General features: G+C 32.9%; 3 protein-coding genes, 1 long non-coding RNA gene, 1 other non-coding gene and 2 pseudogenes across 6 annotated transcripts; 4 read left to right on the top strand and 3 right to left on the bottom strand.

Annotated features, from left to right (window-relative positions):
- Nucleotides 1-16,841: 16,841 nt before the first annotated feature.
- Nucleotides 16,842-20,702, top strand: LOC127902561 (uncharacterized). 2 transcript variants are annotated; one of them, XR_008054954.1, is made up of 4 exons: nucleotides 16,842-17,361; nucleotides 18,387-18,487; nucleotides 20,060-20,118; nucleotides 20,601-20,702. It is a non-coding gene; the product is annotated as an uncharacterized LOC127902561 (long non-coding RNA). The 2 variants fall into 2 exon arrangements; XR_008054953.1 differs by lacking the exons at nucleotides 20,060-20,118; nucleotides 20,601-20,702 and adding an exon at nucleotides 19,685-20,021 and having other exon boundaries at nucleotides 16,846-17,361.
- A 4,425-nt stretch (nucleotides 20,703-25,127) lies between these two features.
- On the bottom strand, nucleotides 25,128-26,791 carry LOC102615677 (BAHD acyltransferase BIA1-like). The gene is made up of 2 exons (XM_006470968.3): nucleotides 26,723-26,791; nucleotides 25,128-26,592 (listed from the first exon to the last, which is right to left on the bottom strand). The coding sequence occupies exon 2, from the start codon at nucleotides 26,540-26,542 to the stop codon at nucleotides 25,205-25,207; it is 1,338 nt and encodes a 445-aa protein (XP_006471031.2). The 5' UTR covers nucleotides 26,543-26,592; nucleotides 26,723-26,791; the 3' UTR covers nucleotides 25,128-25,204.
- A 38,438-nt stretch (nucleotides 26,792-65,229) lies between these two features.
- On the top strand, nucleotides 65,230-68,191 carry LOC102618884 (coumarin 8-geranyltransferase 1b, chloroplastic-like). The gene is made up of 12 exons (XM_025095771.2): nucleotides 65,230-65,395; nucleotides 65,473-65,813; nucleotides 65,925-66,008; nucleotides 66,115-66,189; nucleotides 66,438-66,521; nucleotides 66,625-66,714; nucleotides 66,932-67,033; nucleotides 67,118-67,213; nucleotides 67,321-67,392; nucleotides 67,506-67,601; nucleotides 67,702-67,806; nucleotides 67,931-68,191. The coding sequence occupies exons 1-12, from the start codon at nucleotides 65,338-65,340 to the stop codon at nucleotides 67,970-67,972; spliced, it is 1,245 nt and encodes a 414-aa protein (XP_024951539.2). The 5' UTR covers nucleotides 65,230-65,337; the 3' UTR covers nucleotides 67,973-68,191.
- A 9,088-nt stretch (nucleotides 68,192-77,279) lies between these two features.
- Nucleotides 77,280-105,161, top strand: LOC127902225 (receptor-like protein 3; annotated as a pseudogene).
- On the bottom strand, nucleotides 92,238-92,341 carry LOC127902860 (small nucleolar RNA R71). Its single transcript, XR_008055496.1, has one exon. It is a non-coding gene; the product is annotated as a small nucleolar RNA R71 (small nucleolar RNA).
- A 5,964-nt stretch (nucleotides 105,162-111,125) lies between the features above and the next one.
- Nucleotides 111,126-113,791, top strand: LOC127898677 (coumarin 8-geranyltransferase 1b, chloroplastic-like; annotated as a pseudogene).
- Nucleotides 113,792-115,328: 1,537 nt separating this feature from the next.
- LOC127902224 (uncharacterized) lies at nucleotides 115,329-115,745 on the bottom strand. The gene is made up of 2 exons (XM_052441054.1): nucleotides 115,550-115,745; nucleotides 115,329-115,486 (listed from the first exon to the last, which is right to left on the bottom strand). The coding sequence occupies exons 1-2, from the start codon at nucleotides 115,743-115,745 to the stop codon at nucleotides 115,329-115,331; spliced, it is 354 nt and encodes a 117-aa protein (XP_052297014.1).
- Nucleotides 115,746-144,179: the final 28,434 nt, after the last annotated feature.

Raw genomic sequence — 144,179 nt, 5'->3', positions numbered from 1 at the left:
AGCTTTAAACTTGTTTTGTGTTATTCATTCACGCATTGAGCTTTCATTTGTAATTAAACACATTGTGTGAGAGAAATTTATTTGTAATCCTTTTTGCAAAATCAAGTTGAGAGATTGTAAGTGTTAGGATACACTTGAGTTAAGAGATTGGGGACAATATCTTGTTGTAAAAGTCTATTAACACGTTGAAAGTCAATTGTAAGTGTTGTTGAAACCTTGGAGGCTTTCTTAGTGAAATCCCCAAGTTTGGTAAGGTTGGAGGCATGAACGTAGGCACGATTAGCCGAACTGCGTAAAACTCGCATGTTTGCTCTCTCTTACCTTATCTCTTTATTTTTTATTACACGTTAATTTTTATTTCGAATTTGGTTGCTTAGTTTAAATTGCATTAAGTTTTAGTTAAATTTTTAGAATCTCAATTCACCGCCCTCTTGGGTTGCCTAATTAGTATTTCACAATTTTCGTCAAGCTATGCAATGTTCTAACTCTAAAAAATGAATTAATGCAATAAATAAGGATATAAAGTCTATTAAGGACAATGACATATGGGATCATGTCTCATCGCCAGAGCATGTGGAACTTATTGGTTGCAAATGGATATTCAAGACCAAGAGGGATTTGAAAGGTAATGTGGAGAGGTACAAAGCACATCTTGTCGCAATAGGCTTGACGTTGAAAAAATACATCAACTATAAAGAGATTTTAATCTTGAGTTACATCAAATGAATGTGAAGACAATGTTTCTCAATAGTAACATTAATGAGACAATTTATATTGCAGTAAAAAAAATATTTGTCAAAAGACCCAAAGAATAGAGTTTGTAAACTTAATAAATTCATTTATAGGCTTAAGCAAATGTCTCGACAATGGTATTTCAAGTTTTGTCAATTGATCATCTCATTCAGTTTTGACATAAATTTGATCGATGATTGTATATGCCATGAGTTTTGTGGAAGCAAGTATACTTTTTTAGTTTTATATATTGATGATATTTTGCTTGCCTACAACAATATAGGTTTATTGTATAAAGCCAAAAGATTTTTAGCTAAGAATTTTGATATAAAAAATATTGGTGACGCCTCTTTCGTATTAGGCATATAGATACAGTGGGATCCTTCTTGGGATTTTCTTAGATTATCATAGAAGAGCTATATCGAAACGGTTCTAAAAAATATGGCATGTAAGATTTTAAAATAGATGATACCCCTATGGCTCAGGGAGACAAATTTAATATCAATCAATGCCCTAAGAATGATTTAAAGGGAAAAAAAAAAAGCAAAAGATTCCATATACGTCAACAGTATGAAGTCTGATGTATGCTTAAGTTTATATGGGACTGGATATTGCATACATTACTAGAATGTTGTGCAAATATTTAAGAAACCCAGGAGTAAGCTATTGGAAAACAACCAAATTAGTTAGTGGAGTTTACAGATAACAAAAGACTGCATTTAAGTATCTGAGGTCAGGTCAACTTGAGATCATTAGGTATACTGACTCCGATTTCGTTGGATGCTAAGACAACTGAATTCCATGTTGGGTTACATCTATCTCTAGCTAGTTGTGTTATATCTTGGAAGAGTGCTAAACAATCTCTTGTAGCCTCTTTATATGCCAACAGAGTTCATAGTATGTTATGAGGCATCTATTTATGAAATATGGTTACGAAATTTTGTCACAAGGCTACGCATAGTACAATAGCCTTTTTGTAATCCTTCAACACTCTAATAAGCTTTTCTTCCTCTAAAGTACTAAGCTTTGAAGAGATGATCACCGGAAGTGTCTCACCATCTCCTAAAAACATGTATTTTAGATGACTCGGCAACAGTTTAAGCTCTATTTTCGGTGCATACAAAATAGATAGAAGAAGTTTTGCATGAGATGAAGGTAATTCAATATAAGACATATGATGAGTTAAAGTTCTCAAAGAATTTAATTCATAAATTGTCTCTTGAAATACAAAATTTAAAACAAACTCATTTTCATCCTTTTGTAATCCTTTGAGGCACAAACTGTTATTTAAAGCAGCTACCAATGAATCTTCAATATCCAAATAAAAAACTTCATGCACTATATGGTTAATAACATCCACAGAAAATACCCAATGTTCCTCACTAGGATATTTCATGGTATCATTCATATTGAATTCTATAACCTCTTCATCAAACTTCATAGTGAGAGTCCCTTTATGTACATCCATTTTAGTCCTAGCAGTCTTAAGAAAAGGTCTTCCTAGCAAAATTGGGATAGACTTAGAGGAGTTATCCTCTTCCATATCAAGTATATAAAAATCAGCAGGAAAAACCAACTCATTAACTTGTACTAAGACGCCTTCTAATACCCCATCAGGATATGCATTAGACCTATCAGCTAGTTGAATTATCACGCCAGTTTCTTTTAATGGACCAACATTCAAAGATGAATAAATGGAACGAGGCATAACATTAATAGAAGCTCCTAGATCTAACATAGCCTTCTCAACTCTAACACTACCAATTTTGCAAGGGATAGTAAACATACCTGGATCTTTGCACTTAGGAAGTAGTTTCTTTTGGAGAACTGCTGAAACATTCTCCCACATGTGAACTCTTTCATCTCCTCTTAATTTTCTCTTGGAGGTACACAGTTCCTTAAGGAATTTAGCATATCGAGGTATTTGTTTTATAGCATCTAATAAGGGAATATTTACCTCAACCTTGCGAAATGTCTTAAAGATGTCTTCTTTTTGTTCCTGCTTCTCGGATTTTGCAAACCCCCTTGGAAAAGGAGGAGGTATCACCGCAGGTAGGGGTTTCACTCTGGTAGGTTGTGCATCTTAAGATTTAGGCATCAATTCATTCTTCTCAAGCTCATCTTCTTCATGTTTTATTACTTTCTTACTAGGCTCTTGCAACTCCTTCCCACTTCTAAGGATGACAGCACTAGCGTTTTGCTTTAGATTCACCTCATATTGTGAAGGCAATCTCTCTAATACTTGAGACTCCAGACGGCTCACTGTAGTCGCCAATTGACTCATTTGGTTCTCCAAATTCTGAATGCTTGTTATAGTTGCCTGCTAAAATTGTTAAGTGTTAGTCGCAAGTGATTTAACAATTTCTTCAAGAGATATACCTGACTTAGAGTTTGACTGTGGATGGGCTGGTTGTCTTGGTGGGTATTGTTGTGGGAATCCTGACGGCCTAACTCCATAGCTGAAGTTGGGATGATCATTCCATCCCGGATTGTATGTTTGTGCATAAGAGTCATACCTCCTCTGAGGTATGCCTGGAAATCCTCCAACTGCATTGGCTTGTTCAACGGGTTCTTCTTGAAGTGTAGGACACATATCAGTTGAATGACCTATATTGGAACAAATGCCACAAGTCTTCACCTGTTGCACACTACCTACAACAAACTTTTCCACAAGAGAAGTAAGTTTATCTAAACGTTGTTCAATAGAAGAAATATTTACCTCATTCACCTTCCTTGAAGTGGGATCTTGCCTACTGCCAAATTATTGTGCATTGGCAGCCATATTTGAGATCAACTTCCTTGCTTGAGTAGGGGTCTTGTTCACTAACACACCTCCACGAGCAACATCTATCATACTCCTATCCATCAATGACAGTCCTTCGTAAAAATATTGAATAAGAAGTTGGTCAGAAATCTGAGGTTGAGGACAGCTGGCACACAATTGTTTGAATCGCTCTCAATAATCATACAAAGTTTCCCAAGGAAGTTGTCTGATCCCACAAATGTCTTTTCTGATGTTGGCAACTCTTGAAGCAAGAAAATACTTCTTGAGGAACTGCTTCTTCAAACCATTCCATGTTGTAATCGATCCAGAAGGCAAGTAGTACAACCAGTCTTTAGCTAGCCCATCTAAAGAGAAAGGAAAAGCACGCACCTTAATCTGCTCTCTTCAATCACGCCTTGTGGTCTCATACTTAAACATACAACATGACACTCCTTGAGATGTTTATGAGGATCTTCACCTGCAAAACCATGAAACTTGGGTAATAAATGCATAACACCAGATTTAAATTCAAAATTTACCTCCAAGTCTACATATTGAATACAGAGTGGTTGCTGATTCAAGTCTGGTTCATCTAACTCTCTAAGAGTTCTTTCTACAGGTGCAGCTCTATCCATCACTTGTTCTTCTGAATCGCTAGATGATTCAATCAAATCAGGCACCGTATTTGTTTCAGAAAGCAAAGGCGACGAGGATCGTTGCTTAGCTCACTTCTTCTGCTGTATCAGCTGGCGAGCTGTCTTCTCAATTTTAGGATCAAACGAAAGTGTACCTGTATGAGAAGAACGAACCATACACCCAGTAAAACGTAAAAATGATTAAATAAACGACACCAATCCCCGGCAACGGCGCCAAAATTTGATGGTTGTCGAAGCTAGCAAAAATAAATCTAAATAAATTATAAATAGTGATTGAGCAGGGTCGTGTCCACAGAGATCGGTAATTATTTAAATCCTTTTAAAATGTAAAATGCAAAATAGGGGGATTTTTGACAATAATAAAAATCAAATTAAAATAACAAGAATGCAAATTCAAAATTGTAATTCAAATTGGGGAAAGCTCTGGTTGAAGGAATTAACTCAGCTTAATTCGACTACTGATTATTGATTCAAATATAAATTATTACTACTTATGAATAGATTGGTTATAGCTACTGAGACTCTCTAATAACCAATCTCTCCTTAACTAGTCGATAACTAAGGTACGACCGTTGGTTATTTCCCTAATCAATAGACAACCCTAGATATGATCATAGGATTTAATCAATTGACAGCCTGAAAAATCAAAGAGACCCAAATCATAATCAACAAACGCATTCGATGGTTCATTTAAATTAGATTGTTTATTCTCATAACACAACGCACTACTATGCTATTTGTCACAAACATTAAAATTTTCATATGATAAATCTTTTAATTGACAATAGATTAAGTTGATAATTAAATAGTGGTCAATTATCTAATTAACAAACATAATATGACAATAATTCAGAGAATAAACAAATACTCAAAAAGTAATAAAACAATTAAAGTATAAGAAAGATCTCACAGTAATGATGAATCAAAGCTTTATTAACCTTCAACCAGAATAATAGGTTTAGTTCTTCATAGAGAGAAGAGAAAATTTTGGATCTAGGGTTTTTTTTTTTTTTTGACAATAGATTCCTCTCTTAAATTCTCTTCCCTCTCTTCTCCTCTAGAGTTCTTTTTAAAATAAAATACTAATATCTAAAATATTATCTAAATATTAAATTCGTAATTACAAAAATAACCAAAAAGACAAAGCACGTTAAACTAAAAACTGCAGGTCCGTAGTTGACAGCACGTGCCCACGCCTTATCAACAAAGGTCTTCTGAAGCTCATAACTTCTCCAGGAGAACAATCATCCTCAAACATAATCTTGTAGCTCAATTTTAGTACCAATCAATAGAATTGCACCTACAAAAATAAAACACAAGTAAATCACTATTATTAAGTGCAAAACATCGATATTAAAGGAAGTAAACAATGCAAAACTGGTGCATAAATTGTACTCTAACAATTGATGGATTGGATAATTAATCGTCATCAGCAAGCTGGCTACTAGGTAAAGGTTTACGGATTCATTTTTCGATGACTTTGAAATCACTAAGTATATAACAGGAGGATAGACTGCTTCAACTCTTTTTAATCTGTTGATTTGTTTTGTTTCAAAAATCAACTCCAAGAAATTACTTAAACAAGAAGAAACGGCTCATTATCTTGACGCAGTACTTCTGTAAAGTGTATTTAATTAATTTTCAACCTGTAGCTACATATCAAAGCTAGAGTTTATATCCCAAAATCAGATAGCCAAAAACAACAAGAAATAACTTCATACTCTGACTTGACCAAGTACATACTTCTACCACGTCTTCAATTTCAATCTTTTTTTTCCGTCGCCATATCAAATTAAAAGCAGCTTAGATCTTTGTTAACACACGCTTTACAAAGCCAAAAAAGCCAACAATTAAATAATCTCATTATTCTGATTCTGATCCTACAATTTGCTATTAACAACTTTTTTTTTAATCAAACTATATGTTGAATGTATTTAGTATTATGAACAATTTAATTGAAAAATCTAGCACACTGCTTCAATATCATATTGCATCTTAGTCTAGAAATTTTCGTCCTCAACATCATATCTGATGCATTATTTTTATTAAAAAAATGAAAAAAAAAACCCATTCAAGTTTTAATAAAAATAAGAAAATTATCTGGGAACAAGTAAAATGTAGAAAGTACATGTAACCACCAATGATTTTTTACCGTAGCTCTCAGCAACCTTTAGTTTGCAACTTGTATAAGCCAACCACTGTTCTGAGAATTCGGTTAACATCTGTTAATAATTTTTTGTTAAAAGACCAATTTGCCTTTGATATTGTTTAAATATGTTGAAAAACTGTTTTATTTATCCATTGAAGCAAGCTTCCAAATTCGAAAATTGAAAACTGTAGATGTTTTTGAAGGCGAGAAAGAAAAGGAAACTAGTTACCTTGGACAAAAAGAAATAGAAAAAGCTCGCGCTCCGTTAGCTAGAGAATCTGTCAAGACGATAATTCTATATTAAATGAGTAAAACAAACTTATTGGCTATTATAACTAAACCAAACTATTCTACTAGTTTCAGAATATATGTGACAGCATCAGTTCTTATTGTTCCCTGTCAATGAATACTTGGTGCGTCAGCTTAATGATTTCGGTTAACTTTAACAATTCCAAAGATAAAATCTAAATAAACTAATAGCTGTATAAAGATTCAAATTTCCACGACCTTAAAATTTTCAGGCATTGAAACCACAATGAAGATTCCAGACCTGGTTGCAAATTGCTGCCTTCAATGCAAAGATTCGGTTGGAGGTCAAGTATGTTTAGTCTATCGTATTAATTTTAATAGTTTGATGCATGAAATCATGGAGGCGTTTGTTTACCTCTAACCTTAATTTTGATGCTCGGAGGAAACTACTTTGGAAGCCTTATACAAATTGTTAGCGTCTAAGCATGATCTCAAATTTATTTGGAGTTCGGCGGCTTCTATCCAACTAAAGAAGTTAAAATTTCTTCCCCAAATCTTCTGTCGCATAACTTTTATGGACCAAAAAAATCAAATTAAAAATTCGATCACATTCCCCACCTTGTTGATGCACATCAATTTGGAATTATAAGTGTTCCCTAATAATTGATGGGTTAATTAATTGAATTAATTGGTGAATTAATTCTATTTATATTGGACTATTTCAACTCTCAATCTATTATTCAATTGTTGTTTCAAATGTCAACTCCATGAAAACAAGAAGAAGCTCTTCAGCTGCTTCATTATCTTGACCAAGTTAGGATGAATAGTCTGCTGCAGACAATTAATTCAATGGAATTGGCCATCAAACTACTCTGCTGCCCTTGACAAATAGTGGACTTGGTCAAAGTTTTTGACTTTTGGTATGATGTTCATAACTCGTAGAGCAGAAGTTCGCTTCTAAGAAAATGTTGAAAAAAGAAATGCTTCTTTCATGCCTATCTTCATTACCCTAATTCAAACTCTATAAAATTAATTTAAATCTTGCTCACTCTCTACTTCTTATAAAAATAAAATATAAAAACTACAAAAATTAATTGCAAGTGAAAATGAAGAACAAACGGTTCACTATTCTATTATTGCGCGATAACTGCGAGCCATTATTATGATATCGGCGAGCCGTTAGCATCCAGAATGCATGCCAAAAATGTCTTTAAAAATCGTGAGCTGTTATTATGATATCAGGGAACCATTAGTTTCCAGAATGTTTTCCTTGGTTTTGTCCAAAAATGGTTAATCGTTTATTAGGTAAACGGCAATTCGTTTTCTTCAACTTATGATTTCGCACATCTATTTTAGTTTTTGGCCAGCAATTAATCTATTCCAAGATCATTTCATTGATCTAAAATATCTTAAAGGCCGATTTAATGCATGATTCATTAATTTACATAATTCAAACAACCAATTCAAATAAGTAATCACATTATTGAAAACAAAATAGACTTGATATCATATAAAGCTATGCTATTGTGCAATATTCATCATTCCAATCTCATGCCTAATTTTAGTAAATTGTTCTTCATTAAGGGGTTTTGTGAAAATATCTACAAGCTGATTATCAGTGGAAATGAACTCTAATGCAATGTCTCCTTTTTTAACATGATCCCTTAAGAAATAATGTCTAATCTCTATATGCTTAGTTCTTGAGTGTTGGATAGGATTTTTTCAAAGATTTATGGTACTAGTATTATCACACATGATAGGTATTTTATCAAGGTAAATGCCATAGTTTCTAAGAGTTTGTTTCATCCATAAGGCTTTAGCACAACAACTTCCGACTGTAATATACTCAGTCTTGGTAGTTGATAGTGCAACCGAATTTTGCTTCTTACTAAACCAAGAAACTAGAAAGTGGCCTAGAAAATTACATGTTCCAATAGTACTTTTCCTACCAACCTTATATCCGATGAAGTCGACATCTGAAGAACATGTTTAGTCTATATGTGTTCCTCTAGGATACTAAAGGCCAAGATCTATGGTTCCACACAAGTAACGAAAAATTCTTTTCACCGCAAGCAAATGAGATTCATTAGGACATGATTGAAATCTTGCCCACAAGCATACGCTAAACATAATATCGCGTCTATTAGTAGTCAAGTAAAGAAAGGATGCAATCATACCTCGATATGTTTTAACATCAACTTCTTTACCTTTTTCATCCTTGTCAAGCTTGATTATTGAGCTCATTGGGATGCTTTTAATCTTTCCATCTTCAAGCCCGAATCTCTTGAGTAAATCTCTTAAATATTTGGCTTGATTGATGAAGATTCCTTCTTCAGTTTGTTTTATTTGCAGTCTAATGAAGTAGTTTAATTCTCCCATCATGCTCATCTTAAATTCTTTGCTCACACAAAATGAAAATTCCTTACACAAAACTCGTTAGTAGACCAAAAAGAAATATCATCAACATAAATTTAGACAATGAGAATATCTTGATTATTATGCTTAATAAAGAGAGTTGTATCAGCTTTAGCCATTGAAAAACCATTATCCAACAAGAAATTTTTAAGCCTATCATACCATACTCTAGATGTTTGTTTTAAACCATACAATGTTTTTACTAATTTATAAACGTGATCTGGAAATTTCTCATTTTCAAAAGCAGGAGGTTGTTTCACATAAACTTCCTCCATAATGTAACAATTTAAAAATGCACTCTTGGCATCCATTTGATATAAAATAAAATCTTTATGACATACAAATGCTAATAGCATCCTAATAGATTCCAATCTAGCTACTAGTGCAAAAGTTTAATCAAAATCAATTCCTTCTTATTGATTGTAATCTTAAGCCACTAATATGGCTTAATTCCTTACAACCATACCGGATTCATCCATACTCAGTTAGTGCCAATGACGGATTGATATTTGGGTTTAGGAGCTAATTCTCACATATTGTTTCTCTCAAATTAGTTTAACTCCTCTTACATTGCCATAATCCTAGATTCATCATTTTCCATATCTGAAAAGGATTTTGGTTCAATTTGAGATATGAATGCAGTATAATGACATGTATTTTTAAACGATGACCTAGTGGTTACACTTCTTAAAGGATCACTAGGTCATCATTTGAAAGATTAATGTATACAAGAGGGTTTGAAAGATTAATGTATACAAGAGGGTTTCAGAGGTGAAAAGACCAAATTTGAGAGAAATGTTGTATGTAAGTGTTGTATAGATAAATGCCCCTTCAAAGTATATGCAACACTTAAGAGATTTGGAACAATACTTTCATATTAGGACCTTGTACAACGTAAACACATGTGAAGATCTTTTGAATAATTCAGAGTTATTGTTGGTTGGATTGCAAAGAAGTATAAAAATAAAGTGATGGGTAAGGATTGATATGGACATTCTTGTTAATGATCTTATGATAAGATATGGAGTTACTTCAAAAAGTATGCAGAGCAAAGAGATATTAGAGTTAGCTGCTAATGGAGATCATGTTAAAAGCTTAAAATTATACTAGCATCATCAAACAAAAAATGTTAGGGGCTTTAGCATTGCTTAAATTAACAAAAGAAGACACACCTATGTATAATTGTGGATTCTAGAGGTTAATGGTGAGTTTTCCAAGTCTCAATGTTGACTTCAAAGATGGGTGTAGGCCATTTATTACGCTGGATAGTTTTCTTTTGAAAGGTCTCTTTGAATGTAATTATTTTCAGTAGTCATACTTAATACAAATCATAGTATTTTTCTAATTGTAATATGTATTTATGAGTCATACTTAATACAAATCAGACCTAGTTTTTAGGGTATTTACAAGAGTATTTAGCTGACACAGTACAACTTATATTCACGACTAGTAGGCATAAAGGTATTCTTGAATCATTGAACCTAGAATTTGGTGGATTACAGAACATATTTTTTGCAAGGATGTCTTTGAGACTTTAAGACAAGGTTCCCTCAAGTTAAGTTGAGAAATAAGTATGGAGGGCTGCTAGAGCATCAAATAAGGATGCATTCACTACATTAATGAAAGACACACAAAATATTGATAATAATGCATTTGAGTGGCTAAAGATACTAAATTCAAAGTACTGGTTAGTCCATGCTTTTAATAAGTTTGTCAAATATGATAACACAATAAATAATATAATTGAGAATTATAATGCATAAATTAGTGAATTGAGAAAGGCATCTACAATCAATTTGGCAGAGCACATTAGAAAAAGGATAATGAGAACAACAAATGATAAAATAATTAGCTATTCAAAATAGAGAATTGATGTTGCTACCTTCATTAACTATAATATAAACCAAACACTGAAGAAGGGTAGGAAGAGTTGAATTACATCTACAAGTGAGGTGTTTTCTGAAATTGAAACTATTACAAAGTTATGGATTATCAATTTTCAAGAGCATATATGTGACTATAGGCTGTGGCAAATTAATGGCTTACATTCTTGCAATGTTTGGTTATTACTCAAAGAAGGCATATTTTAAGTATTATTCAAGTATGATTCATCCTTTACCTGACAATTCTAAATGGCCACATATAGAAGTAAAGGAAATCTTGATCCCAAATGTTTAATTATTATTATTATTATTATTATTATTAGCCCATTAAGTCATTTCAATTCTTTAATCTTTAAATCTTATAAATAACTTATTTTTAATATTTTTTTCTTAGCATTTTGTTGTGTTCTTTGGAATATAATTTGCAGATATTTCAAATCAACAGTTGTTTTGAACAACACACTAGAATTAATAACATATTTCTTTACAAGTTAGGATATTTTTGTACTTTAACAAGTTAAAGGCAATCCATTATTAAAAATAACAGTAGTTAGGGGTAAATTGAAATTTACTATATTTATATTTGAGTGGTGCCATTAGCACCTCTCTGTAACTCTTTTAAAAACTCTTGCTAATTTTTATTCTTTTTTTTAACAAATGATACTGAATTTTATTAAGGAGGAAAAAGGAGAAGAAAGAATACAGAGCACTCATTTGAAATGATACTTGGGGAGACCTCAAGCATCCTCATGCAAACTTTGACGAACAGAAATAGGAGGATCATCCCATCAATCATAAATATTAAGAATTGACCCCAAATTAACAAGACTATTAGCCATTGAATTCTCCTCTTTACAGATGTGTGAACTAGAAAAGTGTATTCTACTAATAAATCTCAAACAATCCAACCATCTGATACGCAAATGCCGTAGCTGCTTGAATCTGGTACTTGTAGGACAAGCTAAAGTCGAAACCAAGTCACTCTCTAACTAAATAAAATTCCAATCTTTTGAAGCTGCCAGCTCAATAGCCTTTAAAATAGCATATATGTCAGCATAGAAAGACGTTTGATGGGCAAGGGACTGTGCAAAACAAGATTGGAAAGCACCATTGAAACCACGAAACACGGCACCACAAGCTGCAAGAGCCGGGTTTCCCTTCGCCAAATCGTCAGTGTCGATTTTGGCGAATGCCAGATGATGATAGATGAAGATGGACGGCTGGCGTAAGATAAATGCAAGGCCGAATATATAGGCTGAGATTTTTTACCAGTCTGGTGGACTAGCCACACCAAAAAGGCTAAGGTAGCTAGAAATTAGATTTTTTGCATGTATAAAAGGAGAAATTCTAAAATATATTTAAGGTACTATATATATCAGTCATACAATAAATAAATAATACCATGATATGTCTGTATTTATTTTGAAAAACTATCATGCAAGTGGTGATTGTATTAAATTCAATTACACATGCCATGCATGCATCAATTGGTTGTAATACATCTGAGGTATTTTAGAATTTATCGTATAAAAGACAAAGGATGATTATGAAGTCGAAGACAATTTCGTGCTTTCCAAATATAGTAAAGGGCAACAAGGCGACGATACAAATTCCAAGAAGGAAGCCACTGAAACAATAGTAGAAGAAGCCAATATGAAGTCAACAATTGCCCTTAGTAAATAAAAATTTTACATATTTCTTAAAAAAAAAAAAAAAGCTCTCTTTCATCGCTTTTAATTTACTGCTCTTTGCTTTACTATGAACCGATTCATGATCCATGCTAAAAGACCAAAGCAAAAGGACAAAAATAAAAGAAAAGAATTTACTCATATTCAACATATATAATTTTTTTCCTTATATCCTTTACTTGCCGAGCTGACCCCCTTATATCGGAGCACGTACCTGCCTGTCTACTATTAGAAAGGAGTTCACTTCAACGAAGACTCTTTTCAAAAGAATCGCCCTTCGCCGGTCTTGCTTTGAAGAGAACACCTACTGTTCGTTAACAGTTCATAGATTCCAAAACTCAACAAAGCAAATTTAGGCTCCAAAATTGCAAGTTAAAGAATTAATACGGACAAAAATATTAATAAAATTTAAAATTTCACACTATGGAGATAACTCCTCCAAATTTTATTTCAATCAATGGCTAAAGAGTAGAAGTGAGGTTTAAAAATATTAATAAAATTTAAAATTTCACACTTTGGAGAAAACTCTTCCAAATTTTATTTCAATCAATCGCTAATGAGTAGAAGTGAGGTTTAAAAAAAAATACCATGGAGATGAATTGTCAAGTTAAGATTTAGAATTACATGGGATACAAAGAGATTTAATTTTAGATCTGTTGGGTGCGCTGTGAATACAAACACCAGCGACTAAACAGCAGCATTTCAGTGCTATTGATTGTGTTAATGTAGTCACGTGTGAGAAGCATGACTACTTAAATCAAAGAGGGTGTCCTTATGCTGCGTTTTGATCATAACCGAATTAAACGAACTCACGTGTCAGTTAGGAATGGCAAAACCCAGGCCGGGTCCGGGTATTGCAATGTCCGGACCCTGCCCGGATGCAACCGGTCCCGGTCCGAGTTCGGGCCAGATTTTAATTCGGGTACCCGAATTTTATATTTTTTAATATTATATGTATATATTTTTTATTTTTTGATAATTTTATAAGTTTTAAATTTATTTTAATAAAATTTGACACGAAAATATAAGTGTTTAAAACTTTATATATGTATAATAAATGAGTCGAATAAATATAAATATTCAAAATAATAAATATTTTATAATATTTTTTTAATAAAATCCGGGTTCCGGGTTTATTAAGTGATGTCCAAGACCGACTCGGCTTCATATTACCCGGCCCACAACGCCCGAGTACGGTCCGGGTCCGGACCGGGCGGGTATTTTTGCCACCTCTAGTTTCAGTTCATTATAATAGTCAGGGGACACATGGCTGTCATCTGTACATTCTGGATTATTGAGGGTTCGCTTGGAGGATGCCATGTATGAATAATATTTTATATTTCATTGGGGATCTTGGTCCTTTTATTTATAGTTCTTCCATTAATCAGCCTGAAATTCGTCGTTAAGCCGTTTCTTTTGCAAGACCTACAACCACAGCTGAATCCAACAATAACAGCTTTATTGATGATCCAAGGATTGAGTTTAAATTTTTGTTTCAAATTTGAAAAATACGCTAAGATACTAATGTCATTAGTTATATTAAAGTTAAAGATAACATTTTTTTTTATTTTGACAATAATATATACTCTTAAAATTTTGATAGACTGATAGCACTCCCAAAACTCGAGATTTTGTTTTAAAAAAAAAATTAAATTTGGAAGTTTGAATGATGAAAAGTTCAGCCTTATGTTTAGCTATTTGTGCTGGATTTTTTTTTTAAAAAGCTATCAAAAATGGTAGATGTTTGACCTTCCAAAAAATTGAAGTTTAAATAAATCTAGCTAACACTCCACTTGTGAAAAAGAAAAATATATCTATATTTCACATGTGGAGTGTTACTAGATTTATTTGAATTTTCTCCGAAAAATAAAATTTATACATAACTATATTTTTAACTTTTTTTTTAGTAATACATACGCCTCCTTATTTTCATTTTACACTTTGGGAAAAAAGATAAAGATGAAGATTCTTCTCTTTTACTCAATTATTAAGAAGGGAAAAAAAAAGACAATGTCTGAAAAATAAAGGGTTATCAAGGTGGCATTTGTTTTTTTAATCCAAAATCTAAATAGATTTAAATTAATCTGAAATCTAAATAGACTTAAATATTTGAATCTAAATAATATGTTTATTTTTTATCTGAATCTCTAAAAATAAGTATTAATTTTTTTCAACTTTAAAAACAAAAAACATGTACTTTTACATTTATATCCTTATTAAATTTGAATGTCTAAAAAATAATATATTCTCAAAGAACATAAGTACCATAATATTTTACTATATATAAGCAAAATTATGTTCAAGTGAACACATATGATTTTAGAATTATAATATATAAAGTTTTTTAGTCAAATAGATTATGTAATTACATAAAAAAGATTAAGAATAACATCTTTAATTACTGATAATGAGAGATTCAAAAACTTGATTAGAGAACCAAAATGAGAAGGGATTCCATGACGGCTGATTAAAAAAAAGAAGATAAAGATGAGATTATTATTGAGTAAACGTGTATGTAGGAGCTTTGAGATAGCATGAAAAATAAACAATAAAGTATGGATATTTTTTAAATTAGAAATTAGTTGACTGATTTATATTTCTATATTTAGTAAAAAAACTAAAAAATCATAATTTATTTTATTAAGTCAAAATTATCTGAAAAATCTTATTAAGTTATAAAAACAAACACCTCTAATTAACTTAATTAATTAAGTTAAGTCACTTTAAATATTTAAGTTAAAAAACAAATAGCCTCTAAATCTTAGGTATTAAAAGGGGATTTACCCCCATGATTCCTTAAATATGAAAGCTCTAAAAATATGTTTGGCACTATACTAGAAAATTCCTTTCAAAAAGCATGATACAGATGATTCCCCAACAAGTAGTTGAGTGAAATACTAGGACATTTTGTTTTTGTTCACTATTTTTCGAAATCGAATTCTTGCAATTGAAAGAGACATTTACATATTGTTATAAGGGAAAATTGGAAACACATCTAATAGGTGTGCTTTGGATAGTTTTTAAAAACCACTACTACAAAAATGTTAAACAATGACGCATATGTTATGAGTTACAAAAATGTTGAAAGAAACATTAAATATTTTTAATGACAGTTATTATGTGAACAGTCATAATATGTAGCACTTTTAATGATGGTTATGTAATAAAACCGTAATTAAATGTCAAGCAAAATCTACACATAATTTTAATGACGGTTCGTTTATAAAAACCGTCATTGAAAATGACCATTTTTAATGACGACGGTTATTATATGTGTAGTTAAAAATAATCTTATTTTTAATGACGGTTTTTATATACAACAGTCATTATATGTGTAGTTAAAATGTCTTGATTTTTAATGACTGTTTTTACATAAAACAGTCATTGTATGCATAATAAAAAGTATTTTTAATTTTAAAGTTACAATTTTTAATCATGGTTACTCAAAACCCGTCATTAAAAATGATATCTTTTAATGACTGTTGTTATATATAACCGTCATTATATATGTAATTAAAATAATTTTAATTTTTAATGATGGTTGTGCAAATCAACAGTCATTATACCCAAATTAATGACGGTTATTATAGAACCGTCATTGATATATATATCCCAAATTTACCGGCCCTATACTAAACACCAAATCCCTAAAATTACAGATAATTTCTAAACTCTAAAGGCACGGACGCACGCACGCAACCCTTCTCTCTCAGCAGCACACACGCCGTCGACACACTTCGCCCGTGCAGTAGTAGCCGAGCATGGCAGCACCAGGCCACCAGCAGCCACCCTCTCTTTCACCATGCTCTCATGCACACACAGCAGCAGGCCAGCACCAGCAGCCCCTCTCTCTCATGCTTGCTCTCTACTATGCCGGAGTCAACATTGTACCCCTCTTACCCAAGAAAACTCTAACCCATATCCAAACCCTTGCCGTCGAAGACAACCCAATCATTAACTACTTGAAATTAAGGCCTTCACTGTCAATCACCATCGAACCAGATAAACCCTAGCCTCGCCATCACTCACCGTTTCACTCGCGGAAGAAAGCACTCTACCATATAAGTCTCTGTTGTTCGATAACATATGTGCATCGCCTGAGATTTTGATTTACTTACTTAAATTAACCAATTTTGAATGTTAATCTTCTTTGTTGTCCGAAGCTGTAACATGACCACCTTGATTCACCGCTTCGATTGGTTTGGTTCTCTGTGATTAAGTAATTAATTTCTTACTTTTAATTTCATATTTTCATATCTAACTGTGATTTTGTGAGTTGGTTTCTTGGTTGAATTTGTAATTTTTGATGCAGATCAAAAACATCTTGAAGGTGTTTGTTTCTTTGTCGTAATCCTTAATCCTTTTGTGCAATAATTTCTTCAATGGATTTGATTACTTGATTTGTTTACTCTGCTTAATTTTTTTCCTTATATTGTTGTCTGTTGATTAACGGAATCTTTTGTGTTGTGGTAATGGAAAATGATTCTATTCTCTCTTGCCATGGTTTTTGTTTTGCAATTTTCCAACTTCTCCCACTTTACAAGTTTGTTATCCACCTCAGGTTTTTTTACATTATTTTTAGTTCGAATTAGATCACATAGTTTTGGGCAAGAATTTCTTCAGTAGTTTTGATTTGAATGGGGACAGTGAGTATTGTGAAAATACTGTGGTCTTTTTCCAGTTGTATCTTAAACACATAAAGTGTTGCTACGTGGTGACAAAATGTGGGATTTATTTTGTTTACAGCCAAGCTTCCAAGAAATCAACTGAACATTCTGCGGAAGTTTTAGCTGATCTAATGAGGAAGAGTTGTAGAAAGTTCATGGTAGGTGTACTCTTCATTTTTAATGTATTTTTTTTTTCAATTTGACCTCTATCATATAAGTATTAATTGTCACTCTTTCTATTTTGGGCTTTTCAATTTTTGCCCAAATCATTGAAAGCTTTAATTTGCTATAATTTGTTTTTATTGATTATTAGTATAAAAAATTCAGAAAGGAAATTGATAATAAGGCTTATCTATTTTGTTTTTGCTTGATAACTTTGCTTGTTCCCATTTGGGGTTCCTTTGATAATTTCCCATGGTTGTTGAATTATTTATTTACTACGTTCGTATTTAAAAATTCAATTTACTGTATTTTTCATCAAGCTGGAACAGCAATGGACAATTCCAAGGGCTGTTTTTCTGTAGGTTTGCTGTCAAAATAGCTGCTAGAAGTTTACAACGGCTGTTTTGCAGCTTTTCTCAGTGAAACAACCCTTGGTAATTTGCAGGGGCTATTTTCACTACAAAACAGCAGTAAACCAGCCCCTGCAGATTTCTATTGGCTGTTTTCGCTGCAGAACAGTAGCAAAACAGCCACTGGAAATCTGCAGGTGTTGATTAGTTGCTGTTCTACAATCAAAAAGGCTCCTAGAAATTTTTTGGTCTATTTTGTATTGAAAATATTTTGGAAGATTGTTGAGGAAGGAGGGGAATGAGAGCAGTAGTTTTTTAGAAGGCTTGATGATGAGTTTGATAAATTTGACAAGTTTTACGGGACTAAAGTGAAAGAAAATTATGCTTAGGTTGAAAGTTTGAGTGAGCAAATGGATGCTTTGATTGCTTTCAAGATAAAAACTAAGGAATTGGAAGGAGTTATTTAGGATTCTATACAATTTGAGCCTAAAGAACAAAAGCATGAAAGCAAGTTGATTTCTAAACTTGTTGTTGGTTATTGCTTTCCTTGCTTCTATTTCTCGGTAGTTTGAAAGTAATTCCTTTTCTTAAATTAGCTTTCGAACAACTTTCTTCATTTTGGTTCATTCAAAATTATTAGTTCTATCAGTAATATGACTTTATTAATGCAGATTATGTAGAAGACAACAAAGCAACTGCATATTTTGACGCCAATGGTCTCCTCTTCTTTGCTGAATAGTTAAATGATTTGACAAAATACAAGTTGTATCAGGTGATGGTAGAGTGCAATTTATGCACTAGTTTTGCATTATTTACTTCCTTTAATATCGATGTTTTACACTTAATAATAGTGATTTACTTGTGATTTACTTTTGTAGGTGCAATTCTATTGATTGGTGATAAAATTGAGCTACAAGATGATGTTTAAGGATGATTGTTCTCTTGGAGAAATTATGAGTGGTAGAAGAACTTTGTTGATAAGGTGTGGGCGCGTGCTGTCAACTGCGGACCTACAGTTTTTAATTTAACGTGTTTTGTATTTTTGGCTATTTTTGTAATTACGAATTTAATATTTCAGATATTAGTATTTTATTTTAAATAGAACTTTAAAAGAGAAGAGAGAGAGAGTATTTAAAGGAGGAATCTATTGTGAAAAAGGGAGATTTGGATTGAAGAAAAGAAGGAAACCCTAGATCTTAATTTTTCTCTTCTCTCTATGAAGAACTAAACCTATTTTTCTAGTTGAAAGATAATGAAGCTTTGATTCATCACTACTGTGAGATCTTTCTTGTGCTTTAATTGTTTTATTGCTTTTTGGGTATTTGTTTATTCTCTGAATTATTTTCATGATTATGTTTGTTAATTAGGTAATTGGCCACTATTTAATTATCAACTTAATCTATTGTCAATTGAAGGATTCATCGTATGAAGAATTTAATGTTTGTGACAAATAACATAGCAGAGAGTTGTGTTGTGAGAATAAATAATCTAATTTAAATGAATCATCATATGTGTTGATTAGGATTTAGGTCTCTCTGGTTTTTCAGGCTGTCAATTGATTAAATCATATGATCGTATCTAGGGTTGTCTATTGATTAGGGAAATAACCAACGGTCGTACCTTGGTTATCAACTAGTTAAGGAGAGACTGGCTATTAGAGGGTCTCAATAGCTATAACCGGTCTATTCATGAGTAATAATAATCTATATTTGAATCAATGATCAATAGTCGAATCAAGCTGAGTTAATTCCTTCAACCAGAGCTTTCTCCAATTTGAATTACAACTTTAATTTGCATTCTTGTTATTTTAATTTGATTTTTATTATTGTCAACAAAACCCTCATTTTATGTTTTGCGTTTTAAAAGGATTTAAATAATTACCGATCTCTGTGGACACGACCCTGCTCAATCACTATACACAATTTATTTAGAGTAGGAATTTATTTTTGTTGGCTTCAACACCCATCAGGTGACTTTTGCAGTTTGTGCTTTAATTGCCTGTATGGCGTTACAACTATACTACTCACCATTCACATCTACAATGGTCATATATTTATGTATCTACAATCCATTCTCATGTTTCTTGCTTTAGAACATGAATTCTGAAAATATTTTTAGATATGCACTCATATCAAGGTACCTATATAGTGTTCTAACTGTTTAGCTTATAGTGTATATGTGTTAATGCTCTTGGACGACTAAACTGGGATACTATATTAAATTAATATAGTACAAGCATATGAATGTGCAAACGTAATAAATTTACTCTTTCAAAATTTCAGTTTAGCAGATGGTGGTGATTTTTAGGATCTTTCTAATCATATATTCTTTCAAAATTCTATAGGTCAAGAATTTACAATCAAGTTTGGTGACATTCATTGAATTGATGGGCCATATAAAGAGGTTAAATTCCTAGACCTTAAAATTTAGGTCCATCCCTAGACCTTAAAATTCCTAGACCTTAATTTATTTACTTTGGCAGCTTATATTAATTTGATAGCAATAAATTCATTTAGCGCTTGTTGAAAGAAACCATGGGAAGACGGATAAATGCTTATTTTTTGATTTTTATAGTTTAATTTATTAAAATTTCATGAAATGAGAATTTCGAGCATTTAAATTTAATTTATTTGACATATGATCAACTTGTTTGAACTCTCTTCATCTCTTAAATTAAAATTACGTTGAGGCAAATACTTGTAATATTATTTTTGTTGTATGTGGTGCCTAGAATTTGTTTTGCTACTGTATTACAAAGAAAACAACACTCAAAAAACGTTTCTTTTTATTTTATTTTTTAAAATTTTGTTACTTCTTTGCTCTTTATCTTCTTGCTAATTGTTTTTTCTTAGGTTGTTTTTGTTTTTCCTTTTGGCTATAAACAGATATAATTTTTCAAGGCAGCAAGCAAGCATGTTATTAAGTTGAAGATATATTGAAGATATTGTGAAGAGAAAAGGAATTATCAAATTTTTTGTATAACTAACTTTTGATATGAAACATTTGTAGAACGTACAATTGTAAAAAAATTATAAATAGCGTAATTTAAATTGGGGCTTCAAAGGATTATTGTAAATATTTTTTTTTAAAATTAACATGCTAAAGACGACGGTTATTATGTAAGAACCGCCATTAAATATAAGTATATTTACTATAAAAGATGACGGTTATGAATAAAAACTGTCAAAAAATTAATGGAAAAGTGCAATGTATGGCCGTTATTTGAAGAACCGTCATTAAATGTGATTTTTAATGACCCTTTGTTTTTTCTAAAAATCGTCATTAAAACTTATGTACATATGATATATAATGACCGTTTATTAAAATAACCGTCATTAAAATTTATGTGTATATGATATCTAATGACAATTTATTAAAATAACCGTCATTATATGTATACATTTAATGACGGTTTTAAAAAAAGAACCGTCATTAAGCTAAGCTCCACCCTACAAGTGACATCAGAGTCAGACCATAGTAGACAGAATGTGGTGATGGAACAACTCAGGTGTGTCAGATGAAAGAATCGGGAAGCGACGGTAGTTTCCTCCAAGGGGATTGTTGAATTGTGTCCCACATTGTTGGATAAAACAACCGAGATCCGTCGGTGGTTTCATTTGAGGGGATTGTTGAGTTGTGTTCCATAGTTTTAAGTGAAAGGAACAAGATCTGGTGCTGGATTCATCCCAGCGGTGGTTTCATCTTGAGGGGATTGTTGAGTTGTGTCCCACATTAGTTAGTAAAAGAGAGTTACTTGGACTTATAAGTAAGATAGGTTACTCTACCCAGTAAACTAATTTTTTGAGTTAGATATCTAGAAATTCTACATTAAGACCCCCAACAACTCGAATTCATATTTCTGCACAAAATTCAATTATATATAAAAAAAATTAAAACGTTGTAAATCATGGTTTATCTTCTAAATGCGCAAGTACATGATTATCTTAATTAGTGTCAAACATGCATCACACAATAATTTTGATACTTGCGACAAGTGGACTACATAACGGTATTGATTCCCACTACGTGAGCATGTAGAATGGCAACTTCAAGAAATTCCGATCATTCCGCTTAAGCTTGCAATAGAAATTTTTTGGACTCCTTGCATGAGTAGAGATATAGAAACAACATTGTTGCTTTTCTTCCCAATACGGTGCATGAAATCCCTTTTTTTTTTTTTTTTTTAACTTCCGGTGGCCCAACAGGAATAGAAACATATTATATCTTTTGTGTAACAAAACAAAATTGTATTAGTGAAAGTCCCTTGTACTCTTGGTGACTCGACCAAAGCATAACATATTCTACTAAAACGTGTTGGAAAATTTAGATGTAGATGTGTGTCAATTATAACCTTAAATTAATTAAACCAATTAATTTAGATGTATGTAATAAAAGTTGGGGAAAATAAATCACTTGTAGATTTTTACTTGGTTCGAATTCCAGTCCTTCATCAATGATGCCATGCTCAAATATAGGAAGATTACAATCAATCAGATTTTTAAACAATTTCAAGCTCCTTCCTACTTTTGTCGCCACCTAATTGACCCTACTTAGTTGAATCTTCTTAGTAAGCACCACAAGTTTTCTTTTTTGTAACCTTGATATGAATCTCGTTACTGCTACAAACAACCCTTTCACCAAAAGAGACCAATCAGCAAACATTCTGATGAATGTTAAACATGAAAATTAAAATTCCATGAATAGTTACGAGAGGTACTGTTCATTGATACTATTCACTAACATTGTTCATGGCACTATTCACTTGCACGAAAATTCTATTTCTCTACTTGTGCTCAAATATCTTCAATGTGTAGAATACATCTCTATCTATAGAAAAATATTATACTTATATACAACTCATAGTAGAGATCATATTCTTTTTTACTTCTAAAAGATATAACTCTTCATGTCCTAAATATAATCTCCTTTAATTGAAGTAGGTAAATCCTAATTTTAGGAAAATAGTTAAATTAAGAAGTCTCTCAATTAATATAGACTTTAATTTGGGAATTAAAAATAAATAAGGTCACAAATCCTAAATTATCCCATATTATCAATTTAAATAAGAATCTAGGTATTAAGAGAATGTAACCTCTACACCTAGTGATTCGGCCAGAAAATATAGGGAAAATTAACTAGTGACAATGAGCGAAAATATTTGTCATTTCTTTCTTATCTTTTAGTATTAGAGGAGAACTAACCGTTGTCATAAGGATAAAAATGGCTTTGCACTCAAATTGTAATATTCTAAAATTTGAAGGACTCTCTTTTTAACTCAAAATATTAATAATATGCTAACTTTTAATGCATATAACAGCAGCTGAGTATCCAAATTAATATGCAATAATTAGGAGCCAAAATTCACATTAATCATAAAGTGCCATAATTCAACAACCAAACTGATGAGTATATAATACATATATATTTTACCCTTAATTATATAATTGTTAGTTATTTTTATTAGTTATTTTTAATTAATTAAATTATTTTATTAAATAGGGGATTAATTGGATATTATGGATAAAAAAAAGGACATAAAAGAGCTCAATTTTAGAGGTATTAATTGATTGATTTTAGGAGCAAGACAAGTTCATTCATCCATGCACATGAAGATAGGAGAGCCACGTGAAGAAGAATTTAAGCATAACATTGGTTTTAGCTTAAGTGGAGGGGCCCGTGTTGAGCAATTAAAAGAGGAAACAATTTATGGCTTGTGGTGGGCAGAGATAAAGCAAATAGAAAGGGCCAAGCCTTTTGGCTTTAGAATTTAAGAGGTGGGGTCTATTTTAAAGACTAAATATAAAAGTAAGCTTTTGACTTTTGTAGACGAGGGCAACCGCCAGAGGAAAAGAAAAGAAAAGTGCAGACGCGACTAGGGAGAAATCCGGCTGCAGCAGTTCGACTTTTCATGGCTAGTTTTATTTTATTTTTCTCCTAATTTAAATATATTTATCTAATTTTTTTATACTGAGGTTAAAGATGAAATCTTATTTAATGAAATAATTATTTTTTTTTATTTAATTCTTTATATATGCTCTTTGATGATTATGGTTTTTATTTTACATGATTAATTGAATGTTATTAAAATCTTTTCATCAATTCTGTCATGCATTATTGATTATTAGGATTAATATTCGATTAAATCTATGCTTTGATCTATAAAGTTTATACATGATTATCTTTGATTCTGTATTTTTCATTAAATTGTTTACACAGAGTACTTAGGAAAACTTTGACTCTTTGTTATTCAATATATTTACATGAGCTGCTTAAATATCATACTATTAAGCATAAAAAGAACCTACACAAGATTAATTTTAATTGGGCTTTATTGTTATATTTATGAGATGACATAGATTGATTTCGAGTTGTCACTCTAAAATTGGAGATTAATTAATATTTAGATAATTACTAATTGAATAGTGGTGGATTCCGAAACCTTGGTAATTTTTGTCTTATTGATTTCTCATTTGCTTTAATTATTTTCTTAGCTTAATTAGTTTAATTTCTCTTAAAAATTCAAATTGATCAACTAGGTTAGGATTAATATTAATTTTAGATTTAAATTAAACTTTTTAATTTATAACAATCCATGTGGAATCGATCTTGTTATCACTATTCTATCTCTAGATTCGATTGCTTGTGAGTATATTAAAATTTTCACAACACAAACCAACTATAAGAAAAACCAAATGAAACCTATGAAACAGTCACTGCCAAAGATCAAACTCTCATGATCCACTCCGCAACACAAGGAGAACAGCAAACTTTTGGAAGAATTAATAATGCCCTCAATTGAAGCATGCAAATGTGGAAAAGTAAGTAAATAAGCAAGACATCAGCCAGCTGATTAGTGAGATTAATAAGAGAGAAACACGCAGGGGATAAGATTAACTCAGGAACCCATTTATCAAACCAGAAATTGATTGAAGCCTCATCTCCAACAACCCATAGGAGAAGGAGTTTATTCTTGTACAGAATTTGAATCGAAATGCACACTGATGGCTGTTGAGTACTTGAGTATGATTCAATTTTCTAGTGTAGGGGTGTGGTTGAAATACTTGTAAAGTTTCTGGTTTCATTTGTAAATTCTCAGGGTTGTAAATGTAAGATTCATCATCTAATGGTAGGTAGAGATGACTTTAGTTGACTTTCTGGGTTTATAAGCTGAGCTTTAGGCAGTGTTCTAAAGCTTTTAGTTTTACCTTGTATCAAAGATTGTAATATTCTTTGTAGACCAATGTTTAATTATTTAATAAAGAAAGAGCATGACGCACTCTACTTGTACGTCAAAATTTTGTAGTTTAGTTTTTGTTTTGTACGTGCATTCTTTGCTTTTTGTTCTTATTTGCGGTGTTTGAACCTGCGTCTTTAGTTTCAATATTCAGTATTGTGATATTTATACAAAAATAAACAAACAAAGAATTTTATTTATGACAAAGAAGACGAGCACTAGAGTTTACTAGCAGCAAATGCATACATTAAAAAATCAAAGTGAAGAAATCAAAAGAGGTGACTCATTCTTTCTTATACTTACATCGAGTACTGGTGGATTAATAGCAGCAAATGCAAGCAGTTCTTGGTCACGTTCAAAGAAGGCCATGTCTTCGGGGCTCAGAGTCACCAATACTTCTATTCCCTTACCATCGTTTGTGTCCATTATAATAATCAAGTTTGATAGCACATAATTTGGTAAAGTCACGTGCACTGGCTTTCCCCATCCAAAATCTGCTACTTCATAATATGGAAAGTTAACAATGCTGGAGAAAGTGTAGAAATCGATCTCGTCTTTTTCAAACTTGGCTTTAATTGACTGTGGAATATCGAATATACTCTTGTTTTCTAGCAAATTTTTGAGACCGTTCCGGCTAAAATCTGCCTTTGCTTTCCTAAATGAACAAACCAAGTCTTGTAATGTTTCAGCTTCCTTTTCACTCGCCTGCGCCGTCAGATACGCGACAGAGTTGCCCACAGAGTTGTCAGGCAAGGGTGTCTCCGCCACGGCACGCACGTTCATCGCGTGGACTGACAAAGAAGGTCTTGAATACCCGAGGTTTGATCTTGACGCCGCCCTTGCACACTTCCAAATAAGTGCAGTCAGTGCCTCGACGCGTGATGGTCTAGGCACGCTTGCACTTGAAACTTTAGCCCTGAGTTGGTCAATTTTCTTTGTATCAAATACAAACCTGTTTGCTTGGACTGGTGAAATATGTAAAGGTAAGGGCACAAAGGATTCACTTGCCGGAAAAATCGTTGATGCAACAAATCTAGGAACCACTTCCTTATTATCTGTACGAGCTGTGGTGGTCCAGCTGTTAACAAATATACCTAACGAGACTCCATCAATGAGCTTGTGACAAGTGCAAATAGTGATTGCCAGTCCCCCGCACTTGAAAAAAGTTGCTTGTATGCGCAGCATTGGACACCCGTTGCTTGCTACTGGAGATTCTGCGTAGTTAAACGGGTGAAAATCCCGTAATAAATTCTGATCAGGCTTTTGTAGGTATTCAAACAAAAAGCCGTTTGCAAGAGCTTCAACATACTCAGCCCCTTCGTCGTTACATTCAATTGAGAAATCGTCTTTGACCCTCCCAGCAAAGGGGTAGAATTTTGTGAGAGTTTTTGATAGGGATGACTTGAGACGTTGCGACATTTGCTCAGCTCTCACATTATTGTCTGCTTTGTACAGAAAAATGGTGCTCACGTAGACCGGAAAATTGATCTGGTCCATGAGGGAGAGTTTAAAATTTCTCAAGTGTTGAGGAGTTGGGTAAGCTGGTTTGATGCTCTCTCTGGCCAGTACTTGCACTTCTAGTGCCCTTTCCATTTTAGGCTAGCTACTTTTGGAGCCGTATCTAGAGTTGTTCTTAGTAGTACCTATCCAATATTAAAACATCAAAAGTTATATATACACATACACCAAGTCAACAACAACTAATGAAAATTCTCATCATCTCAAGATTCTTGATAACTACGAAAAATTCAATCACTAGTATTGATTACTTACTTGCAAATGAATGCCTGCCTTGTTGTTGTTGCTCCAGATCTCAGTTGCTCTTATTAGATTTAGTATGGCAGCTCCTTGGTAGCAAGCTAAAACCCTTATATAATAAAATTAGTTGCCAAATTTGACTCCATCATTTTAGGATAGACGGCTAAATTGACTCTTTTAGTCTGATTCCGTGGTTTATCAATCCAACAAGAGTCTATTGGGAACGTGCTCAGAATCACATGCATTGCATTTTGAATTTGCCATTTATAATAATAATAAAAATTTCCACTTCTCCATGGTTTGGTCGCTCGGATTTCGATCAATTACCTATTTCAAAAAAAAAAAAAGTCGATGGAATATCTTTATTTTTAATCTTGTCATGGATAAAACAGTATTTGTTCGGTATAAATTAATTAAAGCAAATCTAATATGTAATAGTGTGAAAAGCATAAAAGAAATAAAAAGTTATATGGTTGGAGGCTGTAATGATGTTACCTCTAAGAAACAGTCAGTGTCACAAATTTATTAAATTTTTATTAATTTTGTAATTATATGTACATCATCAGACTATCAAAGATACTGTATTTTAGACCCATGTAATAAAAAAAATATATAATAAGGATATTTTCGTTTTGAAAAAACAAAGACCCAATGAGAATTCAACTATTTTTTATAATAAACATTTTGTTTAGAAACTTGTTCTTATCTTCGTTGCACTTTTGGCGTGTAACACCAATTGTCTTTAATATTTTCAAAGTACAAATGGAGCATATTTAAGTCGTTGTTTGTAAATCATTACGCAACCTGCAGCTTCTAGCTCCCCCATTGCAAGATAAATTGAAGCAAGACGTTAAGGTTTAAAATTATGAAATAAAAGTTAATAATATATAAAAATAGATAATATTATACTTTTTAAGGTTTAATTACTGTGAAAAAAACTGTAATTATAAAATAAAAATTAATAATATATAATAAATATAAATTTTAAATAATAATTTTGACAAAATTATTAAGGATATAATAAATTTTTATTATATAAGTAAAAAAATTATATCAATATAGTTTTTAAACTACAATAATTAATATTTACTAAATACTTTAATACTGTATCTTTTAAAGTACAACTATCAATCCTCAATAAAAAAAAACACACCTTGAGACAAAGACAATTGTTCCATGCGTGATGGCAAATATGATGTCACGTTTGAAGACAAAATTCTAGGTATAAAAAATGGAGGGGACCGCCTGTAATGTAGCGCTGCATGATATACAGCGGAAGTTCAATTTTTTATTCTAACTTTATTGATCGTTGGATTACTTTATAAGCAATCGGCTTAGAGCATCAACAAAAGACTCTTCAAATAAGATTTTATTACTTATTTGAAGAGTTACATCAACATTTAAGACTCCAAAAGACACTCCAATTAAGATTCTTCAAATAAGAAATGATCCTCTCTCTTCAAATTTGAAGAGTTACTTTCTCCCTCTTCAATTTATATTTTATTACTTTTTGTTGAAGAAAAAGAGAAATATGCTTTAATTACTATTGACTTTTCCTTTAAAAAAGTAGTTATTTAATTAAAATAATATTAACTCATTTCTATTTGAAGAGTCTTTTGGAGAACAATATCTTTTTTCACTTATCTATTTGCCACATAGGTAAGCAAACGAATATTTGAAGAGTAAAATTTATAGAGCCTTTTGGAGATGCTCTAGTGATTTTAGGCATAAAATGGGTCACCAGATGGTGGAACTGACTAATATCATGGTAATTATCACTTTGCTCCCTCATCTTTTAACCAAATATTAAAGACTTCATTTAATTTAGGTGACTATCAAAGACCCCCTAACGTAATAATATATTTTAAAACATGTAATGTTTTAAATAATCGAATAATATTTATATTAGTGTAAACTATTTTAATGATAAATCAATGCAATCATTTTTAATAATGAAATTGATCATAAACAACTTATATCATTTTTTGTTATGACATTATAAATCTACAAATATTTTGCAATATAAAAATTAGGGAGACCTCTTTAATTTTTTTTCTTTTACAAATTTGTGTCTCCTTGGTCAACTCTATATTATTGATAGTACCACGTATTGTAATTACTCAAAGTATTTTTGTTTTCAATATTATTTGTACTAGTGACTAATATAATTAGTACAATTTAGTTCTAGATATGGATAACTATAAGATGAAAAATCTTATTAAAAATATTTCACATAAATTTCTAAGAAATTCATTAAATTACATTTTATGGTCTTATTTACTCACTAATTTGAAGTTGCAAAAAATCTATGAATTGTTATAGGAGCTTATACATGATTACATGTAATGTTAATATTTAATGATATTGTTTTATTACTAGTATTATGATTAATGATACTATAACTCTTAACATCCATTATCAACGTTGTTAATAAGTATCTTTGTTAGTCTCACTATTGTTACCAGTAAATTAAATACGTATATGATAATTTTATCAATATCACTTTTCTTTTAATCAAAATGAGCATATGGTCTAAATATAACAACATTTTGTGGTAATAAATTTTGTAATAATGTATTGAGAAATGTTGTTAATTATCATGGTAAATTATTGTTGACATTATTATAAAAGCTAAATAATTAATAATGTAACTATAATATTACATTATTATTTAAAATAAAATATGTATCTCTTTGTATATAATATTTATAATATTTATGGGAGTAGGTTTCTGAGTTAATATTCGGTGGACCGTTGGACTTTACCATAAAGTGCATGTATACAGAACATCAAATACCATTAAATTATAGTTTATAATGTACATATAAATTGTAAACTTTAAAAAATTATATAATATATTACACTAAATAGTATTCAATTAATTGTTTTATTTTAATATAAACTAAAAGAATTATGCTTCATTTAGGCGGAAAAACTACTGCCTAAATGGAAATGTATTTACACATTTTTGTAATTTCTTTATGTGTAAATTTGCAAATTATTTTAATTATTTTAATTTTTACTGAAAATATAAACGCTTCACATTATTCCATTCTTGAGTTTAGAAACCCTAGCCATTTATCTCAACCATCATTGGCCATAATCGTAGTTGGTAACTGAAAAGAAAACAAGCGGCTGACATAATTTTTGCCAGAAATTTTCCGAAATCCCTCTCTTTCCTTTTGTCTTTCTCGCCATATGCGCATATACACTCTCTTAATTCCCTTACCTTAATGAGTCTACCAAAATTAATCAAACAAAACGAATGGCGTCTTTCAAAATAGTTGCTCAAGCTTTGTAATTTGTTTTAGTTCGAATACAGTTCCTCTCTTCGCTCAACCTTGCAAGTCACGATAAGATCAAACCTTCAAAGCCTCATTTCACAATTTTTAATTCTAACAATTTTTGTGATATTATTTAAAATTTAATATTTTATATTATTATTCTCGACACTTTTTTTTCAAAATAACTTTGTTTATTGTTCAAAAACCTTAAAAGAAAATATAAATTTAATTTTTTAAAAAATTTCATCCGAAAACAGATCCTTTAGGCTTAGGGTTTCGTTTGTAACTTCATACATTAAGATCTATATTTTTTAATCATTATTTCATTTTTTTTTCACAATTAATTTTCTTAGTTTTCTTTTCTTTTCTTGTTAGAATTTTGTAGTTAACTTAAATTGGATAACCTTTTGAATTGTCACTTAATTTTTTATTATTAGTCTTTTTTTAATGATTTATGCTTCCAACATAGAAGGATTGGCAAGGGAAAATATTGGCAAAGCATCTAATGCAGAAACTGCTGTGGGCATCCTCACATTAGATCTCGGAGTAGCACGGATTATTTACATCCACAATTAATGTGTTGACTCTAGGATGTTCTAAAGAAAGAAATTTCAAAGGTAAGGATTAATTTTTCAAGTTAAATACGGTTTTTAATTCTTTGAAGACTTGCAGGTACCACTGAATCTTGTCAATAAACCCCCCCCCCCGCCCCCCCAAAAAAAGAAATTATATTATAATCAATTTTTCAAAATATTATGAAGGATTAGAAGTGTATTTTATGAATCTGTTGTAACAGTTTTCTGTTGGACTTGCTATAAGTTCTTTAGCAATGGGGCAGCCATGTATTTTGAATTGGCTGACATAATACAATGATATGGAAGTTATGAGATAATCGAAATAATGACTTAAAAATAATTTGTCTGTGATTTTTTAAAAATTGATATACTATGTATACACACACGTCTTTGAAAATATTAAAATCTATTGTTATACTAGTTTATATAAAATAAATTTATATAAGAGTTTGTAACTCTATCTTTATTTAAGAATAAAAATATAAATAACATAAATGCAGTCACAAAGATAAGTACAAATTTTCTTATACAAATTGAGTTTATAAATTACATGACATGAATAGATTAAGTTAATGAAAATATTTTATAAGCCTTGTGATGTTGTCATACATTCAATCCATTCATACCAGTAAAGTGCCGCCACAATTTAAATATTTATTCAACTGTTTGTGTGTGTATTATTATTTAATAAATAATAACCTAGATTTTTTAGGTAATTTTTGAAAAATATAAGTTCTAACTAAGTAATCAGTCTAAATCTTAGATTAAAAGGGGATTTCCTGTCATAATTGGTTAAAAATCTACCTCATAATACTCAAAGTTGAAAATTCTAAAAAAACAAAATCTGACTCTATTGAAAAATTCCTTTTAGAAATGGTGATAAGAACGACTCTAAAATGATGGACATTATTATTGTTGTTGTTGTTGTTGTTGCTGTTGTTATTATTTTTTGTTCATAATTTCATGAATGCTAATCCTCACGATTGAAAGAGACACTAATCAGATATATTAATTAAATGCACATAAATATATATGTACAATTGAAAATAGAGTCAACGTTCTAAATTTTACTAAAATGTGAATAGTTTTAAATACGAACATTATCTTTATTTTTTTTGGACGTCAATAATAAGTAAGTCATGATATAAATAAAACAAGATTTAACTAAATTACATAAGAGGACAAATATCAATTTAACTAAATTAAAATATTTTTATCCACTCAAATTATGAATCCTCTCATATTTAAATCGTAATATTGGAAATTTCGTCATTTTAATTATCACACTAGAAAGAAGAATATACTTCTTATTAATTTACTACCTGCATCCCTTTCAAATACAGAACAAAAATGTGAATCTCCGAGATTGATTCAAATGCATAGTCAAGCTAAATGTTTATGAAATATTTCTTTCCAAAAGATAATATATTCCTTTCTCATGGCTTTCTTTGTAGAGCCTCTACAAACAAAATAAATAAATAAATAAATAATACGGCCTCATGCGACGTAAGAACAAACATTATTGGGGCGAAGAGATTTCTTAATTTGATATAAATTATGAGTAGACTGCTAGCTAATGAAAATTACTTGCCAATTAATATAGGAAAATTATCCGCCGTTAAGTTTATCTCATTAGTAAAAATATTATAAAAAATTGAATTTATTTAATTTTGTACTCAATTACGTAATCTGTATAAATTATCCATAAAAAAATAAATATTTTTACAAAATGATAAAACAAAAAGCAAACACAAATCAGAGCGGTAATTATTTTGTAAGAGTAATTCTATCTTTTTAGTGGACAACTGATGTAAGATGTTATTAGATTATTTTAGGATTTTATTATTTTAAGTCTTTTGATATTTTCTATTTTTAATTACTGTAAATTATGCTATGTATTCTAATCTTTTATTTTCAGTATAATTATGATTTAGTTTCCCTTTTAAGTTAATTTGGGAAAGTAAGTTTACCTTACTATAAATAGAAAGTCTTGTCATTGTTAATTGAGTTCAATTTTTCAATAAAAATCCCTTTTTATAACTCTCTTTGGGATTATCTATCAAAAAATCTCTTGTACAGTCATTTAGATTAAAGTGTTATCTAATCTCGCTCTAAAGTGTTATTATAATCTTATTAAGTCATTTGGATTAGAACGGGATCATTGCACTTTGGTTAAACCGTAAACTAATTAGTAATTGCATTGGTTTTGTTCGATCTTAGAATGATATCTAGTGTTTATCTTCCCTATCAATCCGTTTTTGTCACCCTATTGCATTAATTAGTATTAGAGAAGATTTGTGCCAATCGTACAACTTTCATGGCCAACTTTCAAAACCCTAACGGCCACCTAGTCACAACTACTGCCTCAACAATCCAGCAACAACCACCACTAGCCAAGCCATTACTAGACTTACCATCCTCCAGTGACCAAGATCCAACCATGGCAATTAGAAGCCACAACCAGAAATTACCGCATCAAAACAGCCAAAAACCATGAGCCATTGCTTGCTCTATTGCCAAATTTCTGCTTGAAATATAAAAAAGAAGTTCATGTTTCAAAAGCTTGATGGGAATTGCAGTTTTGAATATTTTCTTTTATGATTGGATGAGATTGAGGAATACTTTCATGTTATAGGAGTATCGAAGTATGATTGAGTATAATTTGTAGCTGATTTTAAATTAACAGGGAGTGCTTTAGGGTGGTGGACCAAAGTGCAAAGGCATAGAGTATTTCTTGAAGGTCTTTTTAAAATTGGATTATGAAGTTGTATGACGCAAATGTTGAGGTCAATATTCATTCCTCTTGATTATTGTTCGGTAAAACAAGGTACGGATCTAATTCTGATTATGCTTCTGAGTTTAATCAATTTTGTGGATGCAAATATTATTATGAGCCTAAGGAGCATACATATACGAGATTTTTAAAAGAGAAAAGTTTTCATATTAAAAATGTAAATGCCTACATACACTATATACGCTTTACATTATTTAAAGATACATGAAAGAAATCAAATGACATTGAGATAGTGACTGAAGATTTGCCAATGAGTTCACCTAATCTTGAGGAAAAAGATTCGTTTGAGATGCCACAAGACAGATATGAACTATCCATTATTCGTTTGTTGCAATTACTGACATGATTGAGATTGTACAGGCTATTCCAGTTGCGAAAAACCCAGTAGTTTTTTATAGACAAAATGATTGAAATGGTTTTGCTTATTCCCATTGAAGAAAAGAAGGTTATTCTTGAAAACGATATAGCTGCGAATACAAAATCAATTGGCGAGAATATTGAGTGAGTTAGGTAAAATACATGAGAGGCTTGGGAATTCTTCACTCCCACAAGACTTCACCTTTTCATGGAGTGACTAGCAAAATTAAGAAGAAGATGAAGTAAGGAGATTTTCGAGTTTTGAGAAATCTTGATAAGAAAGGCTATAAGTTCAAGTTCCAAGATGCTTTGCTTCTCCAATACAAGTTTCATCCTCCAGGTAAATTCAAGGACTAGGTCTTGTTTTAATAAGGGAAGAATGATGTAGGAAATTATTAAGTCGTTTTAGGATTTTATTAATTTAGGTGATTTGATATTTATTATTTTTAATTAGAGTTAATTATGGTATATATTTAGTCATTTATTTTCAATATAATTATGATTTAGTTTTCTTTTTAAGTTAATTTGAGGAAATAGATTTACCTATTATAAATAGGAGGTCTAGTTATTATAAATTAAGTTCAATTATTGAATAAAAAGTTTTTTTTTATAATTTCCTTTAACATTATTTATTAAAATATATCTTGTAGATCCGTTTGAATTAAAACATCATCTAATCTTGCTGTAAAAAGTTAGTAGCAGAATCTCATTCAGTCATTTAGATTCGAATGAGATCTAATTATGCTTTAGTTAGAGCATAAAGTAATCGCATTGGTTTAGTTTGGTACTAGAACGATATCTAATATTTATAAATTTATGTTATCAATATGCTTTCAATACCCGCTACATCAGTTGATGTATATTGTGAATAATGAGTGAAAAATTGAATAAATTTAAGCTTTTGTAACATTTTTAATAATATGATAATTTTTTATGAGTGCATAGCTGATAATTTCTCTTAAAGATACTGTCACGAGCAAGTGGGCAATGAAGAGTCCAAACTTATTTCAAATTGTTCAACTTCTAATTCGTTCTACGGGCGAAAGGAATCAGTTTCGAAGAATGAGCTAGGATGGCGTCTCTATTAAACGTCTTGAAGGAACAAATTTAATTAAAAAATTTTTACGAGTAACCAAAGATTTGAATTATTAAAAGAGCAAAATTTTTTTAACCATTGGGCCGACCGACAAGATTAGAGATAAACATGAAATATTTTAAAATATCTTTCTTTTTCTTTTTTGAAGAAATTTAAAAAAAAATTAAAGACGTACGTGAATAACTATTAATTTAATAAAATTAAAGACTCATTCAAAATATTATATGTTCATAAATAATTCAAGTGAAACATGGGGTGTGTCAACTCCCTGCTTGCTTTTGTATGTTGTTGTGACGATACCGTTGTTTAGTGATATGTTAATTTTGTACGTACTGATGAGTATGCTTTTTTATGCATAGAAGGCTTGATGCCATTGTTTAGGAATATATGTCAAATTTGTTTGTATAGTATTTGATATTTTCCGCAATGGTGAATGACATTGTCCTGCAACGCTGTTTATTTAATGTTTAATATACAATTTTAGCATTGCTAATTTGCAGGGTGTAACAAAATTTGAAGGCAGCATATCATATGGTGAATCAAACTGTCGTCCTCCAGATTATTTATAGGGGTAAATACTCATTAAGTTTTTATATTTTGAGTTAGGTATTTACTTAATTCAGACACCTTACTATTAATTATGTTATTCTCTTTGGAATTTCACGAAAATGCAGAGCTTAGTTCAGTACGTACTTCTTACAGATGCTCATAGCAAGGCAAAACTCAGCTTTAAAGAAAGGCTTGATGCTTCCCTTAATTTATGAAGTAATTGGCTTATGTTTTGTACCTTCCATACATTTTGTTCTGTTAATGTTACTTGATAACACGGTTGTTGAGTTGCATGGTATTTAGAATTTTAAGACGAGTGATGTTATGCTTTCTTAATTGGAATCTCAATTTGTTCTCAACTAACATGTCATCTATAAAAATTAACAATTAGAATTAATAATTATAAGACTTAATACTTATCTATTACTTAAACCAATCAGATAGTGACACGTCATTTGCTACATTAATTGGGATACAAAGTTTATATCCCAACTAAGTACATCATTATCGTTTTGAGATTATAGTGTAATACTTGTTGTGGGATTAGTTTAGTTTATTTTGATACTCAAACAAAAAATTAGATAAAAAGATAATAAAAATGGTGTAATCATGGCCGGTTTTAATTATTAATACAAAAATCTTGATCAGTGTATACACTATTTTTGTCAACATTTAGTCCTTTTATCATTTCCGACAAAAAGAAAATTGGTTAGTTGACTTGTAGAATTTTCTGAAGAACAAATTTCAAAGGTTGAGGATAATTTCTCAAGATTAGCTATGATATTTTAATTCTCTGAAGAGTTGCTATTACAATTTATAATTTCAGGATCGTGTGATGATTTGGGATCATGCGAATCATGTACATAACTATTTTTCATATAATTAGTAGTATTATCAATTTTTCAAAATTTTGTGAAGGATATATAATTAGAAGTCTTATTTATATATGTATTGGTTGCATTAGCTGTCTGGTGGTAGGCCTGCTTTATTTATTTTCATTGGCAATGCGGTAGCCAACTAAGCCAAGTATTCTAAATTGGCCTCTCATAAAATAATAATAAAGTAGGTGTTATGAGATAGTCGAGATAATGACTTGAAAAAAATTTGATAGTGATTTTCCAAAAAGGATATGCTCCAATTGTACTTTGGAACGGCGGATGGGGCGGCCAAATACTCTGAATGGGCCTGACATGTTCTTTGGGAAAGTGGGATGGGTAAATCTCTGACGTAACCTTTATTAAAGTAACATTATGGATACAATCGTAATTTGAAAACAGTTATACATGACATGAATAATGGCTTGTCATGCCACGTAAGTTGCCAATATAATGTGCATAAAAATATTTATATAATTTTTTATGGCATCAATTTATTTTAAATACATACACTAACAAGTGACAGAGTAGCTGGTCTAAATCCGAGATATTAAGGGAAATTTAGTGGTACTGTCCAAGAAAAGATAAAAGACAATGGCGCCAAAATGAATTGAAAATGGAGTCAAATATCTGCTTTCTGTTCATTATTTTATGATGCGAACGCCGACATTTATTACTCATATAAATACACGTGATTAAATGTGGGCAGTTGAAAATCGACGGCTTACGTCGCAAATTTCCATTACTTGGACTTTTGAGTCCGACTTGGCTGCATGGATGAACAACCGAAAATCCGAAATAGGGCAAGTGGCAATGGAGGCAAATTTGGATTTCTATTTAAAGATTATAGGGTCAAACTTTGCAGCCGTACAGTGTTATCATGGAAAGGATTTGTAAATGCATGCACGAATGAAATTATAAATTCCGGAAAAATTAATAAACGTGAATAACATGATGCATCAGTTACAAATATCAGCAATATCTATTGAAACTCAAGGAGGAATATTTATTTAAAATCTTTAAATTATTTTTTATTAAATAGTCTTGAAGACGGATTAAGTATTGATTAGTAGGGTTGGCAATGGAATCTAATGGGCCTAGATTTGTCAATCGTGATCATCAAACGGGACAAAAATGTGTGCCGAGTATCATCCAGAATAATAAATTAAGATAAAAATATATTTCGATTTTCATCCACTCGAGATCCCAAATTGTTCTGGATGACATGTGCTTTTTATCATATTTTGCAGATTTTGTTATAGCCAACATGTCACACTCTTATAATCGAAATGTCATATATATTATTTATCAAAACAACTTGTCATACATATATTACCGACATGTCATATATGTGTGATTTATCAAATTGATTTGTCATGAGTTTCTAAAAATTTGGATTTTAGGACACTTGGGATCTTGATCGAGATTTTTAAAAATCGCAAATCTCATCCCAAACAGTTGATCAAGATAAATTTGAGTTTCAAATCTCAACCTAAATAATAAATTAGAAACATAATTTTGTGCTGAATCTCATCTTGAATTAGGGATGACAAAATTTTCTAAGAGTTTGGAGCCCCATGGGGTCCCACACTAATGCAGTGAATTTTAAATAATTTTTGGAAAATTGGGTGAGGAATGGAGAAAAATGATCCTCAAATTCTTAATGAGGCGGGGTTTGGTTTTGTACTCTCCACCCTATCCATATCCCCATCCCCATTATATATGAATATTTTATTAATTTTTATTTTATCAGTTACAACGTTGGTTAATAAACTTTTATTTTATTTTTACCTAATATAAATAAGTTATAACTAAAAGAAAACCCTACATTATTATGCTGTTTAACTCTAAAACATTATTATGTTTTCATTTCTCTCTTAAGGTGCTACTCTCTTCAAATATTTTTTAGTTTTGATATCATTTTAAGATATTGTTTCAACTTTTTGGAGATCTTTTTAAATAATTTAAATACTTTATGATATTTTAATGATCTTATTTAAGTCTCTAACTTTTAATTTATGATATTTTAATGATCTTATTTAAGGTGGCATTTGTTTTTTTGTCTGAAATCTGAATAGACCTAAATTAGTCTGAATTCTAAATAGATCTAAATGTCTGAATTTGAATAATATGTTTATTTTTTCGTCTGAATCTTGAAAAATAAGTATTAAGTTGTTCGTTTTTTTTCAACTTAAAAAGATGAAAATAAGTACTTTTACATTTGTATCCTTATTAAATTTGAATGTCAAATAAATAATATATTAAATACCACAATATTTTAACATTTATAAGTAAAACTATATTCAAGTGAATACATAATTATTTTAGAATTTTAATATATAAAATACCATAAATTTCAAATTTTATCGTATATAATATAAGAAAGAAAAAACATGGATATTTTTATGTGGGGTAAATATCTATGGGTGAGTTTTGGGATAGACATGAAAAATAAATTATAAAGCAGGGATATTTTTGACATTAGTAAGTAATTGACTTAATTCAGATTTTTTCATTAAGTACAAAGCCAAAAAAATTGGCTTATTTTATTAAGTCAAAATTATCTAAAAAGTCTCATTAAGTTATAAAAACAAACACCTCTAATTAACTTAATTAATTAAGTTAAGTCACTTTAAGTTATTAAGTTAAAAAACAAACGCCACCTAAGTCTCTAACTTTTAATTTACTTCATTTATATATACCTACTATAAAATAAGTAAAGAGGGAATCAAGTGAGGATAGAGAAATCATTCCCTACATGGAGATTCTCCATCCCCACCCCCAACCTACCCCATTACCATCCCTATCCTAAATGAGTCAGGATCCCAAATCCCGATAAGAATTAATGGTGGGTTTATTTCATGGAATGAGAATGAGCTGGAATGAGAATGAGAATGTGTTGGAATGCTATTGATATATGTACTTGGCAAAATAAATGGGAACGAGAAATGAGAATGAGAATCGATTTACCAAAATACCCATAATATTAAATAATGTAATTTTCATTATATAGATACATGTATAAATATTATTATAAAAATGATATTAATTAAAAAATAAAATTAATAATACTAATAAGAATAATAATAATAAATGTTAATATTGATAATATTGATAAAAATAATATTAACGGTAATTAATAATAACTAAAATAATAAAGTTAATAAAATATAATAATAATAATAAATGTTAATAATGATAATATTAATAAAAACAATATTAACAGTAATTAATAATAACTAAAATAATAAAGTTAATAAAATATCATAATAATAATATTATTAATAATAAATGTTAATAATGATAACATTAATAAAAATAATAATAACAATAATTAATAATAACTAAAATAATAAAATTAATAAAATATAATAATAATAATAATAATAATAATAATAAAATTTTAATAATGATAATATTAATAAAATAATATTAACAGTAATTAATAATAACTAAAATAATAAAGCTAATAAAATATCATAATAATAATAATAATAATAATAATAATAATTAATGTTAATAATGAAAATATTAATAAAAATAATATTAACAATAATTAATAATAACTAAAATAATAAAGTTAATAAAATTTAATTATAATAATATTATAATTAAATTTTATTAACTTTATTATTTTAGTTATTATTAATTATTGTTAATATTATTTTTAATAATAATAATAATAACAACAACAACAACAATAATAGTGATAATATTGTTAATAATGATAAATTAATTATTTTTATTAATTATTATTTTATCATTATTTTTATTGTTAATAATGATAATATAATAATAATAATTAATAATAATAACTAAAATGATAAAGTTAATAAAATTTAATATTATTATTATTATTAATGATATTTAAAATAATAAAATTAATTGTGATTTGAACGAGGGTAATTTGAGAAATATGAAAAAATTAGAAGGATACAAAAACTATTGAACAAACAGCTCGTTCCTTCGGCGCTACAAGATGCCTATGCATTACAACCTGAGGATGATAATACAGCAGCTGCAGCTCCAAGCTTTTTGTAAGTTTTCAAGAAGAAGCTCATTGCAATCAACCATCTAGTTGGTTCATACACTTGGGTTAGCATTGTTAGTTGCTTCTTATACAGAACAATGAATGATATGAAGTTTTTTCATTTTATTTAATCCTTTTTAGACTCGCAGAAATGAGATTCGAATTTTGTTTTTACAGGTTTTTGGGAGTGTATCAGTTTCTTTACTTCCTGTGCAAGGTCTTGCTGATTTGACCCAAGATTTTTCATTGAAATATTGAAGGTAAATATGACTTAACAAGTACGAACAGAGAATTAATAAAAGTTCCAAACTACGTACATGAAAATGATTGATTGAATAACACCGGTTCTCCTGGACATATATTTCAGGCCATTGTCCCCACATTACTGATGAACACTTTTCTGACGTCCTTAAACCAGATTTGTGATGTTGAAATAGACAAGGTATATATAAATATAAATGATGCTCAGGTCCAGACATCTAAATTCTCTAAATTTGAGTTAGAATTAAAGTTGTATACAGCGTTGTCCAACCCTAATTCTAGTTTAAATCCCAATTTTATAAATTTTAAACGTTGGTACCTCCCAGATCTGAGCATGACTTTTTAATATTCATTAATTGATCCCAATTTTTCAAAATGTTACCTTGAGATTTATGTCTGGATCTCCCCCACTTCTCTCGATCCAAATCTTGTGTTTCCTATGCGGATGCGCTTATTTCCCTGCTCGTTAAGTTCCCCACTTGCACGCTTCTGTAACATAACTTAATGAACATCATGTTGCTTCCAAGGTTTGACGGTGATTTTTAAGCAGTTTTTTTACTATCCTTCTGATTTCGAATCTTAGAGAGACAGGAACACAAAAAATTGATTTATACTTTTGTATATATCCTTCCTTTAATTGAGAAAAAGATGAAAATAGTCTACAAAACATAATATTAACCCAATCCAAATTAATAGTCTAATTGATTGTTCTTAATCTTGGTTGCAGCTTCCCTTTTTCAGATGGAGGTCACAGACATTTATGGCTCCACTCACTCCTGCGATTCTGATGGGATTTACACTTCAGTTACCTTTTTGCATGCACATGCAGGTATATACAATTTATTCATCTTGCAAATAATTATTGATTCTCTCCCATGTCATAATTTTATCTTTCTCTTTTATTTTTTGTAACTTTTATGAGATAGTTTAATTTTGATTCATATATACAGAAATACGTGTTTGGTAGACCTTTCGTACTTACAAAACCATTAATTTTTACCGCCATTAAGGTAATAATTTCGACTTTATGTTATAAATGTACAAATTCTCATTAATAAATAATAAATGATTACTAATTTATTTCTTTAAGTGAATTTTTTTTTTAAACAAGATTTACCAGACGTGGAAGGCCATAAAAAATTTGGCATGAAGATGCTGTGTGTCCTTTCAGGGAAAGGAAAAGTCGGTAAGATCATAATTATGATGTAATATTCAATTTATTCCCATAGTTCAAAGAGAATTAAATAAATAAATCATAGAACAATAATAATTGGCTTACAAATTATTTTTTTTCCTTTTTCTGAAAAGGTGCTTCCACTATGTGTCAATATAATGTTATTGGGCTACGGATGTGCTCTCATCGCCGGGGCTTCTTCATCTTTCATGATAAACAAGCTTATCACTGTAAGAAATTTAGCCCTGTATATTTTTCATGAATGTGATGATGATCTTGATAACTTAAAAATAATTATTAATGATTTTTCTTTTATTTTTATTTTTTTTGCAGATAATTGGCCACAGCATACTCGCTTTGATTTTGTGGCTTCAATCTGAAAAAGTTTATCTCGATCATTTTGATTTTTTTTTTTTGCAGATAATTGGCCACAGCATACTCGCTTTGATTTTGTGGCTTTAATCTGAAAACGTTGATCTCGATAATTTTGAATCAACACTTAGTTTTTACGTGTTAATTTGGAAGGCAAGTGATTGATTAATCTCCTTTAATTGTGATTACTGAGTTAAATCTAATTAATCAATTTCCATAATTTGCTCCTTCTTTATTAATTAATTTCCATAAATTGTTTCCCTTCTTCAATTAGTGATTCAACTTCTACCATAAATATGAATATGTTGTTTATTTGTAGTTAAATTATGTTGAATTCATTTTCTACGATAAGAACTAATAAGGTTGCATGTTTTTGGAGATCTTTGTTTCCTGCTTACAGTACCTGTTGTGTTACGCTAACCCAATTTTTTGAAAATTTTAATATATGCCTTAATATGGCCGCTTCAGATGATATTTTATTATAGCTTTAATTATTAATTTTTAAGTAATTTCTTCTTCATGTTGATCTTCATCTTCATTTTATTATAGTTAAAAATTAATTAAATTTTGAGTTAAAAATTAAGTTTTTTTTTTAAGAGTTGTAGCTTCTAAAAATAAGGAGACCTTATAAAAAATTTCGCCTAAGGTTCCAATGTTGCCTCTTCGCACTAGTTGTTGGCATCCCTTTAACTTTTTAAAAACTCTTACTAACTTTTATTCTATTAATAACCCTACACTCTTCCTTTTAAGTAAAGTGATAAACTTATAAATTTTCACTGAACCACCACAAAATAATCCTCAGCATTTTGGCATCCGACAAACTCAGACCAAAGAAACTCACCAGTGGCCTCTACATAATTCCAAGAGTGAAGCTATTTTAACAAGAGTAGAAGAAGCCAATATGAAGTCAACTATTACCATTAGTTAAAAAAAAATGTTTCATATTTTTTTTAAACAAAAGCTCTCTTTCATCACTTTTAATTGTTAGAAAATAATCTTTTGGTGATAACCATCACCTAAAATCTCAAGAACATTCATATTACATTACAAAGAATGAATAAATAAATATGCGGAACCGCACTTGAATCCATATTGTTTAGTTACTCACTAGAGTCATGCGTTTTTTCTTACAGATCAACACGTTATCCTAAAGAATCCTTTAATTTTCTCTCTGCACTCTCTCTGATGATGAGATGCTAGAAATGAATAGAATGTTATGTGTGATCTAGGGACTATAACCACTTATATAGATAAATTTCTTATTATCTTTAAGTATTTTTATTTTATCTCATCAGAAAAATATAAATTGCCATGAAATCTCTATACATTAAAACCTAAATTACTAAAAATCTTAATAGATCACTTTTACTTGGATTTAACCTTATATGACAGTTTGCAACATATAACTATTCACATATAAGATAATGTTGGATTAAGAATCCAACAATCTCCCACTTGAACTGTATGTGTAACCTAATAGCCATGCTTGTTTTCACTAAATTTTTGTAAAAATCCAATTCGAACCAATTGGGTGGTTCTCACCTGATGTAGCTCAAATATGATTTAAACAAATAAATTTATATTTAAGAGAAGCTTGTGCTACATTTGGATTTAGGTGTATTTTTTTTAATGTTAAGGGCAGGTGGTTAGCTAAGGTACCTTTAGTGGTGAGTTAAAGTACGCAAAGTGAGCTGAGGTAGCCATATGAGGAGTAATATGGGAGAGCTCAGTGGAGCCCGGTAAGAGCTAATTTGGAGAGTTTATGTAAGGCATTAATATATGCTTAGGAGTAGCTCAAATGTACTCGGGGGTAGTTCAAATGGTCTAACAGAATACTTAGTGTAACTTGGTAGCTCAAGTAAGCTTATATGTAAACACAATCGGATTGAAAATATAACAAAAACATAAATGTAAAGAATACACAATATTTATGTTTGACTTTGGCCTACATCTACGGGAGTAAGTAATTTCCAATCCACTATATAAATGAGAGGTTATATAAGATTTTACATTATACAAGATTAATAACATAAGCTAGATAGCTATATAGAGATATTCAGACTTGATAAAAATGAAGATAGTGAATAAAGATATGGAGGGTATAATATGGTAGAGAAGATGATGAAGGTAGAGAATACAAATGACCTTCCAAAAATAGAGAAGTATGTGATGATCTAAAATAAGGAGTGAAAGATAAGGAAGTATGTGCTTGAAAAAGAAAAGGAAAGTAGAGAAGGCAAGGAGATAATAGCCCCCGATATGGGTGAATAAGACATTTGTATAGTAGAGACTAGTAGTAAAGAGAATACAAAAAAAAATTAGAACTAGATGTCATCCTTAAATTAAAAGAAGAGAATATTTTTAGGGTTATGTGTCATATTTAGGGAACAAGAACAAGAATATTCATTTTTTGCTAGGTTTATTCATTCTGATAAATGTCTTAAAGCATCCAACCTCGACCATTGATTTCCAAGCCATCCGATGCAATAAATTCTCTAAATGGAATCCTTATATTGCTCCAAGTATTATGCCCCTTTTGCCCTTGTAATTTTCCACGTGTCATTTATTTATTAGTCTAAAAATATCATTTCAAATTTGTCCCCAAACAATCATGCTTTACAAAAATAACTGCATGAACTTAACTTTGTTGTCATTACCAAAATATATCTATAACAAATCTGATCTATCAATCATACCAACATAAAATAAAAGCGGCCTTTGTTACACCTATTATAACTCGACTAATTAACAGTCACTATACCAATACAACTGAATAAGATGGATCATGATATAGATGTGTAGCATTAAAATTTTATGTAGTTTGATCATAGCATGCTTTTTTTCAACTGACCAACTTTAAGCCTTAGTGAGATCAAACCGTACAAAAATCAGAGAGTAAACTAACCAAAATTGTATCTCTATAGAAAATAACCTCAAATATCCATAACTGAAATAATTGAAATATGTCTATAACATAAAGCATCTAAAATTACAGACACCCATTAAAACTAAACATCCTTTAATGCCACGACACCCATAAGAGTAATGTGCTCATGAAACACTTTGAGTAGTAATCCTTTAGTAAGCAAATCTACAATCATGGAGTTGGTGCCAATGTGCTTTATAGAAAATTGTCCACTTTGAACTCTTTCTTTAATAACTATAAACTTGATGTCTATATGTTTTGACTATGTTAAGCTCCTATGGTAATTAGAATATAACATTGCTGACTTATTGTTACAAAATAACTTAAATGATCTGTCAATGCCATTTACTATGTGTAGCCTCGTGATAAAATTTTGTAGTTATATTTCATAAATAGATGTCTCATAACATACTATGAACTCTATTGGCATATAAAAAAAGCTACAAAAGACTATTTAGCACTCTTCCAAGATATAACACAACTAGCTAGAGATAGATGTAACCCGACATGGAATTCACGCTGTAAGTCTTAGCATCTAGCAAAATCGGAGTCAGTATACCTAATGATCTTAAGTTGACCTGACCTCGAATACTTGAATATAGTATTTTGTTCTTTGTAAACACCACAAATCAATTTGGCTGTTTCCCAATAGCCTACTCCTGGGTTTCTTAAATATTTGCACAACATTCTAGTAATGTATGCAATATCTGGTCCCATATAACCCTAAGCATACATTAGACTCCATACTATTGACGTATAGGGAATCAGTTACTTTTTTTTTTCTCAAAATCATTCTTAGGGCGCTAATTGATATTAAATTTATCTCCTTTAGCCATAGGCATATCACCTATTTTGCAATCTTACAGGCCATAATCTTGAGAAACGTTTCGATATAGCTCTTCTATGATAATCTAAGAATATCCCAAGAGGGATCCCAGTGTATCTATATGCCTAATACAAAAGAGGTGTCACCAATATTTTTCATATCAAAATTCTTAGCTAAAAATCTTTTAGCTATATACAATAAACCTATATTGTTGCAGGCAAGCAAAATGTCATCAACATATAAAGCTAAAAAAGTATACTTCTTCCACAAAACTCATGGCATATGCAATCATCGATCAAATTCATGTCAAAACTGAATGAGATGATTACTTGACAAAGCTTGAAATACCATTGTCGAGACACTTGCTTGAGCTTATAAATGGATTTCTTAAGTTTGCAAACTCTATTCTTTGGGTCTCTTGACACAAAACTTTTTTGCTGCACTATAGATTGTCTCACCAATGTTACTATTGAGAAACATTGTCTTCATAATCATTTGATGTAACTCAAGATTAAAATCTCTTTATAATTGGTGCATTTTTTCAAAGCCAAGCCTATTGTGACAAAATGTGCTTTGTGCCTCTTCACATTACCTCTCAAATCTTTTTTGGTCTTGAGTATCCATTTACAACCAATAGGTTGTATCACCGTTTTCCAGATATCAGTTTGCCGTCAATGTCCAGAAGCTAATCTTCAATTCTGTTCGATGTCGTTTAACTGCTTTTTCTTAAACGGTTAGCTGTTTGCTACAGTGAAACTATTTTTTAAAATTATATTTGTGCCCAAAAACGTTTTGTAATTATACTATAACCCAAAACTTTATGAAAATTTTCAAATAAGTCCACTTCTAGAATTTCAAGCAATACTTGTTGATTTCAAAGTTCTCAAAACCTTTTCAATTAGATCATGAACTTGTAAAACAACCAATTTCATAAAATAATTTTTCCTTTAAATATAAAACCATTATATTATCAAAATAATAATTTATTTAAAATGTATGAAAAATAATTTGAGCTTTTAAAACTTAATCATTCTTAATCTTATTTGTTATCATCAAAATCATCATTATAGACACATACATGTTACCATTCTCTCCATTTTTAATGATGATAGACCTTGCAAGATAATTAGAAAAGAATATGTAGTTTTATTCCCCCAAATATTATATAAGTTTACTCCCCATAAATATGTGCTCCTCTAAGTATATGGCCAATAAATTTTTTAACCAAAAATATATTTATCCATCAATATCATATCACAACAAATATTATATATCTCCCATTTCGTCATCAAAAAGAAAAAAAATGGAAAAGACTAAAGAGATAAGTTCAGATATTACCCATTTTGTAGGAGCAAAAATTCGGCAGAATCTCCCTTTAAAAATGAGTATATCTGCAAATACAAAAGTGGTTAAAAAGCACTTTCATATATTCTCAAACCAACTCAACGCCAACAACAAAATCAAATTATCTCAACTTCAACAATCTAACAACACAAAAGAATGTTAAACCCAACAATCAACATGCATAAAACCATCAATCATCAAAATCATTAAGTTAAATTAGAAATAACCATGCCATCCAAAGATCATCATAAAAACTAAAAGAGTACATATGACATAATGATATCATCTAAACTATAAAATGAGTGCAGTGATGGATGTGCGAAAAACATAAAGACATAAACTAATGAGGGGACTATGATGAAGATCCAGCGAGAGGGAAACCAGGTGTAGTAAGGATGCGTCTCTGGCCATCCAGAATCTCCTGCTACTAATCGAGAACAAACTACTAGAAATCAATAAATAAAGACTCAACTTGCCGCTGCTGTAAAGAAAACTTTTGGAGCTCGCAAAGTATTTGCTGTATCAAGCCCTCAGAAACATGAGGCGCCTCAGAAACAGGAGGCTTATCATGCTCCGTTGGCTCCTCAACCTTGGATGGTGCTGCTGTAACTCTGCGAGGGGCTCGTGGTCCAGCCCGTAGTCTAAAGTCTGGCAACTCCTCCTCAGAATAAATATCATTAAGCATCTGATTATCTTCAGGAGCTGCCAAGGTGTCCTCGTTTTTAGAAGATGGAGTCTTGACCTACTCTTCACATTTCCTATGGAATCAATTCCATAAATGATCTCTCTACCTAGCTTTCTAGTCTCTATATAGATGGGCTCAGTGAGGGATACATTAAAATGCCTTAGTATTCTAGTAATGATGTTGCCATAATGATGGGACTAGTTAGTCATTGCGTGTGGACAACATATGACATAGATAGTATATGATAATCTCACTCGCCTTCTTCGAATGAGAGAATCTAGTAAACCGACATCAAGCCTAGTTACCTCATCATTATGACCCTTTTTAGGTGTGACCATGTATTGGAATATACTATGAAGAATGCGGACTTGGGAAGGTAGGAGCTGAGACTGAAAGGACAATGAATAGAAGTCGTCGGAAAGATCACAACACCTATAAATGTTCCTCATTCCATCTACATGACAAAAATCATTAAAGTCAAGCTCTTTTCTAGTTGTGTAAATGTTTAAACCTTTATATCGCATCCCAAGAATGCGACTCAGGTTAGCCTCATCAAACTCAATACGAACTCCACATATATGGGTTATTATCCTATTTTTCCGGGTAGCGGAAAGTTCCATATTGGAGTAAAACACCCGAACCAAATTTTCATAGACTTTTTCTTTTACACTTAAAGCTCCTTCCCATTGAACTATAATATCTCTAATGGTACTCCCACATACAATTATATTAGCAAAATCATTAATGTCAGTGTAATAGGAAGGAGTTACCACTTTATCCATGAAATGCTGATGAAACCAAGTAGCTAAGTGAGGTAAAGGTAAGTGGACTCGCTCAAATTCTTGAGTAGTAGATCTAGATGTGTCACGTGATCCTTGACCAATTTATTTGATTCTTTGCCTTTTCCTTGATGGTTCATCGCTAGCCGTTATAAGGGATATTTGGGGAATTTTGGATAAAATGAGTTTGGAGGAAATGGAACTGATTAAAATCAAGTTAGGAAGTAGAAGAAGGTTTCTACAGCCTTAATTTGATCAAAGATGGAAGAAAGTTCGGCCAAAAGCTGGTGAAGAACATTTGGCGAAACCTAGGGTTTTCGTTTGGGATTTTCAATTATTGGGCTTGAAATTGGGTTTTGATTGTGAAAATAAAGAGCTTAGGAGGATTAAAATGATTACGGAGTCTCAATTTTGCAAAAAGAATGAGAAAAACAGTCGATTTTAGAGAGAGAACTAGCTATCGTCGAAGAGGAGAGAGAAAAATGGTTTAGAGCCAAGAGAAAATGAAGAAAAAATAGTTCACTATTCTATTATCGCACGATAACTGTGAGCCGTTATTATGATATCGGCGAGCCGTTAGCGTCCAGAATGCATGCCAAAAATGTCTTAAAAAATGGTGAGCCGTTATTATGATATGGGCGAATCATTAGCTTCCAGAATGTTTTCCCTGGTTTTTGTCAAAAAACGGTTAACCGTTTATTAGGTAAACGACAATCCATTTTCTTCAACTTATGATTTCGCACATCTATTTCAGTTTTTGGCCATTAATTAATCTATTCTAAAATCATTTCATTGATTCGAAATATCTTAAAGGCCAATTTAATGCATGATTAATTAATTCACACAAATCAAACAACCAATTCAAATAAGTAATCATATTATGGAAACAAAATAGACTTGATATCATATAAAGCTATGCTAGTGTGCAATATTCATCATTCCAATCTCATTCCTAAATTTAGTAAATTGTTCTTTATTAAGGGGTGAAAATATCTGCAAGTTAATTATCAGTGGAAACAAACTCTAATACAATGTCTCCTTTTTGAACATGATCCCTTAAGAAATGATATCTAATCTCTATATGCTTGGTTCTTGAGTGTTGGATAGGATTCTTTGAAAGATTTATGGTACTAGTATTATTACACATGATAGGTATTTTATCAAGGTAAATGCCATAGTCTCTAAGAGTTTGTTTCATCCATAAGGATTGAGCACAACAACTTCCGGCCGCAATATACTTAGCCTTGGTAGTTGATACTGCGACTGGATTTTGTTTCTTTCTAAACCAAAAGACTAGAGAGTGACCTAGAGAATTACATGCTCTAATAGTACTTTTCCTATCAACTTTATATCCGGCAAAGTCGGCATCCGAATAACATGTTAAGTCTATATGTGTTCCTCTAGGATACCAAAGGCTAAGATCTATGGTTCCACACAAGTAATGAAAAATCCTTTTCACTGCAAGCAAATGAGATTCTTTAGGACATGATTGAAGTCTTGCACATAAGCATACGCTAAACATAATATCGGGTCTACTAGCAGTCAAGTAAAGCAAGGATTCGATCATACATTGATATGTTTTAACATCAACTTCCTTACCTTTTTCATCCCTGTCAAGCTTGATTGTTGAGCTCATTGGGGTACTTTTAATCTTTCCATCTTCAAGTTTGAATCTCTTGAGTAAATCTCTTAAATATTTTGCTTGATTGATGAAGATTCCTTCTTTAATTTATTTTATTTGCAGTCCAAGGAAGTACTTTAATTCTCTCATCATGCTCATCTCAAATTTTTTTCTCATACAAGATGAAAATTCCTTACACAAAAACTCATTAGTAGAAAAAAAAATAATATCAACAACATAAATTTGGACAATGAGAATATTTTGATTCTTATGCTTAATAAAGAGAGTTGTATCAGCTTTAGCCATTGAAAAGTCATTATCCAGTAAGAAATTTGTATGCCTATCATACCATACTCTAGATGCTTGTTTTAAACTATGCAATACTTTTGTTAACTTATAAACGTGATCTGGAAATTTCTTATTTTAAAAACCAGGAGGTTATTTCACATAAACTTCCTCCATAATGTAAGCACTTAAAAATGCACCCTTGACATCTATTTGATATAAAATGAAATATTTATGACATGCAAATGCTAATATCATCATAATAGATTCCAATCTAGCTACTGGTGCAAAAGTTTCATCATATTTCTTCTTCTTGATTGTAATCTTGAGCCACTAATCTAGCTTTATTCCTTACAACTGTATCAGATTCATCCATTTTACTCTTAAATATCCATTTAGTGCCAATGATGGATTGATATTCAAATTTAGGAATTAATTCGCACTTATTGTTTCTCTCAAATTAGTTTAACTCCTCTTGTATTGTCATAATCTAAGATTCATCATTTTTTGCATCCGAAAAAGATTTTGGTTCAATTTGAGATATGAATGCATCATAATGACATATATTTCTAAATGATGACCAAGTGCTTACACCTTTTGAAGGATCACCTAAAATTAATCTTTGGGGTGAGAAGAGATATACCTCCACTGCTTAGGGAATGTCAGTGAATTACCTAGATTTGGCTCGCTATTCATTTGTTCTTCTTCTTGTTGCTCCATATTTGTTTCTTCTTCCTGTCCATCCTCTTGATTTTCATGTGGTCCATCCTATAAAAGATAAATCTTCTTGTAATTCTTCATATGCATCATCATTAACAACAACTTTCTCTACAGAGGAGGAGTTAGACTCATCAAACATAACATGCATTGACTCTTCAACAACCGGGGTTCTTTTATTTTATACTCTATAAGCATTACTTGTATTTGAATAACCAAGAAAGATGCCAACATCCGATATTTAATCAAATTTTCCAAGGTTGTCTTTTTTATTTAATATAAAACATTTGCATCCAAAGACTGAAAAAATAACCAGAGTTGGGTTTTCTATTTTTCCAAAGCTCATAAGGAGTTTTATTGAGATATGGTCTAATCAACACACGATTTAAAACATAACAAGCGGTGTTGACGGCTTCGGCCCAAAAATACTTAGGTAAAACATTTTCATTCAACATAGTCCTAGCCATTTTTTGAGTAGATCTATTCTTTCTCTCAACAACTCTATTTTGTTGTGGTGTCCTAGGTGAAGAGAATTGATGCTCAATGCCAAACTCATTACAAAAACATTCAGATGTTTGATTTTCAAATTCTCCTCCATGATCACTCATAATGCATGCAATACCATAACCTTTTTCATTTAGAATATTTTTACAAAACACTTTAAAAGCATCAAGAGCATCATCCTTATTGGTTAAGAATAATACTCATGTGTATATAGAAAAATCATTAGCAATTACAAAAGCAAGCTAACATATCCAAAAGGTTTAAATAAGTCTATATGAAGTAGTTAAAGTGGTTTTGAAGTAGAAACATGATTTTTATTTTTAAAAGAGATTTTGATTTGTTTACTAAGTTGGCATGCTTTACAAATTCTATCTTTTTATAAAATCAATTTTTGGAAGACCTTTAACCAAATCATTTTTGGAAAGCTTTGAAATTAAATCAATGCTTGCATGTCCTATGTCATAGCCAACCATGATCATACAACGCGGAAAAATATTTATCATAGGTAGACGCACATTCTATATCAATGGTATAAATATTACCACATCTATTTCCAACAAACAAAACTTTGCTATCACATGCATTCTTAATAACACATCTCGTTTTATTAAAAATAATTTTATAACCCTTATCACATAATTAACTGATACTAATAAAGTTTTGTTTTTAATTTTCAACCAAACATACATTTTCAATGAGAGTTGAGGAAACTTTACCAACATTATCGATTCTGAGAATCTTTCCCTTTGAATTGTCTCGAAAGGAAGCATCTCCACCATTTTTTATCTTGGTAAAACTTGAGAATCATTTATAATTTCCAGTCTTATGCCTTGAGCAACCACTGTTTAGGTACCATTTATTCTTTTTCTTCTTCAAACCCTGCAGAGCAAATCTCAAGTCGTAGGTACCCCAACCTTTTTGGGTTTTTGAGTATTAGCAATGGTTTCTTTCGGAACACTAAAACATTTTACTCCATAATATGCATTTCTTTTAACTGGACATATATACTTTATGTGACCATCTTGATTGCAATAGCGGCATATAACTTAATTGTTGATGAAGGTATTCTTCACAAAGTAATTCTTGTAATACTTTTTGTTTCATATTTGTCTTATAACCAATACCTCCTTTGTCAAACACATTTTTTGTGAATTAAGCAAGTTATCCAATATCTTTTGCCCATTTGTAAATTTTAAGACGACATCACTAAATTCAATATTCCTTTTCTTGAGCATCTCATTTTCCTTTTTCAAATCTTCTACATGTGATTCTATATGTCCATGTGAAGTACTAGGTTTCTCATTTGATAATGCAACTCTATCATGCAACGTTTTATTTTCTAATTCTAGGCATGTAATCTTTGTAAAACACTTTTTGATAAGTTGAGAGGTATATATCTTTATTGAGTAATTTGCAAAAGAACACAAATGATATTGATACACAAGAGTTTAGTCTAGCTATGGTATTTACATAAGTCTTGGAGCGTGATTGAAGGTGGTTATGTATAATCAAGCTAGGAATCCTTGATTGATTGGAAATCTGTATTTGATTTCAGTTGATGGTGTTGTTGAGATAACACTGTTGAAATCCTTTTCGTTAAATCTGCAATTACCATATTGGCTTCATTCTTGTCAGCCCCCCTCAAGCTAGGAAGGTCAACGCAGTGAGCTCCTAGCTTGTGTCGAAGTGTAAGGAATGGGTGTTTGCTAAGAGGCTTGGTAAAAACATCTGTTATTTGTTGATGAGAGGGAACGTGCCTGATGTCTAATGAACCTTGAGTTACCTTTTCATGAACAAAGTGATAGTCTATCTCAATGTGTTTGGTACGAGCATGAAACAATAATTTTTTGGTTAGATGGAGTGCAATCATGTCGTCACCAAGCAGCAAAGGAGTTCGAATCATAGAAAGCCCAATATCCTGAAGCAAATATGTAATCCAAGTCGTCTCTGTAGCAGTGGATGCTAAGGCACGGTACTCTGCTTCCGTACTCGAACGAGCCACTGTATTTTAACGTTTAGAGCACCAATATACCAAATTTGCACCTAGATAGATGTTGTAGCCAGTTGTACTTAGTCGTGTCGCTGAACAACCTACCCAATCAGAATTAGAGAAACCATAAAGTGTTAGAGAACTTTGAGATAAAAACCGAAGGCCGTAATGGATGGTGCCCTTGAGATATCTTAAAATTTGCTTAACAGCCCGCATATGAGCCTTGTTGGGTGCTTGAAAATGCTGACAAGCACGGTTAACAGCATGAGTAATGTCAGGTTGAGTGAATGTAAAGTATTGAAGGCTCCCAACTAAACCTCTATACTCAGTAGCGTCAACCGGTTCATCATCGCAATGCAAGTTGCAGAGCTTGTGGCAATTGGAGTTTGAATTGATGTGCAATCTTGTATATTTGCCCTTGCTAGAATGTCTTTTGTGTATTTGGATTGTGACAAGAAGATGCCCTTTGTAAATTTCTTTACTTCAATGCCTAGAAAATAGCTTAAGTTTCCAAGATCTTTTAAGGCGAATTGGGAGCTTAAGCTATTAATGATTTCAAAAATGATGCCTTCATGATTTTCTGTAACAATAACATTGTCAACATAAATTAATATAAGAATAATAACAGAATTTTTATGGAATGTAAAGAGAGAAGAGTCAGCCTTGCTGCTTTTAAAACCAATTCCTATCAAAACTTGAGATAAGCACTCAAACCATGCTTTAGGAGCCTGTTTAAGGCCATAGAGTGATTTATGGAGTTTGCAAACATATGTAGGATGTACTGGATCTTGAAAATTGGGAGGTTGCTCTGTATAAACCGTCTCCTTAAGAGAGCCATGTAGAAAAGCGTTTTGAACGTCAAGTTGTATAATCAACCAATTTTTACTTACGGTTATGGCTAAGGCAAGTCGAATGGTTGTTGCTTTGACAACGGGGCTAAAAGTTTCGGCATAGTCTAAGCCAGGAACTTGGGTAAATCCTCTCGCAACTAGCCGAGCTTTGTATCTATCAATGGAACCATCCTCTTTGCACTTTATCTTATAAACCCACTTTGTTCCTATGATATTAGTATTTTCTGGTTTAGGTACAAGTGTCCATGTGTTGTTTTGATGGAGGGCTTGAAGTTCTTCTTTCATGGCTTGTACCAAAGAGGATTTTTTAAGGCAGTCTTGAGAGTTTTAGGTTCAATATGGCTAGTACGAAGGGCTTGCAAGGCTAAGTTGGGGTTATTCTTAAGTTTAGTTCTAGTGATCATAGGATGTGCATTTGTATCATGGGATGTTTGTTGGGATGGGTTTACTGGTTTAAGAGGTAAGGTAAGGTCAACCACCAAGTGTTTGGAAATATAAGGATAGTTGTGATGGCTATCTAAAATTGATGGGCTTTACTCCTTTGTTGACGATGTTTCACTGACATGTTCTGGAGGGATTTGAGTGACATCTCGATCGGTGGCTGAGTGTTCATCAGAAACAAGAATATTATTAGAGATTTCTTCGTGCACAATAGGACTTTTTGGGTGAGCTTCAATATCATCATTGTACACAACATCTTGTGGGGATTTTTGCTCTCCTTCAATCTCCTCACAACATCTAAAATTATGTGAGTCCTTGTGAATTATTTGTTGAGAGAACGTGCCATTATTTGGGGCTAGATTAGTTGAGTGTGCTTCAAGGTCCTTTTCCCAGCTTAAATCATTTTTTCTAAGCCACTCATCACATGTTGAGTATGAATTAATCACATCCTGTTCCTGCACGTTAGATGAAATATTATTAGAAGACAAATTGAAGCTGTACGGAAATATTCTTTCATCAAAGACAACATGTCTTGAAATATAAACGCATTTAGTTTGAGGTTGTAAGCAACGGTAACCCTTATGTAACGGGCTATAACCAATAAAGACACAAGGATAAGTTTTCTTATCAAACTTATTCTTTCTATAGTCTCTAAGATAAGGGTAACACCTGCAGCCGAAAACCTTCAAACCATTGTAATCAGGTAATTATTTGAACAAAGTTTGATATGGGCTTTTCATTCCAAGAGTAGACAATGGCATTCTGTTGATCAAGTATATAGCAGTGAGAAAAGCTTCCACCCATAAATGCATTGGTAAGGAGGCATGATACATTATAGTTAAAGTTGTTTCTATGATGTGGCGATGTTTCCTTTCAGCGACGCCGTTTTGCTTAGGAGTATAAGGACATGATACTTGTCTTATTATTCCGTATTTTTCAAGGTGACTGATAAATGCTATTGAACTGAATTCTCCACCGCCATCACTTTGGAAGATTTTAATCTTCCTGTCAAACAAATTTTCAACCTGTCTTTGAAACTTCAAAAAACAGTCAAGAAAGTCAGTTTTAGATTTTAAAGGATATAACCATGAAAACCGAGTATTATCATCAACAAACAATGCATAATATCTAAAATTTTGAGATGAATTAATAGGAGAAGGACCCCATAGATCACAATGTATTTTATGCAAGGGAAATTCTGATTTATTATTAGAGAGACCAAATGGTTGTTTACATGCTTTGCCTAATTGGCAAGATTCACACACACTCGGTATTTTATTCCATCTAGAAAAACAAATAAGGTTATCATTTTTTAAAGCTTGCAAAATTCGTGAACTTGGGTGTCCAAGTCGTTGGTGCCACAAACTAAACTCCTCAGAATTTCCTTTTATTGCACTTAGAGCAGCAGCATGAACCTCCTCCAAAGCATAAATGTTCCCTTTTCTACGCCTCTTGGCTAGAACTTGGTTCTCCTTGTTCTTCACAATGAAACCATTAGAATTAAATTCAAAAGAACATTTAGAGCTACTAGTAAGCTCAGCAACAGATAATAAATTCTTTTTCAAATGTGGAACCACAAGAACATTATTTAATTTTAAATTACCGTGTGGTGTTTTTAAAATGGTATTACCAATATGTGAGATATGTAAGCCTTTTCTATAACCTACATAAATTTATGAATATTGAACTAGGTTACCTGTTGTGTTGGTCATATGAGCAGTAGCCCCTGAATCTGCATAGAATTGTTGATCCGTTGGATCCTCGATATTCATAGCGGCTAGAGCTTGAGGTACTTCATCTTCAGGCCCATAATAGTCATACCTGTGATAACAAACAGCAGCACTATGGTTATTTTTACCACAAATTTGACAGAATATGGTGCCTGGCTTTTCCTTTTCTTTTTGTTTGATTTCATCCGTCTTTGGCACTTGAGATGGCTGTTGTGGTGGCTTTTGGGACCTTTGAACATATGTTGGCTGAGTTTGATTATTATTGGCCCACGGATATTGATTATTATTATTTCCTCGACCTCCATTGTTTTGTGAGTGCCCTCTGCCACGAGCTCCTTTATAATTTTTACCCCTCCCTCTTTGACCGAAAAAGGCGTAATTAGGATCAGTATGTTTGTTGCCTTCTTCCTCTTTTGATACCATCATTTTCTGCTCATGGTTATAAAGGGCTACTGTAAACTCCTTCATGTTTGGGTAAGGAGGTTTGGTGAGCATTGCAGTCTTGAAGTTGGCATACTTTGGTCCCAAGGCACGAGCCAATTGAAACACTTTATCTTCATCAGATAAAGGTTTTCCAATTGCAGCGAGGTTGTCGCATATCCCCTTGAACTTCTTCAGGAAATCTTCCGACTTTAGTGAACCTCTCTTTAGTGAGTACAAACCGTCCTTTAACCAGGACTCTTGCTCTTTAGTTGCGGGAAGCATATGCTCCTCTATGGACTGCCAAATATCTCTTGCATTTTGAACGCCTATGATTAGACTCAAAATATCTTCGGTCATCATTCCCCTTAGCCAAGTCATGAGTAATCCATCATTGTTTTTCCAATTAGAAAACTTTGGATTGTTAACTTCCTTCTCATCAATAATAACTTGACTAGATGGTGTCCCAGAATCGTTAATGCGATGCTCAAGGTCTAGGCTTTATATAAGCGGAAGAACCTGAGACTTCCATACAAGATAGTTTTGGGAAGTAAGTTTGATAGAGACTAGGCTGGAGCATTGGTGGAATGTTTGGAGAGAAGTTTGGGTTCAACCATTTGGGAAATTGAAGCCATAGGGCTCTAATACCATAAAACACTTTTTGATAAGTTGAGAGGTATATATCTTTATTGAGTAATTTGCAAAAGAACACAAATGATATTTATACACAAGAGTTTAGTCTAGCTATGGTATTTACATAAGTCTTGGAGCGTGATTGAAGGTGGTTATGTATAATCAAGCTGGGAATCCTTGATTGATTGGAAATCTGTATTTGATTTCCGTTGATGGTGTTGTTGAGATAACACTGTTGAAATCCTTTTCGTTAAATCTGCAATTACCATATTGGCTTCATTCTTGTCACTTTGCAATCAGAGAATCATTTTCATTTGTGAGCTCTACCATTTTCTTTTTAAGACATGCATTATTTTTCTCAATTTTTATCCAATCATTATGCAATTCCTTAAAAGCATCATATAATTCATCCTAGGTAGGATTACTTAATTCATCAAGTCCGTCAAACAATTCATCCCTAATTGCCAAAAGAGCTGGATTTGACACCTCTTGTTGCTCTTCATCATCACTTATTTCCTCATCGTTGTCATCCCACGTGGCTACCATTGCCTTCTTCTTGAGCTTGTTAAGAAGATGACACTCTGATTGTATGTGTCCAGGCTTCTTGCACTCATAACAAGTGATTGACTCATTCTTCTCCTTTTGGTTCTTGTGATTTCTAAATCTTTTCCACTCACTGGTTTTCTTAAAGAATTTTCTAAAACTCCTGGCCATCATAGCCATGTCTTCATCATCAAGCTCGCTTTCCTCATCACTCTCAAAGATTCGTTGACTCCATATAATGCCAAGAATTAACTAAACTTAAAACCTCACACAGGGCTTTGAAAACTGAAAATATTATTGTACTTAAATCTACCTTCAAAGGATACAAGAGAGGGCTATTTGTACTGCGAGTAATTATCTTAAAACATAAAGAAAAACGAAAATAAAGACCTAAAATAGTAAGAAAAAGAACAATAAACTTTAGGAAGCAAGAAAACTAATTTAAATAGATTAAGGATTCTAGATCTACATTATAAATATCTAATTTCTTATTTTCATTAATAAATAATTAAATAAACATAAGACTCTAATATAGTTGAAGTGGCTAAATAAGTGGACGAGCATCTTATAGATAGTTCATATATAAAAGTACTGATGGATTGGTAGTGGCAAATGTAAGCAGTTCTTGGTCACGTTCAAAGAAGACCATGTCTTTGGGGCTCAGAGTCACCCATACTTCTATTCCCTTAACATTGTTTGTGTCCAATATAATAATCAAGTTTGACAACATATAATTTGGAAAAGTCAGGTGCACTTGTTTTCCTCATCCAAAATCTACTATTTGATAGTATGAAAAGTTAACACTACTGGTGGAAGTGTGGAAATTGACCTCATCTTTTACAAGTTTGTTCGTAATTGACTCCAAAATATCAAATATACTCTGTTTCGAGCAAAGTTTTGAGACCGTTTCATCTAAATTCTGCCTTTACTTTCCTTAAAGAACAAGGAACATATTATTTTTCTGAAAGAAATTTTTCATAAACATATTATCTTTTGGAAAGAAATATTTCATAAACATTTTACATTGTTTCAATTAAACACAAGAAAACGGACTCGAGATTTGATTTTAAATATAATTGTAAATAAGGTTAAAAGTGTGAATACACATGGAAAAGGATTTAAAGATACTTATAAGGGATGCCAATAGTTGAACAATAGACTTTTTTCTAAGCCCTAATCCCAAGAGAATTTATGACTTTAAGAAAAATTTGACACCATAATTTTGGAAAGACGTCCAACTTTGATTCTATTATTTTGATTATTTTCAATGAAAGAATGATTAAAAATTTTCTCGTATCATATAGGTTTCTTCAAACAAAATAAAATTGTATTATTAATAAAATGTGAATATGCTGATCGCCTAAACAATTGTACAATTGTTTTCACGCGCATTACATGTATTGGAGAAATTCTAGAATATATTGGAAGTAATACAACCAACTAATATATGTATGACGTGTATTTAGATTTGATATAATCTTCACTTACATGTGATTTTTCAAAATAAATGCACATATATCATAGTATGATTTTCTTGCTGTATAGCTGACATGGTACCTCTGATGTATTCTAAAATTTCTCTATATATTGATAAATTAATGTTTCTTTAGTTTTGGATATTCTACTTTTTCTATGATGAAGTGGGGTAGTGGAAGCAGAATGATAGGGTAAAAAAACAGTAAACATCGTTTTAGTACTTAACTAGGCCAATGAGATTAGATTATACTATAACCGAATTGTGATTAAATTTTGTTCTAATCCAAACGACTAAATGCAATTTTAATAACGAGCTACGTGAGATTAGATGACGCTCTAATCTAAATAACTGTACAAGATAGATTTTGATGGATAATCAAAAGAGAAGGGTTTTTTTATTAATCAAAACGTGGAGATATGAAAATAATAACTAGATCTATTTATAATAGAGGAAACCTATTTTCGTAAGTTAACTTAAAAAGAAAAATAAATTATAATTATAATAGAAATAAAAGACTAAAACACAGACCATATTGTAATTAAAAATAGAAAATATTAAAAGACGTGAAATAATAAAATTCTAAAATTCTAAAATAACATCCGACATCACTCTGTAATTATTCAAAACATTACTATCATTATAGTAGTTGAAAACTGACTTTTTGAAGGTAAAATAATATTATTTATTTATCTACGAGGATAAATGCTCATTTAGGTTCTTTTTGTTTTAATTCAAATGCCTGTTAATCTCTATATTTTGAAAATTAAGCAAAGAATCTTCTAGCATTAATTATATCAAAAGTAAAGTTACTTTTTTAAAAAAAATGGCAATAATATATACTTTTAAAATTTTGATAGAAGATGAGGAATCAACCAACAATCTTTAATACATTAATGAAACAAAAACAAATTATTTACCTAATAAACCCTCAAAATGTTTAAAAAATATATAATTTTTTTTCCAAACAAAAGAATTTCTTCTAAAAGCAAGCAAGTCCTTCACTTGGATGCCCTCAAAATTGTTGGGTGAATTGGAAGTTTTTACTTTCTCAAATAACTATTTTATTTTCTCATACAGAAATAAAAATTAATATTGTCATAGATTGGTTGGCCAACTCAGTTTTACTGTGTGAATAGGTTGGCAAATTGTAGGCTTGGACACAAACCCAAGCCCGTGTTTTTGTCATTAGGTGCCCAGGCCTTATAGAAGTTTGTCCAAATTGGGTCGAGCTTCAACTTCCATAAATTTTTATATTAATTTTTAATAAAGTTAAAAAAACTTACGTTAAAGATCATTATTATAATTGTTAAAAAGGAGTTTGTTACAAAATTAAATGTTGGTACGGTGCAAGTTCCAATGTAAAGAAAGAAAAAAGAAACCAAGGGCTGAGAAGTTGTTGATCGAATAGTTTCAGAAATTTCACATGATCCCACTAAGGATATGGTTGCCATGGGTACATGTGCTTTGGGTTTTGTTTATTTTTTTAATTATTTTTGGTCTATGAGTAACTCGCTGTTGGGTCACGTGTTGGGCTCGCGTGGCTGCCTACTATGTGCTAGTTTCGAATGGATCAAACTCAATCGATGATTGACCAATGGGCTTTTGGTCCAATGGGAGAAGCCTTGCACTTACAAATCCTAATTTTAAAAAGATCAAACACAAATACAGATTCTAATTTCAATGATTCAAAGCAATAAAACATTCACAAATACAAATCCATACCATAGATCTACAATTCAAACTAACGATTCACAGATTCAATATTTACAAACTTTAAGGATTCGCATCCGGCAAAGTAACGAATGGAGGTTGATGATGATGATGAAGAACACAGAGCCACAGCCGCGATTGCAATCACAAAGGCGGACAAACATCGACCAAAACCCATGAAATAGATAGACAAGCGGCAGCTAGTGATGATGATGAACATGAAACACGGTGAAGGTGGCAAAGCGATGATGAGTGACGACAATGATTTGATGAAAAGAAGAGTTGAAGAGAGAGGAAAAGAATACTTTACTTTGGTTAGGGCGGCTGTGACAGTGTGAAGATGATGAAGATTAGATGAAAGAGAAAGAGTTGAAGAGAGTGGAACAGAATGGCTTTGGTTTGGTGGCTGCGGCTGTAGAAGAGGGAATTAGGGCATGGTTGATTTTTCTTTCCTATTTATATTATAAAAATAATTAAAAAATAATATTAAGATAAGTATATCCGGGTCTGGGTTTCGGATTTTTAGGTTTACCCAAACCTGGAACCGAACCCGAATATATGCGGGTTGATAAAATCAATTCTGGATACCGGATTTATTTTATTCTGGTGCGGGTTAAACCCGGCCCGGATTATCCGGGTTTGTCCGAGTCCATGTTAAATTTCCATTCCTAAATTTACCAAGCATGTGATATAGCTAATTATATCATTGTAAGCTATGACTCTAGTACCCCAATGACACTATAGCCTACAACCTAGGAATCGTCAGATTTCGAAATTTGTTGATTTTTATTTAACATAAGGGTGAGATTATTTAATCTCACCAACTTCTTCACTAAACCCAATTTAAAAAATAAATTCATTATTAAAAAATTAAAAACTGAAAATAACAAAATTACCATTCATAAATCTCTTTCTCTCTCATCCTTATAATTTTATATTATCTCTCTACTTGCAAACTAAGAACTCAATTTTCCTCTCTTTTGAATTCATTTTCATTTTTTTTTGGGGCCTTTCTTAGAATATTATGATATCTATTGCATACTTTCTATACATAAGAATTTTTTTCTCTTGATATTCATTAGCTTTTTTATTTGACAGAAGTTAATTTTAAGATATTCATTAACTTTTATAACTGAAAAAAAATTGATGTTGCTGATTTTTTGATAGTAGAATTATTTGCTCCTCTTAGTTGGTGGTATCAATTATTTATAGTTAAAAGAAAATATCTAAATAAATTAATGAAAATTTTTGAAATTAAGAAGGGAAAGAGAAGAAAGGTCAATTAATTAATTTTTTTTAAAATATTTACATAATAAAATATTTAATTAAAAAGACGATGTAGAGAGAAAATTAGTAGGTTCAGATAACCCTATTCTTAACATAATTTTATTTTATTATAATATAATAAAATAAATTGTCCAAATAATGTGCTTTCGTGCTATAAATCTAATTAATTAATGAGCATTTAATTGATTAATTTTTCAAATTTTTATTTATTTGAAATTGTTAAAAATTATATGAGTTTTTACCAATTACCTTTTGAAAGTGGATTAAATTTACACAATTTGAACGATAGAAATATCACAACCCATTTATATACAATAAACCTTCTACGTAGAAACTTGTTCATATCTTTCTTTGGAGTTTCCTTGTATCAGCGACTGAATTCAATAATTTGCAAAGAAGTGTACAAACGGAGTACATCGATTTTTGAAAATCACTATCACGTTTTTTTATCTGTCTGTAATTTTCAAATCATTATATTTTGTAAGCCAATCTAGCTACTTTCCGCTGCCCACCAACATGGACTGGTAAGCTATCGCAATCAATAATCCATAGTCACCGAATCCTTCGCTAAATTTTGAAAAAGTAATAGTAATGCAAATCTTTTATTAGCAATCATTCATAAGATCCAAATGCATGATGGCCGCCAATCTAGTGTCGCGTTGAAATCAAAATTCTACGTAGGAGTGCTACGAGTCTACGACTGCTCGCTCCCGTGTCCCCACGTGGACACGAACCACTGCTTAATTATTTTGTAAATTTAAAAAATCACTTTTGTCTCATTCCCCAAAAATAAAACATTCGATTATATTTACCCATCGCTGTCAACTTAATTTCACTTAAATTGCCACATGCTTCTTGACGTAATTTAGCCCTTTTTTTAATGAGTAGAGTAGATTCTTCATCCCACTAGATGAACATTTTAATTTGAAATTATCATCTCGTGTCCGCAAAAAACGAGTAAATTAAGGACTTGATTGTAAAAGGAATGAAGTTTGAAATTTCATGAATTTTAGATTTAAAATTTACTAGTTTATTCTTTATAACTTATGTTTGATTTTTAAAAATTTATGTTTGAACAGAAAAATTTTTTTTTATAATTTTTATCTTAGTGAAAAAAGATCTGGTTGAGAAGTAAACATTTCAAAAATTCTGACTGAAAAGTAAATATTACATTTAAGAATGATCTCTATTAAATATACTTATTTCTTAAACTATAAAATTTAATTTCTTCTTGTGTTTTAATTTACAACGATATAAATGACAAATAACCATGTTTAAAATATTTTTTATTTTAAAAAATAAAGTTACTTATTTCTTAAACTATAAAATTTAATCTCTTTTTATGTTTTGATTTACAACAATATAAATGACAAATAACCATGTTTAAAATATTTTTTATTTTAAAAAATAAAGTGGCACTTAATATTTAGATATTAAAAAAATAAATATATTATTGAGATAATTGTATTTAGACATTTTTATACTTTCAAAAATTTAAATCTATTCAAATTTTAGACAAAAAAATTAACACTACCTGTATACGTTGCATTTGAGTATATTTAAGTTGACAATGGACGAAATACTCTCTTGTTGAATGGGACAAAACTTACTTTTGGATTTATAAAAACTCAAGTAATGGACCTTTACATAACCATGTTTTTTATGGCAATTTATATATTGGTGTTTTAAAAAAAAATATTGTTGACATGTCTTAAAGAGATTTTTTTGAGAAATTAAAAAAAATGTCTAGAATATTTTAGCTTTTTTTTTTTTTACAAAAATTGAATTTGTGATCTCATATTTTAAGAATCACAAAATTTATCCAAAATGTTTAAAAATCTAAAAGAAATAAAAAAAAAAGCTTATTTCAAAGAAACAACTTAATTACTCCAACAAAAATTAAAAAAATAGTTTTTTATTTTTTTAAGAGATTGATTAAAAAAAAATTCATCCTAATATTTTTCTTTGTTTTAAAAGATTGATTAAAAAAATAATCCTAATATTTTTCGTAATGGTTCTTCTGGTAATCGTAAAAGTCAATTCAAAGGGAATAAATGTACAGCAGTCTTTCAAACTAAAATTGCTAGATTTAATAGGAAAGTAAATGGAAATGGAGGTGCAGGTGACCATTGAGTATTGACAAAACTAAATGGGGCATGGTGTCATTTCATGGTCTGTAACGACCAAGATAATGCTTCTCAAAAAAAAAAAAAAAAAACGACCAAGATAATGTAAGGTACAAAACGCAAGTGCTTAACTATTTCAAGTCAATCGTACAGATCCTGAATCTAACGCACTTTCTCATATAGGAAATACAATAATGGAGTCAAATGTGGCTGTGAAGAATTATTTTAAGATTATATGGGGGTCCATACCTAGCCTCCCGTGGAGCGTTATATAAGGGTAATTTTTCCAAGACTTTCCACCGAAAAAACCAGAGCAAATCTACGGAGAGTCAGGCCTTGGGGGAAGAAACAGAGCAAAGTCATCAACCATGCTTCAAATGCAGTGTTTAAACTTCTCTCCAAAATTCAATCCTTTGCAACAGCCTGGTGAGTCTCTTTGTAACCCCAAATGCCATCACTGGTCTTCTTCTTCAATAATTTTTATGAACGTTAATCATCTTCAGGTTGCTTTAAAACAACTGCATCGCCACTGACACAAAGACACGGCGCCGTCGCAAACACAAGTCCAAGCAACAAGTCCTCATCAATCAAATGCTCCTCCCAAAGATCATTTCATATACCAAATCAAAACAAAATTGCACTCAATAATGAGGGTATAATTAGCAAAAGAAATCATCAGAAACCATTGAACAAACAGCTCGTTCCTTTGGCGTTGCATGATGGTTATGCGTTACAATCCGAGGATGATAATACAGTAGCTGCAGCTTTAAGCTTTCTGGAAGTTTTCAAGAAGAAGCTCATTGCAATCAACCATTTAGTTCGTTCATACACTTGGGTTAACATTGTGAGTTGCTTCTTATACAGAACAAATAATGATATGAAGTTTTTTCATCTTCTTTTTTCTTTTAATCCTTTCTAGATTTACAGAAATGAGGTCCATGTTTTGTCTTTACAGGTTTTTGGGATTGTATCAGTTTCTTTACTTCCATTACAAAGTCTTGCTGATTTGACCCCAAGATTTTTCATTGAAATATTGAAGGTAGATATTGTTTGTTAAGTACTGAGAAAGAATTAATAAAAGTTACAACTACGTCTTCGGAAATGATTGTTTGAATAACATTGATTCAACGTGACATATATTTCAGGTCATAGTGCCCACATTACTGATGAACACTTTTCTGACGGCATTAAACCAGATTTGTGACGTTGAAATAGACAAGGTATATATAAATATAAAATGATGCTCAGGTCCAGACGTCTGGATTTTCTAAATTTAAACTAAAATTAGAGTTGTATAGTGTTGATTCTAGTTTAAATTCGAATTTTATAAAATCCGAACAATCCTATCTGACCATGACTCCATGCATGCATATGTTGAGATATTATATATATGCTCCTTTGACGCTTCATATACTTTATCTATTTGTTTGTTTGTTTTTGCTAATAAATAAACTTAACGTTGTTGAAGATTAACAAGCCGTATCTCCCGCTTGCTTCCGGGGACTTATCAATGGGAACTGCAATTGCGATTTGTATAGGAAGCGCAATCTTGGTAATCAAGTGCCCGCAAAACTATTTACAATCCTCTAATAAATAAACTTAAGTCCATTTAATTTGTAACCTTTTTAATTCATTAATTGTTCCCAATTTTTCAGAGTTACGCTTTGGCAATTATATCGGGATCCCCACCACTTCTCTTGATCCAAATCTTGTGCTTTCTATGTGGATGCGCTTATTCCCTCCCAGTAAGTGCTCCAATTGCATGTCTAGCTTAAAATGCTCTCAGGAGTTAGTCTGACTAAGTGGTTTTTAAACAGTTTTTTAATTAACTATTAAAGATAGAATCTTTAAAAAATTAAATTAAAAAAAATGATTTGTACTTTCTCCCTATTCCCTAATATACCTCTTTAAGTAAATGAAAATTAATAGTCTCTAAATGATTGTTTTTAATCTTGGCTGCAGCTTCCTTTTCTTAGGTGGAAGTCAAAAACATTTATGGCTCCACTCACTCTTGTGATTCTGATGGGATTTACACTTCAATTACCTTTCTGTATGCACATGCAGGTATACACATATATATGATTTCTTCGTATTATAAATAATTATTTGGCTCCCACGCAATAACTTAATTTTGATTTATGTATACAGCAATACGTGCTTGGTAGACCTTTCGTACTTACAAGACCATTAATTTCTACGGTCGCTATCATGTCTGTCTTCGCATTCGTAAACGGACTTCTGAAGGTAATAATTTCAAGTTTATAACTTTGTAAGTGTATCAATTCTCAATAATACATATTAATAAATAACGGATGGTTACTAATTTACTTCTTTATGTGATTTATTAACAGGATTTGCCAGATGTAGAAGGTGACAGAAAGTTTGGCATGAAAACACTCTGTGTCCTCTTAGGGAAAGAAAAAGTCAGTAGATCATTTATTTATTCCCATCAACACCAAACAGAATTAGATAATATAAATCGTAGTACAATAATAATAATTGGCTTACAAATCTCTTTTTCTCTTTTTCTCAAAAGGTGCTTCCGCTTTGTGTTAATATGATGTTAGTGGCCTACGGAGGTGCTATGATATCCGGTGCTTCTTCATCATTCATGATAAACAAGATTGTCTCTGTAAGAAATTTAGCCTTGTATATTTTGTTTGAATGTGAATGTGATGATGATCTTGATCACTTATAACTAATTAATGATTTCTTTTTAAAATTTATTGCAGATAATTGGCCACGGCATACTCGCGTTGATTTTGTGGCTTCAATCTAAAAAAGTTGATCTTGATAATTTTGAATCAACATTTGGTTTTTATATGTTGATTTGGAAGGTAAGCGATTGACTACTCTCCCTTAATTGTGATTATTGGGTTAAATCCAATCAAGTTCCGTAATTTAGTTACTTTTTTAATTAGTGATTTAACTTCTAACATAAATATGTTGTTGTATTTGCAGTTAAATTATGTTGAATACATCCTTATCCATTTTCTAAGATGACAAGGAAGGCAGGCAAAGAAAGGTTCAGATTCCTGTGACAGATATGTGATAGTGGCATCATTTTTGAAAATGTGGTCGTTCTTTGTTTAAGCTTTTTGAAAATGTGGTCGTTCTTTATTTAAGCAGTCGTTGTATTATGTATTTAAAATTTTTGTATTTCTCCCATGAGGAGTAGGGTGAATAAAATTTTGTAATATTATAATATTTGACTTAATTTGGCACCCTCAGTCCACTAATATTTTAATCTAGAGTTTACTGCCATTTTTTGTAAACTCTACAGAACGAGAGAATCTTTATTAACAAAAAATAAAAAATAAAAATAAACACACTGAACAAAAATCCTAATTTTAGGTGAAGTTATTTTAACTTAAATTTTTTACTTAATATTTAGCGTAAATTTTGTACTATTGGTTTCATGCAGTTCAATGATAAATGAATGAATATTAGTGCTACCTTTTTATTTTAAATATTTAACATGGATTAAATTAAAAAAAAAAGAGTAATTTTTTTAAGAAACAATTAAATCTTGACCATTCATAAGTTATAAATGCATACTTCAAATAGCAGAAGGTTTGCTCCCCAATTTTGCATGAAAATCTACGTGTTTATCTAGCCTTAATAGACTTTAGCAACTAGTGAGTTCCCAATTGCAAAATTCTCCACCTTAGCAAGCCAACATTGATTGGTTGAAGCCAGTATGGCCTACAACCTCATACTCTTCTTTGATTGGCACATTTTGATTGGCATATATCTTCAGTTCAATTAATTTTTTATTGAACGCTCTTTTGATTGGCATCAGTTGATTACTACGAAGTCAATGATTCCGGAAAAGGACTGCATTATGAAGGCCGCCTGGTCTGGGATCTTTCGTTAAATGTAACTGCATATATATTAGCCTTCGCTTGTGCGTGAAAGACATGGTCATCTCTTGTCAATATTTATTAATAAAAAACATTTAACATAATTTTAAATAGAGCTGAGCTTTTAATGGATATAAATTCAGTGCTGAGCTGACATTTTTTAAAAATTTTTTAGACAGATACAATTGTTAATTATCAGATAAAAATATAAAATTAATTAAATCTTAACCATATATTACTATACATGCACATTTGGCAGATGATTATGAAGAGTTGAGAATATGTATACTAAGCAGCGGATTCAAAATCCACTTTTAATACACCTCTATATTCTTATAATGGTCCTTTCGAATTTTATTTCCTCAAATACTCTCAGTTTAATTTACAAAATACAAACCCATATATTAAAATTAATCATATTTTCATAAAATTTATTATGCTAAAAATTTTTATTTATAGAATACATACAAATCTTAAAATCTTAAATTATTTTCTTCTTGTTATATAGCTTATATTTTCGTAACTTTTGATTACTATAATTTTCTATAAATTTTTTTATTAAAATATAAATATAAATTGTGAAATAGACTAAGTGTATAGTATTTATTAAAAGAATAATTTATTTAAGTGTTTGATTGAATTTCTATTTAAAAATAGGAATGAATTAAATTGAATTTAGTTATGTAGGTAATTTCAATTAAAAAGTTTTATAGGCATTTTAAGGGGTGTATAAAGGCCTTCATTTTTAAATATAAATCTGGGCCCTTAAAGCCCGAACAAAAAAGCTTGGCCCGAGACAAAGCCTTACCGAAATGTACAAAATCCGACCAAGTTTGACCCAGCCCATGCATCATTCGTTGAAGAAGTTTTGTGGTGCCAAGCGGGCCACAACATAGTCAGAAAATCAAAATAGTTTAGGCAGAATTTATAACCGGTACATACAAACAACGAAGAAAGCTTATAAAATATCAATTTTTTTTTTATTCAGAATTATATGTGTGCAAATATTTGTGTGATTTTAAAAATAAATTTTGAACTTAATTTTTTGTAATACATTTTGAACCTAAATTCAATGTATTTAACTGGTCCAATAGGGGCAAATTTATAACTTAATTGAACTAGAAAAAATGCCTTCTAAAATTTTTGACTAAGCGGGGACAGCTGACCCAGCTTGTGCCTTAATGGCTTTGCTACTCTTTTGGAGGGGGAGCCTAAACTAATGTTTCGAAATCTAAATCTGTTGGTTAGTAAAAAAAAATTGAGAACTATTCGATTAGACCCCTAGGAGTTGAGATTGGCACTTTTAATCAAATTCAGCTTTTTTTTCATTTTTTATAATTTTCATAAATAATATTTTGTAAATTCTACGATGTTCTGCCCATGGTCGAACAAAAAATTCTGTTTATTTTTTTAGTTGTTTTTTCATTTTAATTTATGTTATTACTTTTCCTATTGCTTTTAGGATTTTTAGGATTTTTATCTTTTTTTTTTCTAGGTATCAGATTTTAGGTGCTATTTGTTTTTTTTTCCTTATCTAGACTCGGAGAATTTTAATATAAAATAATATTTCAGGTTTGGATATTTTGGTAAATTCGCGATAGGTAGGGTTAGTATAAAAAAGCCCAAAAATTTAGTTTTGTTTATTAAGAATTATCAATAATATTTTCATTGCTCAGAAACTTTGTTTCTCCATAGTATCTTTTTCATTTCCACATTGTTAAAAAATGTAAGGGTGAATAATAAAATTAAAAAAATATAAATGTGAAAGTTTGAAAAAAAATGAATGGGAAAGTTTGAAAAAAGAAATGAAGGGCAAAAGCCACCCACATTCCCAAGTTTTACTTAAAAATGAAGGGGAAAAAAAGTAAAAGTGGAAAGTTTGGGAAAAAAAATGAAGGAGAAAAGTCACCCACATCCCCAAGTTTTACTTAAAAATGAAGGAAAAAAATAATAAATGTGGAAAGTTTAAAAAAAATGAAGGAGAAAAGCCACCCACATCCCCAAGTTTTACTTTAAAATAGTCACATAAATCTCTTTAATTTCATAAATGATTATAGACCCCTTTTTTATTATTATATCCTTTGATTACAATAACCTAAAAATATAATATGAAAATGAACTAATATGTATAATAATATATATTTTATAAATTATTTTTTAATATTAAAAGTTAATTTTTCAAATTTGTCTTAATCTTAAAACAACTGTTTCACAAACATTCAAAATTTCTTAAAAACTATATTTTATATGTTTATTTATAATATTTTTATAGCTTATTTTTAATATTAGATCTATATAAGTAGAAATTTTTGGATTAATGGAATTAAGTATAATAAAATCTGTCAGCATATATAGATAATAGCTTAATACTAAAAATAAATTGCACCCCATATATGTGTTATATTATTAATTATATTTATTTTAATGTTTTATTTGAATTTATGACTTATTTTATTTATTATATTTATCTTAGTACGTATTTGTATTTATTATCAAAGTTTTAACTGCAATGAAACAGTGTAATAGTTAAAAAGAAGATTTGCACAATCATTTTTAAATTAAAAGGGTCTGTGTAATCATTTAAGCAAGTCTAGTGTGTGGGTAACTTTTTCCATGTTTGAACATAAAGCAATAGTTTCTACATTGAATATATGGGTTAAATCGTTGATTAAATATCTTGTTAAAGTGGTTTTGAAAAATGGGGATTATCATACCAAATAAATGGAGTTGGAATCGAAGAATTAGACAGTGATCCTAACGTATCCCAATTAATAAATCAATAGGCAACATCCGAAAGTTAGTCTACGTTAACTGATATTATACTTATTTTATTAGTTTTTCTTATTTCAAGAGAGTGACAATTTTCCTTAGCTATGTGGGTTTTTTTACCAGCGTTATATATTTATAGCTGTTATTTCTTGTCCTTATAGCTGAGTAGTTGATCCTTTTTAGGGAAATTTACGAAATTAACCATAATGCTTTTGTATTTTTTAAATTTGACCCCCCAAATTTTTTTTTTCAATCAAAATTAGCCAAATCCCAAGTTTGAGCACCAAATTATCCCTCTCATTCTCACCCTTTTATCTCGCCCAAATCCTCCTCTCACCGAAAGCTTATCACCGGAATCCCTTATCCATCGTTGACGAAGTAGAGCGGCATCGAAGTCCATCGTTGGCGGCCGAGATCACCTATATCACATTCAAAATCTTCCAAGATCTCCAAAATCAATGGTTAAAATTCAAAACCCTAGGTGAGTTATTACTTATTTTTTAATTTGTGTTGCGATTTTGTGTTGTTGTTGTTGTGTTGTGTTGGTGGCGGTGGTGATAGATTGAGTATTTGTGGTTGTTGATGGCGGTGGTAGGTGAGGTTGTTGTGTTGCGAGTGGGATGGGTGAGGTTGTTGTTGTGTATGTATTTTGTGGGTGTTGGATGGCTGCTGCTGCCCACTGGACAGAAATCGCGCAACGTGTAAATTGAAGTACAATTGAATCCATTAAACCTGAAAAATATTTATAAAAAAACAAAACAAATGTGGTTACATACTAAAAAAACATGATAAAGTGAATATACAACATATTTTATATGGATATCACAAAAACGGTCACAACAAGTGCCTGTCACACATAACTTGAGGTAAATTTTTTGTTTGGTCATGGGGGAGATTGGCAAAAAAAGTTGCGAGTTTGATTCATTTTGTTGCCAGCATCGAAATAGTATATTATATGCAAAAAAGACACATGTAACCTAAATTATGACTTCCAAAAAATAGACATCGCATATATTGTAATTTTGTGTGACAAGTTGATTTTTTATCAATTCTGAATTTTTGTTCATTGAGCGAGTTGTCGCACAAAACTTGGTGCGACGACTTGCCTGTCGCACAAAATTTGATGCAATGGGTGCTACCCATTTTTTTAATCTTCACGAATTGGTTAGCACCCATTGCAAGATATTTCCGCCAACACACTTTGACAATGCATCAAGACCACCAACAACCTCCACCACCACCACCACCAACACCACCACAACAACAATAACACACAACCACAACACAACACAAGAATAAAATAAAACATGTATTTAAAATTGCTACCTAGGGTTTTTGAACTTCAATTGTTGATCTCAGAGATCTTGATTTCTATTAGACGTGATTTTAGTGGAATTGGTGTTGTTGAACATGATTCTAGTGAGATTGGCCGTCAATGATGAACTCTGATTTTTCTCTATAGTGCTAGCGATAGGTGAGAAGTTTGGGTGAGTGAGAGATTTTGGTGAGCCTGGATGAGATTGATAGGGGTAATTTGGTTCAAACTTTTGTTGTTTGGCTAGTTTTGATAAAAAAAAACTTGTGTGATTAGTTTTATAATTTACTAAAGTATTATGGTTATTTTCGTAAATTTCCTCTCTTTTTACCTTTTGATTTGGCCTTTTGGATTTATTGATTGGTGATTTGGTTAAAAAAAATGAATATATTTAATCAATACACAACTAATATTGTACATGTTTTGTAAAGTATATCATTAAATAGAAATTCTCAGATGCATGCACCCTTATTTTTATTTCATGCGAACATGTTATTGAGCCATAAGATTTAATAGAGTTAATATTAAATTCACTATAAAGTCATATGATTAAATAACATATTTGTATTAATTTTGTTAAACTAAATGACATAATAACGTGTCCATAAAAAAATGAGGGCTTATGCATGAGAGAAGGATTTTATCACTAAAAAGTAAATTAAGGTAAAATAAGTAGAGGATACATTTCTAATATACGGTATCAAAGCATTTTGCTTAAGGCCTACATGAAATATTAAAGACTAAAAGGAGCAAGCGCCCCCTCAATTTTGAAAAACATTTCTAGGGAAAATAGGGCGTACTAATTGAAATTCTCAAAAAATGGTATGTTTTCCCTTTGGGAGTTTACAAAATTTCCATCTTGTCTTCAGATTACTTCTTTTCTATTCTCCTTTGTTTAGGAAGCTCATTTCATACAAAAGAAGAAGGAAAAGTCTAAGCTAAAGAAAGAAAATAGAATTGTGACGTCAGAAGTTAGTAAGCAAGATGACAGCTCAGCATAAACCGTTAAAGTTTGTTACAACGTAATGTGTATTCTATGTTGAAGTTTCAGTTTGTATTTAGTTAATAGTTAATTGTCAATTAGTAATGATAATAATGCTTAAGAGATGTATATATATAGAGATTGTATTCTTGTAACAAATTGAGTTGAATAATAATAATAATACAGATTCCAAAAACATCTCTTTTTGAGCTATTTTCTCAACAACCAACAACATCTCTTTTTCTTTCATGGTATCAGAGCCATCAATATGGCAAGTTCAAGCAGTACAACATCAAATCTAAACACCACAAATGTTGCTCAAGCTTCACAAATTTCCTTTTCATTCAGTACTCTAGTAAAATTGGATCGATCTAATTTCTTACTATGGAGAAAACAAGTTCTTACTTCAATCAAAGGAAATCAACTTGAAGAATTCATATCTAATGCTCAGATCATACTAGATCAATACATTAATCAAATAGCATATGATGGATCGATGTAGAAAATCATTAATCTAACTTATGTTAATTGGCAAGCTAAAGATCAAACTCTTCTTGGCTGGCTTTTATCAACTATAAGTGAAGGTATTTTGAGTTCAGTTCTTAACTGTGATAGATCTTGTGACGTGTAGATATCTATTGAAAAGCAATTCAGTGCTCAATCTAAGGCCAAGGTTATGCAACTTCGATATGAAATGAGTGTGCTTAGAAAAGAGTCCATGACTGTTGAAGAATATTATTTGAAAGTTAAAATTCTTGTTGATAAACTTTCTTGTGCTGGTAGTCCTTTGTCAAAAAGAGATTTGTTGATGCAAGTGTTAAATGGATTGGGACCTGGTTACTTAGATCTTGACTCTATCATCACTGCAGATAAAATGTAATATGATGATGCTTATGTTTGGCTCTTAACACATGAGGCTCGATTGGAACATAATCAAAGTGCTAAGTCTATGTTTAATGCAAATTATGAAATAGTTAATTCAAACTATTCTCTAGGAAGGGGTAATAGCAGAAGAGGAGGTTATTGATATGGTGGATATCATGGACATCTTAATGTTGGAAACAAGAGTCACAATGGCGGAAGAGGAATGTTCTTTCATGCTTATTCTAGAGGATTTCCCAATAGTAATGGTAGTAATAATTTTGGCGGAGGATACTCACCACAAATGAAAATTCATAAGGCATCATCACATAACAAATCCATTTACCAAATTTATGGCCCATTTACTGTTGAATCTAGTGACAATACCCCTATTTGCCAAATGTTTCATAAATTTAGTCATAATGCTGATGTATACTGGCATAGGTACATTGAAAACTATGTACCTTCATCAAGGTCTTTTGGTAGAGGAAAAGGATCAAAGGCTGCTTATATGACTAGTTTTGAACCATATACTGAATTTGGACCATATGTTGTTGGCTCTCATGCTATGAATTACTCTCCATATCAATCATCTAGTATAAATCCATATGTTATTGACTCTCATGCTTATACACCTAATACATTTTCTGCACCTGGAGTTGCTTATGCTGTAAATTTCGAAGGGCCATCTGATGAAGGGTCGTACCTTGATAGTGGAGCAACACATCACTTAACTAATAACATGACTACTATGAATATCATAGAAGAGTTCAGTGGTTCTGATCAGCTCATCATTGGAAAATGGAAAAGGTTTGCCTATAACACACATTGGTGATGCATTTCTTATTTTTAGAAGTTTAAATACTAAACACCATCACCCACAAATAGCACTTAAAGATATTCTACTTGTTCCTTCCATTACAAATAATTTACTAAGCATTTCTAAACTTACATCTGATAATCACTTATCTATTAAATTTGTTAGTAACATCTGCTATATAAAGGATTCTCTGAGGGGGCATGTACTTCTACAGCAAAAGCAGAATTGATATAACAATATGACAACATGGAAAATGGTATACAGGTCGTCATCATCACAACAACCATCTTCTTTCTTATCTCATAATATTTCTTCCTTCACTACTTCTTGTACACCATTGTCCATGTTGTCATGTTGTTATATCAATTCTGCTTTTGCTGATGTTAAACTCAATAACTCAATCTTGAAGTCTTATATTAATCTTCTATTTCTTCATGTAAACCATCAGTCAATAAGATTACTTTTCTTTATAATAGATTTAGTCATCCCAATGCTTATATTTTTCAGCATATTGTCAAACATATCAATTCTGATCATTTTATTACTCATCAAATTTAACAAGCACTTCAACATACTTGTGAAGCATGTCAAATGGGTAAAGTTCATAGACTCAAGTTTCCTTCCACTTCAACTAAAACCTCTAAAGTACTTGTAGTTATTCACACAAACCTATGAGGTCCTTCTCCTGTAATCTCTCGAGATTGCTACTGTTATTACATTAGTTTTGTTGATGATTTCAGCAGATACACTTGGATCTATCCTTTAAAACGCAAGTCTAATGCCTTAGAGATCTTTAAAATTTTTAAACTGCAAGTTGAAAATCAATTTAACACAACCATTAAGATGTTGCAATCTAATTGGAGGGGAGAATATATGTCTTTCACTGATTTCTTGAATCAATCTAGAATTATATTTAGACATTCTTGCCCTTATACACATCACCAAAATGGCTTGGTGGAGAGAAAACACAAGCACATATTTAAAATCAGATTGACTTTATTAGCTCACTCTAAACTACCCTTCAAGTTTATGTGGGATGCTTTTCATACATTAGTATACCTTATTAATAGGCTACCATCTGTTGTTCTTAATCTTTCAACTCCATTTGAGAAGGTTTTCAATCATAAGCCTGATTACAACATGCTCAAATCTTTTGGCTGTGCCTGTTATTTTTATTTGAGAGACTACAACAAACACAAATTTGATTACCATTCTAATAAGTGTCTTTTCCTTGACTATAGTACATCACATAATGGATATAAATGCTTACATCCTTCAAGAAAGCTTTATATAGCTAGGCATGTCATTTTTATGAGCATACATTTCTATACTCTACAGATTCAGTCTTTCACAAATCAATTGAATATGTTCATTCTTTATCTTGTTCATACTCCCCTCAACAAATCTATACACTTTCCACTCTTCCTGTTATACATACATTCACTAATAACAGCAATGATCATCTCAACTCTGCAAGTCCTGATAGTAGTAGTTCTACTCCCTCAGTTCATCCTGAATAGCCAGTAATTGTTTCAGAATTACAACATGCTATTTCCCCACCTATTCACACATCAACTTCTGATTCTGCTCCTAATGAATCACTATCAATACCAATAATTAGCCATCCACTTGTTTCCTCATCCAACATGCATTATATGATCACCAGAAGCAAGGTAGGTATTTTCAAACCTAAAGTATACATGACTATACTCACTCATAAAGAACATGTTACTGTTCAAGAGTCTTTGAATGATCCTAAATGGTTAAAGGCTATGAAAGATGAGTATGATGCTCTAATCAGCAATGGTACATGGTCCTTGATTCCTAAACAAGCTGATCATAAAATTGTTGGTAATCAATGGCTGTATATGATTAAATATAATACTGATGGCCGTGTGGCTAAATACAAAGTAATGTTAGTTGCCAAAGGTTTTTAGCAAATTATAGGAATCAACTACTTTGAAACCTTCAATCCTTTAATTAAACCAGCAACTATCAAAGTAGTCCTGAGCCTAGCAATGATGAATGGATGGCATATTAGGCAAGTTGAAGTCAACAATGCCTTTCTTAATGGAGAATTGACAGAAGAGGTGTACATGGCACAACCAGAAGGCTTCATTAATAGTACAAGGCCTGATTTTGTATGCAAGTTACACAAGTCTTTATATGGACTTAAACAAGCTCCTAGAGCTTGGTATGATAAGCTTAAAGATTGTTTACTTAAATGGGGTTTTGTCAACACCTGTTCAGATACATTGTTGTGCAAATTTTAATGTACTCGCAAGCGCACGAATCTATTGTAGTATAGACTAATGGTGACGAGTGTCGATCCCACGAGGAGGTGGATTTTAATTGTGTGTAGAATTAATTTTGGAAATGAGTAGTTGGATTTGTGGTGGAAATGATTTGGAATATGCTAAAACTTAAATTAAAATGGCGAGAATAAATTCTAAAATTAGAATTGAAATGGCGAGAATAAATTAAAGAGAATTCTATTGAAATGTCGTACTTGGGTATCTGGATCCGTATCAACATGCATCATGGGCTAAATAATCTGTATTAATGCCAATTAAATCATGAGGGGGGAATCCACACCTCATGAACCACGCTCTAATCAATATGGTGCTAAGGGTTTATCGTGCCAAATAATAATAACCTTATACTGGAGAGCCGGTGTAACCAAGGCGGTATCTAGACAAGATTATTATTATTTGTCGACGAGAAGTCAAAACATCCACAAAAACTAGAGGGGAAGAGAAAATAAATTTACCAAATTAAGCCCATGACACATGTTGAGACTTCACCTTCAACCCAAGCTTGAAAGAAAATTAGCTACTCATAATTGAACTAGGGGCAAAATGGGAATTTATTACAATACGAAGAAAATACAAGATGGAGAGAGAATTACAGAAAATGGAGTCCAAAAATGGATTCAGAGATATCAAATTAGGGGGGAGAGGCCCCATTTTTATAGATACATGGAGTAAATCATGGCCATCAGATTAAAAACAGTTTGGACGCTCAGGATTGCGCCATGTCATCAGTCAACAGTACGCGGTTTGACCACGCGGGTGAACAGTAACACGGTTTGACCCGACTTTGAACAGTAACGCGGTTTAACCCGACTTTGAACAGTAATGCGGTTTGGTTGAAAATGATTCTGTGTAATGCATGTACCGTACGCACAAGTTTTGGTCCACTAATATGCTGCCACGTCACCATCAACAGTTCATAAGAATTTTAGACCAACAGGATCATGACACCTCATCAGTCAATGCCACATCATCGGTCAATGCCACGTCATCGATCCGTCTATGTGAACAGTGTCGTGAATAGTAACGTAGACAATACCGTACATGTGAATAGTACCGTACATGTGAACAGTGCCATTTTTCCTTTTATGCTCCTCCTAAGGTTTTCGACCATCCTGAGTTCAAAAGTGATGCCTGTTTTGCCGTTTGATCTCTCGTTTATTGTGAAATGACTATGATGCCCCTAAAATACACAAAATACTTAATTAAAATAAAACACACATAATTAAATTACAAGAACCTTAAATACATAAAAGTAAGGGTTGTTAGTAAGACTTGAAATGTAAAATGACAATTTTCTCCTTTATAAATATACATTTTCTAACACTCAACATACATCACTCTTCATCAAAAGAAATCCAACCTCTGTAATTCTTGTCCTTGTATATGTTGATGATATTTTATGTAACACCCGTTATTTGTTTCCTCTTTTACCCTTATTAAATTGGGTAGGATAATTATTATTGGGTGTTTGAGTGTGAGTAAAACTTATCAATTTGCTTTAAATAAATTACATAGGTTATTATCTTTTATTAAAAAAAAAGAATTTTCCTAAAAATCTCGTTTTGTTGCTTTCTATTTTTTTTAAAAGTATTTATTAATTGTCAAAAGTATTTAAAAGGAAGTCGTATTATATTTTCTACATCGTTACAAAACCCTAGGTAAAAAAAAAAGAAATATAAGTCTTTGGAGAAGGAAAAGAAAGTTTTATAACTTCTTTGCTTGGTGTTTGCCTTAAGGTATTAAGTATTTTTTTGAATTATAAGATTTACTTTGTTAATTGTCTGCCTTTAATTACTTGTAGTACGATTTGGGTAATATATGTGTGTTTGTAATGCTGTGATGATATGAACAGTCTGCATTTTTTGCTTCAAACCATTTTCTTTAATTAGAATCACTGAATACGTGTACATATCATGGAACTAGACATCCTAAGCTTTCCATTGACAGGATTTGTGTTGAAATCCCCTGAGTATGCAAATTGTTATGATTTTTCGAAGTTGGGTTACTGGTCCTGGAAAATTTTGATTTTCAGCGGCAGTTCTCACTTCTGGAACTTTTTCCATAAGGTTATACATGTTTAAAACTTATGGTGACTTTTGCATCAACAGATCTATGTCTCATATGATTTCATGTTCAATTTCATAATTTTTATTCATTATGGTTAAATTATTAAAAATCATAACATGCTGCAGCTGCCGATCTGGAAACTGTTTACTAGAATTGCAGAAGCTGAAACATGTAATAGTTTGGGATAACTTATGAATATTAAATGCCATGTTAGGATTTTATAATGAAATTTCAATCTTTTCTCTATCTTGAAAAACTGGAATCGTCATGGGCTTGTAAAATAAAAGATATGAATTTTTGAAATTTTGTCTTCAAATATGGAATTTTCTAAACATGTTAGATGTTGTCGGAAATAAAATGCTTTTAAAATAGTTTCAGACGTCCAAAAATTATGAATTTTAATTAGTTGCTTTGTGAATGTGTTTACTGTAATTAGAAAAAAGAAACAAATTATTTTGAGTACTAGAGAATATTTTACAAATTCCTAATTGGTAAAGGTCTATTTTGGTCAATACTGGACAATTTTGTTACTTTAGTGAAAGGTCAATATTCTGACTTGATTTTCACTTGTGCTTATTTTTGTGAAATTTTGTAAGCAATTTTATGCATGTTCACAGTACCTCTATAAATTTTCATGGTTTTCCGACATGTGTATAGGTTATTAAAAATCAGCATGTGCAGGACACTCATGTTTATGTCTAGAATATGTATAAGTATTGAGCTAGTATAAGTGCCTATGATTTAAGGATGATTGGGATTATATTTAAGGTTAGAGATAATATTGATAAGGATATTTTTATGATGATTATAGGACGTGGGTGATCTCGTTGGTTTGTTCTTAAGGTATTGAGTTGATTGATGCGGATCAATATAAGTAGATTCATGCATGATGTGCTTTATAATAAATGCAATTTATGTTATAAGAATTATGTTTAAATAGAAATTTTTTACAAAACGGATTTCTAAAATATTTTAATGAATTTTGTAAAATAAAAACACTATAAATGTATAAATATATTTCAAAATGAATTTTTCTTAAGAAATTAGTTTTCTTAAACAAAATGTTTTCTTAAAGAATTTCTAAAAGAATTAAATGATCAAAGAAAAGTTCTTAAATGTTTTAGAAGACTTTAAATGCTATTTATGAAAGGATGTAAGGTGGATTCAAAAATGTTTTGGCTCGTAGTTCGTAGTAATGTATGAGATGCAAATGTTATGATGTTATATAATGTTATGGCCAACTTGCTAGTATGATGATGATCTTGTGCACAATGTGTTATAAACAATGCGAGGCATAGTACCATGAGCGGGGAACAATACGGGGTATAGTACCCTAAATGATGAATGATGATGATTACGAGGTATGAGCTACCAAATGTTTATGTTTTAATGTTTTTATGATATTTTAATATTTTTAATGCTTTTACATGAATCCATCCCTTATGTTAAATGAATATATTATTATAAGATGTTATAAAATGTTTAAAGGTATAATGATAAAGGTTTTCAAATATTGTGCATGGATTTGCTTACCGAGTTGGTGTCTCATCCCTCATCTCTAATATTTTGCAGATTGATTAGAGATGTGGCTTGGGTATCTAGATGGAGTTTTTTTTTTTTTTTAGTGGACATTTGGAGTTGCTTTAAAGATTAAATTTGACTAGACTTTTTATTTTGGATTAGAGATTTTTTTTTGGAGACTTTATTTCAAATATTTTATGTAAGGATATAGTTGGAGTATGAATAATCATTGTCTATCTTGAGGTTTATTAATAAGAATAAACGATGTGAGGTTTTATTCCAATTTTACCCTTGTGCTTTTATGGGTAAATTTTTGGGGTGTTCCATTTTAATTATAGGACCAAATAGTATGGAATTAGAGAGGTTTACTGGCACATTTAGTACAACATTTGCTTTGAAAGATCTTGGCATATTGTCATACTTCCGTGACATTGAAGTGTTGTATGATACAGACTGTCTATATTTGTCTCAGAGAAAGTATATTCGAGACTTATTGACCAAGGTTGACATGATTGAATGTAAAGGGGTTGATACTCCTATAAGTACTGGTTTGAAGTTGCAGAAAGTTGTCCAAGGTGAGCTGGTCTATTTTCTTGAAGATCCATCACGCTATAGGAGCATTGTTGGGGGCGTGCAGTATCTCATCTTAACTAGACCTGAGATTGCATTTGTTGTCAACAAAGTAAGTCAATATGTTTCTACACCTACATTACAACATCTCATGGCCTGCAAGAGAGTATTAAGATACTTAAAAGCTACTTAAGATTATGGTTTGAAGTTCTTCAGAGAAGGCAACCTGACACTCACTAGTTTTATGGATGCTGATTGGGCGTGTACTTGGATGATAGGTGAAATACTAACTAGGCAACCCAAGAGGGGGGGGGGGTGAATTGGGTTTTTAAAAAATAAGCTAAGCAAACTACACAACAATCCAATCTAATGCCTCAATAAATTCGAAAACAATAAATTCAATGAAAGCACAATAATAAATGAGCAAGGGAAGAGAAAGCAAACTCAAGGATTTTTACGTGGTTCGGCAATTCCTGCCTACGTCCACGCCTCCAAGCACACCGGGCTTGAGGATTTCACTATCCAAGCCTTTCCAAGGCTTCAAACGTTTACAATTGACTTCAAGGTGTCAATGAACTTTTACAACAAGAGATTATCTCTCCAATCTCTTCACCCTAAGTGTTTCTCACACTTGTACACTCACAATTTGATGAGAAATGAAAATTACAACAAAAACTCTCTTTAAGAGTGGATATCCAAATGATAGCTCAATGAAGATTTAATCTATGATGATTTTCAAATTTGAAGCTCAATATAAGTTGTGTGCACTTGTTTATGCTTGCTTAGATTACCAAAAATGAATTGGTTTTGAGTTTATATAGTTTGAGCTCAAAAACTAGCCGTTATGCACATTTTGGTCATAACCGGCTTACCGTTTATGGACATCCGGTTAGCCGCTTAATGTTTCCGTTACAGCCACAATTTTGAATTTCTGAACATCCGGTATGCTGCTTGTGAAATCCGGATAGCCGTTTATGCTCCAGAAGCTTACTGCCCAACAATCGGATTACCGTTTGTCAGGATCCGGTTAGCCGCTTTCAATTCGGATAGATTCTGCCCAACATTTGGCCTACCGGTTTTGCACATTCAGTTAGCCGCTTGCTACAGTGAAATATTTTCTAAATTTACTGTTTGACCCCAAAACTTTATAAAACTGTATTATGGCTCAAAATGTTATGAAACCTTTCAAATAGGTCCAATTTCAGAATTTCTAAATAATACTTTGTCAATCCCAAAACTTTCTGAAATTATGATTTCACCCAAACTATGTGAAATTATAGAATGACCTAAAATATTTAAATATTTTCAAATAGGTCCAAATTCGAAATTTTAAAACAATATCAAAGGTTTTAAAATACTTTCATTTTAGTCCAAAACACTTTAATTCCATAACATCATTTTTCCATTAAATATGAAACCTTTATAATGGGAAAATAATGATTTATTTAAAATGTATAAAAAATAATTTGAGCTTAAAAGACTAATCATTCTTAATCTTGTTTGTTATCATCAAAATCAACATTATGGAAACATATATGTTAACAATAGGAAACCGGTTGGTGCTTATTGTATTTATCTAGGTAACAACCTAATATCTTGGTCATCTAAGAAACAATCCATCATCACCAGATCAAGTGTAGAGAGTGAGTATAGAGCCTTTTCAACTAGTGCAGAACTGATCTGGTTATAATTTTTATTCTTTGAAATTGGAGTATGTTGCACAGAAAAGCCTACAATTTGGTGTGATAATATAAGTGCAACTGAATTGGCTAGAAATCCTGTTTATCATTTAAGAACAAAGCATATTGAAATTGATATGCATTTCATTCGAAACAGGGTTGTTGTAGGGGAGCTAAATATTCAGTATGTGCCAAGTGCAGAGCAAGTTGCAAACATAATGACTAAACCCCTTTCATTTACACAGTTTAATTACTTAAGTGCTAAACTCAACGTTCTTCCTTGTCCCTTGAGTTTGAAGGGGTTGTTAAGGAAGTTCATTTCATATAGAAGAAGACGGAATAGTCTAAGCTAAAGAAAGAAAACATAATCGTGACGTCAGAAGTTAGAAAGCAAGATGACAGCTCAGCATAAACCGTTAAAATTTGTTGCAACACAATGTGTATTATGTGTTGAAGTTTCAAATTGTAATTAGTTAATAGTTAGTTGTCAATTAGGAATGATAATAATGCTTAAGAGATGTATATATATAGAGAGATTGTATTCTTGTAACAAATTGAGTTGAATAATAAATAATAATAATAATAATAATACAGATTCCAGAAACATCTCTTTCTTAGCTATTTTCTCAGCAACCAAACAACATCTCTGTTTTCTTTCATCCTTATTGAGCCAAAAACCTTGTGACGCCATTAAGCAAGAGTTATCCACATCTATATTGTGAATCAATCCATAAAGCAGGTTATACGTAGCTTGTACACAAAGAAATGAAATATTTTATTATTTATTAGTCTATCAACATACACACACACATACATACACATACATACGTATATGTTAATTACTCATGAGAATTCGTCAAACTTTGAAGTTTTAAATATCCATTACTAATTATATGTTACTAAAGAGTTTGAATATGAGAAATGACATATTGCTAAATTATTAATATCCGTCTTCTAATTTTTTAATTTTTAGCAACTACCGACTTTTTGTTTTTTCTAGTCTTTTCTCTTCCATTCATACGATGGCCATAAAAAATTAACAAACCTGCAGCATGAAACTTCAAAGAAGAACAACAATGGATTTGTTCATAAGCATTCTTGTCACGCTTTGCCTCTCTTGATCAAGCCTGCAATCAAATAGATCAAGAAACCCTTTTATCGCTCAACTTCAATGCATCTAATCCTCCATTGAATTGGTCTTTCTCCACTGATTGCTGCCTCTGGGAAGGCATCAAATGCGATTCCGAAGCTCAAGTCACTCATCTATGGCTACCCGACAGAGGCCTTAGAGGCAGCATTTATCCGTTTACTGGAAAGCTGACACATCTCTGTCATCTCAATCTTTCCCACAATCACCTCTCGTTTCTCTCGCCGTCGGTTCCTTTTCTTTCGTTATTCATCTTGAAACTCTTGATTTGATTTACAATTCTTTTTCTGGCCTATTTCCATCATCCTTTTTTTAGCTGGCTGAAAATTTGATTACTCTTAATGTCAGCCACAACAAGTTCTCCAGCAATATCTCTTAATAAATCTTCGTGCTCCCTCAGGATCCTGGATTTTTCCCACAATTATTTTAGGGGCCACTGCCAGCTTCCTTCTGGACTAGGAAATTTCTCCAAGCTTCAAACATTTCGGGCAGGTTTCAGTTACCTATCAGGATCAATTCCTGATGACGTTTCTGCCGCTGCATCACTTGAAGATATCTCCTTACCTGTTAATCAACTCTCTGGAGCGATCAGCAATGGTGTCGTCAACCTCACAAGCCTCAGTATTCTTGAGTTTAACTCTTAACAAATTCAGTGGCTTGGTCCCCTAAGATATTGGGAAACTCGCCAACTTGAAATCTTTGAAGCTTCATACAAACAGCCTATCAGGTTTTTTGCCTCAATTTTTGATGAACTGCACTAATCTCATCACATTGAATTTACGGATTAACAACTTTAGAGGAGATCTCTCCGCATATAATTTCTCTACCCTTCACAATCTACATACCATAGACCTCGGAAACAATAACTTTACAGGTAGTTTCCCATTAACTCTCACTTCATGCATGTTTTTGACTGCAATTCGTCTGTCTGGTAACAAGATAGAGGAACAAATTTCTCCTACGATACTTGCACTAGTATCTGTATCTTACCTTTCAATTAATAACAATAACTTGAGCAATATCACTGGAGCTATCGGGATTTTGATGGGCTGTAAGAACCTGAGGATGCTCCTCCTCTGTAAAATTTTTTTCCACGAAGCAATTCCAGATGAAAACCAGATAACAATCTCGTCATATGCATTTCAAAATCTTGTTGTTCTGGGTATAGGCAATTGCGAAATCAAGGGCCAAATCCCAACTTGGCTTGGTAAGTTAAAGAAGTTACAGGTTTTGGACTTGGGATCAAATCAAATCACTGGTCCGATTCCAGGATGGTTAGGAAATATGCCAAACCTCTTCTACATAGATTTGTCTTACAACTCCATTTCCGGAGAGTTTCCGAAAGAATTTTGTGGCCTGCCAGCTCTGGCATTGCAAGAGGCCAAAAACAGAGCTGATGGTAACCAACTTCAATTGCCTCTCTTTGTGCCAGAAACAAAATGCGCTCTTTACAATCAACAATATAACAAACTCTTCAGCTTACCTCCAGCAATATACCTGAGAAACAACGGCCTAAATGGCAGCATTCCCATCGAAATTGGTAACGTGATGTTTCTTCATGTGCTTGATCTCAGCCTGAACAATTTCTCTGGTGAAATCTAACACAGGAGTGTTTGAAATATTTGGTAATCAAGCTATACCAAGTGCAGCTCAAGTTCTTACATTAATCAAGTGAGCAGAATTTCTGTGCAGAAGGGGCATCTTTGGGAATTAAACTGTACTGCATGAGATCGAATTAATTTTCGAGCCATACATCATTGGAAAGATATTTCTGTTAGCTTTCCAATGAAGTTTACTAATATAAATTTGGAGTTTTCTACAGTAAGTTATGATCAGTTAAGTGCAGACTGTTCAGTTTTGAGTCAAGAAGAATATTTCGGGACTTGGATTTTTTTTTAATGTTCTTTGTTATGTTTTAAGCATACCAATGTTTTATTAATGTCTAGCTTTAATGTTGGTCTTTAAAGTCAAGTTATTTGAAGGGTTTCTTTTTAGTAAATCTATGCTTGGAGGATTCTTCCAAGAAAGTTATTTAAGCTTATGTAGTTGTAACCAAAGGACGGAGATTAATTTTGGAAATTGAATGAACTTTGAGCTATTATCAAACTCTGTATCTCTTTGGTGGATTCCATTGAGTGGTGAGTGTTTTAAGCTCTGTATCCTTAGCTTAACAACTTTAGGTGGTGAATATTTTCTGTATCCTTTTGTTGTTTGTTGTGGTGGTGAGCTTGTGATTTCTTGAGTGTGTGACGTTATGCTTTCTCATCTATTGTGTCTGGTGTCAAATTTGGTATCAGAGCATTGGGTTCTGAAAATTTATGGCTCAACGACGTCGGCATAATGCAAGAGTTGCAGAGCCTCCTGTTCGTGAGAGGGACTTGGGTGATATAGAAAGGGATGATCTTAGAAGGCAAGCAGAACAGCTTCAGCAACGATTACAACACCTTGAAGGAACTCAAGAAGCTGCTCCTAATGGTAGTTCGGAAGAAGAAGGCTCAATCAATGACGGGGTAGATTATAATCCCTTCCATCAAGAACAAAGCTCCAATAGTGAATTTTCTTCTCGTTCTCGAATTCATAGGCATCGCGATTCTTATCAGCCTTTCGACTTTAAGGTCGAAATTCCTGAATTTGAAGGAAGAATGCAATCAGAAGAGTTTGTTGATTGGCTTAATACTGTTGAACGCATTTTTGAATACAGAGATGTGCCTGAAGATCGTAAAGTGAAACTCATTGCCATTAAACTTTAAAAGTATGCTTCTTTATGGTGGGAAAATCTTAAGAGGCAAAGGGAACGAGAGGGACGGAGGAAAATTGTTACTTGGGAGAAAATGAAAAAAGATCTTAAGAGAAATTTTTTGCCCGATAACTACAGGCAAGATATCTACCTTAAGTTCCACAACTTCAGGCAAAAGGAATTGTCAGTGGAAGACTATACAGCAGAGTTCGACAACCTAATGATGAAGTGTGATTTGGTAGAGGCGGAAGAGCATACGATCGCACGCTATCTGGGTGGTTTGAAACCTGAGATTGGTAATGTGGTCCAGCTCCAACCATATTGGACTTATAGTGATGTATGCATACTTGCTCTTAAGGTGGAAAAGCAACAAAAAGATGCTCGTGGTGGGGGTATTCGGTTCACAGTTCGTGATGTCAATCGAGGGAGTGGCTCTGTTTCTAAGCATAATTCTGGTTCGAATTCTACTACAAAGAAAATTACGAGGATTGATATTGGGGAAGGATCTAAATAGCGAGCAAGTGGTTCGAATGCTAGTTCTCGTCAGTGTTTTAAATGCCATGGTTATGGGCACATTGCTTCTGAGTGTCCTAATCGTAGGGTGGTTGCCCTTGTTGAAGAGGAAAGCGATGACGAGGATGTGGAAGATCATGAGAATCCTAGTGTCGAAAAGGATGTTGAAGATGGAGAAGTTACATATGCTGATGATGGAAACTCTCTAGTTATTCAAAAGAGTTTGAGTATTGTTTGTGAAGATGGGAAAGATTGGCTGAGAAAGAATATCTTTCACACCAGATGCACTTGTCATGGAAAGATATGTAATGTCATTATTGATAGTGGCAGTTTTGAGAATGTGGTAGGAACTGAAATGGTGAAGAAGTTGAAGCTCAAAACGGAGCAGCATCTTCAGCCTTATAAGCTTTCTTGGCTTAAAAAGGGAAATGAGATTGAGGTAAACACACGTTGCCTTATTTCATTTTCTATTGGGAATAAATATAAAGATGAAGTTTGGTGCGATGTTGTCTCTATGGATGCATGTCACTTGCTTTTGGGTCGTCCTTGGCAGTACGATAGAAGGGTTGTTCATGATGGTTATAGGAATACTTATACTTTCATTAAAGATGGAAGTAAAGTCATTATGGGTCCTTCAAAGGTAGAGAAAAGTCCCAAACCTATCAAAGGAGTGGAAAACAATTTGCTGAATGTTTCAGATTATAAAAAAGAATTTGAAATGGGTAGTGAAGTTTACGTGCTGGTGGTGTTTGAGGAAAATGAAGATAGCAATGAGTCGCCTCTGATTATGAAGTATTTGCTTGAAGAATTCTCAGATGTTGTTCCAGAAGAATTACCACATGGCCTTCCTCCCATGAGGGACATTCAACATTGCATTGATCTTATTCCGGGTTCTGTACTACCAAATAAAGCGGCTTATCGAATGAATCCAAAGGAGTGCGAAGAATTACAGAGGCAAGTTGAAGAGCTTATAGGGAAAGGGTTGGTGAGAGATAGCAAAAGTCCTTGTGCTATTCCTGCTTTATTGGTACCAAAGAAAGATGGGTCTTGGCGTATGTGTGTTGACAGTAGAGCAGTGAATAAGATAACGATTGATTATCGTTTCCCTATTCCACACCTTGACGATCTTCTAGACCAGCTCTATGGTGCTACAATCTTTTCTAAGATCGATCTTCGAAGTGGCTATCATCAAATTAGAATGAGACCTGGTGACGAATGGAAAACGGCCTTCAAAACGAGGGATGGACTTTATGAATGGATGGTTATGCCATTTGGTCTATCTAATGCCCCAAGCACTTTCATGCGCCTGATGAATCACGTTTTTAAGCCTTTGATTGGTAGATTTGTTGTTGTGTATTTTAATGACATCCTTGTGTACAACCAAAATGAAAAACAACACTTGGAGCATCTTCGCCAAGTCTTCGAGATTTTGAGAAATCAAAAGCTTTATGTCAACTTGAAAAAGTGATGGTTCTTCACTGATAGCCTTGTCTTTTTGGGTTATGTTGTATCGAAAGATGGAATTAAAATGGATCCAAGCAAGGTGGAGGCCATTTTGAGCTGGCCAATTCCTAAGTCGCTACATGACATCCGAAGTTTTCATGGTCTTGCTTCTTTTTATCGACAAGTTATCAGAGGGTTCAGTACAATTGTTGCTCCAGTAACTGAATGCTTGAAAGGAGAAGGTTTCAAATGGACCAAGGAGGCACAAGAGAGTTTTGACATCATCAAGAGAAAGGTGACTGAAGTGCCTATTCTTTCACTTCTAGATTTCAGCAAGGTGTTTGAAGTTGAGTGTGATGCCTCTAATACTGGAATTGGTGCTGTACTCAGTGTTGAGTGTTAGAAAATGCATATTTATAAAGGAGAAAACCGTCATTTTACATTTTAAGTCTTACTAACAACCCTTACTTTTATATATTTAACCTTCTTGTGATTTAATTGCATGTGTTTTATTTTAATTAAGTATTTTATGTATTTTAGGGGCATTATAGTCATTTCACAATAAAGGAGAGATCAGACGGCAAAGCGGACATCACTTTTGAACTCAGGACGGTCGAAAACCTTAGGAGGAGCATAAAAGGAAAAATGGCACTATTCACATGTACGGTACTATTCACGTATACGGTACTGTCTACGTTACTGTTCACGACACTGTTCACATAGACGGATCGATGACGTGGCATTGACCGATGATGTGGCATTGACTGATGAGGTGTCACGATCCTGTTGGGCTAAAATTCTTATGTACTGTTGATGGTGACGTGGCAGCATATCAGTGGACGAAAAATCTCGTGTACGGTGCATGCATCACACAGGATTATTTTCAACCAAACCGCATTACTGTTCATCCGGGTCAAACCGCGTTACTGTTCAAAGTCGGGTCAAACCGTGTTACTGTTCACCCGCGTGGTCAAACCGTGGACTGTTGACTGATGACGTGGCGCAATCCTGAGCGTCCAAACTGTTTTTAATCCGATGGCCATGATTTACTCCATGTATCTATAAAAAGGGGGCCTCCCCCCCCTAATTTGATATCTCTGAATCCATTTTTGGGATCTATTTTCTGTAATTCTCTCTCCATCTTGTATTTTCTATGTATTTTAATAAATTCCCATTTTGCCCCTAGTTCAATTATGAGTGGCTAATTTTCTTTCAAGCTTGGGTTGAAGGTGAAGTCTCAACATGTGTCATGGGCTTAATTTGGTAAATTTACTTTCTCTTCCCCTCTAGTTTTTGTGGATGTTTTGACTTCTCGTCGACAAATAATACTAATCTTGTCTAGTACCGCCTTGGTTACACCGGCTCTCTAGTATAAGGTTATTATTATTTGGCACGATAAGCCCTTAGCACCATATTGATTAGAGCGTGGTTCATGAGGTGTGGATTCCCCCCTCATGACTTAATTGGCATTAATACGGACTATTTAGCCCATGATGCATGTTGATACGGATCCAGATACCCAAGTACGTCATTTCAATAGAATTATCTTCAATTTATTCTCGCCATTGCAATTCCAATTTTAGAATTTATTCTCGCCATTTTAATTTAAGTTTTAGCATATACCAAATCATTTCCACCATAAATCCAACAACCCATTTACAAAATTAATTCTATACACAATTAAAAATCCACCTCCTCGTGGGATCGACACTCGTCACCATAGATCTATACTACAATAGATTCGTGCGCTTGCGAGTACATTAAAATTTGCACAACAAGTTTTTGGCGCCGTTGCCGGGGAGGTAAGTAATTTTAATTCATAGAATTAATTTTTGTGAATAATTTCTTTTATTTGTTTTCTTGTATTTTTTTTATTATTAAAAAAAAAAGAAAAAAAAAAGTGAATCTACATTTAAAGGTTAGTATTTCTTTTCTTTTTCTCTTCTTTAAAATTTTGTAATTTAATTTTCCATTTATTTTTCTTTGTAATTTTTTTTTGTTTATCTTATTAATTTAATTTTTAGTTAATTTCTTTCACGTATTTATTTTTGTGTATTTTTATAGAAAGGTTGTAATAGCGCAATAAGGTTAGTATCGTAATTTCTCCCTCTTCTTTATTTTTATTTGTTTTGTTCCCATCTTTATTTTTTGTTTTGTTTGCATCTTTATTTTTATTTTATTTATTTTGCATGCATGGTCGTAGGTCATTATTACCTAATCTTGAACCTATAGACCTTGAACTAGAAAAAACACTTCGCACACACAAACACGTTAAAAATAAAATGGATTTACAAGCACCACAAGAGAGGCCATTTAAGGACTATTTTAGTCCCTTAGCTAATTTGAGCACGTCATGCATAAGATACCCAAATGTAGCTGCTAGGAGTTTTGAATTAAAACCTAGTGTGTTAAATTGTCTCCCTACATTTTATGGCCTAGAAAATGAGGATCCATATAATCATTTGAATGATTTTCATGCCATTTGTCAAACATTCAAATATGAGAATTTTTCAGATGATGATGTTAAACTTAGACTATTCCCATTTTCTTTAAAGGATAGAGCTCGTTCATGGTTAAATACGTTGCCTGCTAATAGCATTACATCATGGGAACAAATGGTTACAAAATTTTTAAATAAATATTTTCCAGTGCATAAAACCAATGCTATTCGCAGGGAAATCTCGGAGTTTACCCAGAGAGAGGACGAGCAATTTTTTGAAACATGGGAGCGATTTAATGGGCTACTCTTGAAGTGTCCACATCATGGGTACGAAAAATGGCACCAATGTCAATACTTTTTGGAGGGATTACTACCAAATGTGCAAGAATGGCTAATGGCAACAAGTGGAGGAGAGCTAATGTCAAAAAGTGCATCAGAAATTTGGGAATTCTTCCAGCGACAAGCGGATAATTCCCAACAACGGAGTCAATCACTCAGGAATACTAGAAGAATTAAAGGAGTAAATGAGGTTCAAATTGGCGAGTCAACTTCGGGAATCAAAGAAGTCAAGGAGATGGTTGAAGGTCTTGCTCGACAAATAGCATCGTTATCGACTGCTAAATCAACAGAACCACATGACCATGACTCATACTCAGATCAAGCCAATGCCATAGGTGTAATGAGAAAGCCATCAAATTACAACCCATACTCCAACACATATAACCCTGGATGGAGAGACCACCCCAATTTTTCATGGTCTCAAGGACTCCAACAGAATGGACCAGCAGCTCCAGCTCCACCAATGCAACCAATTCCTCAAATTTCTCAAGCCTCTCAACCACCATTTAGACCATACAATCAGAACCAGAACCACTCTCAACCTAGACCATGGGAGGATTCATTCCAGAATCTTAAGAATCTTACTCACTCCACGATTGAGCAACAGAACCGCACCATTGATGGACTACGAAATGAATTGAGAGCGGGCTTCAACTCACAAGCCCAATCAGTTTCAAGCCTCGAGAAGATGGTGGGACAACTTGCTTCTTCAGTTCAGACCTTGGCAATGACCGTTGAGAAAGGTAAGTTTCCAAGTCAACCAGTGCCTAACCCTAAAGGAGTGCATGAAGCAAGTACTAGTTCACCACAGCAGCATGGAGAAGTCAAAGCAATAATGACCTTGCGAAAAGGAAAGGAAGTCGACAACAAAGTGGAGATGCCGGTGACAAAAGAAAATCAAATTGTACCTGTGAATGTTGAGGACTCATCACCGGAGGAGAAAGAAGAAACTAACCCACGAGAATATGTTCCGAAAGCTCCATTTCCTCAGAGGTTAGCTAAAGGAAAAAAGGGAAAATCCACAGGTGAGATTCTTGAAATCTTCAAACAGGTAAGTGTTAACATCCCTTTGCTTGATGCTATTAAACAAATTCCATCTTATGCCAAGTTTCTTAAAGACCTTTGTACTAAAAAGAGAAATATGCATGTTCAAAAGAAGGCATTTTTAACAGAAAACGTTAGTTCTATACTCCAACATAAAATTCCTTTAAAATGCAAAGACCCAGGCTCCCCCACTATCTCATGTAGTATAGGGAACCACACAATTGAGAATGCTTTGTTGGATTTAGGAGCTAGTGTAAATTTATTGCCTTACTCTGTGTTTGTGAAACTTGGACTGGGAGAATTACACCCAACTCCAGTGGTGTTACAACTTGCAGATCGGTCCACGAAAATACCTCGTGGTATTGTGGAGGACGTGCTTATCCAGGTAGACAAGTTTTATTTTCCTGTTGATTTCATTGTAATTGACACTCAACCAATACAGGATTCAAGAAAGCACATCCCCATTATTCTAGGCCGACCTTTCTTGGCAACTGCAGATGCTCACATTCAATGCAGGACTGGAAATATGCAGTTGTCTTTCGGCAACATGACTATGGAGCTGAACATCTTCAACATTGCCAAACAACCTCACAGTGCAGATGATGGAATTGTTGATGTGGATTTAATTGAAGCATTAGTTGATGACACTTTTGTTTCAAACCTTAGTGATGATCCTTTACAGACATGCTTAACTCACTTTGGTTTTGATTTTGATATTGACAGATCGGTCGAAGAGGTCAATGCCCTGCTTGACTCAGCACCATCTATGGACACTAATAAATGGAAGTCAAGAGTTGAACAACTAGCACCATCAGAGAAGCAACTCATTCCATCATCAGAATCACCACCGAAACTCGAGCTCAAACCATTGCCCAACACTTTGGAATATGCGTTTTTGGGAGAAGAAAGTACTCTACCGGTAATCATCTCAGCATCCCTCAATGACGAACAAAAAGGTAAGTTGTTGGATGTTTTAAAAGAGCACAAAGAAGCATTAGGATGGACCATAGCAGATATTAAAGGTATAAACCCAGTAGATTGCATGCATTACATTCACCTTGATGAAAATGCTAAAACTACTAGGGAGATGCAACGTCGGTTAAATCCTAACATGAAAGAAGTTGTTAGAACTGAGGTCCTTAAGCTATTAGATGCAGGTATCATTTACCCAATTTCTGATAGTTCATGGGTCAGTCCTGTACAAGTTGTCCCTAAAAAGTCAGGAGTCACAGTAGTTACCAATGCTGATAATGAATTGATACCCACTAGAGTAACTACAGGATGGCGTGTATGCATTGATTATAGAAAGTTGAATTCTGTCACACGTAAAGACCATTTTCCTTTACCATTTATTGATCAAATGCTTGATAGATTAGCAGGCCATGAATTTTATTGCTTTCTAGATGGCTACTCAGGATATAATCAGATTCCCATAGCACCAAAAGATCAAGAGAAAACTACTTTCACTTGCCCTTTTGGCACATTTGCATATAGGAGAATGCCATTTGGATTATGTAATGCACCTGCTACATTTCAACGATGCATGCTAAGCATTTTTTCTGATATGGTTGAACGATTTCTTGAAGTCTTTATGGATGACTTTTCTGTCTTTGGTGATTCATTTGATCAATGTTTACATCATCTAACACTAGTTCTGCAGAGATGTATCGAGAAGAACTTGGTCTTAAATTGGGAGAAATGCCATTTTATGGTAAAACAAGGTATTGTTCTCGGTCACATCATTTCGAGTAAAGGTATTGAGGTTGACAAAGCCAAGGTGGATCTCATTTTTAATCTTCCTCCACCCAAAACAGTCAGAGAAGTAAGATCTTTCCTTGGGCATGCTGGTTTCTATAGACGTTTCATTAAAGATTTTAGTAAAGTTTCTAGACCCTTATGCAATTTACTTGCTAAGGATGTACCTTTTATCTTTAATGATTCATGTCTTATGGCGTTTGAAAAATTAAAATAGTTGTTGACATCATCACCCATCATTCAGGCCCCGAACTGGAAATTACCATTTGAGCTCATGTGTGATGCATCTGATTATGCAGTAGGAGCAGTATTAGGACAAAGAGTTGATCGAATTCCCCATGTTATTTACTATGCTAGTATGACATTAAATGATGCACAGTTGAACTATTCAACTACTGAAAAAGAAATGCTAGCAGTAGTGTTTGCATTAGAAAAATTTCGATCTTATCTCATTGGTTGTAAAATAATTGTGTTCACAGATCATGCTGCTCTTAAATATCTTCTCACAAAGAAAGATGCAAAAGCTAGACTAATTCGTTGGGTGTTACTTTTGCAGGAATTTGACTTGGAATTCAAAGATAAGAAAGGGTCAGAAAATGTTGTGGCGGACCATCTCTCTCGTCTCCATTTTGACACAATAATAGAACAATTACCATTAAATGAGTCATTTCCAGATGAACAATTAATGAGTGTGGAAGTATTACCTTGGTATGCTGATATAGTTAATTATCTTGTTACAGGTAAACTTCCAGAGCATTGGACTAAGCAAGACAAGATCAAATTCTTTGCGGAAATAAAGAATTTCTTTTGGGATGACCCGTATTTGTTCAAGTATTGTGCAGACCAAATTGTTAGACGATGTGTCCCAGAAAATGAAATTCAGAATATCCTTTCATTCTGCCATGAACAAGCTTGTGGAGGCCATTTCAGTGCTAAGAAAACAGCGACTAAAGTTTTACAATGTGGTTTCTATTGGCCAACACTATTTCGAGACGCTTACACTTTTTGTTCTTCATGTGATAGGTGTCAACGAATGGGGAGCATTACACGAAGGAACATGATGCCACTAAATCCAATTTTAGTGGTTGAGATTTTTGACGTATGGGGTATCGACTTCATGGGACCCTTTCCCCCTTCTTTTGGCCATCAATACATATTGGTTGGTGTTGACTACGTCTCAAAATGGGTAGAAGCAATTCCATGTAGGACCAATGATCACAAGGTGGTGATAGGATTTTTGAAAAGCAACATTGTCTCGCGCTTTGGATTCCCTCGAGCAATAATCAGTGATGGTGGTGCCCACTTTTGTAACAAAGCATTCAAAGCTCTTTTGACAAAGTATTCAATCACACACAAAGTGGCGACCCCGTATCATCCGCAAACCAGTGGCCAAGTTGAGATCTCCAATCGAGAAATAAAGCACATATTAGAAAAAACGGTGAGGCCGGACAGAAAAGATTGGTCATTAAGACTTGATGATGCCTTATGGGCATATAGAACGGCTTTCAAGACCCCGATTGGGATGTCACCCTACAGGCTAGTGTATGGAAAAGCTTGCCACCTACCTGTGGAACTCGAGCATCGTGCATATTGGGCCATCAAGAAATTCAATTTTGACATGCAGCAAGCTAGCTCAGAAAGAAGATTACAACTGGCAGAACTTGAAGAAATTCGCAATGATGCATACGAAAATGCCAAGATTTACAAGCAAAGAATGAAAGTCTTCCATGACAAGCACGTTATGAGAAAATCGTTCACTCCAGGTCAGAAAGTGCTTTTATTCAATTCTCGCTTGCACCTATTCCCAGGTAAGTTACGCTCTCGTTGGTCTGGTCCCTTTATTGTTCATACTGTTTTTCCACATGGGGCAATTGAAATTAAGGACCCAAAGAACGGTGTCACGTTTAAAGTTAATGGTCAAAGATTAAAGCCATATCTAGAATACCAACCACGTGGAGAAGACACCGAAATAAATTTGAGTGACCCACCAGATTTGAATTGATTTTTTTTTCTTCTTTCTTTTCGTTGATTTGATTTTGTTTTCTTTCTTTATATTATTCTTTTGCTAATTGAAATTGTTTTTGCATAAGTGTGTTTATTTTACCATTAAGTTTTCTCTTATCATTTTTAATCATGAGTCTCATACTTAGACCGTTCCTCCTGAACATTCTTAAACCACTTCAACGTGTCAAAACTCATCTCAAAAGACAGATTCAATTTTGTAAAACACATCGCATTTGGGCTCTACAACCACCAGAGTTAGTAGCCTATGTTGAGGGTTTAGAACACCAACTCAGAGACATTGAGAGAAGTGTTTACGACATCCAGTTGGAGCTTGAGGTAAATTCAATAAGAGGACGATTTTAATTTTCTTTGTGTGTTTTAATTTGTTTTTCTATTTGTGTGCTTTAGTTTGTTACCCCGGTGAAGTGGCGGATAACGGTACTCCGTGACAATCAAGTCGGTTACTTCAGTTTCCCATAATAACTGATATTCTGAGGCGAAGGTATGGACAGAAACGAGATTCTAGCGAAGCTTCACAAGCGATTCCCTTCACTTCCTCAGAATGCCCTCCTTACGATCTATAAAGCTCGGTCCGAACGCATGCGATTACTCATGAGGAATAACATACCTGCTGACATCCGTTGGTTAATCGAGGCTAAAGTACGATCGGCAGGTGAGTTACCTCTAAAATTTATTGCATACATGCCTGGTTGTGGTAAAGGAAATTATGCAAGAAAACGACGAGCTCGAAGAATTTCTGTTGCTTGTCATAAGTGTGCCAGAATGAGTTGCAATAAAAACCCATGTTCTTTAGGAATGGTGTCTGATAACAGGGAAGATAAGATTCAATTCATTAGGGATGGCTTGAATAAGGAGTCATTGGATGATATCCTTTTGTCTCTTGAAACGCATCCCAGTGGATATGTGCAAGGAGCGATTCTCCAGTTATGGCCATTATTCCAGAAAGAGCATGCACGATATAGTCTCGGGAATCTGACTATAAACGACCCTGTTTGCCAGTTTATAAGAAAACTGGATAGGAAGCCTATCCTCGACCCATAGAGGGCGTTCAAGCCGTTTCTGGACGTAAAACCAGAGGAAGATGTGAGCCACAGTCGCAACTACCTGTAAATATCCTTTTACTTTATTGTTATTTTATTTCACTATTGTCTTATTGTTTGCATTATTGTCTTTAATAATTTTATTACTGTTTGCTTTTTCCTTTTTACTGTTTTCTTTTTGACTTGCGAGCCACGTGCTTTACGCGTTATTTGACACTGACATATTACCTCATACACAACCATGACCCACTATCACCAAGACTCTTAAATGTGATTTCTTTTTTGTCAAGCACTCACAAATTGTTTTTGAGAAGTATCACAATGGCAGCTACTCCCAATAGACAATTCAAGAACATTTGTGTGCTTTCTGGATTTACCTATGGCAAACATAAAGAGTTCGTTGAGGCAGCCATAGATCTTGGTCGAAGCATAGCAGCGAGAAATTTACATTTGGTGTATGGAGGAGGTAACCGAGGGTTATCAAAAATGGTCTCAGAAGCAGCTTTTATCAGAGGAAGTCAAGTGTTAGGCATCATCCCAAGAGTCCTAAAACCATTGGGCAGTTCGTCTGACTCATCAACTGGAGAAGAGTTAGTCGTCTCAGGTATGCAAGAAAGAATAACTGAAATGCTTAATTATGCTGATGCTTTTATTTTCCTTCCAGGAGATCTTGCAACACTAGAGGCACTTATGACACTAGCATCTTGGGCCCATCTACACATTCACCAGAAACCCATCGGTTTGTTAAATGTCAATAACTTTTATGATGGCTTTATCGCATTTCTTAACCATGCAATAAAAAACTATTTCATTCCCGCTAATGTGAAAAAACTCTTTATTTGTGCTCACACTGCTAATGAGCTACTGGATCTATTACAAGCTTATAGACCGGAGCCAGACCCCTGGACCTTTGTGTTGGAGCGTCCAAATAATGATGGTAACAGTAGCAGCAGTAAGAAGTACAAATTAGATTTAACTCTCCGCCTGTAAATATTTTCTTCTGTGTTGCACCACCCAGGTGATGTCTTCTAAACTCTACTTCTTTCATTTCAAACATTGAGGACAATGTTTCGTTCTGGTTGGGGGGAGGGAATAGTCGACAATTATGAAATTTTGGTTAAGTTTTTACTAATTTTTTGTTGTAGAAACTAACTGTTGCTAACTTTTTGTGTTGAAGATGGCTGAATATGGAGTGTAGTGACTCTAGAAACGCATCTTCATCGTTTAAAAAAAAAATTAAAAAAAAAACTTAAAAAAAAAATTAAGACATTTTCTTTTTTCTTTATTATGTGTTTATGTTTATTTTTCTTCTTTTTAATTTATCCTCTATAAAAATGCATTTTCCAACTTTTGAGTCGAAGATGGCTGAATATGGAGTGTAGTTCCTCTAGAAACGCATCTTCTTTAAAAAAAATAATTAAAAAATCATTTTCTTTTCTATCATTTTTGTAACTTTTCTAAATTAATTTTTCTACATCATTTTCACATTTCTGCATGCATATATATTTTTTTTTTTTATGTTTAGAATAGGTGGGGGGTAGAATGATGTTTAAAAAAAAAATGTGTGATTTGTTTTAACATTGGATGACATGATTAATTTCAAATTTTAGTATTTGTATTATCTTTGGTCTTAAGTGATGTTACGCTATGTTTGCTACTTTACATGTTGATGTCGGAGACAAATGTGAGTTGCTTGAAGGAATGAACATGTCATAATAAGTACCAAGTGAGTTTTTGAGCCTATTATTTTTCTTGGAGAATAACCCTTTTGCCCACTCTTTATACAGCTTAGCAGTTTATTATTTTATACACGATCTCTAAATTACTTTTGAGTTAACCCTTAAAAAAAAAAATTGTAAAATAAAAAAAAAAAAAGAAAAAAGAAAAAGAAAAAAGAGTGTGTTGCTACATTTGGAGGCCCATCTAACTAGTAGATATGGAAGGTTATTCAGAGCCCTAAAAGACGATGGAAAGGCCATCTTTGATCCGTTTGAGCCTTTCTAGCCATCCCTTTTATTAAATATCCATAGTTAACCCTTTTGAGCCTTTAAAAAAAAAAAAACATTTTCTTTGTCAACTTATCATCTTGACCCACTCCGATTTGGAGTATTACCCGATGTCTTATAAGTTCCATCACCTATTTATGTTTGAGAAAATGTAAATAATTATGTTGTTCAGTGAAGTTATGCCAAAAAAAAAAACAAAAAAAAAACAAAAACAAAAACAAAAGTTGTTGTTTCAAAAGAATAAAAATAGGTGAAATCCACCTTGCAACTTCCAAAAAAAAAAAAAAAAAAATTCTCTGCATTTTTCTCAAACATACACTTTGTTTTCCTTATTTCCCTTCTTTGTTAACCATGTCCCTAGCCTACGTTACGTCCTAATAAAAGTCCTTCTTGATTTTAGGGAACTATAGTCCGAAGTAGAAGCTAATTATATGGGCTAAAAAGATGTAGTGATGCATAATTAAAAAAAAAAAAAGATAAATAAAGTGGGTTGACTAACATTTTATTTGACTTGAGATCGTATTATTTCTAAGCTGAGGGCATATTTATTTCATCTTGGTGAGAGCATGTGATATCACTTCTTTATTATTTTCTCTCTCAATTACCATTCATTGGAGTGACTATTTTTATTGGGATTAATTTATTTGTGAGAGTGTCACTACTTCCAGTGAGATTTTGGGGTTTGACATGTCATTCTTGAGAGTAGCTATAACAAAGTCTACTGGGCTAATTCATGTGGATGGTTGATGTGGGTGTGATGTTGCTTTAGACTGGAGATAATGCTTATACTTTTATTTGATTGCTATCATTAATCTGATGGAATAAATACGAGTGTTTCTATTAAAACAAAAAAAAAATTATTTTGAATTTGAATTTTGTTTTCGCTTTATTTGCTAGGGACTAGCAATAAGCTGGTTGGGGGGTGTGTTGAGTGTTAGAAAATGCATATTTATAAAGGAGAAAACCGTCATTTTACATTTTAAGTCTTATTAACAACCCTTACTTTTATATATTTAACCTTCTTGTGATTTAATTGCATGTGTTTTATTTTAATTAAGTATTTTATGTATTTTAGGGGCATTATAGTCATTTCACAATAAAGGAGAGATCAGACGGCAAAGCGGACATCACTTTTGAACTCAGGACGGTCGAAAACCTTAGGAGGAGCATAAAAGGAAAAATGGCACTATTCACATGTACGGTACTATTCACGTATACGGTACTGTCTACGTTACTGTTCACGACACTGTTCACATAGACGGATCGATGACGTGGCATTGACCGATGATGTGGCATTGACTGATGAGGTGTCACGATCCTGTTGGGCTAAAATTCTTATGTACTGTTGATGGTGACGTGGCAGCATATCAGTGGACGAAAAATCTCGTGTACGGTGCATGCATCACACAGGATTATTTTCAACCAAACCGCATTACTGTTCATCCGGGTCAAACCGCGTTACTGTTCAAAGTCGGGTCAAACCGTGTTACTGTTCACCCGCGTGGTCAAACCGTGGACTGTTGACTGATGACGTGGCGCAATCCTGAGCGTCCAAACTGTTTTTAATCCGATGGCCATGATTTACTCCATGTATCTATAAAAAGGGGGCCTCCCCCCCCTAATTTGATATCTCTGAATCCATTTTTGGGATCCATTTTCTGTAATTCTCTCTCCATCTTGTATTTTCTATGTATTTTAATAAATTCCCATTTTGCCCCTAGTTCAATTATGAGTGGCTAATTTTCTTTCAAGCTTGGGTTGAAGGTGAAGTCTCAACATGTGTCATGGGCTTAATTTGGTAAATTTACTTTCTCTTCCCCTCTAGTTTTTGTGGATGTTTTGACTTCTCGTCGACAAATAATACTAATCTTGTCTAGTACCGCCTTGGTTACACCGGCTCTCTAGTATAAGGTTATTATTATTTGGCACGATAAGCCCTTAGCACCATATTGATTAGAGCGTGGTTCATGAGGTGTGGATTCCCCCCTCATGACTTAATTGGCATTAATACGGACTATTTAGCCCATGATGCATGTTGATACGGATCCAGATACCCAAGTACGTCATTTCAATAGAATTATCTTCAATTTATTCTCGCCATTGCAATTCCAATTTTAGAATTTATTCTCGCCATTTTAATTTAAGTTTTAGCATATACCAAATCATTTCCACCATAAATCCAACAACCCATTTACAAAATTAATTCTATACACAATTAAAAATCCACCTCCTCGTGGGATCGACACTCGTCACCATAGATCTATACTACAATAGATTCGTGCGCTTGCGAGTACATTAAAATTTGCACAACACTCAGCCAAGAAAGGAAACCAGTCACTTTCTTTAGTGAAAAATTGAATGACTCCCGCAGAAAGTACTCAACTTATGACAAAGAATTGTATGCTATTTGCTGAGCTTTGAACCATTGGAGCCAATATTTGCTTTCAAGGCCATTTATTCTCTTCTCCGACCATGAGGCACCAAAGTTTATCAATAGTCAGCAGAAGCTTAGTAGAAAACATGCCGGATGGGTGGAATTTCTTCAAGCTTACAATTTTACCATCAAGCATAAATCGGGTGCTCAGAATGTTGTGGTTGATGCTTTAAGTCGAAAACATTCATTGCTTTCTTCTATGCAAGTGAAGGTTGTAGGCTTTGAAATTTTGAAAGAGCTATACAAGGATGATTCTTTCTTTGGCAGGATTTGGAGAGAATGTGAGAATTGATCATATGATCAGTACCAATTGCATGATGGCTTTCTTTTCAAGGGGAATCATTTATGTATTCCTCAGTGTTCTTTACGGGAATCTATTATCATGGAGGCACATGGCAGTGCTGTTGGAGGTCACTTTGGAAGGGATAAGACGTTAGCTTGCTTGCAAGGTAATTTCTATTGGCCAAAGATGGATAAAGATGTTGTGCATCATGTGCAGAGGTGTAAAATCTGTCATATTGCCAAAGCTCATGGTCAAAACACAGGCCTATACAATCCTTTACCAGTCCCTGAAGCTCCTTGGGAAGATGTTAGTCTAGACTTTGTTGTTGGGTTGCCAAGAACTCAAAGAAACAAAGACTCTGTCATGGTGGTGGTTGACCGATTCTCAAAAATGGCTCATTTTATTCCGTGTAACAAGACATTGGATGCCTCTCATGTGGCTGATTTGTACTTCAAGGAGATTGTGAAGCTACATGGAATTCCGAAAACCATTGTCTCTAATCGGGATTCAAAGTTTTTGAGTCACTTTTGGCGTACTCTTTGGAGGAAGTTGGGAACCACTCTTAAATTCAGCTCTTCTCATCATCCTCAAACTGACGGTCAGACTGAAGTGACGAATCGAAGCTTGGGAAATCTCTTGAGAAGTTATGTGGGCAAGAACATTCGTCAATGGGATCTTATTTTGCCTCAGATTGAATTTGCTTACAATCACTCCATACATCAAACTACTGGTTCAAGTCCCTTTGAAGTAGTTTATGGCAAGAATCCAATCAGTCCTTTGGATTTGGCTCCACTTTTGACTGATCATCAATTTAGTGGAGAGGCTGAAGAACGCTCTAAAAGTATCAAGAAGATGCATGAACAGGTTCGAGATAGAATATTGAAGCAAAATGAGAAGTATAAAAAATCTGCAGACAAGCATCGAAAACATGCTAAGTTTCAGGAAGGAGATTTGGTTTGGGTTCATCTTAGGAAAGATCGTTTTCCACCTGGGAAATTTGCTAAACTTAGACCAAGGGCTGATGGACCATTTAAAGTGTTGTAACGCATTGGTGATAATGCTTACAAGATTGAGCTACCAGATGGCTATGATGTTTCGCCAACGTTCAACATATCAGACTTGTCTCCTTATCATGAAGAAAATTATCAAAACTCTAGGTCAAATTTTTTTCAACTAGGGGAGATTAACACAGGAGTGTTTGAAATATTTGGTAATCAAGTTATACCAAGTGCAGCTCAAGTTCTTACATTAATCAAGTGAGCAGAATTTCTGTGCAAAAGGGGCATCTTTGGAAATTAAACTGTACTGCATGAGATCGAATTAATTTTCGAGCCATACATCATTGGAAAGATATTTCTGTTACCTTTCCAATGAATTTTTCTAATCTAAATTTGGAGTTTTCTACAGTAAGTTATGATCAGTTAAGTGCAGACTGTTCAGTTTTGAGTCAAGAAGAATATTTCGGGACTTGGATTTTTTTTTAATGTTCTTTGTTATGTTTTAAGCATACCAATGTTTTATTAATGTCTAGCTTTAATGTTGGTCTTTAAAGTCAAGTTATTTGAAGGGTTTCTTTCTAGTAAACCTATGCTTGGAGGATTCTTCCAAGAAAGTTATTTAAGCTTATGTAGTTGTAACCAAAGGACGGAGATTAATTTTGGAAATTGAATGAACTTTGAGCTATTATCAAACTCTGTATCTCTTTGGTGGATTCCATCGAGTGGTGAGTGTTTTAAGCTCTGTATCCTTAGCTTAACAACTTTAGGTGGTGAATATTTTCTGTATCCTTTTGTTGTTTGCTGTGGTGGTGAGCTTGTGATTTCTTGAGTGTGTGACGTTGTGCTTTCTCATCTATTGTGTCCGGTGTCAAAATCCCTGATCAAATATTTCAGCTCACAAAATTAGAGGGATTAGATTTTTCTGAAAACAATCTGCATGGCAAAATCCCTTTATCCCTCGTTGATCTTCACTTTTTATCTTCATTCAGCGTCGCCAACAATGATCTTCAAGGACAATACCATCAGGAGGTCAGTTTCATACGTTTCCAAGCTCCAGCTTTGAAGGGCATCCAAGATTGTGTGGTGATATTGTGCAGAGACACAATTCATGTGATTTTATTCATCCAAGAACTGATGTGTGGGATTGGCCAAATGAATCATCAAACAACGAGCTTCATTATGGCATTATTGCTGGAGTTGTTTTGGATTCATCATTGGATCTGTAGGTGGGATGCTTTATCCCCTTCATAGGTTAAGCTTTTGCAACATTTCAGCTTTGGCAGACGCTATGTGCACGGATTGAGAGGAAGATGATGTATGAGAGATGTTGCAATTTCAAGATTAAATTAGGAAAGATGATGAAATCATAATTCATTATTTATAAGCAAGATTGTCCATAGAAAATTTGAGCCTCACGGCAAAAATGTAATGCTTTATTGTACGGGTTTCTAGAAACAAACGGTTTAAAACTAGTCGCTTTGTAATTTTGGCAATGTGAACTCTTGAAACAAATCCTAAACAAATCATAAATTGAAATTGACAAAATTTTGGATCATTACACAAATCATAAATTTCAAACCTTTGAGATCATGTCAAGAATGAGATAGGACGGAGTTTTTTCAAAAGTCCCCGATCGTTGGTATTCTTAGGAGTTTTATAGGGATTAAAATCCATCCCTATGGGTTACGGAACATGGGATTTCCAGGGTAGGGTTGAATTTCCCTCTCTCCCTAGTATTTGGGTGATAAAATAGGGCGACCACAATTAGGCTATCCTTGAAATTTAGTTGTGCTCGCCTCGCCATTTAAAATAGCCTGAAGGAAACAGGCGAGTAGGATTAGGAGAGGAAGTAGGTAAATTGGGAAGAGCACAGTCAAAACCACCTTCCCATCTTCTCCCTAAATTTAAGGATTGTACCATATCCTTAAAATCCATAATTCCATAGTCCAAGAAAGAGTGGGAGATTGGACTCTATCCTCAAAACCCCACTATACTGTAATCCATGGGGAGGGATTAGATCCCTATAAAACTCCTAAGAAAGCTAATGTTGGGGAACTTTTGAAAAAACTCCATATCATCTCATTCTCTACATGATCTCAAAGGATTTAATTTTTGTATTGATTCTTCATCCTCACCTTATCTCTATCCTTTCTTATCATGTCTTTACTTCTTCCTCTTATTTGAAAGGAGAATTTTTTCTTACATTCTTCTTTTTGGTTCATTTTTATTGATTTTTTTGCATAAATATTCATAAACCATATTGTTTTGTGAAAATTTGTGTAACTGACTTGAGTGTCGGAGGGTTAATGTTAGAAAGACTTCCAATATCCTTGACCATTTTTCTAGTTGTAGATGCTCGTTAGGTTGAATCGTGCTCATCAATTTTTGCTCGGACTTCTCAGTAGAGGCAAAAACTGTTTCCTCAAGCAAATAAATTCAAATGCTAGTGTTAGAATCTTGTAGGTGGCCCACACACTATGTTAGGATCTTGTAGGTAGCTGATAACTCTATGAAATGAGAGTTATCATGAGACTTTTGGGCTTAAATCAAGACTATTTAGAGAGTAATTAATGTGCTTTTAGTACATTTCGATGTTGTTTTGCATTAACATCTATCTTAGTTTAAGTTTGATGAAGTTTGTGTGATTTAGAATAATTGTATGCCTAAACCATGTGCTTAATTATAGGTAATTAGAAACCTGAATTTTATGGAAAAGGATGCTATTGCAAGGGACTTATAAAAAGGACAAACGGACATGGCTACAGAAGACTTGAAGCAAGACTAGAACAGTGCAAATGCTGTAGCTATTGTTGTAGTAATCCTCGAGCATTGATAAAAAAATCTGCGCAGAATATTTAGAATATTGCGATCTACAGTTTCCTAATCTGAAGATGTGCACCCTAAAGTTTCCAGTTACCCTAATTTGCAACTATGAAAGGAAGCCTACATGAAAAGAAAAGGAGGAGGCCGTTAATCAAGATAAAAGCAGAAAAAAGACAATGAAGATACATAATTCCCGATTAGAATTCAAGGCTGCACCAGCAAAAGAACTTGCAGAATCAATTGGACTCTGTTCTTTCTCTTTCTTTTCTTGTTTATTTGTTATTAATTGATCATGAAGATGTATTCGATGGCTAGAACTTGGTTGTTTATTTACATTTCACAAATTATGAACTAAATTTATTTGTGGTTGAGTGTTAAACTAGCTTAATGGTTAATTAATTGAATATATATGTTGCTGCATGTTTGTTATAGCATTTTTCTTTGATAGTATTTATTTAAAGTCATTATTTCGGCTGACCACCAATTTAATGATACAAGTTAGGAAAGAGTCATAAAAGGGCCTATCCTAGTGGAACATATCAGAGCAACACTTGATCTTAGATTGAGTTTTCTAGATTATGTTTAACTTGAGTCCTAAAAGGGTCATACTTAATCTAAGATTGGTGATGAAATAGATATAGAGATTCACCTTATAGGATAAAGAGAACCTAAACGTGTAATGTTATATCTTATGTAGGTGTAACAATTGGTCATTGTTAGATTGCATAAAGATATAAGACATCCAACATGCTACCACTGAGGATAAAAATGGTTTCTGCCTAGTGCTGTGGTAAATGCTACAGCAACTGAACTTAACATGAATCAACAGTCAACACCATTAAGGGAGTTTAATCATTCAACTACTCCATACCTATTGAATTAACCTTTGTATTAATGTACAAATTATATTCATTGCCTTTCTAATTTTTTAGATTTTATTAAGGTATTTGGTAGTCTTAGTTGTATTGATTTAATTTAGAACATAGATTGCATTGTTGGAATTGCTGTAGCAAATCTAGTAGTATCAATCCCTGTAGAGACGATCTTGAATACTCATAATTTTATTACTTGTTGTGTACACTTGCACATTGAAACTATAGCAATTAAAGTAAAATCAACAACAACAGTAGCCCACACACTAACATGACCAGATTTTGGTGTCAACACCTGGATTTTCGGATAGGATGAGGAAAGTGGTTTTGACTAGATCTCTTCTCGGTTTAATAACATCCTCGCCTAATCCTGGTCGCTGGTTTCCTCTAGGCTGCTTCAAATATCGAGGCGATCATAATCAAGCTTTGAGGAAAGCTGATTGTAGTCGTCTTATCTTATCACATAAACACCACTCCTTTTGTTTATACAATTGAGAGTGTAACAAACAAAACTAGAAATTATATGTATAAAAATCTCCCCTTCCACCAATATTACTCACTAGGCCTGCTCGTCACTCTCTAGCTCTTTACATGTTATCCCCATGTTTTGTCCTCGTCGGAGTTCAACTTCTACTATTAGAATGGTTAAGAAGAAGGATATTAAGAGCATGGAAGGCCGCACCCTTGCTAAACTGATGAATGTCTTCTAGTTTGACTCTTACCAGTTGGGCTATATAATGACTAATTATAAGGAGCGGATTGCGAGATATGACAATGAGATGAAGACTGAAATCCAAACTTGGAAGAAGAGGATTGAGACTGCTGAAGCTAAGCTTACGGTCGAAACTACCAATTCGAGGAGGAATTAAAGGACTTGATGACTGAGCATGGTAATTAAAAGTCTTCATTTGAGTAGAGGATAAAATCCCTTGAATCTCAATCTTAGGAAATGACTGCTAGTTTAAGAGATCGTATTGAAGCCCTATCAGAAGGAGGTTAACGATAGCTACAATGTTGGTCTCGAGTATTACTATGATTGTATTATGGTGTTTCTCGAGAAAAGCCATCTTGAGTTGAAGATAGATGATCGTTCACTGGGAAAAGCCATCATGAGCTGCAGAAGGATGACCTTACTAAAGCTGTTGTCATCTATACGAAGGACCAAGAGGCCAAAAGAGATCAAGCCTAGGTTGAACCTACTACTACTAGTGGTGATCGAGCTGAAGATGCCCTTACTCCTGCTCGCCTATCCGTGGTCGAGTTTAGTTAGTAGGTTTAGTTTCCTCATATTATCTCAATCAGGTTTTGGTGTTCGTGGACTTTAACAATTTTTAGATTTTTTCTACTCGCCTATAAGTAGTGAAACTACTCTCACCTTTATGACATAATTTACCTAGGCTCTCACCTCATGGCTAGTTCTATTAGTTCCCGCCTTCTCAAGATGAGTTTAATTAGCCTCAGCTTCTCATGGTGAGTTTTATTAATTCCTGCCTTCACATGGCAAGCTTTATTAGCGTCTGCCTTCTTATGTCGAGTTTAATTAGTTCCTGCCTTCTCATGGCGAGTTTTATTAGTTCCTAGCTTCTCGCAGCGAGTTTTACTAAAATTTATTTTTTTTTTTTTGTAACTTATGTCTGATTTTTAAAAATTTATATCTAATAAAAAAATAAACTTTTGTGATTTCAAATGAAAATATCTGATTGAAAAGTAAATATTACATTTAAAAAATATTTTTATTAAATATACTTATTTCTTAAACTATAAAATGTAATTTATTTTAACAACAATATAAATGATAAATAACTAAGTTTGTTAAGTATAGCTGAAGCTGCTGAGCTGGCTGGCTGGTGGCGTGTATAAGCTGAAGCTGCTGAGCTGGATTGGGTTGTTGTTCACACTAACTAAGCTATAACGGATTATCCAGCTGGCTTGATGTGATTGGAAGTCTGATTAGTTTGTTAATATAGCAAACGTTGAGCTCTGTTTTGGTAGTTAGTTTTGAGTGTAACTATAAATACTGGCTAACACGTTTTCAATGTTAAGCTTTAGTTTTAATCAATAAGAATCTACGTTGATAAAGTTTCTTTGTTAATTTTCTTTCACTTTCTTACTTGCCAAACATCCTATTAATTCTAATAAAGTTTAAAAAAATTTTTATTTAAAAGATAAGATGTCACTTATATTTAGATATTAAAAAATAAATATATCATTAGGATATTTTTATTTAGATCCGTTCAAACTTAAGAAAAATTTAGATTTATTCAAATTTTAAACAAAAAAATAAACGCCGCCTAAGTGAAAATTCAGGTGACATTTGTGTGTAATTAAGTTGATAATGGAGGGTAACTAAATATAATCAAATACTTTCTTGTTGAATGGGACAAAACTCACTTGGAGGTTTGTAAAAACTCGACTAATGGTGCTTTTAGGACACGTGCATGAGTCAGTTGGTATAAGGGCAAAAAAAAATAAAATTACTGGTTAGATTTGTTTGCTGAAATCCCAACGGATCGAAATTAATGGAAAAGAAAAAAAACAGCGGTGAGAAACTTGACAAAAGGATTAATTTCCAACATACCCACAAGAATCTACAATCATCACTTATCATTTCATGCTTCGTAAGTGATCACTCAGCACCCATTTCGTTACACACACACACACACACTAACTTCAATAGTTTGGATATTTGACCAGTGAATAATTGGATTGCCTTACATAATTCTTTTAATGTATAAAGACAACAGCCCTTTTGATGATATTGTGTTTTACAAATGACACGTAGAAAAAATAGTGTATCTAATAATTTTTTTAATAAATATAACTATGTTTTTTTTATGGCAATTTATATATCGGTGTTTGAAAAAAAAAATACTGTTGACATGTCTTAAAGATAATTTGTTGAGAGATTAAAAAAAGAAAAAAAAAACATGTCTTTTTTTTTTTTTACAAAAATTGAATTTGTAATCTTATATTTTAAGAATCAAAAAATTTATTCAAAATGTTTAAAAATCTAAAAGAAATAAACAAAAACCTTATTTCAAAGAAATAACTTAATTACTCCAACAAAAATTAAAAATTTAGTTTTTTTATTTGTTTTAAAAGATCGATTTTTTAAAAAAATCATCCTAATATTTTTTGTAATGGTTCTGTTGGTAATCGTACAAGTCAATTCAAAGGGCATAAATATACAACAGTTTCAAACTAAAATTGCTAGATTTAATTGAGAATTGAATGGAATTTGAGGTGCAGCGACCATTGAGAATTGACAAAACTAATGGGGGGCATGGCGTCATTTCATAGTCTGCAACCACCGAGAAAATGTAAAGTCGCAAAACGCACAAGATTAACTATTTCAAGTCAATCATACACAGATTCAGAATCTAACGCACTTTATTTCAGGAATAATAATAACGGAGTCAAAATGTGGCTGCGGAGAATTATTTTAAGATTATATGGGGGGACGGTCCATACCTAGGAAAGATAATAACCGCTGGTGGAGCGTTATACAGAGCAAATTTACAGAGTCAGGCCTTCGGGGATAAAACAGAGCAAAGTCATCAATCATGCTTCAAATGCAGTGTTTAGACTTCTCTCCAAAATTTAATCCTTTGCAAAAGCCTGGTGAGTCTCTTTGTAACCCCAAATGCCATCAGTGGTCTTCTACTTTAATAAATTTTATGAACACTAATCATCTTCAGGTTGCTTTAAAACAATTGCACCGCCATTGACACAGAGACACGGCGCCGTCGCAAACACAAGTCTGAGCAACAAGTCCCCATCAATCAAATGCTCCTCCCAAAGATCATTTCATTTACCGAATCAAAACAAAATTGCACTCAATAATGAGGGTATAATTAGCAATAGAAATCATCAGAAACCATTGAACAAACAGCTTGTTCCTTTGGCGTTGCAAGATGGTTATGCATTACAATCCGAGGATGCTAATACAGCAGCTGCAGCTCCAAGCTTCTTGGAAGTTTTCAAGAAGAAGCTCATTGCAATCAACCATCTAGTTCGTACATACACTTGGGTTAACATTGTGAGTTGCTTCTTATACAGAACAAATAATGATATGAAGTTTTTTCATTTTCTTTTTCTTTTAATCCTTTCTAGATTCACAGAAATGAGATCCTAGTTTTGATTTTACAGGTTTTTGCGAATGTATCAGTTTCTTTACTTCCAGTACAAAGTCTTGCTGATTTGACTCCAAGATTTTTCATTGAAATATTGAAGGTAAATATTGTTTATTAAGTACTGAGAGAGAATTAATAAAAGTTACAACTACGTATTGGGAAATGATTGTTTGAATAACAATTCATCTTGATATATACTTCTGGTCATAGTCCCCACATTACTGATGAACACTTTTCTGACGGCCTTAAACCAGATTTGTGACGTTGAAATAGACAAGGTATATATAAATATAAATGATGCTCAGGTCCAGACGTCTGGATTTTCTAAATTTAAACTAAAACTAGAGTTGTATATATTGTTTGATTCCAGTTTAAATTCGAATTTTACAAAATCTGAACAATCCTATCTGACCATGACTCCATACATGTATATGTTGAGATATTATATATATGCTCCTTTGATTTTTATCTACTTATTTGTTTGTTTTTGCTAATAAATAAACTTAACATTGTTAAAGATTAACAAGCCGTATCTCCCGCTTGCTTCCGGGGACTTGTCAATGGGAACTGCAATGGCAATTTGTATAGGAAGTGCAATCTTGGTAAGCAGCTGACAGCAAAATTTTTTGCAGTAATCTAATAAATCAATTTAAGTCTTTTTAATTTGTGATCATTTTTAAAATCATTTACTGATCCCAATTTTTCAGAGTTTTACTTTGGGAATTATGTCTGGATCTCCACCACTTCTCTCGATCCAAATCTTGGGTTTTCTAAGCGGATGCGCTTATTCCTGCCAGTAAGTGCACCAGTTGCATGCTGCTGTAACGTAATTTAATAAACATTATATTGCCCCAAGGGTTTGGGAGAGAAATTTTCAAGCGGTCTATTTTACTATTCACTTGATTTCGACTATTAGAGAAATAAGGATTAAAAAATTAATTTAAATTTTATCGATCTGCTGCCTTTAATTAAAGAAAAAATAATTTACAAAACATAATATTAACCCAATCTAAAATAATAGTTTAATTGATTATTCTTAATCATGATGGCAGCTTCCCTTTCTTAGATGGGAGTCACATACATTTATGGCTCCACTCTGTCTCGTGATTATGATGGGATTGACGGCATTACCTTTTTGCATGCACATGCAGGTATATGTGCAATTGATTCATCTTGCAAATAATTATCAATTAGATTCCATATCATAATTTTGTGTTTCCCTTTTCATTTTTGTAATTTTTGTGAAGTAGTTTAATTTTGTATATACAGCAATATGTGCTTGGTAGACCTTTCGTAATTACAAGACCATTAATATTCATGGTGGCTATCATGTCCATCTTCGCATTTGTAAACGGACTTCTGAAGGTAATAATTTTAACTTTATATTCCAATTTTATAAGTGCATCAATTCTGATTAATAGAAAATAAATGATTACTATTTTACCTTTTTGTGTGATTATGTTAATAGGATTTGCCGGACGTGGAAGGCGAAAAAATTTTGGCATGAATACGCTGTGTGTCGTTTTAGGAAAAGAAAAAGTAAGTAGATCATAATTATTATATAATATTTAATTTCTTCCCATCAGTTCAAAGAGAATTAAACAAATAAATCTTAGTCAAGTAATAATTGGCTTACAAATTATATTTTTCTTTTTCTGAAAAGGTGCTTCCACTTTGCGTCAATATGATGTTAGTTGGCTACGAATGTGCTCTAGTAGCTGGGGCTTCCTCATCTTTCATGATAAACAAGCTTGTCACTGTAAGAAATTTAGGCCTGTATACTTTTTATGAATGTGTTGATGACCTTGGTCACTTAAAAATTATTATTAATGATTTTCCGTTTAATTTCTTGCAGATAATTGGCCACAGCATACTTGCTTTGATTTTGTGGATTCAATCTAAAAAAGTTGATCTCGACAATTTTGAATCAACATTTGGTTTTTACATGTTAATTTGGAAGGCAAGTGATCGATTACTCTCCACTTGTGATTACTGAGTTAAATCAATTAATCAATTTCCATTACTTAATTACTTCTTTAATTAGTGATTTAACTTCTAACATAAATATGTTGTTTATTTGCATTAAAATTATGTTGAATACATCCTTATCCATTTTCTACGATAAGAACCAGAGAAATTAAGAAGGCTGCATTGTTTTCGGAATCTTCGTGTTCTGCTTACAATAATTGTTGTGTTATGATGTTGTATTTTCAACTAGCCCTCAGTTTAATGAGTGAATTAAGTATTTTTTTTTAATTTATTTGGAATAAAGTGAGCTGTACTGAAAAGTACCCAATTTTTTAAAATTTTAATATATGCCTTAATATGGCACCTTCAGATAATATTTTATTATATAGCTTTAATTATTAATTTTTAAGTAATCTCGACAGAACGAGTGAAGATTTTTTAATGAAAAGAGAAAGATTTATTTGTATTTATATGTTATCTTATTTATTATTTTTATCTTACCCGTCGATACAAAAGTTTGGTTCATTGATGTGATTAGGCTGTGAAAGCTCCTTGAGATAGTGCTATATAACTCCCAAATTCAGGTGCTTTGATTTGTGAAATATGAAAATTGTAAGGGTGGCCGGGTTGATGACAACTAAAGGAAAAGGAGTTAAAGGAAGAGAAAGAGATTCTAGTTTGCTTTCTATGCTTGAAAACTACTTGTCTTGCAGGTTTACCCTATTATAAATCAAAAAGTTTTGTCATTGTTAATTAAATTGAATTATTCAATAGAAACCCGTATTTTATAATTCTCTTTGGGATTATTTAGCAAAATTACTTTTGTAGAGTCATTTAAATTAGAGTATCATCTAATCTCACTGTAAAGTGTTATTAAAATCTTATTGAGCCGTTTGTATTAAAATGAGATCTAATCACATTTTAGTTAGAGCGTAATCTAATTGTGTTGGCTTGGCCTAGTCCTAAAATGATATCTAATGTTGATGAGCATATAATACATACATATTTTACCATTAATTAAATAATTGTTAGTTATATTTATTTGTTATTTTTAATTAATTGAATTATTTTATTGAATAGGAAATTAATTGGAGATTATGGATAAAAAGAGCATAAAGGAGTTTAATTTGTAAGCATTAAAGATTAATTGATTTTTGGAAGGAATTAGACATACATGCATGTGGAATTAAGAGGAAATCAACACAAGAATCAAGTATAAACTAAGGTAATATTCAACCCTTTCTAAGAACCATATTCATTGTCAATCAAATTCTTATCACTGGCTAATATTCAAAACAATGTTTTTTTTTTTTTTTTTGTAAAAAGAAAAAGACGAAGTAACAAAAACTAAGTTCGAAATCCATCCCCCACACTTAATTCTTACATTGTCCTCAATGTAAGCCTAAGCTAACAAAAGACAGAATTAAACATGGGAAAATGAGATGAGACACACAAACAGAAACAAACAAAATTCAACACAACGTAGGTAAAGTAAATGAGAATGAGAGGGAGAAAAATCAAATCTGTTATGGCATGCTCTCAAAATCTTTTCTCCAGCCATTGGGTTGCCTCCCAATAAGCGCTTAGTTTATTGTCCTCAACCTGACCTGGTTCTCAAGTTCCACTCATCAACGTACGCATGTTCATAAAGTGGAGCCTCCTCTACATTGAGTGTTTGAAAATTTTCATAGTAAGGCTTCAACCTATGACCATTAACTTTGAACTCTTTACCTGTCTTTAAGCTCCTGATCTCAACTGCACCATGAGGAAAAACATTAATAACAATAAAAGGCCCAACCCATCGAGAACGTAACTTACCTGGAAACAACTTAAGGCGATAATGGAATAGCAGAACTTTCTGTCCAACTTCAAAATTCTTTCTCAAGATCTGCTTGTCATGAAAAGCCTTAGTCTTTTCCTTATAGATTCGTGAACTCTCATAGGCATCATTTCGAATTTCCTCTAATTCTTGCAATTGGAGCTTTCTGTGTTGGCCGGCGGCGTCCAGTTCCATGTTACATTGCTTCACAACCCATCATGCTTTATATTCAAGTTCCACTGGAAGATGACAAGGCTTACCATATACCAACCTGTAGGGTGACATACTGATAGGAGTTTTATAAATGGTCCTATATGCCCAAAGTGCATCATCAAGCCGTAGACTCCAGTCATTTCTATTCGGATTAACTGTCTTTTCAAGGATTGATTTCACTTCCCTATTAGACACCTCAACTTGCCCACTAGTTTTGGGATGGTAAGATGTAGATACCTTGTGAGTGATGTTGTATTTTCGAAAGAGGGCTTCTATTGACCTGTTACAAAAGTGAGTGCCTTTGTCACTGATAATTGCCTTTGGTGTTCCAAACCTTGTAAAGATGTTACTCTTTATAAAATCTACCACAATCTTAGAATCGTTAGTTCGGGTGGCTTTTGCTTCCACCCATTTTGAAACATAATCAACCGCAAGAACAATATAGAGATTACCAAATGATGAAGGAAATGGTCCCATGAAGTCGATGCCCCAAACATAAAAAATCTCAACTATAAGAATGGGAGATTGTGGCATTTGATTTCTAGGTCCCAAATTACCTGTTCTCTAACAACGATCACAAGATTTGCAAAACAAATATGCGTCCTTAAATAGTGATGGCCAATAAAAACCGCTCGCAAGTACCTTAAGGGCTGTTCTCTTTGGTCCAAAATGTCCTCCACAAGCCAAAGTATGACAAAAGGTGAGAATAGAAGTAAATTCAGTTTCGGGTACGCACCTTCTAATAACTTGATCAGAACAATGCTTCCACAAGTATGGCTCATCCCACACATAGTACTTGGCATCACTCTTGATCTTGGCCTTTTGTGCACGGGTTATCTCTTTTGGTACTGTCCTGGTAACCAAGTAATTGACAATATCTGCATACCAAGGAGTAACTATACCTACATGTAATAACTGCTCATCTGGAAAGTTCTCATGCAATGGAAGTGCATCTTCGTTATGGATAAGTCGACTCAAATAATCTGCCACTAAATTCTCAGAACCTCTCTTATCTAGAATCTCTATGTCAAATTCTTGCAATATAAGTATCCATCGTATAAGGCACGGTTTGGCATCTTTTTTTGTGAGCAAGTACTTAATAGCTGCATGGTCAAAGTAAACAATTACCTTAGATCCAATTAAATAAGAACGAAATTTCTCTAAGGCAAAGATAACTGCTAAAAGTTCTTTCTCTGTGGTGGAGTAGTTAAGTTGTGCATCATTCAATGTACGAGAGGCATAATAGATGACATGAGGAAGCTTGCCCACACGCTGGCCCAACACGGCTCCAACAACATAGTCACTGGCATCGCACATAATCTCAAATGGTAAATCCCAATTTGGTGGTTGAATCACAGGGGCCGATGTCAAAACCTCTTTTAACTTTTTAAAAGCTCTTTGGCACTCTTCATTGAAGTCAAACGTTGCATCCTTTTGAAGTAAGTTACAGAGAGGTAAAGCTATCTTGGAGAAGTCTTTGATAAACCTGCGATAGAAACCTGCATGACCAAGAAAAGAACGAACCTCCCTCACACTAATGGGAGGTGGTAAGGAGCGTATAAGATCTATCTTAGATTTATCAACTTCAATCCCCTTTTCAGAACATGGCCTAGTACAATACCTTGATTAACCATAAAATGACATTTTTCCCAATTAAGCACAAGGTTAGTGTCAATGCATCGTTTAAGAACAAGTGTAAGGTTATCTAAACATTTATCGAAAGAATCACCATAAACTGTAAAATCATCCATAAATACCTCAATGATGTGTTCCACATAATCAGAAAAAATACTCATCATACACCTTTGAAAAGTGGCAGGAGCGTTACAGAGACCAAACGGCATGCGTCGGTAAGCAAATGTTCCGAAAGGGCAAGTGAATGTCGTTTTCTCTTGGTCTTTCGGAGTAATAACGATCTGATTATAACCTGAGTAACCATCAAGAAAACAATAATGAGAGTGACCACTTAACCTTTCAAGCATTTGGTCAATGAATGGCAGAGGAAAATGATCCTTGCGAGTGGCTGCATTCAGTTTACGATAGTCAATACAAACTCTCCACCCAGTTTGAACTCTAGTTGGCACAAGCTCGTTTTCTTCATTCTTGACCACTGTGATGCCTGATTTTTTTGGAACTACCTGCACAGGACTCACCCATTTACTATCAGAAATTGGATAAATAATCCCTACATTAAGGAGTTTCAGTATCTCCTTTTTTACGACTTCCATCATTGGTGGATTAAGGCAGCGTTGTGCATCTCTCGTTGGTCTAGACCCTTCCTCTAGCAAAATGCGATGCATGCACATGGAAGAACTAATTCCCTTAATGTCGGCAATGGTCCAGCCAATCGCCGTCTTGTGATCTCGAAGCACCCTAATTAACTTTTCTTATTGAACTGGGGTGAGGGTTTTAACAATTATGACTGGAAGTGTTTCATTCTCACCTAAGTAAATATATTACAGGTGTTCTGTGAGTGGTTTAAGTTCTAAGGTAGGTGCCTGCACAATTGAAGGTAAAAGTTTCTCGTTTAATAAAGGCAATTCAAGGTAAGAAACATTATACCCATGGGTGCGTAATGTGACTGCTCCATCTAAGATCGCCATAGCTTTCTCTACCTCATCATCCAACTTTATCAAATTTGCATGTTCCTTAGAATCATCTTTCGTAAGATTTTGCTTATCGCAATTTCAAAACTCTCATTATCGGATAATTCAAAGAAATCCTGCACCAAAGTATTAATATCATCCATGGCAAAAACAGAATGAACATCACTAGGATACCTCATTGCCTCAAAGATATTGAAGCGGATCACTTCACCATCAAATTCCATTGTGAGGGTTCCATCGTGAACATCAATCTTGGCTCGGGCTGTCTTAAGAAATGGCCGCCCCAACAGAATAGGAGTGGGATTGGGTGACAACTCATCCTCCATTTCAAGGATATAAAAATCAGCTGGAAAGACCAATTCATTGACCTGCACAAGAAAATCTTCCATAACCCCCTTCAGGTAAGCATTAGATTTATCAGCCAATTAAATAATTATACCAGTTTCTTCCATTGGACCTAAATTCAAGGAGTTATAAATCGAGTATGGCATAACATTAATTGAGGCCCCTAAATCTAGCATACATCTTTCGAATCTGGTATTACCAATAGTGCAGGGGATAGTGAAAGTACCTGGATCCTTGCACTTAGGCGGAAGTTTTCTTTGAAGTACAGCAGAAACATTCTCTCCAACACTTACCTTTTCATTACCACTCAACTTTCGCTTGTTACTGCATAATTCCTTCAAAAACTTTGCATAACGCGGCACTTGTTTAATAGCATCAAGTAGAGGAATATTTACCTCTACTTTACGAAAGGTCTCAAGGATCTCTTTTTCTTGCTCCTCTTTTTTGGGTTATTTAAATCTGCTAGGAAATGGTGGAGGAATGAAGAGAGTCTTAATTCGAGGTAAGGGGATACTTACCTGGCCAGATGGATCGACTGGCAATGTCGCGTGGGAATCATCTTTCCTTGTTAAAGAAAGAGCCTCAGGTGAGGAATTGGCCACAGAGGGTGATAATGTTGTGGATCCTTTTGATGGCTTAGCTAATAATGGTTCCAATTGCTTTCCGCTCCTAAGAGACATAGCACTAGCATTCTCCTTTGGATTAATTTCTGGTTGAGAAGGTAACTTTCCTGAAGTTCTACCCTCTATCCTACTCATAGATGTGGCTAGTTGGCCAATTTGATTCTCCAAAATGTTGGAGTTGTGTCTGGGTAGTCTGTTGGAATTGCATAGAGTTAGTAGCGAGAGCTTTTACAAGATCTTCCAAAGACGTACCTTGATTTTGAGGAGGTGGAGGTGGCCGAACTTGGTAAGGCTGTTGCACCCGGTGTTGGGGGTAGCCCGGTGGTCGAGACGGTGCACATTAGAAATGCCTTGTTGTTGGTTCCCATACCTAAAATTAGGGTGATCCTTCCACCCTTCATTGTAAAAATTAGAGTAAGGATCATACCTTTGTCTTGGTTGGCCTAGGAACCCCTCAACTGCGTTGGCTTGCTCATGTGAACCCTTTTGGATAGCAGAGCACATGTCAGTCGCATGTCCGACCATAGAACATACGCCACACGGTCTCATTTGTTGCCCTAGAGCTAATTGTTGCACCAAAGAAGTAAGATTTGAAACTTGTTTTTCTAGAGAAGTAGTACTTACCTCATTGACTCGCTTAGGTGGCGGCAGTAGATCGTTCCTAGTGTTGAACTGTTGGGAATTAGCAGCCATGTTAGCAATGAGATTTCGGGCTGCTTCTGGTGTCTTATCCACGAGTGCTCCTCCACTAGCGGCATCAATCATACTCCTATCCATAGGTAGTAGATCCTCATAAAAGTATTGAATAAGAAGTTGATCACTTATCTGATGGTGATGGCAACTAGCACATAGTTTTTGAATCGTTCCCAATAGTCGTAGAGCGGCTCTCCATTATACTGTCGGATTCCACAAATTTTTTTTCGAATGCTGCCAGCTTTTGATGCTGGGAAATATTTCTCCAAAAATAGCTGACGCATCTCATTCCATGTAGTGACAGTACCGGAGGGAAGATAGTACAACCATTCCTTGGCTGAATCTGCCAAAGAGAATGGGAAGGCCATTAGCTTAACTTGCTCTTCAGAAACTCCGGCTGGTTTCATTGTGGAGCAGACCACATGGAACTCCTTCAAGTGCTTATTTGGATCCTCTCCTGCAAGACCATGAAAAGTAGGAAGAAGATGAATCATCCCAGATTTGAGTTCAAAGTTTACTTGAGGGTTTGGATTCTCAATGCATAAGGGTTATTGGTCCAAGTTAGGAGTGCCAACTCTTTAAGTGTTCGGTTGTTATTCTGAGCCATTGGTTCGGTTCTGGGCTGCTTGGTTCTGTTTTCGGGAGTGGAATGTGGATGGCAAAATCGAGTTCTGAATATGATGAGGTTGCTCTAAGTTGTTCGAGTTTCAATCGAATGTCCTCTATGCTCATGAAAATCTAAATATAGAACAAAAAATAACTAATTAAAATAAAATAAATAAATAAAATGAGAAAAGAAATTAAAAAATAAAAATAAAACGAGTGATAATAAACAAACTAGACGCTAGTCCCCGGCAACGGCGCCAAAAATTTGGTAGTGTCGTTAAGGTGCACCAAATTTAAAACCTTACCACTAATATAAATAATTAGTACAGAGCGAGTAAGGATCGATCCCACAGAGACTATGCTAGTTATATTTATTATTAACTCTAAAGCAAGATTTGAAATAAAATAATAGTAGTAATAATAAGAGTAATAATAATATAAATTAATCTAACTAAATAAAATGCCAATTATAAATAAAAAGGGGGTTTATGAATTTTTAACTAAATAGTAAGAAATAAAGAAATTAAAACTACGAACAATAATTTAATAAAAACTCTAATTAAATGAGAAAGAAATAATAATGATGAAAACTTTGGTTAAAGGATCATTCGCCACCACCAAACATGCACATAATATATCAATTCTATCATCAATTTATACTAAAACTATCAACCGTAGACAACAATAAGCTTTGTTAGTCTCAATCTTTCCTTAGTGTGTCGTTAGGCAAAATAAGCTCTTCACCTAATCTCTAACCATTAAATAATTTAGAACAAGCTCTTTAAATTTAAGATAAGAGAAGCATTAAAAAGAGAAAGATATTAGGTTGATCTAGGCAATAAACACACAAGCTCGGATTATTTAACCTAGGTTATGTTCTTCAATTGAAATCACTAATTCCAACCTGCTACTAATGATTAAAATATCAAGACAATTACGGATCAAGAATTTTAATCTAGCAATAAAATTTATTCAAGTCCTATCTAATTGGCCACTCAAATAAAACAAGAATAAACCATGAACATTAATTATAGAAGAACATAAACAATCTCAATTAAATAAATTGAATGATAGAATTTAAATTTAATTGCACAGCATGTTTAGGGTTTTGAATTCACCCTCAACCAAATAAAAATTTAGCCTAACATAATTGAATTGGGAATAAGAGAATTGACAAAACCAATCATGGAGATTAATTCAAGTGGCTGCCTTTTTCTTCAATTGAATTCCAGCTGTTGATTTTTTTCTTCTTCTTGCGGCTGTTGATTTTCCTCTTGCTGCCGAATTGGATCTGCCCTCCTCTCCTTTTCTGTCCAACGGCTGCAATCTCCTTTTATAATGTTAGTTGACCGAATTCTTCTCCAACAAGAATAAAGAAATCCTTTTTCAATTCTAATTGAAATCCTTTTCCAATTTAATGCCACCAAAAGCCATTAATTCCAACTTTTGAAAGTCAATTGTGGGCCCGTTTAAATGCTTTCCACGTTTGCAATGCCATGCACGTGTACTCCAGTTGCCAATTGGAAAAAATTAAATCTTTTAATTATTCAACATTTCTCAATTGGATTAATTGCTTTGATTTCTTCCACTCGGTTTTATCAATTTTTGACTGTATTTTTGTCTTCCAATTTAATCTTTATTCCTTCTCAATTTGAACTTCTTCATGCCCTTTTTATTCATAATCTCCAATTAATTCCCTATTCAATAAAATAATACAATTAATTAAAAATAAGAAATAAAAATAACTAGTAAATCTATAATAAAAGGGTAAAATATGTATATTAATTAATTCCCTATTCAATTAAAATTTAACTAAAATAACTAGAATATTTAAGATCAAAACAAGAAAAAGACAGAGAAATTAATAACAAAATATATGAAAAATATGCACTTATCAATTTGTTAGAATAAATTTTAAAATTCCAATTCACCCCCCCTCTTGGGTTGCACACTTATATTTCAGATTTATACCATGAGTTTACTAAGCTTCGCAGATAAGCTCTCTAGAAATGAGTCTATGAAGTACAAAATTTGTCAAAATTTAGAGATTCTATGAAATTCATATAAAATTGATTAAAATCTATCAAAAACTTTAGTTTTTTTTTTTAATTTAAAACCAACTAATTTCTTTAAGTATTCACTCTAATTTTAAAAAAAGTATAAAAGGGAAAAAAACAAAGTCCATGTCGACTTATACAAAACGTGTTGGCCTATTTAACTAAATTAATATGAACATATATTTGGAATATCATATTTATTATGCATATGCAAATTTATTGTTATATGAATGAAGATTCATGAACAATTAATGATTTAGTTGCAATTAATAACCTAATTTGGTTATACTTTTAACAATTAACATCTTCTAAAATTGCTTTCACGCATTGCTTCGTTGTGACAGTTCAATTAGTAAAAAAAAAAAAAAACTTGGCATTTCAACAATCAACACTCTCATTCGCTTTCGGCAATAATTTTCATAATGAAAACACTTTCATGATTCCCAACTCCGAAAATCCAACCACCATGTGCAATTTTCTCCCATTTGTACAGCCATATGAAAAATATTTAACTCAATATGCAGTAATTTGTGCTGCTTCATTCTTTATTTATTGCCATGGTTGAGATTTAAAACGCAACTTATGGGGTTAGGTCATTTTTGGTTTACTAAAACATTCTATTATTTTATTATCCCAACAATTTTAAAAGTCTGCCTCTAAAATGAAAACATGTGAGCTCCTCAAGTTCGCTAGAGCTATTTCCTGAGCTTCCTATGTTGACTCTCTAAATTAACTCTCATGAGCTCTGTTGAGCTCTCCATGTTATTCTAAATTCAAAACACTCAATTCACCTCCCGAATCACCTCATCAGTTCACCTCCTAAATAATTGCAGTTCACCTCCCAAATCACATCAGCTATATCTCTTGCCCCAAATATCAGAAAAACATACCTAAACCAAGCTTAGCCCATTCTTTCCCTAAAATATAAATTTTATTTATTTTAATCGGATTTGACCTAGATCTAGTGAGAACAACCACTTAATGGATCGAATCAAATCTTAGCGTCAAGATACTTGTTAATATCTTTGCTGGCCATCAATCCTCAGGCTGCTTTAAAACAATTGCATCGCCATTGACAAAAAGACACGGCGCCATCGTAAACATAAGTCCGAGCAAAAAGGCCTCATTCAAATGCTCCTCTCAAAGATCATTTCATTTAACAAATAAAAAAAATACACACAGTGAAGGTATTATTAGCAGTACAAATCGTCAGAAACTATTGAACAAACAGCTCGTTTCTTCGGCGCTACAAGATGGCTATGCATTACAACCGGAGGATGATAATACAGCTACTATAGCTCCAAGCGTTTTGGAAGTTTTCGAGAAGAAGCTCATTGCAAACAACCATTTAATCCGTTCATACACTTGGGTTAGTATTGTCAGTTGCTTCTTACACAGAAAAGTAATTATATGAGTTTATATTCCTTTTTTTTCCCCTAAATTCACAGAAATGAGATTAGAATATTGTTTTTCAGGTTTTTGGGATTGTATCAGTTTTTTTACTCCCAATATAAAGTCTTTGCTGATTTGACTGCAATATTTTTCATTGAAATATTGAAGGTAGATATTATTTATTAAGTATACGGACAGAGAATTAATAAAAGCTACAACTACGTACTCGGAAATTATTACTATTTATTAATGGTTTCGTAATTACGAAAGGTCTATCAAGCACCTATGGCTGTATGTGTGAACCAAAATTAAACTACTTCATAAAAAAAAAGGGTGAAAGAGAAAGAAAAAATTATGACATGGGAGCTAATTAATAATTATTTGAAAGATGAATAAATTGTGTATATACCTGCATGTGCATGCAAAGGTAATTGAAGTGTAAATCCCATCAGAATCACAAGAGAGAGTGGAGCCATGAATGTGTGTGACTTCCATCTGAGACTGGGAAGCCCCAACCAAGATTAACAATAATCAATTAGAATATTAATCTGGATTGGTTTAATATTATGTTTTGTAAACTTTTTTTTTAATTAAAGGTAGGAGATCAACAAAATTTAAATTAATTTTTTAATTCCTATCTTTCCAAGAATATTCGAAATCGAGTGAATAACAAAAGATAAAACCTAAAGATCACTCTGTCAAACTCTTGAGGGCAATTATTAAATTATGTTACAAAGCATGCAACTGGGGCACTTAGGGCAGGGAATAAGCGCGTCCACATACAAAACGCAAGATTTGAATTGAGAGAAGTGGTGGAAATTCAGACATAAATCCCAAAGTAAAACTCTGCAAAAGTGGGATCAACTAATGAATTTAAAAAAGATTAAAAATTAAAAGGACTTGAATTAAAAAAGATTAAAAATCAACTAATGAATTTAAAAAAGATTGCAAATTAAAAAGATTTGAAATGATTTATTAGATTATTGCAAAAGATTTTGCTGTCAGATGCTTATCAAGATTGCACTTTCTATACGAATTGCCATTGCAGTTCCCATTGATAAGTTCCCAGAAGCAAGCGGCAGGAGATACGGTTTGTTAATCTTTGACAATGTTATGTTAGATTTATTAGCAACCCGGATTTTGCCAGCCCTGGTAGTAGCTCTACTTAGGAAGCCTTGAAAAAGGAACATATTAGCTTTTGGAAACAAATATTTCATAAACATTTAGCTTAATTATGTTTTTGAATCAATCTCCAAGATTCACAATTTCGTTTTGTAAATGAAAGGACTGCAGGAAGTAAATCAGTCAGAAGTATATTGTCCTTTTTAGTTTGATAATTGAAATGATGAAATTTCCAATACTAGGATTTAAAGATGAAACGGTTCATGATTTGTAGAGGTAAAATTATTTTAATTTAGTTAAACTGACATTTGTCATTTTATGTAATTTAGTTAATCTTGTCTTATTTATATGATGACTTGCTTAAAATCAATATCCAAAATAGAAAAATGAAGATAATATCCGGACATATTAATTTAGAACTATTTAGATTTCGGGAAAATCTGGACTGTTGATTCCATTTTCAATTGTACATATATATTCACGTGTTTAATTAATGTTATTGGAAATATGAGTCAAGATTGCTTCCTTTTAAGTCTAAAACATGAATAGTAATTGTTGGTACTATTCACATCATTGTTACCATTCATCTAATAGTATTCACAGAATTGTTTTCTCAGCAGCAACCATAAATTCATCAAGGCATGCATGAGGCACTTGTTGTTAAGACCAATTTCTTCTCCTTTAAGAAAATTTTCTAGTTCAAAAAGGACACAAATAAAGCATATTGACCATTAGGACACAGTGACACTATTGTGAGGTCACACTCCAAGCACAACAATTTAAAATAGCAAAGGAAAAATTGATGAATAAAATATGAGATAGAATGGGAGGTAATAAAGATGCCTTGAAGGCTTTGTATATCTCTTTTATACAGAAAAACCCTCTATAATCCTTAATTCAATTTGAATTAGTCACCTATTTTCTTTATTTAATTTAAATTGTCACCCATGTGTTTCATAATTTAATTCTCAAAGAGATTAAGAAAAGAGTGTTTGGTTTAAGAGAAAATCTCAGAGAAATGTATTTCTTGAATCTAGAACTTTTATTCACAACTAAATGAGTACATCTTCATATTTACACACACTATCAACTATAACAATTTGTAACTAATCTATATTTGTTATTACTAAGGTGGCTACAATTCGATTATACACGCATTGTGTGTTAGCAGCTATCTTAACAACTTATGATGTGTTGTCAGTTGAGCTATCACTCTCCTTAATGAACTCTAATGATTTGGCATTGCCGACCTATTTCAGTTTTAGCTTAAGCTTGCTTCTCTTTGCCTTTATATAATCCGAACAATGTGCAACAGCCCCCTTTAAACTTAAGGGATTGAGGAGAACATTAAGTTTGGCTGTTAGAGAGTTGAAGTGATTGAAAGGAGGTTTGGCCATAATATCAGCAACTTGCTCCTGACTTGGTATATAGTAGATGTTAAGCTCCCTTGCAATTACTATATTTTCTGATAAAGTGCATATTAATCTCAATGTGCTTTGTTCTTGAGAGATAAATAGGGTTTTTAGCTAGTTCAATTGTGCTGATGATATCACACCAAATGGTAAGTTTTTCTGTACAATGTACTCCTATTTCAGAAAATAAAAACTATAACCAACTCAACTCTACACTTTGTTGAATCTAAGGATTTGTACTCACTCTCAATACTTGATCTAGTAATGACTGATTGCTTTTTTGATGACTAAGATATCAAATTGTCACCTAGATAGATGCAATAGACACCAATAAATTGTCTGGCATCTAAGTCACAAGCCCAGTCTACATCTATAAACCCTGTAAGCTTCATATCTCCATTTCTAACAAACTTGAGTCATAATCTTGAGCGGCTTTCAAATACCTCAGAAATCGTTTTTATGCCACAAGATGTTGAAGTGTAGGTGCAGACACTTATTGACCTCATTTGTTGGCAATCTCAGGTCTTGTTAATTTTAAGTATTGTTTCCCTCTAACAATACTTCTGTAATGTGTTGGATCTTTAACATAATGACCAAGATTTTCTTGAGCTTTCTTCTGCAATTTCAATCATGTACTCATAGGTGTATCAATGCCTTTGTACTCTAGTAACGGAACTTTTGATAACAAATCTCTTATACATTTTCTATGAAAGAGATAAACATAATCTGTATCATTAAGACTTCTACTCACAGAAAAAAAAAGTAGTGTTCCAAGATCTTTTGATGCAAACATTATGCTGAACTTGGTAATGACGCTTTCTAACTTAGTGTTATTTGGAAAATAATTAAGATATCATCAGGATAGATGAGTATCATGATCTAGAGCTCTTTGTGAATAGAGAAGAATCAGATCTTGAGTTTATAAAACCCCATTGCGATAGACATCCTTTCATCTACTCATACTAGTTCTTGGAGCTTGTTTAAGACCATAGAGAGATTTTTAAAGTCTACACACAAAATCTGGTTTATAAGCACTAATAAATTGGTCCTCTGTTAAATCTATGATACTCAACATAGATGAGCATCACAATCATGGATGATTTGGTTCTCTTTAGGAATAGAAAAGAATCAGACCTTGAGTTTATAAAACCCCATTATAATAGACATCCTTTAAGCTTCTCATACTAAGCTTTTGAAGCTTGTTTAAAATTGTATAGAGATTTATGAAGTTTACACAAAAATTCTAGTTTTACGATCAATAAAGCCTTCTAGTTAATTTATGAAGACTTCCTTTGTCAAATCTCCATTAAGAAAACATTGTTCACATCAATTTGCATTATTTTCCACTGATTCATAGCTGCTAAACTTAATATCACTCAGAGAGTAGTGGATTTTACCACAAGGTTGAATATTTCAAAATAATTCTCCCTAGCAATTTTTTGAAATCCCTTAGCTACTAACCTAGCTATTTATTTAGCTAGACTCTCATCAGTATTATACTTTACTCTATACATCCATTTACTACCAATTATTTATGATAAGAAGTTCTTATTATTAAAGACCATATACCACTCTTGATTAAGGCATTAGATTCCTCATTCATAGCTTCAAACCATCTAGGATCTTGCAAGGCTTCATACACAGAATCTAGTTCTTTATGAACAAGTAATGTAGCACACAACTTAGGTTTAAAAATACCACCTTTGCTTCCGACAGTCCTATGATGATTATTTGGTTGAGTAGTGAATTATGATATATTTGATGAGATAGGTGTATGAGAATCAGACTGATTTTATGGTAAATCATATTGAAAGACGTTGCAATGTATAGTACAATTGTTTATGGTGATGAGTAGGAAATATTATCTTGAGTAGGATTTTTTGAGTGATGAAGACTGCTGCTTGTAGAACTTACAAAGTTAGGATTACTTGAGCTGCTATCAATAGAGATTGGAAGTGGAGGGAATGTGGATGGATGATAGACTTGTTGAGGAGTAAATGACTCATTTGAACAAGGATTAGGCTCTTTTGAAGTAAAGACAGAGTCTGTAGAGCAAGGAAATGAGGATTCATCAAAGATGACATGTCTGATTATATATATTGTCTTGAAGAATATAGACACTTGCATATTTTATGGGAAAGACGATAGCCAATGAAAATAATTTACTAGAATGGTAATCAAACTTATACCTATTACAATCTCTTAAGTAAAGAAAACAAGTGCAACCAAAACATTTTAGGATATCATAATCAGGTTTATAGTTGAATACCTTTTCATATTGTGTAAGAAATTCTAGAACTACAGATGGTAACCTATTGATATGATAAACTATTGCATGGGAGGCATCCCACTAAACTTTAAAGGATAACTTAGATTGAGCTACAAGGTGAGACCTAGTTTAAAAATGTGCTTGTGTTTCTTTTCAACTAACCTATTTTGGTGATGTGTATAAGGACAAGAGTGTCTAAAAGTAGCTCCGGGTTGGTTTAAAAATTGAGTAAATGATCTATATTCTACCCCTTAGTCAGATTGTCGTATTTTGATGGTACTGTTGAATGGATTCTCAACCTAGAATTTGAACAAGTTGAAGACTTCTAAAACCTTTGATTTTAGTTTTAAAGGATAGGTCTAAATGTATCTATTAAAATCATTAACAAAGGTTATATCTAGGCATAGCCATCTCTATAAAAAACAGGTGACGGACCCCACAAATCTATATAAATGAGTTCAAGAACCTTAGAGGTTTTGATTTCTATAATAGAAAAGTGTAACCCATGAACTTTACCCATCTGACATGTTTCATAAACATGTTAAAGTGCCTACTTTGTTGAATTACTTGAGAGATTAACAGATTTATCTTTCTTAAGTAAATGCAATAATATCTTATGATGAGGATGACCAAAACGTCTATGAAAAAGAGTAATTTTATTGACTAATGCAATATAAAGAAAACAACAGGTTGATAACAAATTTTAGAACTTGAATCATTATTTTTCATGATAATTAAGGTCATGTGGGGACAACATAGACAAAGGTTTATTGAAAGTTGTTTGACCTAAGAAAGATAAGGGCAAGGACTTGAAAAACTGAAGCGACATTAAGAGCAGCTTCTACAATCCTTTCTAAGCGAGGCCCTGCAGAAGTGCTTGCCCTGTCAGAAAATCTTTCACGTAATACACATTGCCAACAAGTTCAATAAAGAGGTTATTATCGGTTGTTAATTTCGATATGCTTAACAGATTCTTTGTAGTAAAGCACTAATAGAATCTCTTTAAGTGCTATATGTTTGTGGTTATATGCAACATTTGAACCTTTGTTGTTAAAGCAAGCATCATTGATATGAATTATAGGCAAACCTTATCCATTGCCAATGATAAGCTGGTCTAAGCCATTGAAGTCTCCCTGGACATGCATATTGGTCATATTGTTAGCTAAGTGATGTGTAGTACCACTATTAAGGTACCATCCTTCATCAAAAAAATCTTTCAAAATTTGCAACAAAGGCTTTAGGCATAAGTGCATTGATTGATAGTAGCGATGGCCGACAAACCGTGCCAACCAACAAAGGAAGACCCATGCATGCTTGTGCTTGTGTTGTTTTGTGCTCACGATATGCTTCTTGTCGTGCCTAATTCTTTTAGCTTAGGCTAAACCCGACACACGTCATGTGCCCGCGCATGCCGTGCTGTGCCTAAGAAAAAAAAAACATGACAAGCATTTTTCTTTTTTTAATTTTTTTAAGTGGGCATGCCAAACTGTTGGCGTACATTTTTTGGGTATGCATGCCTATAATCAAATTCAGTAGAATTAAAAGTTGAAAAGTTAAGTCCATATTTAATAATAATAAACTAATAATAGTAAGAGAATGTAATATTAACTACTAAGTTAGACTCTATGGTATTGGAATTCTTTTTTGACACATAATAACAACAACAACAATAATAAGAAAGTTTTTTAAAGGGTTAATTTAATTATTAACTTAAACTAACATAAAGTCATAGATCACAGTACATAATAACGGTAATACATACGTTTTATAAAATCATAATATTTATAATTTTGTTTATTAAAATCATGGTATCATTTATTCATTTAATAAATTATAAAAATAAAACAACCAGATCATTTTTTTAAACTAAGAATTAAATGAATTTAAAAAACTTATGCTAATAAAATATATCAATTTCAAGTTATTTGTAAAATCATAAAATTTTAAGTTTTCTTTGATTAAAAAGTGAAACGTACTTATCACCGGCCTTATTCACATGTCATGCTTTAATTCATCTCTAATCATGTTATGCTTTTAAAGTTCACGTGTCTAAAATTCTCAGCCTAATTCAGCCTGCTTGCATGTCATGCCATGCCGCATGCCCTACCAAAATGTGTTTGTACCATGCCATGCTGTACAGACACATGTCGTGCCCGTGGATTGCCATGTGCTGCCCGGCCTGTTGGCCATCTCTAGCCGATAGCTTGAGTAAGGAATGGCATAATGCTCTTCAAAGGATGGTGCATAGTCATAGTATGGCTCAAAGCTAGCCATATAAGTAGTTCTTGACCCTATCATCTTTCCTCTACCAAAATGTTTTGGTGGAGACCAGATAAGAATCACTATACTTATGCCAACGAGTATCGGTAGTATGCCCTTACTTATGGTATATCTGACAAATATGAACTGATTCATCAGACTCACCAGAATGTATGGCAGGAATTATAGTAGGAGGATGAAAAGTGTTTCACTTATAAATTTGCATAGCTTGACCTCTGTAATATACACCAAAATTACTACTACTAGCTGGAAAACCTATAGCATAAGTAGAAAAGAGCATGCCAGTACCACCACCATATGGACCTCTTCTAAGAGTCTTTCTCATTTATCATGCTATAATTAGCATTGAACATGGCCTTAGCATTCTGATTTTGTTCAAATCTAGCTTCGCGTGTCAATAATAAAGCATATGCATCATCATAGCTCATTTTGTTAGCAGTAATAATTGAAATCAGATCCAAATAACTAGGCCCTAAGCCATTCGAAATTCTCATCAACAGATCGTTGTCAATTATATTGTCATAAACATAGGCAAGTCTACTAACAAGGGTTTCATCTTTACATAATATTCTTTAGTAGACATTGATTCCTTTCTTAAAATGTTTGTTTCATATTGAAGTTCCATCACCTTAGCCTCAGGTTGAACTCCAAATTATTTTTCAATAGATCTTTAGAAATCAAAAGAAGTATATCATAACTAAGGACAGTCAACGTACCTTCATTGATCGTGGATAATATTATCAACCAAGAAGAGTCTGATCTTGTGCTCACCAATTGACAAGCTGAATATTCAACCTTTTCAATAGATCCATCAATTGTTGAGTTAGAGAGGTACTGATCTGAAATGATCAGAGTTTCTCAGATGAATCCTTCAAGCTGACTCCCTATAACTGAACTTAAAACCTGTTTGTGCCAAAGCAAGTAGTTAGATCGATCAAGCTTCACAGTAGTAGCAAAAGTAAATGATGTTTGTAAAAATTGTTTTTGAATGGTGATTGGCTGATTTACAATTGTAGTGCTTGACCTGGCCATTATGGCTCTAGCAGCATGAAAGAGATTAAGAAAGAGTGATTGGTTTGAGAGAAAATCTCAAAGAAAATGTATTTCTTCAGTCTGAAACTTTCATTCACAACTAAATCGGTACATCATCATATTTATACACATTATCAACTATAACAATTTGTAATTAATCTATATTTGTTAATCACTAAGCTCGCTGCAATTTGGTTACCATACATTGTGTGTTAACAACAATCTGAACAACTTATGCTGAAGCTGTCACTCTCTTTAACGATCTTTGCTGTTTTGGCATTGCTGATTGGTTTCAGTTTCAGTTTAAGCTTTCTTCTCTTTGCCTCTGTATACTCTTAACAATGTGCTGCCTTAACAAATTCAAATTAAATAATCCAAATCACATCTAGATTTGACTTAACTCTAATTTGTAATTAAATCAAATATATAACTAATTTCAAATTAAATATAAAAGTGATTGCTCTCACTTCCCTTTAATGTGGGATATTAGTATTTTAAAATACCAATAAAACTCCAACAAATGTGCAGATAAATGTCTCTTTCAATCGTGAGGATTCGTAGTCATAAAATATAAAATGCAATGCATGTGATTATAGTGTGCAAGTTCCCATTGAACTGTTGATGCACGGATAAACCAGGGATTCAAACTAATGGAGCCAAATTTGGCTATCAAATTTTATTATATAAGGGTTTGCGCTAGTTAGCAAGGAGCTTCCATCTAGAGCAACAAGGCAGGCATTGATTTGCAAGTAAGCAATCAATACTAGTGATAGAATTTTTCATAGTTATCGTCGTATGTGTATATGTACATAACTTTTGACGTTTTAATATTGGACAGGGACTACTGACAAGAATTCTATATATGGTTGCCCAAAATGGACACGCACTGGAAGTGCAAGTACTGACAAGGGAAACCATCAAACCAGCTTACCAAACTCCTCGACACCTGAGAAATTTTAGACTCTCCCTTATAGACCAAATCAATTTTCCCATATCCGTGAGCACCATTTTTCTGCACAAAGCAGACGATAATGTGAAAGCTGACCAAATTTCGCAATAACGTCTCAAGTCATTCCTACCAAAAACTCTCACAAAATTCAACCCATTTGCTGGGAGAGTCAAAGACGATTTCTCAATTGAATGCAAGGACGAAGGGGCTAAGTGTGTTGAAGCTCTTGCGATCGGCTTTTTGTTTGAATACCTACGAAAGCCTGATCAGAATTTATTACGGGATTTTCAGTCTCGTTAGGCATATTGGTTAACAGCTGGACCACCACAGCTCGTGCAGATAATCAGTCATCGAACAGGAGCAATAATAAGTGATTCCTAGATTTGTTGCTTCGACGATTTTTACAGCAAGTGAATCCTTCCTGCCCTTTCCTTTACATATTTCACCGGTTAAAGCCAACTGGTTTGTATTTGATGCAAAGAAAATTGATGAATTCAAGGCTAAAGTTGCTAGTCCAAGCGTGCCTAGACAACCGCACTAATTGGGAAGTGTGCAAGGGCGGCGTCAAGATCAAACCTTGGGTATTCAAGACCTTCTTTGTCGGTACACGCGATGAACGTGCGTACGGCGCCAGAGCTGCCCTTGCCTGACAACTCTGTGGGCAACTCTCCCGCGTATCTGACGGCGCAAGCGAGTGAAAACGAAATTGAAACATTACTGGACTTGGTTTGTTCGCTAAGGAAAGCAAAGGCAGAATTTAGACGAAACGGTCTCAAACTTTGCTAGAAAACAAGAGCATATTCGATATTCCGCAGTCAATAAAAGACAAATTTGAAAAAGACGAGATAGATTTCTACACTTTATCCCGCATTGTTAACTTCCCATATTATGAAGTAGCAGATTTTGGATGGGGAAAGCCAGTGCACCTGACTTTTCCAAATTATGAGCTGTCAAGCTTGATTATTATAATGGACACAAATGATTGTATTGGTGACCCTGAGCCCCAAAGACATAGCCTTCTTTGAACGTGACCAAGAGCTGCTTGCATTTGCTACTACTAATCCACCAGTACTTATATATACGAACTAACCATAAGATGCTCGCCGCTTATTTAGCCACTTCAACTATACTAGGGTCTCATGTTTATTTAGTTATTTATTAATGAAAATATGAGGTTAGATATTTGGTAGTTCTTTCTGATATTGAGCCTAGCTCGCACAGATGTATTTAAAACGCTAGTGAAATTGGACATGGAATCAAGTCTACAACAATTTCAAGGAAAGACAACAGTAAAACCACTTTTCACAAAAGCTGCCTACGTACATATCAGATTAATTTAGCTGCAAGTCAGTTAATTATTAATTTATATGGGAATTAAGTCCTATAAAAAAATAAGATTTTTTTATAATATATGATGTTATTAATCTATTAAATTACTAAATTAGCACATTGGCCATAAAATTGTCAAAAATTATTATTCAATTGATTTTATTATTTCATTATCTTATATATCTACTTATCAATATTTACATATTTATTGTTATACGAGGAGTAATGATACAGCCAAGGAGATAATGAATTGAAAGAATGGTTACTGAATTTTAAAATGGATATTCTCCATAGATAGTAACGATACACACTCTAAACACAAGAACAATAGTTTCTAATTAAATAAAAAGTACATTACAAAAAATAGGTAGTGACATTTTCACCTTCAAATTAAATGCATCCCACTTTAAAATATAATTATAAAAAATTATTAAATTTTTTTAATAATTTCAAAAGAAAAATAAATTTGAACAATTAACTGATTAAATGGCACAAAGGACAAATGTTTTGGATATAGAAAATTCTATAATACCATGATTAAAATTACAACATCAATGTTATTAGAATTAATAGGATGTTTGGCAAGTAAGAAAGTGAAAGAAAATTAACAAAGAAACTTTATCAGAGTAGATTCTTATTGATTAAAACTAAAGCTTAACACTGAAAACGTGTTAGCCAGTATTTATAGTTACACTCAAAACTAACAACCAAAACAGAGCTCAACGTTTGCTATATTAACAAACTAATCAAACTTCCAATCACATCAAGCCAGCTGGATAATCCATTGCAGCTTAGTTAGTGTGAACAACAACCCAATCCAGCTTAGCAGCTTCAGCTTATACACGTCACCAGCCAGCCAGCTCAGCAGCAGCTTCAGCTAGACTTAACATCCCCCCTCAAGCTCAGCCTGGTGAAGTGAGGGTGAGCTTGTCTCTCAGATAATGAAAAGGATGATAAGCTAAAGCTTTAGTAAGGATATCAACTGAGTTATGAGAACTAGGAACATAGCTAACTTGGAAGCTTTGATTAGCAATCTTTTCTCGCAAGAAATGAACATCAAGCTCAATGTGTTTAGTTCGGGAGTGGAATTTAGGATTACTTGCTAAAGCAGCTGCACTTTGGTTATCACACCAAATGACAGGAATAAAGACAAGAGAAATACCAATTTCAGTCAACAAGGACTTAAGCCACAAAACTTCAGATGCAGCCATTGCTAGAGCTCGATATTCTGACTCAGTGCTGGACCTGGACACTACTCCTTGTTTCTTTGAACACCAAGAAATCAGATTGGGGCCAAAGTAAACACAGTACCCAGCAATTGATTTTCTGTCATCCCTGTCAGCTGCCCAGTCTGCATCACTGAAACAAACTATGTTCAAGGGACCTTGATGAGAATACTGTAACCCCATATGCATTGTACCCTTTAGATATCTAAGAATACTTTTGCATGCTTGCCAGTGATTAATGGTTGGAGCAGCTAGAAATTGGCTGAGTTTATTAACTGGAAATGCTATCTCAAGTCTGGTCAGGGTAGCATACTGAAGAGCTCCAATTGTGCTTCTATACAAAGTTGCATCAGGAAAATGTTCACTGTCAGTTTTGGTAAGTGGAACATTTGCAGCCATTGGAGTTGAGCAGGTAGTACAATCTTGCATCTTAACCTTGTTAAGTAGAACAACTATATACTTTGATTAAGAGAGATGCGAGCTTGTATCAGTTTTGGTGACTTGAATACCAAGAAAAAAATGCAGTTCTCCAAGGTCTTTTAGAGCAAATGTACTCTGTAGATTGGTAATAACTTGCTGAATTTGTGCAGAGTCTGAACCTGTTACAATAATATCATCCACATAAACTAATACCAGCAAGAGATGACCTTGAACCCTCTGAAAAAATAGAGAATTATCAGACTTGGAATTCTTGAAGCCCCATTGTTGAGTTAACACTGTTTTTAATCTATCAAACCAAGCTCTAGGAGCTTGTTTAAGACCATATAATGCCTTTTGAAGTTTACAGATGTGTGCAGGTTTGGATTGATCCACAAAACCTTTGGGTTACTGCATATATACTTCTTCAGTAAGATATCCATTAAGAAAAGCATTGTTAATGTCAACTTGTCTCAGTGACCAGTGATTAAGAACAGCCAAGCTCAGGACAAGTTTAACTGTAGAAGCCTTCACCACTGGACTGAAGGTTTCATTATAATCAATGCCTTGAGTTTGATGGAAACCCTTTGCTACAAGTCTGGCTTTATACCTTGAAATACTACCATATGCATTGTGCTTAATTCTGAACACCCGCTTGTTTCCTACAACTTTGACATGATATGTAGGTTGAACAAGTGTCCAGGTTTGATTATTAACTAAGGCTTGATATTCTTCTCTCATTGCCTGAAGCCACTTTGGATCATTGAGGGCAGCTGAAACTGTGAGTGGTTCTGTTTGTTTAGGATCACATTCAACTAGATAGGCCTTTTTTGGTTTGAATATCCCCATTTTGGATCGAGTAATCATAAGATGTCCAGTAGTGGATTGAGAAGATGGAGATAAGTGATGAAGAGGTTAAGAAGGTGAATGTTGATGTGTAGGACTAGGAGTATGAGACAGGGGGTGATTTTCAGGGCTGGATAAATTTGAGTTGGAAGGCAAATCAGTTGCTGAAGATGCAGATTGAGAGAATGATCTATCAAGTTGTGCAACAGTCTGTGATAAGGTGAAAGAGACAAAAGGATTTGAAGAAATAGACTCTTGCAAAGAATTAGAATTTAATTTTGCAGAAAAATTGTCAGCTGACTTGAAGGGAAAAGATGACTCATAAAAAATGACATGATTACTGATATACACCCTGCCAGAAGGATGAAGACACTGATAGCCTTTGTGAAGGGAGCTATAGCCAAGAAAGACACATTTTCCACTTCTAAACTGGAGTTTATGATGATTGTAAGGTCTGAGATAGGGGTAGCAAGAGCAACCAAAGACTTTCATGAATTTATAATCTGGTGATTTAAGAAAAAGTTTCTCAAATGGTGATTGATTGTTGAGAACAAGTGTAGGAAGTCTATTAATAAGATAAATGGCTGTATGGAATGCATTCCACCATAATTTGAGTGGCAAGTGAGCTTGAGTAAGAAGTGTAAGATCTGTTTCAACAATATGTCTATGTTTTCTCTCTATTCTTCCATTTTGATGGTGGATATAAGGACATGGATGTCTAAATTGTATACCTTGGTCAGAAAGATAGGGCACAAAAGGCCTAAATTCACCACCCCAATCAGTTTGTAAACATTTAATTTTCAAGTTCAGGCAGTTTTCAATCATGTTTTTGAATTCAATAAAGGCTGACAAGGTTTTGGACTTTACAGTGAGAGGAAAAATCCAAGTGTATCGGGTGTAGTCATCTAGGATGGATAGATAGTAGGTGTAACCTTGTGAAGAAGTAATGGGAGCTGGTCCCCAAAGGTCAGCATGTAGTAATTCAAGGGGCTGAGTGGTTGAGGTTTCTATGGAGGGAAAATGCTGCATATGACTCTTGCCTAGTTGACAGGCATCACAGAACTGTGATTTTAAATCTTTGGGAAGAATAAAATTTGAGTGCAGGCATTTCATGATCTGCTTTAAAGGATGAGTAGTTGGATGACCCATTCTTTTGTGCAGTAAACTATAATCAATAGGCTTATTATATGAAGCAAAATGAGCCACAGGGACATTCTTATTGATTTAAGGATTATTTACAAGCATACAAGGACGAAACTTAGTATCAAATGAACTCAGTTGAGTAAACATAGACACTGGAGCTGCTGGCAATGTACTTATTGAATTAAAAACAGACTCAGATGAGGTTGACACTGGAAACATAGAACTGGAGTTATCACAGACTGCATTTAAGCTTGAAACTTGATAAAGACCTCCTCTAGCAATCCCCTTGAGCAATGTGATTCTTGAATTCTTGTCCTTAACAAAACAAACATGGTTGTAAAACTCAATAAAAACATTGTTATCAGCAAACAATTTGGAAACTCTTATAAGGTTTTTAGTAATTGTAGGGACATGCAGAACATGATTTAGGTAAATAGGTGTTGTAGTCAAGGTTTTAACAGCAACAAATCCAACATTATGAATAGGCAGCCCCATACCATTTCCTACATGTAGTTTTTCAAGGCCATGGTTAGTTGAGTACTTAGAAAGTAAACCTGCATCTTGAGCAATGTGATTTGTTGCTCCAGAGTCAAGGTACCAGGCTGGATCAGCTACACTGCTATAGTTTGCCAATTGTGCAGAAGGAGGAACATTATGAGGAATGCCATAATTTCCAGCATACGTGTTTGCTGTTGGAACACCATTATAGTCACCATTGGCACTTGGAAAATCAAAGGCACCTTGAGAATTCATGAATCTTGGATTCTGATAGGCAACATAACTAAAGAAAGGTACAGTAGGTCCAGCTTGCCTAGGAAAGTTAGGTCTGAATCCAGATCCAAAACTAGAACTATTGTATCTAGAACCTCTACCAAAATAATTCTGATTATTTCCAGGGAATCCTCTATAATTCCGACCTCCACCTCTTGGCCTGAAACCACCAAAACCTTTGTTTTTAGGAATAAACCCCTGATTGAATCTTTGTTTACACTTATAAGCTCCATGGCCTGGAATGTAACAGATTTGACACACAACATCTTTTCCAGGACTAGTACTCATGTTCTCATTGTTATCATAAACACCAAAATTTCCAGCACCTACATTTTTCTGATTATATCCAGATCTATTATAACCTTGGCCTTTCTGAGCAAAATTTGCTGTCATATCATGCAGAGGTTCATTATGTGATTTTCCTTTGCTCATTTCCAACCTAGTTTCATGACTAAGCATCATAGAATACACCTCTTCAACAGTAAGTTTCTCTTTTTCCAATCTAGTAAGTATATTTATGACTAAGGATTCATAGTTTTCATCCAATCCAGTAAGCAAGTGCATAATAAATTCATTCGAAGTAATTGGATTACCTCCAATGGCCAAGCTATCAGCAATCTTTTTCATCTTATTGAAGTAATCACTAATTGAGAGTGATCCTTTCTTTGTTGATTGAATCTGCATCTTCAAAGGCAGATATCTCACTTTGGATTGTGACATGAAGATTTCAGCAAGCATCTCCCAAAGCTCAAGTGATGTTTCACAGTTGATCACCATGATTAATACATTGTCCACCATTGATGAAAACATCCAGCTCTGTAGAAGTTTGTCAGTTTTCATCCATAAGATATAGTCTGGATTTTCCTACTTCTGTGATGCTTCAGCTCCAGATCTTCGAAGTTCTTGAGTAGATTCAGTGAGATAACGTTCTGGACATACATTCTCACCATTGATGAAGCTTTCAAGTCCATTAGCAATGATCGACGTTCTAACTTGAGCTTTCCACACCAAGTAATTTGATCTATCGAGTTTTACAGGTTGAACAAAGTTGAATGAAAGTGATGAGGAAGCTATATGATTAGATCCTGACATAGGTGCAGTCTCTGATACCATATTAGAATTAATAGGATGTTTGGCAAGTAAGAAAGTGAAAGAAACTTTATCAGAGTAGATTCTTATTGATTAAAACTAAAGCTTAACACTGAAAACGTGTTAGCCAGTATTTATAGTTACACTCAAAACTAACAACCAAAACAGAGCTCAACGTTTGCTATATTAACAAACTAATTAGACTTCCAATCACATCAAGCCAGCTGGATAATCCGTTACAGCTTAGTTAGTGTGAACAACAACCCAATCCAGCTCAGCAGCTTCAGCTATACCTAACAAATGTCATGATAAATATAAATTTTGATTAAGTTACATGTAAGACAATTAAATGAAATAGAGTGATAAGCTAGTGTTTTTAAATTGCAAATAAAACAAACAATTGAAAAATAACATAATACTTGTAAATCAATATTACTCTTTAATTAAAACAAAAATAGTTTATTCATTTAATTTAATGAAGTAAGGAAAAAATCACTTATCAATTGAAAATGAAAAATTTGAATTGAAAATAATTGGAATAAATTTTATTAAATTGATTTAACTAAAACTTCTATATTCTTTTTAAGATATTTTTTATTTTTTTTAATTTTCTATCATAGTATTTATTGTTAGAAAGGTTAAAAAACTTGGTTGGCATAATTTATGGTTAGAAAGCGGTTCAGCGTTGTTGGTTATACATATCCTTCTTCATGATAATCCTCCACTTTGGATGCATCAGAATTGTTGGTTAAATCGTGATTTTTTACTTTCTCAAAAGAGTATTCTATTTTGTCACACAAAAAGAGAAAAGAAGATTGTCATAAATTGTTTGGCCAACTTAGGTTAACCGTGTGATAATTTTACCTGATGACATCTTCTTAGTGAAATCTGAAAGTTCCTTTCTCAGACTTTGCAGGTAAATATTCGCCGAAGACTCTTCGAAATTTTATTTCAACCAATCGCTAACGAGTGAAAGTGGGGTTAAAGAAATATCGGAGAGATGAACTGTCTAGTCATGATTTATAATTACATGGGATGCAAAGACTAAGGAGATTTGATTTTAAATATAATTGTAAATAAGGTTAAAGGTGTGGGTGAATACACGACGAAAGGGGTTTAAAGAGATTTATAGGGGATGTCAATAGTCCAACTCAATACATAAAGTTAATAGGCTTTTTCCTAAGCCCTAAGCCCAAGAGAAGTTAAGACTTCAAGCAAAATTTGACGCCATATTAAAATAGAAGTTAATAGGCTTTTTCTTTCCTTCTCGATAGTTCACTTTCTCTATGAGGGGGCAGGATAGTGGAAGCAAAATGATAAGGTAGAAAAACACTATATACCATTATAGTACCGAATCAAGTCGATGCGATTAGGTTACGCTCTAATCGAAGTATAATTATATATCGTTCTAATCTAAACAACTTAAGGAGATTTTAATAATGTGCTAAGTGAGATTAGATGGCGTTCTAATCTAAACGACTCTACAATAGAAATTTTGATAGATGATGACAAAGTAAGTTATAAAAGAGCGGTTTTACTATTAATCAAAAGGTAGAAGATACGATAATAATAACAAGATTTCTCTATTTATAATATAAGAAACCTACTTTTTTAAATTAACTTAAAAAGTGAAACTAAATTACAATTATGATAAAAATAAAAGATTAAAACACGTGCTTAACTGACTCCAATAAAAAATAGAAAATACCAAAAGACCTAAAATAATAAATCCAAAAGTCCTAAAATAACATTCTACATTATTCTATAATTATTCAGAAGATTATTGTCACTGTAGTAGTCAAAAACTAACCTTTTTAAAGGTAAAATAATACCATTTAAGTAGGAGGATAAATGCTTATTTGGTTTTTATTATTTTAGTTTTAATGCCTGTTTAATCTTTTTATTTTGAAAATTAACCTAAGACTCCTCCGTCATTAATTATATTTAGGTAAAATTTACTTTTTTTATTTTGACAATAATGAATACTCTTAAAATTTTGATAGAAGGTGAGGGACCAATCAACAATCTTTAGCACGTGAATGGAAAGAAAAAAAATATTTTACCTAATAAACCCTCAAAATGTTTAAGAGAATATCAATTTATTTTTTCTAATCGAAACAAAAGTCAATACAGAAATCTCTTTTAAAATCCTCCTGTTGGATGCCTCAAAATTGTTGGGTGAATTGTAAGAATTTACTTTCTCAAATGACTATTTTATTTTCGCATATACAAAGAAAATTGTTATTGTCATATATTGATTGTCCAACTTAGGTTTACTATGTGATAATTTTACCTGATAAGTGATGGTGGTCTTTTTTGGGATTGAGATATTATAACTTTTATGTTATAGTTGCTGTAGCAAAAAGCTGTAACTATAAAACAAAAGTTAATGACACATTGTGAATATAATTTTTAAATAATAATTTTGTTAAAATTATTAAAAATATAGTAGATTTTCCATCATGTAAGTAAAAAATAATCGTATCAATATAACTTCCAAGTTAAAGCAACTAGTGTTTATTAAATATTTCAATGCTATATCTTTTAAGTTACAGCTACTCAACCTTAATTCTAAATAGGACCAACATATTCTTCAGTCTGAAATTTGAGAGTTCCTCTTTCAATTAAGATGCTAATGGACTCCCCAAGTATGAATTTAGTTCGTTTTATAATTGTGTTTTTGCTTATCTATTTTCTGACACACATTGCTTTTTTGTTTTTTCAATATCTCTTGTGTTATAATTCTTGTAAATGTCTCATTATGTTCCCCTAATTATATGTAACTCTTTTTTGTCCCTTATTAATACATGCGCCTCTTTGCTGAGTCCCAATTATTTGGGGGGGGGGGGGAGAAAAGGCAACGTGTGAAAAAATAAAGCGTTATTAAGTCTTAGATATTAAAAAAAGGGATTTACCTCAGAATTTCTCATGTATGAAAAGTCTAAAAGTGTTTGGCTCCCTACTAAAAATTTCGTTTCAAAAAACATGATAATTAAGGACGATTCCCAAACAAGTAGTTGAGCGAAAGGATAGGAGTTTTTTTTTTTGTTCACTATTTTATGAATGTGAATTCGTGCAATATATATTGTTTTAAGTGGATTTTGGGTTGCAAGGGATATGAATAAAAATCTCACAAAAACAATGAATTTATATTTTTTGGAGATTAGGGTACCTCACTTAACTTTGTTGTAGGGGATATTTTAGACTTTAAAAGAGACAAAAAAGAGTGGAAGAGGGCTGATAATAGTGAGAGGTCAGATGTGGAATGTGGGACCCTTTAAATGGTGCATTTAGACCTGCAAAATAAGAAAAGGAGGTTAGAGGTGGAGCCACGGTGGCCGGCGACCACACGCCAACGCTCAAGTCAGCTACTTGAAATTTTTTTTAGGTGATGAGAGCTTGCAAGCTCTCTAAAAATGGTGGCTGGAGATTGAAGAAGACCTCAGTCCCATTTTTGTGTGTATTTGTAATGAGTATTAGAGAAGATGAGTGTGTAAGAGTATGAGAGAGATAGAACCTTTTTCCCTTTATATAGTACAGCCTGGGTACCTTGCCACGTGGCATATTTTTAGTGGTGATTTTTTTGTCCTTTTTGAAATTTTTACGTCCTTTTACCATTATGGCTATTTTTGAGCTGTTAGGAGCATGCTTGGAGAGTAGTAATGTGGTTTTTTTTTGGGCATTGTCGTTTAGTGTACGTGGCATGCACTACAAGTGATTGTAGAGGTTGTCTATACAATATCAGGCGTGACAGTGAAGGACCACTGTTCTTTATGTGCTGTTTTTGATTTTTTGCTGATATTGCAGTCGGTTGTTGTTGTATTTTTTTTTTAGTTCAATAACTATTGGTGTCAATTGTGCAAGTGTACATAACAAATAATATAATGATGAGAATTCAAGAATATCTCCACAGGAATTGTTGTTATACGAATTGCTACAGCAATTTCAACAGTGCAACCTAAAGTCTAAATTAAAATAATTAATAGAACTAAGGGATTAAAAAAATGCAAATAACAAAGATTCAATCAATATGCTTCTCACTTCGATCACAAGAATAAATTCACTCGGGAATTGAGTAGTTGAGTGATAAAATTCTCTTAATAGTGTTTACTATTCTTCTCCTGTTAAGTTCAATTGCTGCAGCATTTCCTATAACAATGGACAGAAACTTTATGCATCCTCAGTTGTCGCATGTTGGATGTCTTCTAT

The sequence above is a fragment of the Citrus sinensis genome, chromosome 5 (assembly GCF_022201045.2).
Source record: "Citrus sinensis cultivar Valencia sweet orange chromosome 5, DVS_A1.0, whole genome shotgun sequence".
Lineage (NCBI taxonomy): Eukaryota > Viridiplantae > Streptophyta > Magnoliopsida > Sapindales > Rutaceae > Citrus > Citrus sinensis.
Note: the sequence above shows the minus strand (reverse complement) of the source record. Positions and strands in the feature narration are given on the sequence as shown.

Excerpts from the sequence above, each read along its gene's own strand:
- LOC127902224 (XM_052441054.1), bottom strand. The coding sequence starts at position 115,745 with ATGGAACTGGACGCCGCCGGCCAACACAGAAAGCTCCAATTGCAAGAA. Across the intron at positions 115,487-115,549 it reads TCGCCTTAAGTTGTTTCCAG|TTGAGATCAGGAGCTTAAAG; the intron begins GTAAGTTACGTT and ends CTCATGGTGCAG.
- LOC102615677 (XM_006470968.3), bottom strand. The coding sequence starts at position 26,542 with ATGGAAAGGGCACTAGAAGTGCAAGTACTGGCCAGAGAGAGCATCAAA.
- LOC102618884 (XM_025095771.2), top strand. The coding sequence starts at position 65,338 with ATGCTTCAAATGCAGTGTTTAAACTTCTCTCCAAAATTCAATCCTTTG. Across the intron at positions 67,214-67,320 it reads TCGTAAACGGACTTCTGAAG|GATTTGCCAGATGTAGAAGG; the intron begins GTAATAATTTCA and ends ATTTATTAACAG. Across the intron at positions 67,602-67,701 it reads TGATAAACAAGATTGTCTCT|ATAATTGGCCACGGCATACT; the intron begins GTAAGAAATTTA and ends AATTTATTGCAG.